The sequence below is a fragment of the Cibotium barometz genome, chromosome 17, assembly GCF_041138505.1.
Source record: "Cibotium barometz isolate CiBa-2024 chromosome 17, ASM4113850v1, whole genome shotgun sequence".
Taxonomy (NCBI): Eukaryota; Viridiplantae; Streptophyta; class Polypodiopsida; order Cyatheales; family Cibotiaceae; genus Cibotium; species Cibotium barometz.
The window spans coordinates 39,116,779-39,260,957 of NC_141062.1; the positions used below are offsets into that span (position 1 = coordinate 39,116,779).

At 43.9% G+C, this 144,179-nt stretch overlaps 2 protein-coding genes and 1 pseudogene across 3 annotated transcripts; all 3 read right to left on the reverse strand.

Moving 5' to 3' along the window:
- Positions 1–6,517: 6,517 nt before the first annotated feature.
- LOC147629984 (uncharacterized) lies at positions 6,518–76,720 on the reverse strand. The gene is made up of 6 exons (XM_086810901.1): positions 76,542–76,720; positions 75,912–76,035; positions 44,588–44,829; positions 7,275–7,376; positions 7,002–7,105; positions 6,518–6,925 (listed from the first exon to the last, which is right to left on the reverse strand). The coding sequence occupies exons 1-6, from the start codon at positions 76,643–76,645 to the stop codon at positions 6,876–6,878; spliced, it is 726 nt and encodes a 241-aa protein (XP_086667027.1). The 5' UTR covers positions 76,646–76,720; the 3' UTR covers positions 6,518–6,875.
- LOC147629985 (uncharacterized) lies at positions 17,712–19,577 on the reverse strand (annotated as a pseudogene).
- Positions 76,721–110,513: 33,793 nt separating the features above from the next.
- LOC147629986 (putative linoleate 9S-lipoxygenase 5) lies at positions 110,514–118,043 on the reverse strand. Of its 2 annotated transcripts, none has more exons than XM_086811536.1 (10): positions 117,876–118,043; positions 116,981–117,282; positions 116,144–116,430; positions 115,419–115,662; positions 114,965–115,324; positions 114,124–114,209; positions 113,888–113,995; positions 113,277–113,584; positions 112,458–112,742; positions 110,514–112,078 (listed from the first exon to the last, which is right to left on the reverse strand). In XM_086811536.1, exons 2-10 carry the CDS (start codon positions 117,174–117,176, stop codon positions 111,319–111,321), a joined length of 2,634 nt encoding a protein of 877 aa, XP_086667662.1. In that variant the 5' UTR covers positions 117,177–117,282; positions 117,876–118,043; the 3' UTR covers positions 110,514–111,318. The 2 variants fall into 2 exon arrangements, with proteins under 2 accessions (XP_086667662.1, XP_086667663.1); XM_086811537.1 differs by having other exon boundaries at positions 116,981–117,271; positions 117,876–117,943.
- Between the last annotated feature and the right edge of the window lie 26,136 nt (positions 118,044–144,179).

The window sequence follows — 144,179 nt, forward strand, 5'->3', positions numbered from 1 at the left end:
CATGTAGTTTTAAGGAGGATCTAGGTGATGAGTCATACCATGGGCTAGGCTTGTGCCCACCATGGTCCCTCCATCTAGAATCTAGAAACGTTCCTGAAGGGTTGTCGTGGATGATGAGGCTCACTGGGTGGGGAAAATAATGGCTATCCGTGCTAGATGTGTCTACTAACACTAGGTGCAGAGCCCATGTGTATATTGCATGTGTCGTGTGCAAGAGCAATGGGCTAAAGGTGTTCCCATGAAGAATTGTAAGGTCCCTCAATCATTTTCTTTTATTGCTCACTTACGTTGTAAAAATTAAACTTGTAAATTTTGCATGAGTAACATACTAGAAAAATTCTTCAGTTGGGCATTATAAAGAGATATAATATTATTTTTTGATTCCAAGATTCAAAAATAGATGATAATAGATGTTTTATAAATTTTACAAGGCATTAGTGTAGTAAATATTAGACAAGGAATTTTTACTAAATAAAGAGCTATAAATTTTCGTAAGCAAGCCATATGAAATTATGTAAATAAACTAACTCTAATCAACTTCATGGTAAGGCTTTGCTGCTTGTGAGAATTTCTCTCGTAGAGATTCTCCCCTTTCCTTATGTTTTCTTAATTATCACTTATCTTAAGCATCTCTTCTATGGTTTATAAGAAGATTAGAAATAATCTAGCTCTTCCTATTCTCCTAATAAGAGTAGAGTAATTATTATTGTTTTAAGAGGCCAAGTTTGGAAATTAATCTAGTTAATTAGGGCTTTGATTCTCCTTAAGTAGAGAGAAAGGATATTTTGTATTTCTAAATTGGGATTGAGTGAGGATGAATTATTCTTGTATATTGGACATAGCACAAGCTATGGTTTCCCTATCATTGTATTGTGAGAGAAGTAGGGGTTTTGAGAGAGAGTAGGAAACTAAAGAGAACTTTTATTTCTTTATTAGTAGTAGAGAGATTGATGTACATGAGTACAAAGGACTCCTTCTCTTAAACTAGGTTTTGTTGTTCCTACTGAGAGTTAATTTACAAGTGTTGGTGTTAAGAATATTGTCTAAGTATAATTTAGCCACCTCTCTTTGGAAGTCAAATAGCTAAGTGGGTGATTTAAAGGAAAATTAAAACAAATATGCCAAGTACTATGATAATTTCTTTTATCATGAAAAGAATGCTGAAAAGTTTAACTTGGTTTCCTAATGTTGCAATGATGTCTTCACACAATTGTTATACTAATAATAAAAAATGGAACCAAATCCGATCGATAAGATTGATAAGGGTAGCAAGGAAGTTGGCACTTGTCATGGAAAGTGGCGAGTCTAGGGCCTTACCAACCCTGACTCCGAGTCCTATGGTTTGGCTTGGCTAAGGTCAAGATCAATGACTTGGGGGTGAACGGGCTCACTCGCAAAAGGCCCTCAGTAACACGACCCCCTAGTGACTATGCTCCCTTGATTGGGTCAACCCCAATGTGGTGGGATGGATGAGTTTAGTACTTTTGTTTTCTAGATTATATGATGATTTAAAGTTCTTGTAAAAACCTTGCATGAGCATGTTGTACAAAATATAGTATACTTGCGTTGTTGTTTGATTTTTCCTACCTTTATATTCTCTTATGTGATGAGAATGAATGGAATCAATGCTATTTAATTTTTTAAAATTGTATCCATGCAGGTTCTTAACCTATGTGTTACCCCCTTGGAATTGATAACAACATTATGGGAACTAAGTAAAGGCAACCCGCACACGTCAAGTGGTCGTGGACCTAAGGGCAGGTGGGTTGGGGCCTCACTGGTGCATAATGATATTTCTTGGAAAAGAGTGAAGCTAAAAATATTGATTGTTAACTTTCACAAATCATGGCTAGAAGACCGAGTGATGTCTTTTTTTAGAAGTCCTTTACAATGAGTGGATAAATGACTTGCAAGCAAGGGGTCACATCTATACTATTCGATGGATCTTGGAGCATGAAGTAGAGATATTGGGAGATAATGGGTGCGGTAGTTGAACCCACATATGGGACAACCAGTATTGTCTTTGTATTGTTAAGATACCCATACGGGATATAGAGATGCTTGTTTTGAACATTACTATTTGTTATGAACTACCCTAAAGGCTAGACTCATACGTTATTAATGGATTGTAGACATTGAACTAGCCTAGAGACTAGACCCATAGATTATTACTGGATTGTAGACATTGAACATTACTATTTGCTATGAACTAGCCTAGAGGCTGGACTCATAGATTATTATTGGATTGTAGACATTGACAATGTTATGCTTTAGAAAATTAAATTCTCTTCTCTTCTCTTCTCTACAACCATAATATAAAGTCCATAGTGTAAACCTGAGACTACATGAGCTAGTGCTATAACTATGACATAACACAACCTGAAGCACCTCCCATATAATCTCACCAACCATGCTAGTGGCATAAGTGCAGAACTGTCATCCCACTGTCACCCATATCAGCACTAGTACAGAGTTCTCATCCTAGTGTGTCACCCATATCATGTTCAAAGCATATTGCCTTTGTAAATAGCCAAATCCCATCATGTGATCTAATCACCTCTATACCCAGGAAGTATTGTAGCTCACCCAAATGCTTCATTCATTTTAAAGTTCCTCTTAAGGAGCATCTTCACTTCATGAATATCACCATCACTGTCCCCTTTAACAATCAAGTCATCGTCAACATAGATGACAACTAGAATAATCCCCCTATCATTCTCTTTCACATAAAGTGAAAAATCTATTGTAGATATTTAAAATCCAATAGCGACAAGATACTCTCCTATTTTGCCTAACCATGCTCTAGGTGCATATTTCAAGTCAGATGAGGCTTGGCCCAACCTACAAATAAAATCTAGATGTTTATTCTCCTCGTATCCTGGTGGCACCATGTAGACCTCCACCTGTAAATCACCATGTAAAAATGAATTCTTTACATCCTTCTAATGACATTTTCTTATCTCTAGCCATAGCAATGACTTCTCTCGCTGTTGGGGAGATTTAAAACCGCTCACCACGCCCCCCACAAGCTAAAATTGTGATGTGGGCCTCCCTATACATACATGAGACTCCTCTAATCCACTCCTAGGAGAAACCCATCCGTGCCATCGTGCCTTCCAAGAAGTCCCAATCCACTCTGTCAAAAGCTTTTCCAAAGTCTAATAAAAGAATGGCAAGGGGAGGCTCGAGCCTCATGCTAACTGCCTTCACTAAGATTTTGTAAGCAGAACCAAGCAAAGTAATGTGCCTCCACTATCTAATATTGGTCTTATCCCCACCTTTCGAGACAAGGTGGATAAGAATCTTCATGATAAAAGAGGGCATCATACCAGAACACCACATATCCTACAGAGCAGTAGTAACATCATCACCAATGTAATCCCAAAACTGCAAAAAGAAGGAAGGAGAGAGGCCATCATCCGCTGGGCATTTGCCTTTCAAGAGGGCGTGCAAGGCATGTCTCATCTCATCCTTCAAAAAGGGGGCATCCAAAGAGGCACACATATCATCTATAATAAGCATGGGCATGCTCTCCCAAACTAGCTGTCGTGCAACATCTATGTCCAAAAAGAGTGGGCCTCTGCAGAGAGCAAGGTCTGATAAAATCTGAGGCAATACTCCTCACCTTATTTGGATCAGTATGAAATTATCCCTCAGAATCATGCACTCAAATTGTCCCTATTATTGTGCATAGGTCCATGTGCTGAGTGAGAAAAACAGTTTGTTGCATCTTCCACCCATCTGTGACCAAAATGCCTGATTTGCATGAAATGCAAACTCAGCCCGCCTATCCATGGCCACCTATAACTCAGCTCTAATAGTGGACAAAAGGTCTGGGATCCAAGAGGACGCAAGATACTTCTCGTGTTTCCTCTGAAGTGTAGCCAACCTGCGTCTGATAGTTTGCTCCTCATCTAGAGCCTATTCTTTCTTGGCTAAAGCAACAGAATGATAGTGTTGGCTAGTCCTCTCCAGGGCCAAAACAAGCCTCTCCCAAGAGTCAAGATGATTACAAAGCCTCCAAATCTCTCTTAACCTCCAAGGAGGTCTCTGCATCTTGATGGAGAGAGTCTAGGATGCGGGCACGCAGTACACCCTTTTGGTCCCAAGTTCCCTGATGCACAAGACAACTGGGTAATGATCTGATTTGGTATAGTACCTAGCAAGATGGCAATAGAGCCTCCTCTATCTAAGCCCCAATCATCCACATAAAATCCATCCAACCATGCAAAGATGCATCCATCGCTGCTTCTATGGTTATGCCATGAGTAAGATAAGGAATGAGGTCTTCTTTGAAAATTATCCTCTGTTCAACAATCCCTATCATAGAAGGACAAAGATGCATCCATCCTTGCTTCTACGATGCATCCATCCCTGCTTCTATGGTTATGCCATGAGTAAGATAAGGAATGAGGTCTTCTATGAAAATCACCCTCTATTCAACAATCCCTAGCATAGAAGGAAAGTATAAATCTCTCCTAGGAGGCTCTCTCCAAGGGGTGTATTCTACCCTCATGGCCACCCTTTGCTCAACCATATCGAAGTCTCCTCCAATAATCCAATGATCAGCCAAGGGTAGAAGATCTATGAGTGTGCCCCAGAGGGCCACTCTCTCTCCCCGTACGTTAGGTGTATAGATATTCAAGATACCCAGCTTCATTCAGTCCCTCCTGCATAACCATAATCCACTGTACCCTAGCAAGTATGATAACACCATGGCCAATAACATGACGTAAAAGTGATGCTTACACTGAGATGCATACCCCACCTTTGCTCCCTTGTGCACCGAACCAAAAAGTGTCCAGAGAGGATCCTACCAGTTTTACCACATTGAAACATATCAAATTTGTGCTCCTGCAAAAGCAACATATCCATCCATAGGTCCACCTATAATGGCAGGATGGAGCTGATCCTTAACAAGGCGCTTCCTACTGCATGTGGGAAGCCTCCCTAGACCTTGCACATTCCACGAGATAATCCTCATGGTAAAGAGAGGGTTTTGGATCTGGACCTAAGCAAACACTTGACTAGAGTCTGCGCTTGCCTCTCATAATGTTGTAGAAGGGGAAATCCTTGGAGAAAAGTCCAATGTTAGCATGTTCACTGTGTCGTGCACTCTGCACAGTCTTTGCATACGTGCACAATGCATGGATGCCCTGCGAGACACCGTGACCTAAATCTTTCTACACATCTTGCAAGGCCTCATAAGATAGCAACATGTCATGTCTGTCCATACCAAGTGCATCTTGCATATTGTCCATCCCAAGCAAGGAGGACTCAACATAGTCATTATGCTCTGGTGCAACATCCTTCTATGAGGATGACTCTGCAAAGCCATTTCTATGACCCAATACATCATCACTGTGTACATTGTCTTTGGGAAGGGCCTCATTTGTGCCCCAGCGTTCCCACTTGGAGGGCGGCCGTGAGAGATGACCCACCACTCCTGGCGAAAGGCTAGCCGAGGCGGAGCAATAGGCTTTGCCGCCTGGGGAGCGCGTTTACTCCGCCTCCTATGACCCCTAGCCCTAGGGTAATCCCACACAAAGTGGCCTACCTGGTGACAGACCCAGCACTAGTCAAGTCTGCCAAACATCTCCATACATTGCCTCAAGGGACCATTATGTCCCGGAAGCAGCACAAAGTCCTCAAAGGGCTCACTGTCACGAGCCAACACCATAACCCTGGGAACAACATCAGCCGAGGCAATGACTGCCTAGGCAACAGAAGTGGGAAAACCTGGGATGGTGGGCACCTGGAGAACCAGCCCAAAGGCTGTCCCAATAGCCTCCACCAATGGGCATGAGGAAGACCTGGGAATCTGAGTGTGATAGGGTAACGGTTCTGGTCTTCTTCGACAGGGTCAAAGTAGCTAGTGTACAGTAGGAAGAAAATCTTCCTTGGGCCCAAAGGGAAGGGACTGCCCTTGAGCACTTCTAAGGCTGCCTCCTCTACATCAAAGTCTACTTAGAAGAATCCTCTCCCAAGTAACCTCACATCTTTAAAGTGTAGTGTGGTGTCGGAAGGCAACGCCACTAGTACCCAGTCACGAGCCCGGATACAAGAGGGGTGAGAGCCAAAGATTTTTCCAATGAGTGTCGTCTTGGAGTCTTTCTCAATTTTGGCGAAGAGGAACTCAAGCTCGTCTTGTGAAAAATGGATGGTTCGCCCGACCGGAGGAGGTTGATTAGCCATGATGCTAATCAGAATGAAAGGTCTACTTGAAACCTGTTAAAAGAAGATTCCATACTTGAGCATGGCAGAGGAAGGGAAGCAAAGAGAAGGGGGGGGGGGGGGGGGGGGGGGGGGGGGGGGGTGGTTCTCTGGACGCAACCAAGGACCATGGCGTATGTAGATTAAATTAGAACTCAAATAAATAGGCTTTTCTTTGTTATACTTGGTTAAGTCCATGTCCAGAAGCATCAACTCCAGGATACAAAGGCTTGTGTAGAATGTTCAAAGGTATGCTGTACTTGCAAATTTTACTTGTATACATGCATTTACTGAACTTATATTACTGAGCACACTTAAGATTTCCCTTTGTAATGTGCCTTTATATCAGAAGAAAGGATGAAATTCCATGCGATTAATCAATGATGAGGCTTCAAACATTTTCAATGTCGCTTTGAGACAGGTAACCTTCAGTATACTAAGATTGGAAACAATATCTCCATGGCACATTGGGTGAGAGTAAAAACAACAAACATGTAGGAGATCCAAGAAGTGTCCCCGGACATATTTACTGTCTACAAGACCAACTAAGAGCATGCAAATGGGCTATCAGAGAGCTTGGTTTGTAACATTGCTTCAAAGAATAACGGCAATTTTGAGTGCACGAATGCATCACACTATTCTAGACTTCTCATGTCACCTTATTATGGTACTTGTTGGCGGACAGGCCTACCGTGAGATCTGTACTTGCTTGTGTGAACTTCTGACTTCCCCAGAATCGGCCTTTGGCAGTAGATGTTGGTATTCAAATAGCATTCATGTATTCTTAATGCTGGATCTTTTGATAATGAACTCACAAGATGTACCACCATCTGCCAGAGTGGAAGGGCGAGAAAAATCGATGCCATGTCCCACTGGATGGACTTGATCAAACCTGCCAATGGAGTGTGTTTCTCATCAGCACATGCCGGTGTCCATAACTCCTTAAAATTTACTCATTGAGAAATCCCATGCCCTTTATCAACCATACAGACATCAGAACTTGAAGAAAAACTCAACAAGAAATATATAATATATCAAGGTTCACTTTTGTAGAAAGTTACCACATTCGATCAAGTGCATAGAAAATGGGAATTAGCTCAGGAACCGCATCTGCTGTAAATACGGAATTATACAAGCACCGCTTAACTGACACTCTGTGGTAGCTGCATTTCCACCAATGTATATCAGTAAATCAAATTTGATAGAACAATAATTTGCGAACTGCCTTGAGATCTCTTGCATGATATCTATAATTCTTTATAAAAACACAATGAACTCCGGCGCAATTGAAATTACTGCACATGCAACATGTATGCAACTTAACTCTTTCACCATTGGAAACCCTAGAGGTTTCCTTATAGCACACCACACAGCTGACCAACAAATGCTACTACTAATTTTGAGCATTCAAGATAATTTTTTCTCCCTCTCTCTCTCTCTCTCTCTCTCACATTGATTTGTCTCATAGGTCGAGTTCGGCCTCTAGTAGACGTTAATACAGCTTTCTTTCTTTCTTTCTTTCTCATTGGATTCGTGAGGTTCCCCGCTGACATGTCACGCTCCCATCATAGAGGCCTGACATTCACTCCACCATTAGATCGGTTCTGGCAGAGACAGGTATCGACATTAGCTGATCACAGCATATCTCACTCTACACAGGATCATCTGTTGATCACATGTACTGTCAGATGTTTTCATTTTACTTTTTCTTTCAGTTTTCCATGGCTCAGTATATCCAGGTACCATTGCATTACTTTTGGTCTCATAGGCCCTTCTGGTCTTCCGTAGACGTTAATATAACTTTCTTTCTTTCTCTCTCACACACACACACGTACCTCGTTCCATAGTCTCCAAGGATTCACATATGCAAGGGAGCCAATAGACATAATTGGATCATCCATATTCATGGTTCGGAGTCACTTTCTCTGGCCTGATCTCCACCATGCAACCTGCCCAGAGCAGGCTGACAAGGGGACATCTGCCTTGGCCCTCCTTGAGAGACAATGTTTCCAGGCACACTTCCAGGAACCCAGCACAAAAGGGTGGATTTTGGAGACTATGGTGATGTATGGGGTACCCTTTGGGGGCCAGATTTAGAGGCAGGAGACTGGAGCAGAATTGAGAGGCTACAGGTGCTGTTGTTCTCCCATATAATCAGAGGAAAGCCTCCGTACATCATTCCATCATACTTGCAGAGTTCGGCACGGCACCCCTGTTAGAGATGCACTTTTCCGGACAATGATATATCTTAACCACATGTACACCTTGGACAGGCATAGAAACCTTAGGATGGCACTGGTGTCCTCAAGGCGACGGGATGGGGTTTGGTATGCCAGGGTCGCCCAATGATTCCTCCTCCATGGGCTCCATACGGATCGTCTACCACCTTACCATTACAGTCTAGATGTACCCCTCCTGCCTCACACCCATCAGGATACTAACACAAGCTCATCCACACCGACCTTCTCTGACTACACATTCATATCACATGGGTTGTTCCCTTGGAGCTCACTCCAAAGATGAAGTTCTATCGGGATCATTTCCTATACATGTCAGAGGATGGCTTCATTCAGAAGCCAAGGTACCTTCATAGACACGTCACATGCCACGTGGATTACGATCAAGAAAGACCCAGTCTCTCACCCCCCCCCCCCCCACCCCCCGCGCCCCCCCTCAAAAAAGAAAAGATCCTTCCATTAGTTACCAAAAATACAGCCGAAACGGCTAAGTACATGATCCAATCTCAATCAAGGGAGACCAGAAAAACAGTTGGGGACAGAGAGGGGTCTTCCTCGCTGGCTGGACACTCTTGGAAGAAGGCTATCTCATACAATTGGAAGGGGGGGCGGGTTTCACTATCTCTGGCCCTCAGGAAAGGACCGTTTCTCCAAATCCGCAGAAAAGCCTCTTGGCACTTCCGCATATGCCATGTGCACAGCAGGATATGGCATAATCTCAACATATCTACACTAAATCCCTGTTTAGGACAGCATCATAAAGCACCATGGAGAGCATGGGCACCCAGTCGGCAGCCACAAAACCTTCCATACAACAGTCGGCAGACACATGGGGGGCACCCAAGCATGCAGTATGGCCAAACTCCTCACTGGCTGGCCGCTCTTGGAGGAAGACTAGGATGCCTTGAGTCTACTAGTGTACTACCGTCGTTAGCGTACTTTCAACCTCTGGCATCTGAATCCTGCGGCCCAGACAAATTGTGTACTCAAAGAAGGGGATGTCGGGAGCGTCATCGATCGTGCCACTGCCACTCATCCCTCCCATAACCATAATCTCTTTGGCCACTTTGGCTGGGGGAGGGTCGATGTGCCATCTATGGTCATGAAACCCGATCACTCTCACCCTCTGTCGAGGGGGGGGGGGGATCCGCTCAATCTACCATGTGGCCCTATAGAGAAAGTCATGAGGGTGCCTCCATCTGTACCATGGACTGCTATCGGGATATCATGTCTAGTAAAAACCCCTACCAACTTAAGGGGAGGTGGGTCCTAGACTGGTGCAAGCCACTTGGGAGGGATGGAAGAGTCGATGTCGAGGGTAAGCCTATCTCTCCCTCTCTGATCCCACCTAGGCTCCGCTCCTAGGCCTCTTGTGGGAGTCGCCTGAAGGTGAGCCACTCTCCAAGAGATTGGACTGGTCCCTCACTCAATGAGCCTCATGAGACGTGAGGACGAGCCTAGCATGAGACGTGAGGACGAGCCTAGCATGTGGCTACTAGGAAGGGTAATCAAGGGGTTCTAGACCAATGGCTGATGTCTAGGAATAGGGGAGACTGGCAAAGAGAAGAACAAATGAGGCCCAAGGCTCGGAAGAGGCTGGACGCAAATCGGTCTTCCTTGAAGGCTGGGCACAAGCCACAGGTCCTCATTGTTAGAATTTTGTGCATCTCAATGTGTGGGATCTGGCTCTTTTATTGGACACATGTATTTTCCCATGATTTATGCTAGTCGTGGACTGTCGGCCAGCTTCATGGTGGCAGTCGGCCAGCTCTTGGTATAAAGGGCCTCTCTCCCACTTGTTGTATTCATTCAATCCCAACGCATATCATCTATTTCCCATCTGTTGGCTGTTTCGACCCCTTGTAATCTCTCTGCTATGATAATAGAGCTTGATCACTGCCTACTCTCTCTCTCTCTCTCTCCGCACCTCTTCACATCAGTTAGAGATAGAGACAGGCAGATTTAGAGGCATACCTCCAGGGGACAGGATTTGTCAGATTTGTTGGTTGTCAGATTTGTTGGATAGAGCCAGAGACGGAGGAGCACTACATCTATTGCTGAACAGCATATTATGAGATTCGAGGGCGCTACCATTGCCTTTTCAGAGAGGGATTTGGACCACTGGCTAGAGTCATGGACTATTGTGATCAGCGATGCTTGGGTTTTTATCTCCTGGAGATCCGCAGGCTCAAAGAGTCCATTATCAGGAGCAGACGCCCGAGTGGCACGGAGTCCACACAGAGACAGATTACTGACTTCTTTAGAGGGACTACCTGGGAGGACACATAGCTGACAGCCCAACAGTGGGCACCCTGTGGGACTCTAGTTGAGAGAGCTATCCAGTTGGGCAGATCTAGGCGCCTGAGGGTTCGCGGATCCTCACATCGGAAACAGTGCCTACACCGGAGGATTCAGAGCATCATTGTGAGGCATCGGGCTCGTTCGACCAGGCATCTCACTATGGCAGATATCCAGGCCATCCGGCAGAGACCCATGCTAGAGCTCCTAGGATGATTACGACTCCAGCCATATACTGTTGTACTCACTGTCACTTTTGTACTCCCCCATATTCATGTATTCATGTATCCATGTACTCATGTAACCCATTTTGACTAGTAGCATTAGCTCCCCCCCTACTGATGTATTGTGGGGCTATCTCTTTTCTTTTCCAGACAGTGTATCAGATGTCACATGGTTGTAACTTTGGTCTCATAGGTCACTTTGGCCTTTTGAAGACGTTAATATAACATTTCATTTCATTTCATTTCTCTCTTTGACTCTCTCTCCTTTGTTTCTTGTAATCGCTTCTGCCTGTGCATACTTTCACATGGTAGTAGATGTCTAGGTCCTGGCTCTCCACCTCAAGGCGACCTCTTCCCTCCCTCATCTGCGTTTTCTGGTGAGCCTGCGTTTTTTGGAGCAAGAAGTGCTGCTGCGTTTTTCAATAGGTGGCTGCGCTTTTCTTCTCCGAAGTGTCTTCCACATCAGCATTTCTTCCCTGCTGCAAAGCTTCCGGCTAGGCATCAACGGGCAAGCTACAATTGGCTGCGTTTTTGCCTCCACCAGCATCTCCAGCAGTAGTTTGTGGTGTGAGGGCTGTTTTTACAGCTTGGACAGCAGTGAAAGGTTATTTCTATTCATGTGTGGCGCAGCCTGACAAGTGGCCTCGATAGCCCTGCTTCTTCCCCGGCTTCCCCTCCTTCTGGTTGGGTCTTACCGGTGCGTTTTGGTGGACTGTTTGCTGCTGTCCAGCCCCTTCTTTCCTTGGTTTTCTGACGGGGCTGATTGGTCCTCGTGCTCTTATCCGTTGGATGTGCTTGAGAGAAGTCTTGGAGTGTTGAGATTCGAAGTTTTCAAGTGGTTTTCTTGCAGCATTGGTGTTTCTTTTGCTGTGGATATGGCTCCCCCGTGTATGACAAAGGAGGTCAAGTTTGATGGGACAAATATGATCGCCACAGCTTTGCGATGCCAGGTCACTTCCAATTTTTTAGATTTTGATGACCTACGCTCCCTCCTATTGGAAGAGGAATTACTCCTCAGGACATAGGGTAGGTTAAAGGTTTTGTCCCTTGGTCTGGATCATGCCTTGGCATCAGTGCAAAAGAAGATTCGGAGTCGTTGCTACTCGTGTGTTATGAAAGGAAATTTGTCTAAGGACTGCTTGTCCAAGCAAAAGGACAAGGAAAAGGAAAGTCTTCATCCTAGAAGAAGGGCAAAGACAAGACACAAGATAGTGATTCAGATGCTTCCAGCCAGAGGAGGCTTGTGGGCGGGAGAGGGGGCTATCAACAGCTCCTCATTTCTAGTGCATGGGAACCATGAGTCAGAGTTCCAAGCATGAAAAATCTAGCAAGTAAAGGTATTTTGATAGCTACAGATCGGTTCCAGATTCATTGCTTGGTGTAGCAAAAGCTATGGACTATATGTGTTCCAAGTTCACTGTTCAAGGTTCTAGGACGTGATGTGTTCACAGTCCACTATTGGGTTGCATAGAGTTCACTGCACATTGGTGTGGGGATTCGGAGCCAAGCAGATTTCTTTGTTGTTCAGGGTGGCATTGTGTTTTGAGACAGGCCACCTCCCGAGGTTCAGGAGGTATTGCAGTGCTTTTCAGACATGGGTTACATGAGCATGTTCGAGTCGTAGCACGAGACTCGGAGGCGAGATACATCTGGATTAGCTTACGCCTCTCGGAGACCAGATGGATTTATATCGCCCTTTGCTACTTTCCTCCGAAAGGGTCACGGTTTGCCACCACCGAGGAGCCGAGTGGAGGAGAGGCTAGTGAGTCTCCATACTCTGTCTTATCTAAGGAGATCTTACACTATTCGACACTGGGAGAAGTCTTCTTGATGGGGGACTTCAATGCACGGACTCAGAGCAGACAGTGCGAGATCTATGACTTTGAGGATCCCTTGAGACTAGAGCCGCTAGCTACAGAGGATACAGGGACCACTCGGATCTCCGCTGATGGAGGAGCTGACAGCACTGGATATGGACAACATTTGCTAGAGCTTGGGGCCCGACACCATCTCGTTATTTATAACGGGATGACTCAGTGGCCAGATTCAGGTGGGTTGACTTGCTTTCCAGTGGGAGGCAGCAATAGTACAGTGGATTATGTGATGGGATCCCGGGAGGCAGCAGATATGGTGTCTCACTTCACCGTACCACCATGCCCCATTGGGGCGGATCATACATACCTATCCCTCACTTTCAGGAGCTTACTGGAGACCCACCCACCCATCATACAGCCACCACGCACTATTTTTCACTCCACTCAGGACCTAGGTGTACGACTATCATGTTCATGATCAGCTATTTGCCTTAGATCCATCGGCACCCATGGCCATGCTCACCTCCCAGCTCTCACATGTACTGCACTCCGCAGCCGCGAGGAGTTTCCCATACCACATACAGACAGGACGGCCACCTACATCTGGGAGCATGCCCCAGAACCGATGGTATGATGATGAGTGCAGAAACCTTTACCGCAGTCTCCGAGTGCAGAGGGCTCGCGGGGAGATCACCCAGAGGCAGGCAGGCAGGAGGATGCATACTCTCACCCGCCGTAAGCGGCGAGCTTATGAGGAGGCTCAGTACTAGGACACATATCACATGCTCATGAGCAGAGATGCTGCTGCTACTTGGAGGAGACTCAGAGAGCCCCGTCCTCCCACACCTATTGCCGATCCTCAGACCTGGCAGACATATGCAGAGAGACTTTATGATGTGCCTGCACAGCCCCCTATACCACAGCCCACAGAGCCATGCTCCACAGTCTCCACCTTCTTCACCCCACCTATGGTTAGGAGGGCCATATGCCGACTGCAACATGGACGGGCGACAGATCATACAGGATTACAAGGAGAGCATCTCATCTATGCTATTGATACATTGGCACCATTTCTTGCTCATCTCTTCAACAGAGCTCTGTCAGAGGGGTTTCCGACTGAGTGGACGATGCACACTATTGTGCCGATCCATAAAGCGGGAGATGTACTAGACCCCGGGAACTACAGGACCATCATGATTGGCCGTATATTGGCCAAACTATACGGGGCAGTTTTGGAGGCAGAGCTGAGCACTCATGCAGAGGTTGGGGGATTGAGAGCAGCAGGCCAGGCAGGCTTCCGTCGAGCCTTCTCGACCATCGACCACATTTTTACATTGAGGTGCCTGATTGATGAGGCCAAGGCACGGAGGCAACGGCTCTATTGTTGCTTTGTGGATTTCCGCAAGGCATTTGATACTGTGCCCAGAGAGCGCCTCTTTCGGCGACTACAGACACAAGGCATACCTTCAGACATGATGTGGGGCATATACAGGCTATATGAGCAGGTTTTTGGGAGAGTCCGATGCCCAGGAGGCTTGTCCAACACAGTTGCTAGCACCTTTGGTGTGAAGCAGGGGTGCCCGCTCTCCCCCACGCTCTTTGGGCTCTATATTGATGAGGTGGTCGATTACATCACACAGGGAGGAGGCTCTGGGGTTGAGCTATCAAGTATTACTGTCCATGTTATGCTTTATGCTGATGACATCATCTTGGTATCCGACACGCAGGTTGGGCTTCAAAGACACCTTATGGCTCTTGATGACTTCTGCGCACAGCAGGGGCTCACAGTGAACCTTGGGAAAACCAAGGTTATGATCTTCCACACTTCACCCGCAATCAAGAGCCACACTACTCTCACATTAGCAGGAGGGCGGGTCGAGGTGGTGAGCTCTTATGTTTACCTTGGCATCACATTTACTAGCTCAGCTAGACCCTTCTCCATGGCTCAGGCAGTCCGAGACAGAGTGACCCGGGTCTTGCTGGCCTTGAGCGTCAATGTCATCAGGCACATTTTCAAGAACCCCGCACGAAGGGGTGGCTCTTTGATACATTAGTGACACCAGCCTTGATGTATGCAGCAGCGGTTTGGGCACCAGGGCTTGCAGCCTCCACATGGGTACAGCTGGAGAGACCACAGATCTTGATGCTCTCGAGGATGATACGCAGCAAACCATCCGTCCCGCACGACATTGTTCGAGCTGAGTTTGCTGCACCACCTATGGCAGTGGAGTTGAGGCATCCAGACAGCTGGCCGAGGCTATGGACACACTGGATCTTGGTATGCACAGATGCTACAGTGGTTCTCACATCATGGGATAGACATTGAGCGGTTGCCACCTTTTCAGTATGATCAGTCTGCTCCACGGGGTTACCTCTCTCTCAATGAGAGGAATAGAGTGATGAGACAGGACATATGGCAGCACTACATACAAGAGACATGGACAGCACCAGAGAGCCCACTACCACCGAAGATGCTGTATTACAGAGACCACTTTATGAGCATCTCAAGGGATGGGTTTATACATCGACCGCGGTACATGGATGTATACATGCCACACAGCTCTCGCGTTGCTATTGGACAGCTACGAGTCTCATCACATCAGCTAGAGATAGAGGCTGGGAGAGCGGCACGGCTTCCCAGAGGTGAGCGGATATGCAGATTGTGCCGCGAGGAGGTGGAGACTGAGGATCACTTTGTATGTAGATGTAGAGCCCACCAAGGGGTCAGAGATAGATATGCAGGATTGTTTTGAGGAGCACTCTTCACTACATCAGTTGATGGAGGCCTCGGACCAGCGGCAGCTTGGCAGACTACTACTAGAGCTTCATAGTTCTCGAGAGAGACTCCTCCAGACACCCGCTCCCACTAGGGGTGGGAGACAGTCCCAGCTCACAGATTTCTTCCAGAGAGCTATGCCAGTGCCAGCTGATGTACCACGTGGGGTGACCACACAGAGAGCAGAGGAATTGAGAGCTAGGAGGAGACCTAGACAAACTGGACATAGAGCACCCCGACTCCGTCACCGAGAGATAGCAGCTATCCGAATGAGACACCAAATGGAGACACAGGAGAGGCTAGCTCGCTTTCATTCAGACTTAGGGTACATGTTCACGCCATTCACAGCCTCAGCATCGGCGATGCATGATATCTTATATCCCTCTTATGGCACTCGATGGAGTTAGACAGATCTGCATAGCATGCTTGTACTACCCCTTCAGCATATAGAGATGCATCTTGCCTTAGCACTCCATACACATCCCCACCCCCCCTTATATTGTTTGTATATGGGCTCCACCGATCCATGATGATTCACAGTTGTATCCAGACACATGCACACTTTTTCTTTTCTTTCTTTTCTTCCGATGACCGGAAGAACACAGTTGTATTATTTTTTGTCTCATAGGCCGACTTGTCTTTCTTTCTTTCTTTCTTTCTCTCTCTCCTTTGTTTCTTGTAATCGCTTCCACTTGTCCATACTTTGACATTATCTCTGTGAAGATCCATCTCGGGCTCAAGGGCCAAGGATCGCCATGAACTGGAGTGCAAGCGGATACGCAGGCCGTGAGAAGTCCTTCGTGGGCTCACCACCTAAGAGGAGGCCTCAGATGATCAGCTTGCCCAGAAGGGCTCTCTTCTGCATAGAAGAAACAATAATGCCCAAGCCGGCAATGTTGAATGATGACTCTGTACCTGGCCAATACACACCCTCGAAATGGCCCAACAAGAGATGATGTACGGCATGGTAGCAAGGACCTGGTTCACAACTGTAAGTTAGCAAGAAGGACCTGGTCGTGCTCCAATATCGCAAGCTTCTTCCGAATGCTCATAAGGAGGTGGGCAAGCTACTGCTCTAAGAAGATGTCGATCCCAACAAGGCAGCCAAGGTAACACATTGGGGTACCCCACAGAATCCACTGGAAGGACTCAACTAGTCACCAAGCCTTGGTATGAGAAAAGCTAACCCAAAATCCACACGACTTGTGCCATTTGATATGTGCTAAGTCCCGGCAAACGATCTCAACTGCATCCGCAAACGATGCTCAGGAGCAGGATGATCTTCTAGAGGCACAATGATGCCAGGAAACTTCAAAAATGGCAAATTAGGGCAAGACAAAAAACTCTCAAGGATAAAGGTTTCTCTTCAAAGACCCTTAAGAATTTGCATACTTCCAAGCAAAGTCAGTCCATTTATCCAATGAAAACAAAGGCTTTTGGAGGTTGGATAGTTTCCCACCAAGACATCATATTTGGAAGATTTGAAGGCCAGATTGTGAGGTGCCCTTGCTTATACATGACTGGCAAATGCTCCTTTGTCATCTTTCTTGGTCGGGAAAACCTCCGCTTAGAGGCAACTCTTTCTGAAAAAGAAAGTATTCATTGGAGCAGGGCTTTTTAGCACTCATTGGCTGCACACTACAACTACAACATAGAAAAGCCCACTTCCTCTCGTACGCTTAGTTGATGATGTTGTTGATGACCAAGGCAATATATTTTTCTTTCCATAGGCTGTCAAAAGATACAATCTGGGTATGCATCACAGGCATGAAGTAATTTCTATATTGCAAGCTTTTTAGACGATACCTCCACTCATAGTTGTCAGGACGAAAAGTTCAATTCGGTACAGTACGTTCAAATACGGTCTCAAAACGCACCGGTAAATTTTTAAAATAAAAATACGGTGAAGGTACGGTCCATTAAAAAATACTTAAAAAAATAAATATAGATGCAAAACTTATAGAAGTTACAACTTACAACTTACAACTTACCCAAAACATTTTAGAATGTTGCAACTTGCAAGTTGCATAGAAAATGAAAGTAGACAAATATACATGTGACATGTCAAAGAGTCATGAATATATATAAAGCCGCAAAAGTCGGCATGCCGCATGGGCAAGTACAAAAATGGTGAGTACAAAAATGTAAAAAGCCCACAGAGGACTATAGAAGCTAAAAGCCTATGTCACCATCTATGTCAGGACTCAGAGCTATCGCTAGGCTCTTCAATATCCTCACTAGAGGAGGACACCTCAGAGCTCCCACCAAAATCCCCATCACTAAGAACCTTGCCCTCATCATCATATTCGGGCTCCCTAATATCACCATGAACTGCTGAAGAAGACTCCACAATGGAAGCATCCTCAACTCTAACCGCTGCAGGGGTAGAGCTCCGACTCGTGGAGCCGTGTCTGACATAGGTAGCAACTGGGCGATCAAAGCCTCGGGAGCCAAAAGTACGAATAGGCTGAACCTGCACTCCACCTCTAGCTCGGCGGCACGAAGAGTGCAAGAGACTCGTCTGTCAATCTCCTCTAGCTCTTTGTAGAGCTCCGCATATATGGCCTCCTCCTCTGCATTACGCTCCTTGTGGACACTTGCAAGAGTGTCCACCGTCAACTTGAATTCGTCGACGTTTATCTACAAGTTTTATAATTGATTGGGGGCTAAATAATAATAATAAAACATTGAAAGTTATGTAAGTCTAACATGTTACATAACAATATACCTGTCTAGCTTGACTCATATCGTGCATTGCACGCACCATGCGCAAGTTATTGCGGCAATAGACCAGCCGCTTTAACTGCCTCATGCTCAATCGATTGTGTAACTTCGTGTGTATAAGTGAGTAGGAACTCGAGTTCCTCTCACATGCACCCGAAGAGCAATCCTAATCCACAATAAAAATAAACAATGTTCAGGATTCTAGTATCTACACATAATTTAGTAACTTGGTGCCAAGTGGTTAGTGGTTACCTGTGCTAGAATCCTCAAAGCCACTCTTTGTAGGTGAGGTTGTTGGTAAGCAAATGACTCGCACCAAAAGAGACACTTCACCATAGAATCCCTCCTCCAACATACCGCATTGGCGAATGCGGCCCCTCTGATTATTATAGTAGATGAGCTTCTATAAGAACTGAAATTGCCCATTCTCATCATCGAGTAATGCTTTCAGTAAGAAAGCATCCCTAGCTGAAAGCAACTCTTGATCAGTGAAAAGTGAGAGTGCTTTGTAGGCAAGATGCAACAAAGCAACAAGGCCATGGATAGGCCTCTTCATCCACTTCCATCTCTTCTCCACGAGTGTCAAGATAGCATCGCGTCGAGGAGTAGCCTCAAGAGGATCACTATGAATTTTAAAATAAAGAAATAATATCTTATATGAGAAAAACAAAAGAACAAGTATTTAGATTCAACATTCTATTTTAGTTTATTACTTATTCTTGAATCTTATTTACCTTGTTAGCATATACTCTGGATCAAGCTCATCGAGGACTGTGGTGCGGGTGATCTCGGCAATGGCCTCTCTCATAAAGTGAGTGAGAAGCCCCATAGTAGCTCCCTCCATGTCTGTCATGCGTAAAACTCTATACAAGGGAGTAACCGTAATGACTAGAGCGCGGACGTGGCGCCAGAACGCCTCTCTCAAGCATAGCCGTTGAATGGCTCTTGCCTCATCGACATGCGAAGGTATCTCAACTTGTATCCATTCCTGTCACTCCCGTGAAACCACTCTTACCTGGAGCTTAGTCATGACATCATAATGGCGCTCTAGAAGAAGCCACATGTAGGCAAAGCGCGTCGAGGATGGCTTCTTCATCTCCAAGTCGCTGTGATGGCGGAAGATAGCAAGGATCTTGACTTTTTGACTAAAAAAAGTGACAATTTGAGTGGCTTGTGTTACCACAGTCTTCACCCACTCTAACTTGCCTATGTCCTCCATAAGCAAGTCAAGGCAGTGAGAAGCACAAGGAGTCCATACTATGGACTTAAACTCCTCTAGCAAGCGGCCCATCTTGCAACAATTGGACGCATTGTCCGTAACCACTTGAACCACATTTTCGGGGCCAACCTACAAGGATGATGGATGCATGAAAAAGGAAAATAAATAAGACTTGAAAGTTGAGTAAAAGGCAAAGACTAAACTTTCAAGCTTCAAACTCAAAAATAAAATTTGTATCTCACCTCGAGTATGGCTTATCGAATGTGGTGATAGATGAAATTGCCCGAGGTTTTCTTCCTCGTCTTTCCGGCATCCACGGCCCACAAGAAAGTGCCAAGAGGCAGAAAGTGCCAAGAGGGCGCCCCTCTTCTTTCTATCAGTCCATCCGTCGGAGAGGATGGAACACCATACTTCACCCATCCTGCTCGGACGGGCTTGAGGGTCTTGTTGATTCTCTCCTTTTCTTCATCAAGTGCCTTCGTGCGCATGTCGTTGTAGGTGATACCATGCCAAGGGCCATGGCATGGTCCTACTTCGGAAATGGCCCTCACCATCCTTTGCCATTGAGGAGTTTTAAGGACACGAAATGCGAGATTGCACTCAATGACCGTGCGTGCAATCTCCACATTTGCATCTTGTTGCTTTGCTCAAACCCAAGAGAGACAGGCCACATTTGCTCCAATGGAGCCTCCAAGAGTGGCTTGTCTCTTGTGTGGAACCTCAAACTCACTTGGTCTCTTTGATGAGGGGTTGAAGTTGGTGAAGGGAGAGAAGGATGCGGAGAAGGATGAGGAGGATGTATCCCTTACCGGCGGCAACAGCGGGGGGAACTCTTCCACTATCACTTGCTTTGCCAAGCAAGGAGTACTTCTTCACAATGCCATCGGAAATGTCTTGAGGGATCATCTTGCAAGGTGCAATTTGCCCCTGTTAGAAGTCATCTCCTGTCTATATTTATACACCAGGGTCTCTGTTGTGGGTGTGCCTGCCCTGTATAAGGTGTTTTATCATTTTTCCTCACTCCCCGTATTTTTTCCCATTTTTTCCATGGTGTGGTTGGATGCCAGATGGTTGGCAGGAGCACCTAGTGGCTGGCCGACTGTCCCATCAGCAAGCGTGGAGTATTTTATTGTTGGCCGACTTGCTGTATGCAGTCGTGGACTTCATTCTGCTGGCCGACTGTCCCATCAGCAGTTGGGTGACTGGCCGACTGCCCATCAGCAAGCGTGGAGTATTTTATTGCTGGCCGATTTGCTGTATGCAGTCGTGGACTTCATTCACTGCTGGCCGACTGCTAATGCATCGTGGAGTGCTTTTTCAGCAGGCCGACTGCATGCATGGGGCATATAAATAGGCCCCATGCCCCCCACCATTGTATCATTCAGTTATCTGCGGGATCTTGTGTATAGAGAAGAGTTTACACACCTATTTCTCTGTGTTTCTTGTGCTGTCTATTTTCTGCAGTCTACTTGCTCTTGTCTATCCAAGTTTGGTTATCATTTCCGCTCCATATTCTGACATGGTATCAGAGCCCTAGGCTCGTGATAGATCTTGGGAGTTTTTCTGAGCAAGAGGGGGAGCGTTAGGTTGCTGATTGGTGGACTGCTTTGGACTGAACGGGAAGAGAAGTTGCAAGAGGAAGGCGGGCTAAGGTGCTGGACAGCCACTTGCAGGTTTTACACATTTTTTTCCCCACCCACCTACCCTTTCAGTTTACTCCCCGCGATGGCAGATTTACTAGAGATGGCTGAGAAGCACGTGAAGATTCCGACTCTCCCCACGTTCCCAGTGGACCGTCAGTTGGACGGGTCCAATTGCGGCATCTGGAAGGTCATGATGGAGTCTGTGCTGGAGTCATATGACCTTGCTGATTTCATCATCATCGGGGTTCCACGGCCGGAAGCAGAGAAAGGGGAGTTACTGTCGACGAGGAAGGACCGAGAGGCACAAGCACATATGTGGGATCGTGTCAACGCTAGGGTCCGGTCATTTATTTTCCTCAACTGCACACCACAAGTGATCAATCATGTAAAGCACATGACGCTGGCGAGAGGTATATGGGAGCACTTGGTTTCACTTTATAATAGGGTATCACACATGAAACGAATCTCCTTGGAAGTGCAAATGCGGGTTATGAACCCTGCAAAGTCCTCGACGATGCGGGAACACATTAACAAGTTGCAGGCCCTTCAGCAAGAAGTCCTACAAGCTGGGAAGGAGATATCATCTGAAGACATGGCCATCACTTTGCTGTCCCACTTGCCTGCTCAGTATTCTGCTTTCTATTCCTCGTTGATTACGAGTGGCAGGCTCAGCACTATTACCTGGGAGGAGCTTGTGCCGATGGTCTTGGACCAGGAGGAACGTTTCACGAACCCTCCTCACAGCGGAGTTCATCTTTATTGGCGATAACTCCACTATTCCGATACATAGTGAGGACCGGATGGAGATTATTCCCGAAGGCAAGGGGGACAAGCATGCTTCCCGTGTTCTTTATGTCCCTGCTCTGGGTTTTCATCTTCTGTCACTGCATGAAGTATGCAAGACTGGCTTTCGGGTGGAATTTGAGGAGCATTCAGTTGCTCTACGGGACCGTGAGACTGGCCAGGTTGTTTGGGAAGGCGGTGTGGAGAATGGTATCTACAAGCTCTCTGCACTGTCCTCGTTGACAGGTTCTTAGGTCGGAGATTTGTGGCACTTTCGTTTTGGCCACTTAAATGTGGATGCATTGAGGTGAGCTTTCCGAGACCAGATGGTGGTTGGCTTGCCACATGTTGATAGTAGGCAAGGGCGCTGCAGTTCTTACATACGTGGTAAGCAGCACAGGGAATCCTTTCCGAAGCAGGCTTCCAGGCCGGCTTTGAAACCATTGGAGTTGATTCACACTGACTTGTGTGGACCTCAGCTACTTTCTTTCTCAGAAGGACCAAGCTTTTGCTCGGTTCAAGGATTGGCACGTGATGGTGGAGAAAGAGTCTGGATTTCAGGTCAAGACTCTCAGGGCTGATAAAGGAGGTGAATTCTCCTCGACTGTATTTCTCAGATTTTGTGCAGATCATGGCATCAAAAGGAAACTGGCCAATACAGGATCGCCTTCGGAGAATGGAGTTGTCGAACGCAAGAACAGGACTGTGGTGGAGATGGCGAGGACCATGCTAGAGCATCGTGATCTTCCTCGTCCACTTTGGGGAGAGGCTGTGGCAACGGCTGTCCATACCCTCAACCGATCTCCGACGACTTCAATACCCCATATGACTCCATTTGAGGCATACTTTGGCAAGAAACTTGATGTCTCGCACTTCCGTGTCTTTGGGAGTGACGCACATGTACATATTCCGAAGAAGCAGAGGGGGAAGCTTGACTCCAAGTCCCACAAGCTTGTATTTGTGGGGTATACCTCTCTTTCCAAGGGATACAGGTTGTATGATCCAGACAGGAACGAGATTGTTGTCAGCCGGGATGTGGTCTTTGACGAGCATGTTCCAGTATCCAGTGTCGAGGAGCCGCCACTTCTTGGAGATCCAGAGGAGTCTGATGATGATTCCCAGACCATCATTCCAGTTGATCAACCTCAGTCACTACAGGAGGTTGAGCCCGCAACTGGAGTAGATCCCCCGCGATCACAGGAGGCTCCACGATCTGTTCGAGTACCTAGGTGGTTGTTAGACACCCTTCGGGAGTCAGGTGTCACGGAGCTACCCTCCGAGTGGACCACAGAGGACGGCCCTCGAAGATCACATAGAGTCCGAGATAAAAGCAATACAACGGAGCTTCTTCAGGTGAACTATGCTTTGATGTCTCGTATTATGCGGGACAAAGAGCCCACTTCCGTAAAGGAAGCCCTTTCACAGGATACTTGGAGGAAAGCCATGCAGGTGGAACTTGATGCCATCAAGAAGAACAACACTTGGGAGTTGGTACCGAGGCCGTCGAAGCGGTCAGTCATTGGTGTCAAATGGGTCTTTAAGACCAAATATGCATCTGATGGGTCGGTGGACAAACACAAAGCCAGACTTGTGGCTAAAGGTTATGCTCAGTGGCCAGGCATCGACTACGAGGATACCTTTGCACCGACAGCACGGATGTCCACGATTCGGACCGTTCTTGCCCTTGCTTCTTCTCAAAGGTGGCCCGTGTATCAAATGGATGTAAAATCTGCGTTCCTTAATGGTGACCTGCAGGAGGAGGTGTATGTTGAGCAGCCTCCAGGCTTTACTGTTCCAGGATCTGAAGGGATGGTTTACAGGTTACGTAAGGCCTTGTATGGTCTTAAGCAGGCTCCTAGGGCTTGGAATCAGAAGATTGATTCCTTCTTTATTCGGACTGGATTTCAGAGATCGGTTGCAGATCCAAACCTGTATCTCTTTCGGGAACGCGGCATGGTCACGCTTATCATCCTTTATGTGGATGATCTCATTCTCACTGGCGGTCATGTGGAGCACATTAGAGTGACGAAGGCTGCCTTGTCAAAGGAGTTTGAGATGACCGACTTAGGCTTACTCCACTTCTTTTTGGGATTGGAGATCTGGAGACCCAGAGGGGGTTTTTCGTCTCTCAGCAGCGGTATGTTCATGAGTTGCTTGAGGCCTTTGGGATGGAGAACTGCAAGCCTATTACTTCGCCGATGGACCCGAACACAAAGTTAACAGTTACTGATCCTTGTGAGCCAGTTGATGCCTCGCAGTACCGGAAGTTGGTTAGCTTGAGGAAGACTCAAGAGAGAGAGGCTTGAAAGTTGAGGAAGAGGGAGAGGTTTGAGCCTTGAGGGGGAGGCTTGAGCCTTGAGGAAGAGGGGGATGCTTGAGAGAGCCTAGAGGGGACTCAAGGGAGAGGATAGACTTGAGCAATGAGCACATGTGAGGGGAGGGTTGAGCAATGAGCACTTGTGAGGATGGGGTTGGGGGAGGGCCTATTATATAGATAATAGGGAGAGGGAGAGGCTCAAGGCTCAAGCAAAGGCAAGTTGGCAACCAAAGGGCCAAGGCAAGCAAGCAAAAGCTAAGTAATGAACAGCCCCAAAAAACGCCCAACAAACAGCTCTCCAAATGGCCAAAAAAAACGGCAAACAAAACAGTCAAAAAACGGCCCAAAAAATGGGCATTAAAAAAATGGTCGCCTGAGATTTGTATCAAACCGCCAGCGCACCGTCCGTTTCGAACCGTACTGTACCGTCCGTATTGAACTTGGGGGGCGGTACGCGAACTAGGTGCAACTATGCCTCCACTTGAGGAGGTGGAAAGATTGAGAGAGTGGAAATTTGATACGCAGCTTCCAGGTTACTCTCCTTTCTCTTTCCATCACCTCACGATAGCTAGAGCTTACAAAATAATTGTCCCCCCACCTTGGATACAGACACACGCAAATCAGTTGTGGCATGTAAACAAACCTCTTCGTAGATGGAAGGCCTCTTTGACCACAATTTGTAAGAGCAAATTGTCTCTCAAACGACGACTTTTCTTGTGGAGATGCAGTTTGGTGCACTCCGGGTTGGCACCTTTTTAGCTAAGAGAAACTGCACCTACCTCTTGCAAGAGGTGTTCTCATCGGCAAGAGACAATTATTCATGTGTTATGGGGATGCCCCTCTTCTCATGCTCTCTTGGATAGACTGTCAGGGAAACTGAGAGTGCGATTTCCCGACAACTTCGAGAAATTATTCTAGATGTTCGAGTGCCTTTCTTCACCTTTGCCAAATTACATAGTTTTCCTACCCTAGACTAGATATTGGGCTTTGTGGACGATCTACCATGCACAAAATCAGCTGATTTTCTGCCATGAGGAGATCATATGCTTCGCTTTTATCAGGAGGTCTCTTTACCTTTCACTCAGAGATTCTTTTGACCTTGGATATCTTTCCTTCAACAATTGGAGGTGTTTTCCCACTGTTTATGAATATACCTTAAATTCCTTAATGAAGGAGTGGTTTCACACAAAAAGTGTGTGTGTGTGTGTGTGTGTGTGTGAACATCCTCTAACAAGGAGTAAACACTTGCTTAAATGTTTGTGTGTATTTATGTGTGAAGCACCTCTTAGAAGGGCATGCACAATATCTAGATATTTGTGTATGATGTGACATAAGCAATGATGTCAGGAGAAGAATCTTTGGCCTATAAAGGTCTTGTACCTTCATTGAAGAATACGATGTAATATAATGACATCATTTAAGTTTGTGCTAAATCTCACTCTCTCTCTCTATCTCACTGTTGACTCCAACGCAATAGCAATGGTTGTCATCTTTGACCCTCCATAGCTGCAACCCTAGCACTATGTTTTTCAACAGATCCTTCATATTGCAGTATGCTAATTCCCACAAAAGAGTTGTGCCTGCTATTTCCCACGAAAGAGTTCTGCCTTTAAAATATGCTATTTCTCACGAAAAACTTATGCCTTTGCACAGGATTTGTTGCAAGATGGACAAGTTTCCATATGCCCCACTGTTTGCAAATATTGTGGAGTTCTCCCAGCAGGGAAACGTCCTTTTGTTGGGAGACTTTAATTCACAGATAGTTGAAGATAGGTGTATCTGTGTGATTTCCATACAGATTTAGTGATGTTTGTGGAGATGGATCTCACAGACATGGAACTGCAGTGGACATCCCAAGATACAGGGTCTATTACCGCATATGGCAGGTGTTACCTCCGACATCCCTGTATTCACATGGGATAATGGCCTAGGAGGCCAAATGGTTTAGAGATAGTTTGGATTAGATTTGGCACATGCTACACTGGACCGTTATCCCATAACGGTCCACACATGGAGTGGGCAGAATTTACTTTTGGACACCCAATCCTAACATTACGGGGCCCGAATGGGAACCAAGATGAGCATGCGAGGTCTATATGGGCCAAGTCTACAGCGTGGCAGATGGTGGCACTGACTATGACCACGGACCTATGTGCAATACACAACCAACCCCTCATCAGTCATCATTGTGAGTTTACTCCCTAGCTTCTACTAGCATACATCCTCCGTCTCAGCAGTTCTGGATCAACCATTGAAGCTCCCTTCAAAGAAGCATTTGCCATCTATTGTATCACTTCAGTAATGCAGTATTCTTCTGTATCTATCGTATTGGTGCGACTTGAGTATAAAGTTGTCCTGCGAAAGATTCTACTTCTTCTAAGTCTTCTCTTGTATACACCGCACGTTGTATACTCTTTCATGGGACAGTATTGGAGGCTGAGATTAGCTTCTTGGAAAAAAGATAAGGATAGAGAGCCACATGCTAGGCAAGCTTCAAGAGGAATTATTCTACTTTGGATCACATCTTTACCCTTCGATCCTTTATTGAGGAAGCAAGGACACAGAAGCAAAAGGTATATTGTTGCTTTTGATTCCATCACTCGGTCCCGGTTTCTAGTCTGCTTACAGAGGCGCCAGTTCCCATTGCACATAGTATGGGGGGCGATGGCCTTATATGAGGCTATGACTGGCAAAAGGCACCAAGAGTACTCTTGGGGGATATCAGTAGCACTAATGTGGTCAAACAGGGCTGCCCACTCTCTCCCACATTATTCAGACTCTATACATATGAGATTTCATCATTTGTGGATAGTTTTGGGGGAACTCTTGGTGTTGGACTCACACACACACACACACACACACAGAAACCTGCAAATTAGGGTTAGGTGCAGGAAGAAGAAGCTCACACAGAAATGAAAGAGAGAGAGAGAGCCACATGTGTGGTAGCCACAAAATGCAAGTCAACCCTTGCATGTGTGTCACATCCATATAATATAGAAGTACAAAATATTATATGGATAGAGTGTCCTTTCACACTTGATATCCAAGGGGAAAAACCACATGGGAAAAAGTGCCCTTGGTTAAGCCCTATTCACACATAGCACTACCATAAGTGAGCATATGCCTACAAATCCCCCCTGTAGTGAAAGTGTGAACCTGTACAAGGTAGCAGATCACTCTCTGTATGAGAGTAAGTCCAAAGCTTTGTGGAAAGCTTCAAACTTTTCTCGAGGTAAAGCCTTTGGAATAGATCTGCAACATTATCCTGTGTAGGGCAGTAAGATAAACTGATCTCCCCTGCATGTAACCTCTCTTTGACATAGTGATAATGAATCTCAATGTGCTTGGTACGTGCATGAAATACGGGATTTCGTGCCACGGACATAGCACTCTGGCTATCAGTGAGAATGGTGGTGGGTGTTTGCAAACACTCACGAAGATCAGCCAATAATCTCCTCAACCATACACAATCTATTGTAGCTGTGAAGACTGCCCTGTACTTAGCCTCGCAAGTAGATGTGGCAACAGTGGGTTGCTTTTTGCTCAACCAAGATATGCATGAACTGCCAAGAAAAAAACAATTCCCACTGGTGGATTGCCTGGTATCATAATCACCAGCCCAATTTGAACTACTGTATGCATAAAGCTGCAAGCTGCTCCCCCTGGGATAGAACAAACCAAGATCCAGGGTACCCTGAAGATAACGAAAAATGCGTTTGACTGCTTGCCAATGCTTTGTGCCTGGACTGTGCATGAATTTGCTCAACAAAGACACCCCAAAAGATATGTCAGGCCTCGTGTTACACAAGTAAATGAGGCATCCCACTGCCTGGCTATAAATGCCGGCCTCAAAAGGCTCTCCAATATCATGCATAGTAAGCCGTACACCTAGTTCTACTGGAGTAGAAATGGGCTTACATTCATCCATGTGAAACCTTTTTAGCGAACTTTTTATGTACTTAGTTTGCTACATAACAATGTCATCATTTGTATGCATAAACTGTATGCCGAGATAGTAGTGTAAAGGTCCCAAATCTGACATATCAAATTCAACTTTCAAATCAGCTTTGAAATCTGAAATTTGTGCTTTGCTAGTCCCTGTAACGAGCATAGTCATCTACATACAAGATGACTATGAGAATATCGGCGGTTTTCTTCACATTCAATGTGCTAGTTAGATGAGCATGTATTTTATCATACCAAGCTCTTGGAGCTTGCTTTAACCCATACAATGCTTTGTGTAACCTGCATACATTATGTTCCTCACCAGGAACTACAAAACCAATGGACTGATTTACATATACTTCCTCCTATAAATCCCCATTTAAGAATGCAGTTTTGATGTCCAATTGATGCACTTTCCATCCTTTATGTGCAGCCAATGCAATTACTGATCTTATTGTAGTCATTCTGGAAGTAGGAGCAAAGTCTCCTCATAATCTATTCCCTTTGTTTGAGAGTAGCCTTTAGCCACAAGTCTTGCTTTGTACCTGTCAATAGTACCATCAGACTTCCTTTTAACTCTGTACACCCACTTTGTTCCAATGTCATGCTTGCCTTTCGGCAATTCCACAAGATCCCAAGTATTTTTCTTCATGATAGAAGAGATTTCATCTTTCATAGCTTGCACCCAATGCTCATTCTCATGTGCTTCTTCATAAGAGGAAGGCTCTTCTGAATCAAAGAGACCACCCATGGCTCTTCTGAATCAAAGAGACCACCCATGGCTAATGCAGACTCCCCATGATGCATATTCAATGCATGGCTGGAACTAGCCCTTGTTCTACCTGTGAGTGGAGTTGCAAGTTTGCTTTCTTGCAAAGTTTTCAGCAACCATCTTGGCACTGACTTGGCTGTGTCTATGGCCGTTGCTCTTCCCTGACAAGATCTTCTACTTCTTCCGTAGAAGGGGACTGAATGGCTGGCTGTTCCACATGGTCTACATGAGGATTTTCTTGTGTAGGGGCTGATCTAAGTCGCTGGCTGATCTGAATCCCCCCTAATTGCAATGGGTAATAGCCCATCAAACATGTCCTGTATGCCTGTATCATTACTTTTATACAAGCTGTACATGGGCTGTACTGAATTTTCAGCAAATACCACATCTCTACTGACAAAAATCCTGCATGTTGTTGGATTATAAAGACGATATCCTTTGCTCTCATTGCTGTAGCCCATAAAAATGCATTTCATTGCTTTATCATCTAGCTTTGTTCGGAGTTGTTCTGGCACATGTGCATATGCGAAACACCCAAATGTACGCATATAATCCACTTTTGGCTTTCGGCTATACCAAGCCTCAAATAGTGTTATGGTTTTCAAAGCTTTTGTTGGACACCTGTTCAACACGTGAGTGGCACACATTATAGCTTCCATCCAAAAGTTGTGAGGCAACTTTTGTGCTTTCATCATGCATCTTGCCATCTCCATGAGAGATCTATTTTTCCTCTCAGCTACACCATTCTGCTGCAATAATGTATAAGGCACAGTACATTGGTGTTTGATGCCCTTTTGAAGCATACAATCCTTGAATGCATTTGGCATGTATTCTCCACCTCTATCTGAGCGGAGTGTTTGGACTTTACATCCACACATATTTTCAGTCATGCATCTTGCCATCTCCATGAGAGATCTATTTTTCCTCTCAGCTACACCATTCTGTTGCGGTGTATAAGGCACAGTACATTGGTGTTTGATGCTATTTTGAAGCATATAATCCTTGAATGAATTTGACATGTATTCTCCACCTCTATCTGAGCGGAGTGTTTGGACTTTACATCCACACATATTTTCAGCCATTGCTACAAAGTGTCAAAAGCATGTAAACACCTCTGCTTTCACTTTCAAGGGGTAAACCCAAGCAAACCTGGAGTAGTCATCAATGAATGTGACGAAATAAAGATGCCCCCTATGGATGGTGTCCACATTGGACCACATACATATGTATGAGCTGTAATTTACTTTCAGCTCTAACAGCTCCATCCTTGGGGAATGGTTTTCGTTGCATCTTTCCCAAAATACACCCCGCACATACATGTCTTGTTGGAGACTCAAGAGGCGGCATATTATCAACCATATGATGCTTCTGCAAAAGCATCAAACTCCGAAAATTTACATGCCCAAAACGTGCATGCCATAGCTCTGCATCATGCATAGCAGGAGTGTGGGCAGCCACTGTATTTGCATCATAAGTACGCTTGTCATAGCTGTCCAGCTTATACAAGCCTTTGTATCGTGTTCCAGAAGTGACTATTTCATAACCCTTTGATGGGTCTTTTACCAAACACTTCCCATCTTCAAATTCAACCTTTAAACCTTGGTCGTTTATGGCTGAGACGGAGAGCAGATTTTTCTTTATCCCTAGAACATACAACACATTTTTCATACATATATTGGCACCATTGGCTGCAACAAGTATGACATTGCTGATCCCCTTTACTGGATATGTGGTATGATCTGCACATGATACAGTGCGGCCATTTGAAGCATAAACCAAGTGCTGAAATACATCTTTGCATGAAGTGATGTGGTTCGAAGCACCACTAGCAAAATACCATGATACATCCTGTGTCTGTCAGATGCAATGCAAGACATATCATTGACTGAAGCACTTGGTGTGTCACTAGTGCATGTGACCAAAAAAGTGTACTCTTCCTGAATTACATTAGCCAATTACTGTGCTTTGTCATCAGAAGAGTCTGCTACTGCATTGCCTGCATCTTTCTTTTTCTCTTTTGCAATCCGCTTTCTACATTCATTGATGTAGTGTCCAGGCTTATGGCAGTAGTGACATTTGCCCTTCTTTTTAGGCTTGTTTGCATCCCCTTTGTCAGACTTTTCACCACCAGAAGAGGGCTGTCCATGAACAGCCTTACTAGACCGTTGTCCCCCATGCCTAAAGCTCTTTGCTTTACCCTTATCCTTGGCTGTAAATGCCTTGTCTCCACCACGGTTACTAGACAAGTTTGCTCTTGTTTGCTCTTCCTGCAAGAGTAAACCCACCAGCTCTTCAAAAGTGACGGGATCACCACCTCCTCTTATAGAGAGGTTGAGAGAGGTATGAAAGCCCAAGTAGGAAGGTGGTAAAGAATGAAGAGTGTTGGTGACCAGTTGTCTGTCGTCTAGAATAACCTCATCAATGTTGAGCAATTGTTCCTGCAAATCTTTCACTTTGGTGAGATGATATGCCATGGAGTCACCCTCACCATAGAAAGAAGATCCAACTGCCTCTTCAAGTAGGCAACTCTTGCCTCGTGCGTACCTGATATATTGCTTCCAATGTGTCCCATGCAAGCTTCGATGTCTTGCAAGACCGAATGTGTAGAATAATAGTCCTTTTCACTGAAAGGGCTATCAAGGACATGGCCTGTGCATCCCTAGAGTCCCATCTCTTCTACTCTTGTGTGGGAGCAAGTTCTACCTCAGGAGCTCTTTGAGCACCTCCCCTTTGAGGCGTTGCTGGCTGTATGGTAAGTGGGCATGTGTCATCACCACACACAATGCCCCAAAGCCCTTTAGCTACCAGCAAATTATGGATCATGAAACTCCAGAGGGAGTAGTTTGATCCATCCAACTTGTCCTCTTGGGTGAGCACACCAAATACATCTGTAGCATTTTGAGCCATGTCGACAAAATACACCTGCAAGCAAACCAAGCACCAATGTGCACTGCCAGGCAACCAAATGTCCTGTGCAAATTTTTTGCCTGCAACCTGAAGCAAGTATAAACCTGCACCAAATTGTCCAATTACACACAATGTGTATACATATGCAACAAATCACCGCTGTAATCCCCAATTACATGCTCCAATCTGAAAAGCCCCAATTTTTATGCACTGCAATTGCTTCAATGTGCAGTTAATTGCCCAATTTTCACAAAGGCCCCAAATTTCTACAACCGAAAGAGGCTCAATTTGCTGATTTTGACCTCGATTTGAAAAACCCCCAAATGCTAAGCAAAGCAGCATGTTCAATTTCTCCAATCTGGCATCAAATTGAGAAATCTCCCAAAATTATCCGTACCCTGTACCAAAATGTTTGCAAATTAATTTGGCAACTCTGCAACAAGTAAGTACTCTCCATGCAATTTATATGCAGCCGGGAAATTTGGCAAACCCCCAAAAGTTGTTGAACCTGCACTGAGTGTTTGCAAAGCTTTTTCTTTGTTTTTTTTTATATTACGAAATAAAAGTACCTGCACGTGGCGGGGGACTACAAATGTGCAGGCGGAGGAGTTGCAGGCGCAAGTGTGTCAGGCGAGCAGGTACAGGCTAGCGACAGGATGGAACTGAGGCCGGATGAGGAACCGCACGTGGCATGGGACTATGGTCGTGCAAGTGGCTGAGTTGCAAGCGAGCAAGTACAAATGGTGCTCCGCGCTGTACGAAACTGAACTCCTGGCTGAATGCCTGGACAAAGCCCGATGCTGGAGTGGAGACGGAGTTGTCGCACAGTCGGCGGGAGAGGGCACAGCCATTGGGCGAGGAGGAGGCGGAGGACCGCACACTAGCTCCTCCAAGAGCAGGAGGCGGAAAGCGGCGGAGGCGGAGGGCTGCACAGTAGCGCCGCAGAACAGGCTAGGCGGAACGGGAGGAGGCAGACCTGCGAGCACTAGTGCCGCCGGCCGGGAGGCGGTTCTAGGTGGCGCTGCAGGGAGGCGACGGGAATCCACAGGCGACGGATCTGGCCGATGGAAATTCACAGGCAGCAACGGATCTGGTCGGCCAGGACTGAACTTCCATAGGGGTCTCTGATACCAATTGTTGGTGTTGGACTCACACACTCACACACACAGAAACCTACAAATTAGGGTTAGGTGTAGGAAGAAGAAGCTCACACAGAAATGACAGAGAGAGAGAGAGAGAGAGAGAGAGAGAGAGACAGAGACAGAGAGAGCCAAATGTGTGGTAGCCACAAAATGCAAGTCAACCCTTGCATGTGTGTCACATCCATATAATATAGAAGTACAAAATATTATATGGATAGAGTGTCCTTTCACACTTGATATCCAAGGGGAAAAACCACATGGGAAAAAGTGCCCTTGGTTAAGAGACATAGCACTACCATAAGTGAGCATATGCCTACAGGAACAGGCTCACTGCTGGCTCAGGTGATGATCCCCATTTTTCTCTATGCTGATGATATAGTCCTAATCTCTAATTCTGAACAGGGACTACATAGGTTTTGTGATAAGAGAGACCTCACAGTTGACCTCCGCAAAACTAAGATCACGGTCTTTAACACTTCATACCGTGGGTGAGCCAATCAATCCTTTCTATGTAGAGGATCCCAAGCGAAGATTGTCTCACCTTATGCCTAACTTGGAGTGACCTTTACAGGGTGCAATCTTTTCTATGAAACCTACAGCCGAGACCGTCTTGACAAGAGGATATGCCATGGTAGCCCGTCTGAAAATGGCTTTTTGTCCAGCCCTAAAAAGGGGATTTATCTAGATTATTCTAGATATATTAGATTTTTTCCATCCTTTTTGTGTCTTGCTGCTGGCCGACAGCCTCTGGCCTGGCCGACCAGCTGTCCACTTGACTATGCATAGCATTGCCTCTTCGTTTAGTCTTTGGTACCACTTCATAGATCATATCCGGTACCACTTCTGCTGCTGTTGCTGCTGCCGGGGACTGCACTACATCTTCATCATCATCGGCTCTTCAGGTCAGCACATCAGCGTTTTACATCAGACCTCACCTTGGGACAGCAGCCCACTCTCTACTACAGGTCAGCACATCAGCGTTTTATATCAGGCCACACTTTGGGACAGCAGCCCACTCTCTGCTACACTAGAGCACTTCAGCGTTTTTCTACAGCTTACCTTGGGACAGCAGCCCACTCTCTGCTACATTCAGTACATCAACGTTTTCTTCTACAGTTTACCTTGAGACAGCAGCCCACTCTTTGCTACATAGAGTATGTCATCGTTTTTCTTCTACAGGTTACCTTGGGACAGCAGCCCACTCTCTGCTACAGCACATCATCATTTTTCTTCTACAGTTTACCTTTGGGACAGCAGCCCTCTCTGCTCACCATCTCACATCATTGGGACGGCAGCATTCTCTCCTTATCTTCATCATCAACACCACTCGGGACGAAAGCCCTCTCTGCTCCTCACCTCTCACTCAGGTATTGCAACACCCTTGTCACCAGAGCTTGCACCACTCAAGACGGTAGCCCTCTCTGCTCATCACCATTCAAGTACTACAACACCCTTGTCACCAGTCTGCATCATCATCAACATCATCATCACTTCAGCTTCTGCTACCCACTACCACCTCAGAGTGCCTCTGCATCCACCGACGCGAGCCTTCGACACTGACCACCTCACGGAGTGCCTTTGCTCATATCAACGCGAGCCTTCGTCACCGACCATGCTTCAGCTCCGACATCGTCTTTGCTTCTACATCGGTCTTCTACTCAAAGTATCCTCACATCAGAGGGCTCTTGTACATATTTTCACTCACCATCATATATACACTCACTCACGCATTTCATGCTATGTTGTTTTGCTCTGATCTCTCGTACATTTGGTCTTTTCGTCCTTTTGCCCTCGCATGGTATCAGAGCTATCATGAGCAAAGGGATTGAAGACCTCGAGAGCACACAACGTGGATCGTCTATCCGCACTCCTGGAGGACCAATTTTTCTCACCAAAAGTTGATTCTCCGAAGCCACTTCATTTATCATATCCGGTACCACTTTTGCTGATGTTGCTGCTGCCGAGGACTACACTACATCTTCATCATCATCGGCTCTTCAGGTCAGCACATCAGCGTTTTACATCAGGCCTCACCTTGGGATAGCAGCCCACTCTCTACTACAGGTCAGCACATCAGCGTTTTATATCATGCCACACTTTGGGACAGCAGCTGACTCTCTGCTACTTACAGTACATCAACGTTTTCTTCTACAGTTTACCTTGGGACAGCAGCCCACTCTCTGCTACATAGAGTATATCATCGTTTTTCTTCTACAGGTTACCTTGGGACAGCAGCCCACTCTCTGCTGCAGCACATCATCGTTTTTCTTCTACAATTTACCTTTGGGACAGCAGCCCTCTCTGCTCACCATCTCACATCATCGGGACGGCAGCCCTCTCTGCTTATCTTCACCATCGACACCACTCGGGACAGCAACCCTCTCTGCTCCTCACCTCTCACTTAGGTATTGCAGCACCCTTGTCACCAGAGCTTGCACCACTCGGGACGGCAGCCCTCTCTGCTCCTCACCACCCCTCAGGTATTGCAGCACCCTAGTCACCAGAGCTTGCACCACTCGGGACAGCAGCCCTCTTTGCTCTTCATCACCATTCAAGTACCACAGCACCCTTGTCACTAGAGTCTACATCATCGTCGACATCATCATCACTTCTCAGCTTCCGCTGCCCACTACCACCGACGCGAGCCTTCGACATCAACCACCTCACGAAGTGCCTTTGCCTCACATCAACGCGAGCCTTTGTCACCACCGACCGTGCTTCAGCTCTCACATCATCTTTGCTTCAGCACCGGTCTTCCACTCAAAGTATCCTCACATCAGAGGGCTCTTGTACATATTTTCACTCACCATCATATATACACTCACTCACCCATTTCATGTTGTGTTGTTTTGCTCTAATCTCTCGTACATCTGGTCCTTTCGTCCTTTTGGCCTCACGCCCCTCTTTAAAGACAATGCTTCCAAGCCCAGTTCTAGGAGCCTGCAACAAGTGTTGGCTATTCAACCTGCAAAGATGTGCAATGCCTCATTCTGGGACCAGATTTTGACTAAAAGAATATAGAGAGATTGCAAGTTATGATGCTATGATGCATGATCGGGAGTAAACCATTTCCACAAGAGATTACTTTGGCGGAGTCTGGAGTATCCCCCTTGGTTATAGACACTCTTTCAAAAAATCACCTACATACATCGTGTGCATGCAGATCGCCTCCCGCAATTGGCCCTTGAGTCCTCCATGCAGTTTACACATGAGGGACAGCAGATCCTATTACTCATGACTGGTTGGCTGGTTGAGCGCCATGACCCTCAAACAGACAGCATCTCCCCCTTCCAGTACAACCTTGACTTGCCTATTTTGGATCTCTTAGGCAAGAAATTAACCACATTATCCACCTCAATTTGACAGGACTTCACGCAAACGCACATGAATATCCCCACTAGAGCTCCCTCCTAAACTCCAATTCTACAAAGAGCACTTTTGAGAGTTTCTGAGGGTGAATTCATCATGAGCCTTGGATATTTCACAGACACGTGGCACATGTCATGTGGATTGCCATCGGGCAACTCACAGTATCATCACATTGTGTACGGTGTCACCATTTGGTCCCTTCACCAGTCTTGACCAGTGTTTCACACACTGAGCAGAACCAAGGTGTGAACGGGTATTTTCCACGGAAGAAAGCTAGAGCATTTTGCTGGCATGGTTTGGCCTAAAAGATGGCCATACAGCATGAGCAGCATGGGATTTTATTCATCAAATTGACTTACAATATTTATAAGTCGGTGTGTTCACATATCATTAATGATGGGCTGGGCATATTTTTATTTTTGGGCATGGACAGGTGGACAAAAGGAGGCGCCTAGATGAAACCTGGGCTTCAACTGAGGACTGTTTTGGGACGGTTTTGGACAGCTCTTAGAGATGTTTGTATCTGTCGGAATACGCAGTGGATATGCGACAAACTGCTGAGAGCACAACTTAGCAAGACACCAACAATGAAGATGAGCCAGCCTAGAAAACGCTGAACTGTGTGGAGAAGAGCAAACGCAGAAGAGAGAGAGAGAGAGAGAGAGAGAGAGAGAGAAGTTGTATGAACTATGCTCTATATACAAGATCCGGTACACATACCCAATACAAAAAGGTGTGGGGCAAGGCCTCCTATATATATGGCAATAGGCTGCTAGTTGGCCAACTATAAAACAGCCGATAGCTCAAGAAAAGCCCACGACTAGAGGAAGACCCAGTCGGCCAGCATATAGGCAGTCGGCCAGCACCTCAGGGGAAAGCCTAGTCGGCCAATAATACAACAGCCGACAGTACACAAACAGCCTCTCCACAGCCAGCAAAACTGGGGAAATGGACAAATGAGGAAAAAAACAGGGAACTACCTCCACGGGCGGGCACACCCACAACAAAGGCCCTGATGTGTGATATGTATAGAAAAGAGATGACTACTAACACCCCCTCTCAGCTCCTGGATGTGGAACCAACCCCAGTGAGCTAGAGTGCTGCCGGAGCATCGCCCGAGGTAGAGCCTTCGTGAAGAGGCCTGCCGCATTGTCCTCCATCGAACAAAAAGAGGAGTAAAAAGCTGAGTACTGAGAGGTCAGATGAGATAGCAAAGTGATGGCCATGTCCTCTGAAGATATCTCCTTCCTAGCCTGAAGAACATCCTACTGAAGAGCCTATAACTTGTTGATGTCCTCCCGCATCGTTGAAGACTTTGTAGGATCCCTCACCCGCATCTGCACTTCCAAGGAGATCCGCTTCATGGATGATACCCTGTTATACAGAGAAGCCAAATGCTGCCAAATCCCTCTGGCGGCCAACGTCATATGTTTTATATGATTAATCACTTGTGGTGTACCGTGTGCTATTAAGGAAGATGAAAGAAAGCACATGAGCATTGACACGATCCCACAACTGTACCTGAGCCTCCCGTTCTTTCCGAGTAGAGGGTAACAGCTCCCCGTCCTCCAACTCTTGCCGTGGAACACCAACAATAATGAAAGCAGCCAAGTCATAAGACTCCAATACAGACTCCATCATAACCTTCCAGATGCCATAGTTGGTCCCGTCCAACTGTCGATCCACCGGGAACTTGCGGAGAGTAGGGATCTTCACGTGCTTCTCAACGATCTCAAGCAAGTCTGCCATCTCAGGGGGGTTACTTTGGTCTTGTGAAGGGAGGGTGGGTGGAAAAAAATGAAGAAGAGACTGCAACTAATATGCAAGGTGGTTGTCCAACGGTGATAGCCGTCGTCTACCCAATCTCCAAGTCCCAAACAGCCCCAAGAGATCTCCAATCAGCACCAAAAAAAAAAAAAAAACCAGCAGTCCTGCAAGCTCTTCAAATCTCTCGCAAGCTCCAAGGTCTTCAAGAAACAGTCCCGCAAGCTCTCCAAAGTCTCCAACCTTCAAGCCACCTGGGGCTCTGATACCATGTCCGAATACGCAGTGGATATAAGACAAACAGCCGAGAGCACAACGTAGCAAGACACCAACAATGAAGATGAGCAAACGCAAGAGAGAACCACCAGCCTAGAAAACGTTGAACTATGTGGAGAAGAGCAAACGTAGAAGAGAGAGAAATGAAATGAAATGAAATGATATATTAACGTCTTCAGAAGGCCAAAATGACCTATGAGACCAAAAAGGTTACAACAATTGGTGGATCTGATACAATGTCTGTGTAAGAAAAGCTAAAAACAACTAAACAACTAACTGAAACTGAAACAACTATGAGGAAAAGTACACTACTAGGAGCTCCTAATGGATAACATCCGGGAGGAAAACTCCAGCAACAAAGGTAAGCATCATACACATCCCTATCCAAAGATGTCTCTCATCGGTCGATGGCGGATATCCTCAATGTCCTCCATGGTGAGTACTCTGACTGAACGTCTCCCATGCCGTGCTAGTATGGTCCTGATCCTCTGTTGTAGTCTCCGCCGGTGTTGAGATGGGCCTCTCATCTTGGGGCGCCTGGACCGCCCCAGCTCTATAGCCCGATCAATCAGTGTACCTCTGGTGCGGCTATACTCTAGGGCTATCTGCAATGCCTGCTGGCCTAACTGCTCAATCTGCTGGTCGAAAGAAGTCTGTAATCTGCCTCTGTAGGTGTCTCTCCCTCTCTGATCCCCTCCCTCTCAAGAGACCCTCTCTATGTCTACGAAGCTCCAGCAAGTATAATCCGAGGCATCTCTGATCCTGATATCTCATGACTCTAGAAAGTGGTCCGAAACCCTCTCTAAACAGGCAATGAAAACGGCCTCGTATCTCATAATATACTGGACAGTGACATATGTAATGTAACTCTGTCTCTAGCTCCATCTGGCACAGCTGACAAATCCTGGCCTCAGCTAGTACTCCTCTGAATCTGCCAGTCTCAATCTCTAGCTGGTGTGAGGATGTGCGCATCTGACCAATAGCACACCCTACCCCATGAGAAAGATGAGTATCCATGTAGCTGGGTCTAATCACAAACCCATCGTGCGTGAGCTGGAGAAGATGATCTCTATAGAAAGCCATCTTCGTACCAAGCTCGTGTGTCGGCTGTATCCATGTCCTCCTAGTGTCCAGCTGAATCAAGTCCTGCCTGATAAGTCTGGTAATCTCTGCCCGTGTGAGAGAGAGGGAGGGTGCATCCAGGGAGTACTGAAATGGAGGTAGCCTGTCCATACTAAAGCCATGCAGCTGGAACCAAGCTGTCATCTATGCATACCAACATGATCTGTCTCCCTGTGATGCCAACTGTCGTGAAGACTCCAGGGCTAAGCGAGCATATCTATCTCTAGGGAGAGCCCAAGTGCTATGTATAAAGGAGACTGATCGAGTGAGTGCCTCTACTACCAATGGGGGGGCAGCCATCTCTGCACGAATAATATCATGTGGTACGGAGGCCTTGGTCCTAATCATCCGGGAAATCATAGAAACCAAGGGCCTCTCCATACGTCTCCATCCATCAGTGCTACCAGCTCGGCTGTGGTGATCCACTGAGGGTCCCCATATCTCCACTCCATACAGCATGGATGAAGTGACCAAAGTGTCAAAGAGCCAGAGCTTTGTTCGAGGTTCCTGAAACTGAACCTGCGAACACATCCTCTCTAGTCTCCCCAATGCTGCATAAGCTCTGGTCAATCTGGTCTCCGCTGCTCTCCTCAAGGAAAATAGTGGGCCACTAAAAACCACACCAAGGTAAGTATAAGCATCTGTATACTCCACTGTCTCCTGACCATATGTAAAGGTGGGTACTGACCTCCTAACCCACTGTGCTGTGGTGTTAAACACCATCACCTTGGTTTTACCAAGGTTAACAGACAATCCACTGTCCTGTGCAAACGTGTGCAATGCATCCAAATGACGCTGCATCCCCTCTGGAGAATCTGAGATCAGCACAATATCATCAGCATATAATAACAACGGAATCCATGTCCCTGCTAGCTGTCACCCTGCTAGCTGTCACCCTCCCGTTCTACATAGTCCGAAACCTCATCCACGTACATCCCAAATAAGGTGGGAGAAAGTGGGCACTCCCATCTCCTGTAGAGAGAGAGAGAGAGAGAGAGAGAGAGAGAGAGAGAGAGAGAGAAGCTGTATAAACTCTGCTCTATATAAAGCTTCTCTCTCTCTCTCTCTGCTGCGTTCCGAAACTATGGTTCAGCAACTATTGGCGGCCGAAATGCGTGGAAAACTCTCTCTCGCAGACATGTTTATGGAGAACCAGGAAATTAATGCTGTGACTTATTCTCATCTTATCTTCTTCACTTGAGCCCACCTCTCCTTCCAGGTCTGTGATCAGGATACCACTACGGAGTGCATGTGGTAGAGTGCACTTGAGCCCATAGATGTGTGGTCGGAGTACCGACACAGAATGCATGTGGTAGAGTGAACTTGAGCCCATCTCTCCTCCAAAGTGTATGTTCTAGGGACTGGCATGGAGTGCATGTGTAGAGTGGACATGATGCCTTGTTGGCTAGGGACTTACGTCTACGCCAAGGGTCATGTGATTTGGATTCACTCATGGAAGGGTGGTAGCCCCGGTGAGTGATGACGTGAACTCATGGAAGGGCAGTTGCCCGGGTGAGTGAAGCCTCGTGGAAGGGGAAACCCTGGTGAGCATGTTCATTCATGGAAGGGTGGTAGCCCTGGTGAGTGAAGTCTCGTGGAAGGGGAAACCCTGGCGAGCATGTTCATTCATGGAAGGGTCGCAACCCTGGCGAGTGAATTCTTTCTATGAATTCATGGAAGGGTTGTAACCCTGGTGAGTGTCACTGCTCGCATGAACTCATGGAAGGGCAGTTGCCCTGGTAAGTAAAGCCTCGTGGAAGGGGAAACCCTGGCGAGCATGTATGGTTTCATGGAAGGGTTGTTCCTTTGGTGAACCATATGGCTTAGGCATGTGTATGGATCATAGGGTTGGTGCCCTTATAGAGTCCAATGGCATGGCAAGATGTTTTGTGGCTATGTAGTTAAATGTATGGTTTCATGGAAGGGTTGTTCCTCTGGTGAACCATATGGCTTAGGCATGTGTATGGATCATAGGGTTGGTGCCCTTATAGAGTCCAATGGCATGGCAAGATGTTTTGTGGCTGCTTCTTTATTTTTGCAGGTAGTTAAAGCTACTTCTGGAATTTTGAATATTTGAGACACAATTGGCTCTTGTGCATGTGTCTATTGATTATCTGGCTTATGGAACTATGGATATTTGGGACACAGTTGGCTCTTGTGCCTGTGTCTAGTTATTATCCGGCTTATGGAATTATGGATTTTTGGGACACAGTTGGCTCTCGTGCCTGTGTCTAGTTATTATCATAGTTGTTGACTCAAGATATGGATAAAGTTTCTTTCTTGATATGGTTGGCTCTTGTGCCCGTATCTAGTGATCTGGATTTATGGCTTTAATGCCGGAATTATGAAATATCATGGATTGGTAGTGCATCTGCTATACTTGAAGGATATCTTAGTGGTATCAGGTTTATACAGTTGCGGACAACTGCTTTATAAGACAGAGGGGATGTCACCATTTGGCCCCTTCACCACACTGAGCGGAACCAAGGTGTGGACGGGGATTTTCCACGGAAGAAAGCTAGAGCATTTTACTGACATGGTTTGGCCTAAAAGATGGCCATACAGCATGAGCAGCATGGGATTTTATTCATCAAAGTGACTTATAATATTTATAGGTCAGTGTGCTCACATATCATTAATGATGGGCTGGACATATTATTATTTTGGGCATGGACAGGTGGACACAAGGAGGCACCTAGATGAAACTTGGGCTTCAAGCCAGAAAAAGTGCAAAAGTTGATATTTTTGGGCTAAAACTTGGAGTACAAGCCAAGAAAAGCTAAAAAAGTTGATATTTTTGGCAAGATCAATTATTTTGGGCAAAAAGTGAAGAGCACTTCAATTATAGCTAGTCGACTTCATTAAAAGGGGCTGGCTCTCTCTTATTTGAGCATGCGCATCCCTCTAGGGACTTCCTCTTTGCTGGCCGACTTCAGTTCTCTCTCTCCTTTGCTGGTCAACTGCCTCCATGGTTCCTACAGGGCTGGCCGACTTGCTCTATCCCTCTACAAGGCTGGCCGACTTGCTCTATACTCTCTACAGGGCTAGTCGACTTCTTCCAAGGCTGCCAAATGGCTGGTCATTTTCTCCCAGAGCCTAACAGGGCTGGTCGACTTGTTTTTGGGCTGATTTATGGACTGTTAATGGAGCTGTTTCTAGGGCAGATTTGGGGCTGTTTGCCAGGACTGTTTTGAAGGAATCAGGGACAGTTTTGTAAATTCTTCTGGGGCTGATTTATGGCTCTGTTTTGAGGCTGATTTGACGCAGAGTTCGGGGCTGTTTTAGGCTTCGTACGTGGCTGAATTATGGATGGTTTATGAGCTGATTGTTGAGGACTATTTTGGGACGGTTTTGGATAGCTCTTAGAGATGTTTGTATCTTGGCACTAGATAGTTTATCTACGCAAGATTTGTGCTAATGCTTTGTGGAAAATCCGGTGCTAAATGCACCCGCACCTTGGTATCTTGTAAAAGCTTCTATGTGAATAAAGTAGTTCCTACAGGGGGCCGGCCGTTCCAGCTCAGCGCAATGTTAATGTATTGTTTATGGTTCTTCCGCTGTGTTTTTCCATGCTCTGTCTGGTATTGGAAGTGTTGGTCTATTTCTATCGTTCCGAGTAGTTCCCCGCCCTCTTTGTGACATACGGATTGAGATGGACCAAAGCACAAAGCATTCCCTGAGAGGCACGGATATGAACAATACGCACAACCAGAGGTGTCATCATATCTTCAAATGCCCACCCTACTATGAGATCCGTGGGAGATTCCATTGTCTTTTCCGAGATGGATTCAGTGCCCTCTCATGGGTTGTATGTAGATCAAAGACACCGGAGTCTATACTTGCTTGAACTTCACTGTCATCGGGAGACCTTGCTCAAACATCATCCCACAAGTCAGAGTCAGCAAGATGCCTCGCAAACCTCCATTATTACACAGGATCTCACTTGGGCTCCACTAGGATAGAGGGATCCCAGAGGCCATCAAACCACATACCAGATTGCTTGATCCTGTGGCCCCACGCACTATCAAAGTCGCTAGGGAGAGCACGATCCATTTTGCAAGCAGGAACCCTCGCCCCTGGGGATTCCATCCTTCCACCTGCCACTTGTGGATTCTAGACATACTTCGATGACATGGACAGCCCTACCTAACACAATGGACATCATCTCAGCTCTGCGATTTGTCATGAAGGAGGATATTTACTACTACTAGATGAGGCATACACTCCTCTTTACATATTTCCACCTTTTGTATTGGTTGAGTTTGGAGCAGCTCCACTGGTCTAGATGCCCTCTTCCAAATTGTTGCATATATACATCACCTAGCTCCACTGGTCTAGATGTGCTCTTCCAAATTGTTAAATTTATACATCACCTATATACACTAGAAAGAGACCGCTTCCCTAGGTTGGCACTTGAGTCCCCCAAACAGCTTGTGCAGGAAGGACAGACTCCAGAGCAGATCCTAATGATCCCCCACCACTAGACGGTTCGCCTCACACGATCTTGTTTGGGTTGTGGACCTCCTTCAGCTAGAGGATACACAAATGGAGAGACTACAGATTCTGATGTTGTCAGGTCTTGTCCGCAGTAAAACCTCCATCCCACTTCACACTTTCTTAGCCAAGTTTGCAGCTCACCCAATGCACATACATACATTATTTCAGCTTATTGTATACACTCGGAGGATCCATCACATCTTGGAGACTCTTGAGGGCAGACAGAGACCCTTTTTGGCTCTATGCAGCTGGCTGCTCAGGGAAATACAAAGTGTTGATATGCATTCATGTACTGCAGATTGGATGACATCTCGTAGCTCTATGCAATTAGCTGCACAGGGCAGACACAGACCTTTTCTTGCTATATGTGATCAGCTGCTCAGGGTGATACCAAGTGTTGTAAACATGCAATGATGCATGGACTGCACATTGGATGACATCTCATAGACTTTATATCAAAAAGGTACATAAAGGACTCAGAAAACTCACAAACAGATACTTTGGCACTTCACACTATGAATTTAAAGTTGTGCCAACTTGCATACTCTGGCATGATGTGATGAGCTATTGAAAAGGCTTTCCCGAAATCAGACTCCATGTACTTCAAGCTCCTTGACATGAGTGAGAATTTGTCAAAGCTAAAGAATAATGCAATGTTTTGAGATATCCCCACAAGTCCTGCTGCACTCTCTCCAAGAGGCTTACGAATGAGCTCAATCACCTTATCTTGATCATTACAAAACCATGGAAGAAGAGTCTTATAGGAACCTTCAACCAAGCACGCTACCTACAAGATCATCACAAAATTGTGGAGCATGATCAGTACAGAAAAAGAAGCATGAGAAAAGAAAGAGACTTGCAAACTTTCCAAACCTGAAAGTGAACATTAAGGCAACGAATCATTATATAGCTTCAAAAGATTGGAATAGAACTAATCTTCCAAATTAAACCAAACATTATCTAACATTGTTTGATGCTATTAACCAACTCTCAACTGTAGCCTCTAACAAGGTCTCATCTACCTTCGAAGGCCTCAACCTCTGGGCCAAATGCATTGAGGAAACTCCATGATCAATAAAGATGCCTAGCAACTTTGAAGCAAGCCATGGAAAAGAATGTTTTAAGGCCATCGAGCAAGGTGGGAGCTTCCCCTACCCCACCTTGCTTCTCGCCTTTCAAGCCCACAATATTTCTCTATCTGTAGTCTCCAAGCCTGCAATTCAACTCTACCTGTTACTGCTCCTGCCACATGCTTTCTCTAGTTGTTGCCCATCATCATACCTACTCTCTCAAGTCACCAGCCCCATAGCACTTTGCTTCCTCCCTTGCCTTGGCTGCTGTTATGCCCCGTACTCGGCTGAGACCACTATTCACGGGTTGACCACCTGGGTTAAGAGGATGAATCCAAATTCAACTTAGGTTCAGAATTAGGGTTAAAAGTTAACCCAATATTAGGGTTAAAAGCTAACCAAATATTAGGGTTAAGGCTTAGCCAAGCTTCGGGGTTGATATGTCACCGCAGTATCAACAGTACATTGGAGAACTTAGAGCATTCATTTTATTGGCCAAAAATGAGAAGGGATGTCTATCACCATGTCCAATCATGTCACATTTGCAAAAAGGTTAAGGTTCCTCATATGAAGCACGTAAGCTTGGAACAGCCTTTGCCAATTCTAGAAGGACCTTTCCAAGATATCAACATGGATTTAGTAGGACCCCTTCCAGCAGCATTTGGATGCAAGAACACACAATGCATGACAATTGTTGACCAGTTCTATAAGCCCGGTGGGGCATGCCGTGACAGATTCTACCACGTATCCAAGAGAGAGAAATATAGAGAAAGAAGATAGAGAGAGAGAGAGAGAGAGAGAAGGGTTTAGGGAACTTTACACAGGACACACGCACTAAGCGGGGAACAAGCCCTGCCCCCTTTCAGGAATTTTTCAAGAACAATCCTCCGGCTCGCAAGCCAGGATCAATACAGCAATGAATACAAAAGCAAACAAATATGCCAATGTAGAAATCCAAGTCAAAATCAATGTTGAGGCACAAGATCCTGATGCCAAGCACACCACAGGGATGACCCACAAGAATCTCTCACCTGCCTAGTACCAGATCCAAATCCAAATCCAAGTCCAAATCCAAATCTAATTCCAAGTCCAAATCCGGATCCAAGTCCAAGAAATCCCCAAGCTTGTAAACAAGATATACCGGAGATGACATAGTAAAGGATGCTCAGTTGTAGTCCTATTGCCCAAACCAAGGTAGAAGCAACCCACAAAAGGCTCGCACCAAGGCGTACGAACCAAGGCTAGTCCACTTGGCTCTACGGTACAGGTATCTGGTGGCAGCAGTACGGCAGGCGGCGGCGTACAGAGGTACGATCGGCTCACAGATAGGCGGTGCTAGCCAGTAGGCAATAGCAATGGCCAAGCAAGTAGCACTTCAATCGGCCAGATTAACGGTTAAGGTGGTGCAACCAGGCGACGCAAGCAGCGCTTCAAGTGGCACAGCCTGGTACAAGCGGCGACAGGTGAACTAGCAGCGGCTTAGGCAGCAACACTGATGGCAGCAGTGTTGGCAACACACAGACACAGGCGCTGGTGGTACGGCAATTGGCACAGGTGGTACAGCAGATCGACGGCATTGTCCAATAGCAACACGCATACAGTAGACGGGAGCAAGCAACTAGTCGTACGGCAGTTGTATGGTGCTCAGTTCAGGCAGGGGAAGATCAGCCAGTCGGCGATGATGAGCTCCACGATTGATGATGATGATGATGATGATGATGAACTCCAAGCTTTGATAATGGTTGCCACCCTTCAATGATGATGAGAAGGAATAGGCTCATGCTAGTTTTATACCGAAGGGAGTCCTGCTTTTTGCTAGAAAAGGTTTTCATGCTTTTGCTTTGCCGTTTTCACTTTGCTTTCCTCTCTTTTTTTTTTCCGAGAAAAGATCCTTTCATTAGTTATGTAAAAACGCCCGTAGGGCTACAAAAGATCTCTCCTGCTCCTAAGAGAGAGAAGAGCAGTGAATACATCATGGCAGCCCGGGAGACTCTCCCTAGGTGCTGTAAAGTACAAGCATCAGTATAAAGAACTGAGCGGCTAAATCATACAATAGGGGGGGGGAAGAGCCAAACAGGTGGCCTGTAGTGCCAACGGGGGGATCCCGTGTGTAGGGTGTAGAACGGGCCGCAGCGCCAAGTGGCGTGAAAGGCCTGGCGCCGTAAGATCGCCTCATCCGAGTCTCCCCGGATGCGGTCGTACTGTCCTCGCAGGGTGTGGATCAACTCCTGCCAAATCCCCCGAACAGTCTCTGCTGGTGGCTCTAATCTCCCCTCAAAGGCCGTAAAGCACCGGGCCCTCCAGGTGAACCAGATGGTGAGGCTGCTGAGGAGCTCCCATCGTAAATCCCTCTCCTGTGTCCAGCTGGCGGACGAGAAATCCGGTGCCGGAACCAGGCGAGGCTGGCCCCTAATAAATCTGATGGCCTGACTGCCCTGCTCCATCTCATAGCCCATAGCAGGCCCTGACGAAGTCGACCAAGCAGCGGCACCCCACGTAAACATACCCTCTGGAGAGAGGGGGGCCAGAATACGCAGCATCCGCAACCAAATCTGCTCTGCCTGAGGGCAGTCCCAAAGGCAATGTCTCTGTGTCTCCATAGGGTGGCCGCATCGGACGCAGGCCGCCGGAAGACCGCTGTAAACAAGCCAAGTGCCAACTGCTGAGCCCCTGTGGGCGACCAGCCACTCAAAAGCCGAGATCCTGCGGGCCTGTCGACTAGCCCAGAGCCGAGCCCAGAAATCCTCCAGGAACTCCTGTGAAAGTCCCTGCAATCGCCAATGCCCCGCTGCCGCTGGAGAAACCGTCCTCCTCGCCGTCAAAATATGCCGTCCCAGCCGAACAGTATACTGGAAAAAAGTGATCTCTGTGGCCTCAAGGGATGCATAAGGATCATGCCACTCGTACTCCCCGGGGTCCCACTGTAGCCGGGCCAAGGGGCGCGCTGCATATGCCCATATGCGCCAATCCGGGAGCACATCACCAGGGTCGGGGTCAATATGCCACTTCCGAGAAGCGGCAGCCACTACCCGAATCCTCTGAAAGGTGCACTCTGCAACCAAAGGCGACTCCACCTCCACTCTCTGGAGTCTGCCCTCATCCTGAATCTCACAATAAAGGCATCTGCCATCCTCAGTGCTGGCTCTGACAGCAATCAGGATCTCCAACTGTGTAAAGGCTCCCATCCACCGTGGGGCCACTGGCTCGAGGGGTGTGAACCACTCCTCTGTAAGTGCCTCCTGAATATCATCCCTCATAATCAACCCCCCTCTGAAGTGACTCAACCTTTCCACCTGGGTCTCCTCTGGTAGACTGCAGAAAGCCTGCCAGTCTCCAAAACTACGAGCTGGGCCTCCCGCTAAAGGTCCGCAGGCTAGACGAGGCCGAGGACCAAGCATATGACCCTGCTCCGTACGAACCGCTGGGCTCCAGATGAGCGGCTGCCTGGCCCGCTCCTCAACAGAAGAAGGAGGCCGCTGAGAAAGCCCCGGTCTCAGCAGCTCCCAAGCTCTCAGGATACTCAAAGCAAATCTGTCCTCCCATCCTCTACTGAGGCCTGTCCTCCTCATCTCTATGAAGATCCAGCGAATCTCTGGTGCCCAAGTACCCCCTGCAGGGGGCGCCCGAGCCTGCAGTCGCTGCAAGAGGAGCTCTTTCCAAGGCTCAGCGCCTGGAAGCAACCCCCGAACAATAAGCTTCCCCAATAAGGCTCTACTCTGATCGACTGGATCTATAATGCCCAAACCGCCCTGAGCCAGCGGAAGTGTAATAACTGCCCATGCAACCTTTGCCCGAGCTGGCTGACCGTCCCGCCCAGACCACAGAAAGTTCCTGATCAGCCTCTGTACCTGGCTGATGCAAGAGCTCGAGAAAATCCAGCAAGACGTAATGTACCACATGGTCGCTAACAGCACCTGATTTGCCACCACCACCCTCCCAGCCAAGGATAGTCAAGCTGTACTCCAATACAGTAGCTTCTTCCGAATACTCAGAAGAAGCGGGGCAATCTGCTGCTCAGGTGACAAATCGAGGCCAATCTGGCATCCCAAATACCGCACTGCGGTGCCTGGAGGAATCCATCTAAAACCGGGGTCCGGGCTCCATGCCGGAGTGGGAGCACTACTGATCCAAAAGGCCACTGTCTTGCGCCACTTGATCAATGCTCCCGAAGCTGCACTAAAAACCTGGAGCGACTGCTCTGCCCGAATAAGATTGGCCTCATGGCCATGCAAAAATAAGCCCGTGTCGTCTGCAAACTCAGCATCAAGCAAATCCTCCCCCCGGACTGGGAGCTGAAGTCCTCTCAAACCAACCTCCTCTGCCGTCAAATACATACTCATAGCCTCCGCAAAGAAGAGAAAAAGGAAAGGGGCGAGAGGACACCCCTGACGGACTGATCTGGTCAGCTCAAAACTCGGCCCCCGACCTCCTGCAATCAGCACCTGGCTGCGAGCTGTGGAATACAGAGCTGACACCCCTCTGATCCATCCTGGCTCAAAGCCCAGGCGAAGCATAGTGCCCTCTAAGAATCCCCAATCAACTCTATCATATGCCTTCTCAAAATCGAGAAGCATCACGACCAAGTCCTCGCCAAGAAACCTAGCTCGGGCCGTCGCCTCCCAGAAAGTAAAGATGTTGTCAAGGATACTGCACTCCTTGACAAATCCTGTCTGAGTAGCATGAATCAACTCCCCCAGGAAGGGCTGGATCCTCAAACTCAAGGCCTTTGCTAAGACCTTGTAGACAGTATTGAGGATCGTAATAGGCCTCCAATGCCGAATGTCATCTGATACTCCCTCCCCCTTGGGGATAAGATAGATCAAGCCCTCTGAAAAGCTCTGCGGCATCACCCCAGTGTCCAAAACATGCTGAAAGCCTCTGCGGAGGCCTGGCCCCAAAAGGTCCCAATAGCGCATAAAAAAGGCCGGCGTCAGTCCGTCCTCCCCTGGGCAACTATGTCGCGGCAGGACCCTCAAGGCCTCGGCAAGCTCAATCTCTGACAGAGGCGCACCTAAAACTGTACGCATATGGTCTGTGACCCTCCTCTGCACATGGGCCCACACAGTCTGTCTGCAAACATCTCGATCCTCAGTGGCTGGCTCCGCTGAAAGCAGGTCACTATAAAAAGCAGTGGCAATGGCTCTGATCTCCCCGAGCTCAGTAGCTATCGATCCATCCGGTCTACCAAGCTGGCGGACTCCTGCTCGCGCATGACGGGGTCCAGTGATCTCAAAAAACTCCCCAGTCACTCTATCACCAAGCTGCGTCCACTGAGAGGCCTGACGACGATAGTAAAACTCATGTCTCTGCTCCTCTACCTCTCTTACCTCCTGACGTGCCTGGCTCAGCTGGGACGCCACCCACTCACATGCAGGCTGCTGCTCCTGAAGGCGCTGTAGCGAAGCAAGGCTGCGTCTAAGCCGTTGCTCCCGCTCGCGAATCTCTCCCAGTCATGTCAAAGCTGCAGCGTGTAGAAAAGAGCTAAAATCAATGAGTCCCTGGGCACACTGGCCCGCTGCATCCTGGTCAGAGCACTGACTATCATGCCAGATCCTCTCAATGTCCTCAGCGAGACTGGGATCTGCAAGTACCCTCTCTGGGATCCTCAACTGCAAGCTGGGCTCCCGTGTCCCCTCCTCCAATGTCAATATAACTGGCGCATGATCTGAAAATGAGGTGCCAGCGAGAATGCCGACGGAGCCCCCTCGCTCCCCTAACCAATCGCCCACATAAAAGCGATCAATCCGTGATAGATTAGTCCCTCCCTGCCGGCGATCCGACCGAGAGAAACTAAGACTGTCCTGAGACCGGGAGAAAGCCCCATGCTGCCATGCATCAGTGATCCTCAGTGACATGCAAAACCGGTCCCAAGCTGCAAGCTCCGTGCCGTGCACTGTAACATGACTGCCTCCCACCCTATCTGCCGGGTCCTCAAGCATGTTGAAGTCTCCCCCAACACACCAATGTGCGGCCTCTGGCAATGCATCTGTAACCTGAGTCCAGAACTCTGCTCTGGCACTAGCATGATTGGGCGCATAGATGTTGAGCACACCCAATAGCTCATCATGCATCCTCAGAATGACATACTGTGCTCTACCAGGCACAATGATCCCTCGATCCACAATGGCCTGCCGCCATACATCTGCAATAACCATGCATACTCCTCCCTGTCCACCCAAAGGACCAAACCCTGCAGACCAAAAAGTGTCCCATCTACCAGGCATCACCGAACCATATCTCCGGATCCTGCTCTCACCCAAGTGGTGCTCCTGCATCATCAAAATGTCAATGCTGCCACCAACCAGGCATCTCTGAAGCTCCTGCCTCAAGCAACCTCGATAGCGTATAAAGTGTGCTCCGCCAAGGCCCTGTACATTCCATGAGATGATCCTCATGGATGCCCTGCTGAGGTGGATGCTGTCTCAGCCGTACGGCGGGCCTTCGCAAGCGGCTTGGATGGAGAGTAGTCCCCATCCGAACGGCTGCGAATCTGCCCACCCGGTGTACTGCAAGAATCCCGGATCAGGCGCCAGTGGCTGTGGCCCATGGCGACTGCCTCCTGCTCTGACAGAGAAACCTCGTGTATACTCACATATCCAGGGTCGCGTGCCAAGTCTGCCACTATGCGCACGACCAAATGCCGAATCCCTGAGGTATCCACACTCCCGGGATCCAAGAAAAAATGAGCCAACTCCCAAAGTCGGCCTATCACATCAGTCACCTCCAGATCGCTCATGTGGTGAGAAAACTCAACTGCTTGAGTCTTCAAAGTGCTGAGAGCGAGCTCTAGAGTCCACTCCCGATCACAAGGTCCACAAAGAGGGAACGAGAAGGCCACCGCTGAGTCTAGTGCCTCCTCCCCGCGGGCCGGAGGTATCACTACATGAACTCGAATGGGTGCTGGCTCATGGGGGCCCTCTGCTCCAAAAAGCCGTGTAAAGGTATAATCAAAGGCCTCCGAGCGCTGTCTAATGCCAAGGCGACTCAGCCGACTGCGGATAGATGAAATCCGTGAGGCCCTAATCGGCATAGGTCTCCTCTGTGATGCTCGAGCAAGGTCAGTGCTCAGCGCTCTCCGGACTGCAGGTGAGCGCTAGGGAACTGCCAGGGTCTCCCGGGAAGGTGAGGCGGGCGGAGGGGGAGGAGGGGGAGGCGAGGGAGGTGGAGAGGGAGCGGGGGCGGGAGGAGGCGAAGGTGGAAACGAGTCGGTGGGAGGGGACGGGGGTGGGGGGGGTGAAGAAGGGGGAGCTGGCATCTCCTGGTCCTCGGTCGCTGCAGGGGTCTCCTCCTGAAGGGGAGCAAAGCTGTTCCTCACGGGAACCCAGTGAGGCTGAGACTGTGGCTGCTGCTGCAACGGTCTCTGTGCGTGCTGCTGTGGCTGTCTCCCTCGGCGGCGCCCCTGTCCAGGCTGCCACTCCGAGGTCTCTGTGGCCTGAGCAGGTGTCCCTGAGGCAGCCTGCCGAGCCGAATCTGTGGGCGGGCCATCAGTAGCCTGCGGCGGTGGTGAGGGTCGAGGTCTCCTGCGAGGGCAGGCCTTGGCCAGATGACCGACCTGCCTGCAAATGAAGCACTGGTTCGGGAGCCCCGAGAACTCCACTCTCTGATCTATCCACCCCCCCCCTATCCTAGGTAGCTGAATGACCTTAGGAAGGGAGGAGATGTCAGACACCAACACTCTGACCGAAGGTAGCCCAGCTGCTCTGGCCACCACTGAAGCTGCTGAGGGGCCCGTCTCTAGTACCGAGCCCACCAATGCTCCGAGCCTGGAGAGGAGCGGAAGATACTCCCGGCGGAGACCAGGGAAACAAACTGTAATATGGAAGAGGCGCTCTCCCTGCTCCGCCGCTGCTGGGTCAAATCCATGCTGCCAAGGTCTGAAGAAAGCCCGAGCACCCCTGATGTCCAGAGGACTCATGGCAAGGACCTTGGCAACGCTCTGGGCGGCCTCGAACTCGATCTGATAATGGCCCCGGCCCAGGAGCTGTACATCAAGGATCTTGCCCACATCTGCAAGAAGGCGAGCCTGAAGAAGATCCCTGATCTCCCCTCTGCTGGGGCGAGTGCGGACTATACGGCAGATGGTGGAATGAGCCTGGAGGCGTTCCACCTCTGCAGTGAGGCTCGCTTCCTCTTTCGGCGAAAGAGAAAGCCTGATGGGGATGTCCTCGGGGGCGGGCGAGGGGGCTGCGGGTGAGTCCCTCTGAGGCGAGGCGGGAGGAGTCTCCATCAGAGTCTGAAGCTCAGGCGAAGGCGAGGCGAATGCGGAAAACCTGCAAGGAGCGGGCTGCACCCAAAGAGGCGGAAGACCGGATGAAAATGAAGAAAAAACAAAACCCCCTGGGGGTGACCAACAGCACGAAAGAGGAGGGAGAGGGGGAAAACGAAGGAGAAGCCCTGGGGGGGGGCGACAACAAAGCGAAAGGGAGGGGAGGCGGGGCGCTGGCGCGAACAGGCGGAAAGGGGGGGGGCGAAAAGGCGACAAAGGGGAGGGGGGGCGAACAGGCGAAGAGTGGGTTGGGGGCGAAAATACAAAAAGGCGGCTAGGCGGGGGGGGACGAAATGGGGAGGAGGGGGGAGTCGCAGCAGCGAGGCAGGCGGGGAGTGAAGAGGCGAAACGGCGAGGAGAGGAAAGGACGAAATGGCGAGGAGGGGGGAGGCGCACCAGCAAGGAGAGGGGAGCGAAGGCAGGCGGGGGGTGAAGAGGCGAACCGGCGGACAGGTGGGGGGCGAACAGGCGACAGAGAAAAGGGGGGGGCGTGCAGGCGCGCAGCGCAGGGTGGAGGCGGGAGGCTTCAGCGAGCTCGTAATTTCCGAAGACCGCAGTAGTTTTTGATTTTCTCAAGGTTTTACGCGTCACTTTGCTTTCCTCTTTTACTTTTAATAATAAAATATTACTCAACTTTTATCAAAGTTCTTGAGTTTTGCTTTTCTTTTCTTTTTTTTCCGAAAAAAGATCCTTTCATTAGTTATACAAAAACGCCCGAAGGGCTACAAAAGATCTCTCCTGCTCCTAAGAGAGATAGAGCAGCGAATACATCATGGCAGCCCGGGAGACTCTCCCTAGGTGCTGCAAAATACAAGCATCAGTACAAAGAACTGAGCGGCTAAATCATACAATAGGAGGGGGAAGAGCCAAACAGGTGGCCTGTAGTGCCAACGGGGGGATCCCGTGTGTAAGGTGTAGAAAGGGCCACAGCGCCAAGTGGTGTGAAAGGCCTGGCGCCGTAAGATCGCCTCATCCGAGTCTCCCCGGATGCGGTCGTACTGTCCTCGCAGGGTGTGTATCAACTCCTGCCAAATCCCCCGTACAGTCTCTGCTGGTGGCTCCAATCTCTCCTCAAAGGCCGTAAAGCACCGGGCCCTCCAGGTGAACCAGATGGTGAGGCTGCTGAGGAGCTCCCATCGTAAATCCCTCTCCTGTGTCCAACTGGCGGACGAGAAATCCGATGCCGGAACCAGGCGAGGCTGGCCCCTAATAAATCTGATGGCCTGACTGCCCTGCTCCATCTCATAGCCCATAGCAGGCCCTGACGAAGTCGACCAAGCAGCGGCACCCCACGTTAACATACCCTCTGGAGAGAGGGGGGCCAGAATACGCAGCATCCGCAGCCAAATCTGCTGTGCCTGAGGGCAGTCCCAAAGGCAATGTCTCTGTGTCTCCATAGGGTGGCCGCATCGGACGCAGGCCGCCGGAAGACCGCTGTAAACAAGCCAAGTGCCAACTGCTGAGCCCCTGTGGGCGACCAGCCACTCAAAAGCCGAGATCCTGCGGGCCTGTCGACTAGCCCAGAGCCGAGCCCAGAAATCCTCCAGGAACTCCTGTGAAAGTCCCTGCAATCGCCAATGCCCCGCTGCCGCTGGAGAAACCGTCCTCCTCGCCGTCAAAATATGCCGTCCCAGCCGAACAGTATACTGGAAAAAAGTGATCTCTGTGGCCTCAAGGGATGCATAAGGATCATGCCACTCGTACTCCCCGGGGTCCCACTGTAGCCGGGCCAAGGGGCGCGCTGCATATGCCCATATGCGCCAATCCGGGAGCACATCACCAGGGTCGGGGTCAATATGCCACTTCCGAGAAGCGGCAGCCACTACCCGAATCCTCTGAAAGGTGCACTCTGCAACCAAAGGCGACTCCACCTCCACTCTCTGGAGTCTGCCCTCATCCTGAATCTCACAATAAAGGCATCTGCCATCCTCAGTGCTGGCTCTGACAGCAATCAGGATCTCCAACTGTCCACCGTGGGGCCACTGGCTCGAGAGGCGTGAACCACTCCTCTGTGAGTGCCTCCTGTATATCATCCCTCATAATCAACCCCCCTCTGAAGTGACTCAGCCTCTCCACCTGGATCTCCTCTGGTAGACTGCAGAAAGCCTGCCAGTCTCCAAAACTACGAGCTGGGCCTGCCGCTAAAGGTCCCCAGGCTAGACGAGGCCGAGAACCCAGCATAGGACCCTGCTCCGTGCGAACCGCTGGGCTCCAGATGAGCGGCTGTCTGGCCTGCTCCTCAACACAAGAAGGAGGCCGCTGAGAGAGCCCCGGTCTCAGCAGCTCCCAAGCTCTCAGGATACTCAAAGCAAATCTGTCCTCCCATCCTCTACTGAGGCCTGTCCTCCTCATCTCTATGAAGATCCAGCGAATCTCTGGTGCCCAAGTACCCCCTGCTGGGGGCGCCCGAGCCTGCAGTCGCTGCAAGAGGAGCTCTTTCCAAGGCTCAGCGCCTGGAAGCAACCCCCGAACAATAAGCTTCCCCAATAAGGCTCTACTCTGATCGACTGGATCTATAATGCCCAAACCGCCCTGAGCCAGCGGAAGTGTAATAACTGCCCATGCAACCTTTGCCCGAGCTGGCTGACCGTCCCTCCCGGACCACAGAAAGTTCCTGATCAGCCTCTGTACCTGGCTGATGCAAGAGCTCGAGAAAATCCAGCAAGACGTAATGTACCACATGGTCGCTAATAACACCTGATTTGCCCCACCACCCTCCCAGCCAAGGATAGTCGAGCTGTACTCCAATACAATAGCTTCTTCCGAATGCTCAGAAGAAGCGGGGCAATCTGCTGCTCAGGTGACAAATCTAGGCCAATCTGGCATCCCAAATACCGCACTGCTGTGCCTGGAGGAATCCATCTAAAACCGGGGTCCGGACTCCATGCCGGAGTGGGAGCGCTACTGATCCAAAAGGCCACTGTCTTGCGCCAATTGATCAGTGCTCCCGAAGCTGCACTAAAAACCTGGAGCGACTGCTCAGCCCGAATAAGATTGGCCTCATGGCCATGCAAAAATAAGCCCGTGTCGTCTGCAAACTCAGCATCAAGCAGGTCCTCCCCCCGGACTGGGAGCTGCAGTCCTCGCAAACCAACCTCTTCTGCCGTCAAATACATACTCATAGCCTCCGCAAAGAAGAGAAAAAGGAAAGGGGCGAGAGGACACCCCTGACGGACTGATCTGGTCAGCTCAAAACTCGGCCCCCGTCCTCCTGCAATCAGCACCTAGCTGCGAGCTGTGGAATACAGAGCTGCCACCCCTCTGATCCATCCTGGCTCAAAGCCCAGGCGAAGCATAGTGCCCTCTAAGAAACCCCAATCAACTCTATCGTATGCCTTCTCAAAATCGAGAAGCATCACGACCAAGTCCTCGCCAAGAAATCTAGCTCGGGCCGTCGCCTCCCAGAAAGTAAAGATGTTGTCAAGGATACTGCGCTCGTTGACAAATCCTGTCTGAGTAGCATGAATCAACTCCCCCAGGAAGGGCTGGATCCTCAAACTCAAGGCCTTTACTAAGACCTTGTAGACAGTATTGAGGATCGTAATAGGCCTCCAATGCCGAATGTCATCTGATACTCCCTCCCCCTTGGGGATAAGATAGATCAAGCCCTCTGAAAAGCTCTGCGGCATCACCCCTGTGTCCAAAACATGCTGAAAGCCCCTGCGGAGGCCTGGCCCCAAAAGGTCCCAATAGCGCATAAAAAAGGCCGGCGTCAGTCCGTCCTCCCCTGGGCAACTATGTCGCGGCAGGACCCTCAAGGCCTCGGCAAGCTCAATCTCTGACAAAGGCACACCTAGAACTGTACGCATATGGTCTGTGACCCTCCTCTGCACATGGGCCCACACAGTCTGTCTGTAAACATCTCGATCCTCAGTGGCTGGCTCCGCTGAAAGCAGGTCACTATAAAATGCAGTAGCAATGGCTCTGATCTCCCCGAGCTCAGTAGCTACCGATCCATCCGGTCTACCAAGCTGGCGGACTCCTGCTCACACATGACGGGGTCCAATGATCTCAAAAAACTCTCCAGTCACTCTATCACCAAGCTGCGTCCACTGAGAGGCCTGACGACGATAGTAAAACTCATGTCTCTGCTCCTCTACCTCTCTAACCTCCTGGCGTGCCTGGCTCAGCTGGGACGCCACCCACTCACATGCAGGCTGCTGCTCCTGAAGGCGCTGTAGCGAAGCAAGGCTGCGTCTCAGCCGTTGCTCCCGCTCGCGAATCTCTCCCAGTCGTGTCAAAGCTGCAGCGTGTAGAAAAGAGCTAAGATCAATGAGTCCCTGGGCACACTGGCCCGCTACATCCTGGTCAGAGCACTGACTATCATGCCAGATCCTCTCAATGTCCTCAGCGAGACTGGGATCTGTAAGTACCCTCTCTGGGATCCTCAACTGCAAGCTAGGCTCCCGTGTCCCCTCCTCCAATGTCAATATAACTGGCGCATGATCTGAAAATGAGGTGCCAGCGAGAATGCCGACGGAGCCCCCTCGCTCCCCTAACCAGTCGTCCACATAAAAGCGATCAATCCGTGATAGATTAGTCCCTCCCTGCCGGCGATCCGACCGAGAGAAACTAAGACTGTCCTGAGACCGGGAGAAAGCCCCATGCTGCCATGCATCAGTGATCCTCAGTGACATGCAAAACCGGTCCCAAGCTGCAAGCTCCGTGCCGTGCACTGTAACATGACTGCCTCCCACCCTATCTGCCGGGTCCTCAAGCATGTTGAAGTCTCCCCCAACACACCAATGTGCGGCCTCTGGCAATGCATCTGTAACCTGAGTCCAGAACTCTACTCTTGGCACTAGCATGATTGGGCGCATAGATGTTGAGCACACCCAATAGCTCATCATGCATCCTCAGAATGACATACTGTGCTCTACCAGGCACAATGATCCCTCGATCCACAATGGCCTGCCGCCATACATCTGCAATAACCATGCATACTCCTCCCTGTCCACCCAAAGGACCAAACCCTGCAGACCAAAAAGTGTCCCATCTACCAGGCATCACCGAACCATATCTCCGGATCCTGCTCTCACCCAAGTGGTGCTCCTGCATCATCAAAATATCAATGCTGCCACCAACCAAGCATCTCTGAAGCTCCTGCCTCAAGCAACCTCGATAGCGTATAAAGTGTGCTCCGCCAAGGCCCTGTACATTCCATGAGATGATCCTCATGGATGCCCTGCTGAGGTGGATGCTGTCTCAGCCGTTCGGCGGGCCTTCGCAAGCGGCTTGGATGGAGAGTAGTCCCCATCCGAACGGCTGCGAATCTGCCCACCCGGTGTATTGCAAGAATCCCAGATCAGGCGCCAGTGGCTGTGGCCAATGGCGACTGCCTCCTGCTCTGACAGAGCAACCTCGTGTATACTCACATATCCAGGGTCGCGTGCCAAGTCTGCCACTATGCGCACGACCAAATGCCGAATCCCTGAGGTATCCACACTCCCGGGATCCAAGAAAAAATGAGCCAACTCCCAAAGTCGGCCTATCACATTTGTCACCTCCAAATCGCTCATGTGATGAGAAAACTCAACTGCCTGAGTCTTCAAAGTGCTGAGAGCGAGCTCTAGAGTCCACTCCCGGTCACAAGGTCCACATAGAGGGAACGAGAAGGCCACCGCTGAGTCTAGTGCCTCCTCCCCGCGGGCCGGAGGTATCACTACATGAACTCGGATGGGTGCTGGCTCATGGGGGCCCTCTGCTCCAAAAAGCCGTGTGAAGGTATAATCAAAAGCCTCCGAGCGCTGTCTAATGCCAAGGCGACTCAGCCGACTGCGGATAGATGAAATCCGTGAGGCCCTAATCGGCATAGGTCTCCTCTGTGATGCTCGAGCGAGGTCAGTGCTCAGCGCTCTCCGGATTGCAGGTGAGCGCCAGGGAACTGCCAGGGCCTCCCGGGAAGGTGAGGCGGGCGGAGGGGGAGGAGGGGGAGGCGAGGGAGGTGGAGAGGGAGCCGCTGCCAAAACCGGAGCGGAGACGGGAGGAGGCGAAGGTGGAAGCGAGGTGGTGGGAGGGGACGGGGGTGGGGGGGGTGAAGGAGGGGGTGCTGGCATCTCCTGGTCCTTAGTCGTTGCAGGGGTCTCCTCCTGAAGGGAAGCAAAGCTGTTCCTCACACGGGAACCCAGTGAGGCTGAGACTGTGGCTGCTGCTGCAGCGGTCTCTGGCCGTGCTGCTGTGGGTGGCTGTCTCCCTCGGCGGCGCCCCTGTCCAGGCTGCCACTCCGAGGTCTCTGTGGCCTGAGCAGGTGTCCCGGAGGCAGCCTGCCGAGCCGAATCTGTGGGCGGGCCATCAGTAGCCTGATGCTGTGGTGAGGGTCAAGGTCTCCTGCGAGGGCAGGCCTTGGCCAGATGACCGACCTGCCTGCAAATGAAGCACTGGTTCGGGAGCCTCGAGAACTCCACTCTCTGATCTATCCACCCCCCCCCTATCCTAGGTAGCTGAATGACCTTAGGAAGGGAGGAGATGTCAGACACCAACACTCTGACCGAAGGTAGCCCAGCTGCTCTGGCCACCACTGAAGCTGCTGAGGGGCCCGTCTCTAGTACCGAGCCCACCAATCCTCCGAGCCTGGAGAGGAGCGGAAGATACTCCCGGCGGAGACCAGGGAAACAAACTTTAATATGGAAGAGGCGCTCTCCCTGCTCCACCGCTGCTGGGTCAAATCCATGCTGCCAAGGTCTGAAGAAAGCCCGAGCACCCCTGATGTCCAGAGGACTCATGGCAAGGACCTTGGCAACGCTCTGGGCAGCCTCGAACTCGATCTGATAATGGCCCCGACCCAGGAGCTGTACATCCAGGATCTTGCCCACATCTGCAAGAAGGCGAGCCTGAAGAAGATCCCTGATCTCCCCTCTGCTGGGGCGAGTGCCGACTATACGGCAGATGGTGGAATGAGCCTGGAGGCGTTCCACCTCTGCGGTGAGGCTCGCTTCCTCTTCCGGCGAAAGAGAAAGCCTGATGGGGATGTCCTCGGGGGCGGGCGAGGGGGCTGCGGATGAGTCCCTCTGAGGCGAGGCGGGAGGAGTCTCCATCAGAGTCTGAAGCTCAGGCGAAGGCGAGGCGAAAGCGGAAATCCTGCAAGAAACGGGCTGCACACAAAGAGGCGGAAGACCGGATGAAAATGAAAAAACAAAACCCCCTGGGGGTGAAAAACAGCACGAAAGAGGAGGGAGGGGGCGAAAAATCGAAGGAGAAGCCCTGGGGGGGGGGGGGGGGGGCAACAACGCGAAAGGGAGGGGGGGCGGGGCGCTGCTGAAGGGAGGCGGGCGCGAACAGGCAAAGAGGGGGGGGGCGAACAGGCGAAAAAGGGAGGGGGAGCGAACAGGCGAAGAGGGGGGGGGGGCGAACAGACGAAGAGGCTAGGAGGGGGGGGGCGAGATGGCGAGGAGGGGGGAGGCGCAGCAGCGAGGAAGGAGGGGGCGCAACGGCGAGAAGAAGGGGCGGGGGCACAGAAGCGATGGCATGCGGGGGTGGAAGGAAAGGGACGCGAGGGAGGGAAGGCGATGGGCGCGCAGCTCAGGGTGGAGGCGGGAGCTTCAGCCTGAGTTTTGCTTTTCTAGCTTTAGCTTTTCTTTTCTGGCTTTAGGGCCTCACTTTTTGGCCCTAGAGCTGCTTTTTGCTTTTTGGTCCGGTCCAATCTCCTCTTGCTAGTTGTGCTCCTGGCTTGCAGTCAACTCAATTTGACTTTTTGCTTTTCTCTGCTTTTCAACCAAAACTGGCTCTTTTCCATGTGCAAACTTTATGGTCCCTGTTTCCATGCCTTCTGCCACCTGTATAGTGTCCGCGCAAGGGTACCATCATGTGAAAAGAGCACAAGGAAGACCAAATAGTTACATTCCCTTCCTCTTATATCGCAGTTGTCCTCAACTGCGGAATGCAAGTGTTCAAAGCATATCCATATGTTCCACGTATATCCATATGTTCCAAGTACTAGCCCCATATGGTGAGCTTTGTATCTGGTCATTCCCCATATCTGTGGTGTCATCTGCACATCTGGTGTAGCATGCGCTGAGCTAGGACCATGTGAAACAACGGAGCCTTTTCTTTAAACCTGAATTTAGTGAGTTTAGAAATCCTTTAAAACAGCATACATGAAACTGAAAATAGATGAAGTAGAGTCGACACCAGATGGGGTCCCGAATTACCCACTGAAGGGCCTCCCCCCTACAAGCAGGAGTATTTGCTTTATTTCTTCTTCTAGAGATCTGTAAACAAGCTCAACTGTGTCCACAAGACTGAGCGGATAAACTAACTGACTAACCACCAAATGCAAGGACAAGGCGACCAAACGCTGGGCAGAACTGTGCATAAGCTTTAGCCAACTGTGAAGCTATCTTTGAGTAATACACCAGCCCAAGACTGAGGGAGGGTGTGCTGTAAACTCCTGAAGAGACTGAGCTTCTTTGCCTTGGGCTAAGAGCACAAGTAGGCTGAAAGTATGCTCAGGCACAGGCCTAAGCATACATGCTTGAGTGCTGATGTTAATCTCTGAATTTCTGAGTGTATGTTTGGGACTGAATTTGCTCTTGCCTTTTCATATGGCCTATGGGTGCTGGTCGACTGCTTGTAGAGACTGTCGACCTGCAGGACTGCTCAAGACTGGCTGCAAATGGCATTTAATGCCTTCAATGCATAGCTGGTGCAACTGAACCCGACTAGCATCTAATGCTTAGTCGGCTGCTGGTATACCTGGTCGGGCTATTGGGCAACCCAGTCTAGCCTGGCCGACTAGTTCCCCAAAGCCCATGAAGAGCTGCCGATTGGGTCTTGTGACTACCCCTTGCAAGGCTAGCCATCATTTGGGCTACCTTGGGGCTAGCCTTAGGGTTAGCCCTCTTCTACATGAGATGCAACTGTTAGCAGTCCTCTCCTGTCTGTATATTTACACCAGGGCCTCTGTTGTGGGTGTGCCCGCCCGATTTAGGTGTTTTCTCATTTTTCCCCACTCTCCATATTTTTCTCTATTTTTCCTCAAGTGTGGGAGGCTATCCTGTGGTTCCTGGCTGGTCCAGACACTAGCCGACTGCTGGTCTAAGTGTTTTGACATAGGTCGACTGCTCCTGCTTCTCCACGACTCACTTTGAGTGCTGCCCAACTGCATGTAGCTGGCCGACTGGAGATAGTGCAGGTCAGGTGTCTTTAGGCTGCTGTTGTCTGCCTTTTATGCTGGCCGACTGGATCATAGGGGCCATATAAAATGGCCCCTAGTCCCCCACACACTTTGTATTGGGTATTGTGGGATTTTCTTGTGTATATAGTAGAGTTACATGCCTCTCTCTCTCCCTCTCTATTGCTGTGTTTTTCTGCAATGCACTTTCTCTTGTGTTTTCAGGTCTTGTCTTCATCTCTGCTGCATATTCTGACATGGTATCAGAGCTCTAGGCTCTTGGAAGATCTTGGGAACTGTGTGAGCAAGAGGGGGGCTGTTTTGTTGCTGATTGGTGGACTGTTTTGGACCGTTCGGGAAGAGGAGAAGCAAGAGGAAGAAGGGCTGATTTGCTCAACAGCCACTTGCAAGTTTAAGTTCTTCATTTTTCCCACCCACACACCCTTTTCAGTTACACCCCCGCAATGGCAGATTTACTTGAGATGGCGGAGAAGCATGTGAAGATCCCGACACTCCCCACATTCCTAGTGGACCGTCAATTGGACGGGAACAACTACGGCATATGGAAGGTAATGATGGAATTTGTTTTGGAGTCTTACGACCTTGCTGATTTCATTGTTGTTGGGGCTCCACGGCCGGAGTTAGAGGAAGGGGAGTTACCCTCGATTCGGAAGGAACATGAGGCACAGGCACAGTTATGGGATCGTGTCAATGCCAGGGTCTGTTCTTTCATTTTCCTCAACTCCACATTGCAGGTAATCAATCATATCAAGCATATGACGCTGACCAGAGGTATATGGCAGCATTTGGCTTCTCTCTACAACAGGATATCACCCATGAAGAGGATCTCCTTGGAAGTACAGATGCGGGTGATGAATCTTGCAAAGTCATTGACGATGTGGGAGCACATCAACAAGCTGCAAGCTCTTCAGCAGGAAGTTCTCCAGGCTGGGAAGGAGATATCATCGAAGGATATGGCCATAACATTGCTGTCACATTTGCCCTCTCAGTACTCAGCATTTTAATCTTCATTGATTACCAGGGGCAGGCTCAACACCATCACATGGGAGGAGCTTGTGCCCATGGTCTTGGACCAGGAGGAAAGATTCACGAACCCTCCGCAGGGCGGAGGTTCGGAGGCCTTAACTGGCCAACGGTCGAAAGGCCATAACAACAAGGGCAAAGGGAAGGCTTCACCGGAGAAGTCTTCTGAGAAGAAGTCCGCCGACTCAGACCACGAGAAACTAAAGGCAGAGAGGACCTGTAATGATTGTGGTGAGAAAGGCCACTATTGGAGGCAGTGTCCCAAGCAGAGCACCGAGAAGGGTGCAGAATCCTCAGCAGCAACCGTGAAGACTCCAGCTTTTATGCACATGGAGGTTATGGACACCGATGTTTTATTTTCTTCATGCAGGGAGGAGGTTGGAGGACTCTCCACTACGGATACTCGGGAGTGGATTCTAGACAGTGGTGCTTCCAGGCACATAACTCCTTCCCATTCGGCTTTACAAGATCTTTGCACGTATTCTGGTCACATTCTTACTGGGGATACATCCACTATCCCAGTTCATAGTGAGGACAGGTTGGAGATAGTTCCCGATGGCAGAGGGAGGAAGCATTCTTCCCAAGTGTTGTATGTTCCATCACTTGGTTTTCATCAGTTGTCAGTTCATCAAGTTTACAAGACTGGCAAACAGGTGGAGTTTGATGAGCATTTTGTTGCTCTCTGGGGGACAAGGCAACAAGCCAGGTAGTTTGGGAAGGCGGACTGGAGAATGGAGTTTACAAACTCTCAGCACTCTCTCCCAGGTCCTCAATTTTGTGATGAGTGGCAGTCTACTTTAGTGTGGATATGCTGCAGGTGCAAGCTTTTCCAGACCAGATCGTGGATGGCTTGTCAGTTGATGGCAACAGTTGGCAAGAACCTTCTAGTACAGATGTTGGTAGTTCTTGTGTTCGTCAGTCAGAGGAAACTTTACAGGTAACCTATGCTCTGATGTCTCGTAGTATTCGGGACAAAGATATTCCCGTAGAGCTGAGGAAGTTATTTCCACGGGGACCTATCGGAAGGCCAGGCAGGTGGCAGTTGATTACTTGTAGAAGGAGCTGGATGTTGCACATTCTCCGGGCTTTGTGGTTCCGAATTCAGAGGGGGTGGTTTACAGGTTTTCGAAGGCCTTCAGTGATCTTCAACAGGTTTCCAGGACTTGGCATCCCACTGTAACAGTTGTTGATCCTTGTGAGCAGTATGATACCTCCTTGACTCGGAAGCAGAATGGTTCATTGATTTGGTTGAGGCATACCAGATTGGACGGGAGCTTCTTGATGAGGCTCTTGAGCTCATGTTTGCAGAGGACTCTTTGGGAGGCAAGATTGCGTATCTTGTGGTTTCTGCAGCATGCGAAGGATCTTGGACTCTTTTACATAGGAGGGGGATTGATGGATGGAGTCAGACTCCACGGATGGAGTGGCTCAGTTTGGGGAGGAGAGCAAGACACGAGGACCTTGACATCAGGCTACATTTTTTCCCTTGGCTCAAGAGCGGTTTCATGGAGCAGTAAGAGGCAGCCATCTATTGCCTTGTCATCGACAGAGGCTAAACAAACGGCCAAACAGAAATATACAATCAATTGGCATTTGGTGTTCTCAAGGTGTATTGCCATGATTACCTGTCGAAGCGGGAGCATTATCTTCCTTTGGTATAGGCAATCCTGAATGATACTCATTCACCCAATATTGGTCGAACTCCCTTGGTATAGGCAATCCTGAATGATACTCATTCACCCAATATTGATCGAACTCCTTATGAGGCAGTTTTTGGCCACCATTTTTGGTCACTTCTTACAAGGATCATGTCACCTTCAAGACCACAGAAACATTTTCAAAATCATCATTGAGTCAGTAAAGGAGCGCTTCACCAAAGCTCACAAAGCATACACTACGCAAGCCAACAAGTCTAGAAGAGATGTCAACTACAAAGAAGGGGATTGGGTGTTTCTTTGGATCATGAAGCGGAGATTGAAGCAAGTAGGTAAGTGTTGTCCCAAGCTCTCCTTTTGAAGCTTTGTCCCTTTCCGATCATCAAAAAGATTAGTGATGTCTCCATGATGCTCAAGCTACCAGATAGTTGGACTATGCACAGCGTCTTCCATGTTTCTTGGTTGAAGCCCTATGTTGGAGCAATTTTGCAAGTGGTCTTAGATAAGCAACAGCCTGAGATGGTTGAAGAAGCCGAAGTCATCGAGCCCGAGCAAATTCTCCTCCAAAGATGGAAGCATGGTTCTTATTGTAGACAAAGATGATTATCTTTCCTAGCAAGTACATGCGTTGACCTTCTTTATGTAGGGATAGGATGGAACAGGTTAGTTTTGCTTTTTTGACCTACATAATTATGTCCAAAAAGTCATATTTGGACCTCCAAACTGTGTCCAAAAGGTGTCCATCCATGAGCGCATTTTTGGGACATGTGCAGGCTGAATAAGGGTTTCTGACACTAGGATTTCCGTTTTAGGGTTTGTTGGCCAAGATTAGGGTTTTTGTATTTTGCATGAGTTTAGCCCTAGCAACAGTGTTTTCAGCCCTAGATTTAGTATGGAAAATGGAAAAACCAAATTAGGGTTTTTGTTTTTAGGGTTTCAACCCATTTCTACATGCACAAGTCTTAGCATAGGTCTAACCTAGGTAGGGAAAAGCTTCTTTCTGATACTCCCTCCACCAAAACCTCACCTCAATGAAAAGCATGATGCTTAGAAAGAAGAGTTACGGCATGAGTATAAGACTATGCAAAGCGTTGGAGACGGGAAGATGAAGAAGAATACAAAAGGGAACAAGAACGCCAAACCCACTATGAAAGGAAACTAGAACAAATCATGGCCAAGTATGGGCAACAACTCATAGAAGAGGACCGTCGACAACGAGAGAAAGTAGCACGTCAAGTAAAGCTTTATGAAGAGGCACATCAAGCCCTACTTCTTGCTTCTGTGCAAGCAAAGCACATATCAAGGAAACACGGGCACCGTTCATGGAAGCATCAGCAAAGGCCAAGGAGGAATCGCCTAGGGTTGTCAAGCAGCCCAAGACCCAGAGCATTGACCCAAGAAAGGGAGAGCTTCCAAGGCAAGAGTTCTCACGAGATGTGATCATTGAAGGACGTGTTTTCAAGGAGGTGCCGTTTCCTGGGATGCACGTACCAGAGCCAGAAGCGAAAACAGAACCAGAACTAGAACCATAGATCAAGCGGGTGGGTCCCTCCAAATCCCGTCTGGAGAAGGATGAGGTCAGCCCAACAGTTTCCAAGAAGGTAGATCTCTCCAAATCCTATTTGGAGGAGGATGAGGTCAGCCTGATAGTTCCGAGAAGCTTCCATAAAATCTCTCCAAATCTTGTGAGGAGGAGGATGAGACTAATGTGATTCACAAGATCCACATATCAAGCCAGAGAACTTGAAGACCAAGTCAGAAAGCTTGGGGTTGAGCCAAAGGATATGAAGTGGAGCCTTCAATTGGACTGGAACGGAATCGGAGTAAAGATGTAAGGAGTACCCGAGTGCCCCAAGCTTAGCACTAGGGGATGTCATGTGCATCCGTTAATCCCAATGCTTATAGACACGATTATCTTTCCTAGCAAGTATATGGGCAGATTTAGAGGCAAATTTGGACCTGATTCTGAGGCCCTATAGGTGCCCAGAAGTGCTTAGAACATGAGCCCATGGATGGCACACCTTTTGGGCACAGTTTGGAGGCCCAAACACGGCTTTTTGGACATCATTATGTAGGTCAAAAAGGCAAAACCAACCTGTTCCATCTTATCTCTATATAAAGGAGGTCAAAGGGCATGGAAAGGCAAAAATCACATAGATCTCTCAGGCATCTCACAGGTGTTGGCAAGAATCCCCACATAGAGGAACTCTAGACAAGAAAGCAAGCATCTGGAGAGCACCAAGATGTGGAATCAGCAAGCTTTTGTATGCACGTAGATTAGCATGCACAAATTGGATCTAGGTCAAGATCCAAGATCATTCTACAGATTCACATTTGGAATATAGAGTAGATTAGCTCTACCTTGTCTTCTATGTGTTTGCTAAACATAGGATTAGCGTTAATGTCTTTTACTTAGTATTAAATCATAGACACACTTCTACAAGCACCCATGTCACATGTAAATATCCCAAGGGCCTATACCTGAACTCTTCCGCCTTGTGCATAAGAGTTCCGGAGTCGAGCAATCCACACCAGATGTGGAGTTGACAAATCTTCAAAAGAGCTATTCACACACACAAGCGGTAGGGCAATCCCAGAAAGGCTCTCATGTGATCAAAAAAAGTCTGGAAATTTTTTTAGGATTTCATTAGCAACCAAATCGGAAAATCCCTTGTGTAGAACACCCTTTCACGACACAAGAAGAACATGTCCCAGATTTCGTTGCTCTTAGGATTTCATCAGCAACCAAATCTGCAAATCCCTTGCGTAGAACACCCTTTCAAGCAAGAAGAACCTGTCCCAAGCTAGGGTTCCTACTGAAATTAGGATTTTTGCTGTTTTTAGGGTTTTTGATAGAAACTTAGGGTTTTTGACAGAAAATTAGGGTTCTTGGCAGCACGTCTGCCCTAACCGTACAGCCCTGTACGGTGATGATGTGGTAGTTGCACATACGTCCGTACAACTCCAAGAGATGGGGTGAGAGAGAGTAGGCACCTCTTGACGTGCGCATGAGAAAGCCCACCCTATCCATACAATGTCTTACATATGTCCGTACAGTTCGTATGGTGGCAATGGCACAACCGTCCATATAGCATTGGTCGTACAGCTCCAAGCGATGAGGTGAGAGAGAGAGAGAGAGAGAGAGTAGGCGCCTCTTGATGTGTGCATGAGAAAGTCCCAAGCATGTGCATATATATGGGTTGCCTTGCTTTTCCACACTTTTTCCCAAAAGCTTTATAAGCTTTAATGTTTGCTTTTATGAAAGCCATGCTTATTAGAAAGGTGCCAAACATATATTAATGATGGCCTTTTCCCCGGGTGTCCACACTTAAGTGTGTGTGAAAACCTTTACTTCACAAGCCCTTTTTATTGGTTGTCCGGCCTTGTTTTAATGTAATATGTACATGTTAGAATATTGTGCATCTTAGTGTTATATTGGCTTTACCTATTTTTGGGGTATTTTAGCTATTTCTTCTATTTTAGGAAGTCGTGAGCAGTTGGCCAGCTCACTCCCTTCACTATAAAAAAGGAGCCTCACATATTCACTTGATGTAGCTCAATCCCAAGCACAAGTTCAACACTTTCTTGCTGGCTATTGCCATTGTAAAGCTTCATTCTATTATAAAAGGTGATCTTGTCCACAAGCTCTCTCTCCTTTGCTCCCTCTTCTCTCTTGTTTTGTCTATGCTTCCGCCTGTGCATACTCCAACATGGTATCAATCGCTTAGGTACCCGGCTGCATCCTACAAGGTGACTGTTTTCTTCATATATTGGCTGCGTTTCTGGCTTCTGAATGCAACTGTTCTTCCCCTTTCCAACTGCTGCGTTTTCCTGGAGACCAAATAGTGGCTGCGTTTTCTGAACATAGCTGCGTTTTTCTATTCCCGGTGCTCTTCCTCATCAGCGTTTCACTCCCCGGGCTGCCCTGTTGCTGCTGCTTCGTGCCACGCATCAGCGGCAAGCTTCTTGGTGCTGTTTTTTAGCATTGATCGCAGTGAAAGGGCTGTTTTTCTCTGTTTTTACAGCATGGACTGCAGTGGAAAGTGTTTTCTTGCATGTGGTGCATCCCGACAAGCGGCCCCAACCTCTCTACTTCCTCCCCGGCCTCCCCTCCCTCCGGTTGGGTGTTTTCGGTGCATTTTGGTGGACTGTTTTGGTGCTGTGTCCAGCCTCTTTCTCTCTCAGATTTGAGAGGGGGCTGATTGGTCCTGGTGCCTCGCTTCGTCAGAGAGTGCTCGAGAGGAGTCTTGGAGTGCTCAGATTTGTGTACTTTGTTGCTGTGGATATGGCTCCCCCCTGTACGAACAAGGATGACAAGTTGGACGGAACCAACTATGCACTTATATCAGTACAGAAGAAAGGTCGGAGTCGTTGCTTCTCATGTGGGAAGAGAGGACATCTGTCCAAGGATTGTTTGTCCAAGAAGAAGGACAAGACCAATCACCTCAGAAGAAGGGCAAAGACACGACACATGACAGTGATACAGATACTTCTAGTAACACATCTAGGGTTCCCAAGGCATTTCCGGCTCAAGAGGACCAAGATGGTGTACTTCTCTAGTATACATGCAGTTTCCCCATGTGCTTCCAGCCAGAGGAGGCTTGTGGGTAGGAGAGGGGGTTGATTGCAGCTCCGCTTACTGGTGCATAGGAACCATGATTCGGAGTTCCAAGCATTAGATATTTTGCAAGACATAGTTATCTTTGGTGTAGCAGAGATTATAGACTGGATTTGTTCCGAGTTCATTGTTTAAGGCTTTTGGGACGTGATGTGTTCATCGTCCACTGTTAGGGATTATGGGTGCGGTGTGTCCAGCAGCTCATCTTCTTATTCTTAGAGTTCACTACACACTTGTGTGGGAATTCATAGCCAAGCAAAGTTCCTTGCTGTTTGTGGTGGCATTTTGTTTGGAGGAAATAAGTTGGTGGGTGTTCTCTCCTAGGTGATTCCAGTTTCTGCAGTTCTGAAGGGTCCATGGTTACATCTTCATCAACTTTTTTTCCTATAAATAGAAGCCTCCCCCTTTGTAAAAGGTTAATAGTGTTTATGCACTGTTACTCTATTCCTACCCAGAGCCAATTACATTGAATTTTCTTGATAATTCAATTGTTTTTGGCTTAATCCTCTCCAAAGTAATTGGTGGCCACTCTTGATCCAAACAAGAGTAGAACCCTCAATCCCTCAAGCCAAAGAAAAGCTTACAAACTCTATGTAAGCTAAATTCTTCTTACTTTTAAATTTTAAATCTATGGTTTTCTTAATCTTCTTGTTTTTTATAGTTGATTAAATTAAATTCTGATGCTATGCCTTGATGAAAAGACCATCCCCTTCTCTTCCTTACAATTCAGCCCTTCTTTATTCTAGAATGATTAACAAATAAATTGATTAAACTTTTCTTATTGTTTACTCTCTTGAAATTGAAAATTGTGTAGATTAGAGTCCTTTATACCTTATTGGGGTTAATTTAAATAGAAAATAAAATCTTAAAAATTGAGAAATGGTCAACCATACAAAGGAGGTTATAGCAAAATTTTCTTGAATTTTGTGGAAAAGAAAGTTTATTTTTATGTTATTCTAAAAGAGTAATTCCCACCATTTGTACATTCTAAAAGAAATATTCTAATTTACTCCATGTACATATTCACCTATGAATATGCATGGATATCAGTATTATTAATTATAAAAATTAATTTTTATGCATAGGAAGATACATAGTAAAAAAATTTATTATAAAAGTGTTATTTTCATTGAATTTAATTTCTATGCATAGAAAGATGCATAATGAAAATTTTTATTATAAAAGTATTGTTTTCATTGAATTTAATTTCTATGCATAGAAAGATACATAATGAAATTTTTTATTATAAAAGTGTTGTTTTCATTGAATTTAATTTCTATGTATAGAAAGATGCATAATGAAAATTTTTATTATAAAAGTATTGTTTTCATTAAAATTGATTTTATGCATAGAAAGATGCATAAAAGATTTATTTTTATTTCAAAGTGTTATTCTCATTAAAATTGATTTTATGCATAGAAAGATGCATAAAAGATTTATTTTTCTTTCAAAAGTGTTATTCTCATTAAAATTGATTTTATGCGTAGAAGAATGCATAAAAGATTTATTTTTCTTTCAAAAGTGTTATTCTTATTAAAATTGATTTTATGTGTAGAAAGATGCATAAAAGATTTATTTTTCTTTCAAAAGTGTTATTCTCATTAAAATTGATTTTATGCGTAGAAAGATACATAAAAGATTTATTTTTCTTTCAAAAGTGTTATTTTCATTAAAATTGATTTTATGCATAGAAAGATGCATAAAAGATTTATTTTTCTTTCAAAAGTGTTATTCTCATTAAAATTGATTTTATGCATAGAAAGATGCATAAAGGATTTATTTTTCTTTCAAAAGTGTTATTTTCATTAAAATTGATTTTATACATAGAAAGATGCATAAAGGATTTATTTTTATTTCAAAAGTGTTATTCTCATTAAAATTTTATTTCAAAAGTGTTGTTTTCATTAAAATTGATTTTATGCATAGAAAGATGCATAAAGGATTTCTTTTTATTTCAAAAGTGTTATTTTCATTAAAATTGATTTTATGCATAGAAAGATGCATAAAGGATTTATTTTTATATCAAAAGTGTTATTTTTATTAAAATTGATTTTATGCATAGATAGATGCATAAAGGATTTATTTTTATTTCAAAAGTGTTATTTTCATTAAAATTGATTTTATGCATAGATAGATGCATAAAGGATTTATTTTTATTTGAATGAATGGATGGATGGATGGATGTGATGTGAATAGAGGTGATGAGATGTGAGGTGAATAGATGTAATGAGATGTGATGAGAATCAGATAGGTGTGAATGAATGGATGGATGGATGGATGTGATGTGAATAGAGGTGATGAGATGTGAGGTGAATAGAGGTGATGAGATGTGAGGTGAATAGATGTGATGAGATGTGATGAGAATCAGATAGATGTGAATGAATGGATAGATGGATGTGATGTGAATAGAGGTAATGAGATGTGAGGTGAATAGATGTGATGAGAATCAGATAGATATGAATGAATGGATGGATGGATGGATGTGATGTGATGTGAATAGAGGTAATCAGATGGATGTGATGTGATGTGAATAGAGGTAATGAGATGTGAGGTGAATAGATGTGATGAGATGTGATGTGAATCAGATAGATGTGAATGAATGGATGGATGGATGTGATGTGAATAGAGGTGATGAGATATGAGGTGAATAGAGGTGAATAGATTTGATGAGATGTGATGAGAATCAGATAGATGTGAATGAATGGATGGATGGATGTGATGCGAATAGAGGTAATGAGATGTGAGGTGAATAGATGTGATGAGAATCAAATAGATATGAATGAATGGATGGATGGATGTGATGTGAATAGAGGTAATGAGATGTGAGGTGAATAGATGTGATGAGAATCAAATAGGTGTGAATGAATGGATGGGTGGATGTGATGTGAATAGAGGTGATGAGATGTGATGTGAATCAGATAGATGTGAATGAATGGATGGGATGTGATGTCATGTGAATCAGGATGTAAATGAATGATATGGGATGTGAGTGGATGATATGTGATGAAAATGGATATGAATGTATAAGTGAAGAATGGATGTGAATGTATAAGTGAAGAATGGACGTGGATGTGTATGTGAAAGAATGGATGTGGATACGTATGTGAAAGAATGTGATGTGTATGTGAAGAATGGATGTGAATGAGTATGTGAAAGAATGGATGTGGATGTATGTGAAAGAATGGATATAGATGTGTATGTGAAAGAATGTGATGTGATATAAAGAGATGTGATGTGTCATGAATATATGTGGATGTGAAGATATGTGGATGTGAAGTGATAGATATAAATGTATGGATAGATGTGAGAAGTCGTACCTATGAACGATTGGATGGATGTGGATGAATGAGATGAGATGTGTATGAATGAGATAGGATGTGGATAGAAGTGATGTGATATAATGTGGAGAGAATGTATGTGATGGGGTGGTTATGAGAATGTATGTGGTAGATATGAACGAATGAATGTGATGGTTATGAATGAATGTGATATGATGTAAATGGAGATAGATGTGATGTGTGATGTGAACGAATATGATGTGATGAGATGTGGATATGGGTAGATGCGAGTGGATGAGATCTGATGCGGATAAATGAGAAAAGATATGATGAAATAGAAAATGATGTAGTGAGAATTGGAATACATATGAAACAAATGAGAATGATGTGGAACAATATAGAAAGACGAGAGTTTATAGAAACTGTATTTATGACCTGTTTTTAAAATGACTATTTTATGTCAAGAATGCTGGGGAAGCATTTTGACCGTCTTGTGAATGAGGTCGTGGAGACCTAATCTGTTAAGTTGCAATAGCTGACGGAGAGTCAATGGAGGACGTCTCGCATAGCCAAGTCGGCCGAGGTCTTGACCAGCCTCGGTTCAAACAATGTCACACAAATGAAAATAAAGTCCAAGCAAACATCAATGATGCATATGCACATGTAAACTTGGATAGCCACCCTCAGATGTCTTGTATCCATCATCTCCCTCTGCCATAGAGTACACCGTATGTACATGGCCAAATGTTCAAGTCCCATGGATCCCACCGAGTGGGATAATTATGTCCCTCATGATCCAAGAAATTAGGGGTTTGTGACAGCTGCAACATTCTCAGCACAAGCTGCCGACACCCGAGGGGATTGAGAAACCATGAATGGGACACCCACACCCCCAAGGAGATTGGGCCCTGGACTCTAGACCCCTGCATACGTGGATTTATCCAAGATTGGGCAGAGAGCTAGAAGCCCCTGTCCTCCCAGATCCACACCCTCTTCTCGTCTGTTTAAGATTGAGGACATTCTTCAAAGACAGAGAGGCTCTGCCTTGAGTGGTAAATATTGCCTCTGTACAATCATAGAGGAGGATGACCCACGATGAGCACCAATGGTTACACCAAACTCATAACTCATCGTACATCTAGGACCCGGCTAGTGCATGGGCCTATTTTCTTTGGCATTTTTTGTTTCCATGTTTATGATCTTCAATTTCCGTATGGAATGTATGTAACATTTTTTGGTCTCATAGACCCATTGATTCTTTAGTAGATGTTAATAAAATCTTTCTTTTCTCTCTCTCACGAGGGAATAGCATATCTTGGTACTCCCAGGTGGTCCAATGGCACATCAATTACAGATGGACTGGCTAACAACGCATACTAGCAGCACCAGGGATACCTCAACCATCGCGCCTCCCAAGGGTCACATTGGAGAAAGCACTACAATTACAGCATGCTAGATGTCAAAGGCATACTGGACTGAAACGACTGTTAGTGCATGGGCCTATTTTCTTTGGCATTTTTGTTTCCATGTTTATGATCTCCAATTTCCACATGGAATGTATGTAACATTTTTTGGTCTCATAGACCCATTGACTCTTTAGTAGATGATAATAAAATATTTCTTTCTTTCTTTTCTCTCTCTCACGAGGGAATAGCATATCTTGGTACTCCCAGATGGTCCAACAGTTTGAGGCACATCGGTTACAGATGGACTGGCTAACAATGCATACAAGCACCACCAGAGATACCTCGATCATCATGCCTCCCAACGGTCACATTGGAGAGAGCACTACAATTACAGCATGCTAGACGTCAAAGGCATACTGGACTAAAACGACTGTTAGCCTATTGGTGCTATGAAAGTTTTAACAGAGAAGGGGTACAACAGAAGACTTGCAGAAAACACAATTATACACAAGTTAACCTATGCTAAACTTGTAGTATTGACTCCAAGAAACCAACCCCAATTATACAGTGAGTAGAAGTACAAATGGCTATCTGGAAGTTACAAAAGAGATCAACACTCTGAACTCAGCCCAAGTTGCACATGAATCCTACTGTCGGGCGCAAATGCTGGCTCGTCCTGCTTTTCCTGCTCTTGAGCTCCCCCAAAGGTCACTTCTACATAGGAAAGGAAATAGAGAATGATGGCAATGAGGACTGGGGAAGCCTATTCATAGCTGAATCACATGAGCTGCTGGGGACTCTTAAATTGCTCTGGGACTCTTCAGGTCTGAGCTGTTTGCTATTAAGCTGCTGTCTGCCCAGTCCTCGCTGTCAGCCCGGCTGCCCGGGCTGCTGTCCACCCACACCGCTCCAGCCCGTCCACCAAACTGCCCAGCCTAAAAGGCTGCTCAGCAGGTCAATCCAGTGGTCAGTTGGTCACAACCTCTCCAAATCTGAGAGATCCTTCAGTAGCATATGAGTGCTCCACCACAGGTGCTGGATGTAGAGAGTCTGTCACAGATGCGGAGGAGACACACTGATATCTATCAGCCAGATAGAGGGCTTGTACTTGAGATGCTGAGTCCTCCCTTTCTTTGAACTGGGGAGTTTTTATCACCACATGTTTCAGCTATTCATTGCCATACCCATGAATGTTGTATTAGCCAGTTTGTCTTATCTGATTCCATGAGACAGTTACTTCATGGATGTATTGTAACACTTTTGATCTCATTTTACAATGTTGTGGAACCATGAGAGGTGACAAGATATTCACAACACTCATGGCCTATATCCCTTTTTATCATCAGGGCTCAGACATAGTATCTGCTAACCCTAACCTTTGCACTGCAATTAAAAAAATATTGAAAATCAGAATTTAACTTACTTGCAGATGGGTTTGCGCCCGCCTGTCAGCGATAAGCTTCGCATGCCTTTGGATTGCTTCCTTGTAGAGCTCATGGATTCTCTCTTGAAGCAATGACTCCTGCCCAATAACTTGAGGATATTCTCTGTGGTGTGGCCAAAACAAGATTTTATGAAAAATACTTCATACTTCACCCATCCAGTATATACACATGGAACATAGTTTGCATTAATGCATTTATTTAAGTCATTCCAAATTGTTTACTATTCTACATTCAGTTATTTTTTTCAAATTACTGCAGCTGTTTTATCATTCTACAATTATTTATTTATCAAAATAGTTACAACTGTCATTTTTTCATTGTGAGAAAATTGATGGAATAAACAGAATACATTAACATTATTACTATTAATAAGAATACTAACAACATGCAGATTAATTAATCATAATGATTATATACCCAATTATACAAGAGTACGGATCTGGTCTTGTGGGCATGCTAATCTTTTCTTTCTTTCTTATAAACGCAAAATCAAGGTGGGGTGTGATATTAATGCTAGATTAATAACTTTTCTTTCTTTTTGTAAATGCAAAATCGAGGATTACTGCTAGATTAATAAGGGTGAAGGTTGAAAACAGTGCAGTAAAAACCTCAGATTTCGAAGAAGAGAATCCATGTAAGCACGATATTGCAGTCCTTCGGCACGTTTTGCCACTGCACTTTGAAGCCAGCTCCATAGGCGAGCTCCTTGCATTGGAGTGGCTTACCAAAAAGGGCATTCCGTTATAGATTTGTAAGATTAATCATGCCACTAATCCTTGGTTTAATTTCTTACTGCTCCTCTGTGCTATATTCTAATTCTTTATAATTTATCGGGTCAACTCAAAAACAAAAAAAAAAACAAAAAAGCCTGCTTTTGGTTTTTATTATTCGTTCACTTCGATTAATTTTTAATGTCCTAAAATATACAAATTTACAATGTGTGTGTATTACTATAGTTAATTTTTAAATGTGTGGTCCACACATTTACAATGCGTGTGTGTGTGTGTGGTCCACACATTTACAATGTGTGTGTGTGTGTGAAAAATGAGTTACTCTAGATCTTGATATAATTAATATCTCAATCGCATAATATAACACCAAGGATTTTTATTTCTCAATTAAATACATAAATAAATATATACATACATACATATGCATAATATTGCGAACCCATTGATTTTGGAAAGATCTCTAGAAACTGAGATGGACTTGCTGCCATTGGCAACAAGAAGTTTATGGGTGATTGGCTACACCTCTCATCTCTTTAGGCTAGTGGGCACATCGAACCCAGGTTTTTTGCAAACCCTTTGATTTTGGAACGATTCGTAGTAACCGAGATGGACTTGCTGCCATATGTATAATATTACTTGTATAGTATATAAATCTCTTTCTCTCCAAAAATAAATAAATTTAAATCATTTTTTATATTAAAATTTACATTAATTATCTTGAAATATTCAACATTATCATAGCTATGTGTCAACCCAAACCCAAAAAAAAAGTTTTGGGTGTAAATATATATTAGGGTTCAACAATCATCCATTTCTTTAAGGTTGTTTCTAGAGTTAAACACTCTCCCTAAACACTCATTAAAATTCAAAATCTTTGCTATTATAGAAATGGCTCATATTTTACAAGCACATTTGCTATTTTGGAAATTGCTCCGGAGTCCTCCCTACATCCCATAATCTCATGGCTGCTAAAGTTCAAAAAACGATGGATAAATACTCATTTAATAATTTTATTTATCTATTTTTCAAATCTTTTCTATTAATTTATTTAAAGCAAATATTTTGAAAGCTAAAACTAACACAGGGCCCATTTTATATGTTATATAAATACATAATCTTAAACATGGAAGGTCAAGTTCAAGAGTTCCAATGTTATTTTATTTTAATGTTGTATCAATACTCTATCCAATTTATGTGCCATATAAATACATATAAATACGTAATCTTAAACATGGAAGATCAAGATCAAGAGTTCCAATGTTATTTTATTTCAATTATGGATCAATACCCTACCCTCTACTTATAACTACACAAGTACCCTCTAGCTCATGTTTGTAAGGCCATCTCTGTAAGGTGCACAACGTTTTCATAACAACTAGGACACCCTCCAATAGGACCTCCAAATAGGCTACATCAAGCATGGATAGATATTCCATATCGTGCTGCACTAAGGGCTAAAGGATACTTTTTTGAGTTGTATGCCCGAACATGTGTCAAAACATGTCAAGATGAGTTTGGAAGTTGTAACAAGACTATAGGCTTACTTAGTCTATATAACCCAAGTGTTGTTGGAAATTGGTGGAGGCCCAAGTCCTGGGAGGTCACACATCCCAACTGTGTTCACGGCTATGCACGCATAACTGGAGGTTTCCACAAATTGGTCTAGCCATCCAAATCCCAAAACTTTAAGGTAATGGAGAACCTTTGGTCTATCCATTTTGTGGAAACTTCCTAGTGTTACGTGTACTTTTTCTCAACACCCGTGTTACGTGTAGCATCACTTTTTCTCAACACCCCTAACTTGTCCATTTTTTCTTAGCACAGTGGTTGAACTTATTCATGTTTTCTTGGCTCAGAGGATCAACTTAGCTTCTCTGGTGGCTCTAATACCATGTTGGAAAATCAAGCATGGTTGGTGGTTCAAAGCAAATGAGAGACATAATTAAGCATAGTGATTAAGACACAAATCGAGATTAAACTAATAGAAGGATAATGATAACATTTAACTAAAAACCCACATAAATTTCTTGCATTAGAATGATCCAAGAACATCATTATATAGCTCTTCATGGAGCACCAATCCATGCTTTGTGTGCACCCTTATGTCTTCCATGTGTGACTAAATGCTCACACGACATGTGCCTCTGCACTTTCCATGTGCTATCTTTTTGACCTTTGACTTCACCTTTTATAAATGACCATACAAATCAATCGTTTTGGCATTAGACCCTTAGTCTATTCCTTTTCTAATGTGCATGCTCCTCTCCTTGATGTACACATGTTCCACCCTTAAACATTACATTTCTCAACACCTCCCCTTAATGTGATGAGGGTCTAACACCTAACATGCATTGACTTGACCTACACTCCATACTCATATGTTTGGAGCGGTCCATCTAGGTTGCTCTATGAGCTACAATGTTGGCTTTGTTTTGACACTTTACACACTGGGACAGTGGGGTTACAACCATGGTTAAGAGCCATACTCCTCATATCATCTAGAAAAGATGCTCAATGTTGCCTCTATCCTGGGAGACCTCATCACTGTCTTCCTTCTTTGTCATTACAGTGACTTCTTTGGCTCTCTTCTTATGCCAGTAATCTTTTGCCATTTGACCAATTTTGCCATAGTAATGGTAGGTCATCTTTATCCTTGGTCCTTCTCTAGTTCTCGATCCCAGTTCTCTGGAGAAGGGTGCTTTCTCCTCACTTGTAGCTTGGGCTATCTTCCCTAGAATCCGCTTCTCTTCTTCTATGAGTGTTGCTTCCACTCCTACACTGGTTGGATCTAGGAGGTTCTTCAAGGTAGCCACCAAGGGTCCATACTCCTCAAGTGTCATGCTTTTTAACAATATGGCTATGGCATCCTCCTCTTCTACTGGTGCCCCAGTGCCAGCCAATTGTTGTGTTATACTCTTGATTTTGTTAACATGTGCTGAAAGCGAGTCACTATCTTTAATGTTGAAGCCAAAGAATTGTATTTTTAAGCTTATTTTTTAATTCTTTTGCTTTGCCCCAAACAATTTCTCAGCTCATCCTAAGCATCCTTAGATGTATCTTATGATACAATACGATGAATAATCTATCTCGCATCCCTAATGCAATGGTGGCTAATCCTTTTTCATTCTAGCTTACCCACTTGTTCTTTTCATCCCCTTCATCCTTCGGACACTTTTCCCTTCCATTTACAATGCCCCATAGTTCATCCTTAATTAACATAAATTTAATCCTAACTTGCCATGTGTGGAAGGACTCCGCTTTAAGCTTCTCAATCACAAATGAAGTAGTCATTTAGGGTTTTGGGAAGGTCTGAACACTTGAGTATCACTCAAGATCAGTGTCTAATCTCAGTACAAGAGTGATTTGAATGGAATGATTAGTGCTAATGCAAGTAATTTATCATAAAAACCTAAAACCGAGCTCTTTGTTTTTATACAAAAAACTCTCATTGTTCAAGTGATCAATTAGCCCTTCAAATCAATGGGGAAATTAAATGTGATGATATGAAATTGTAGAGAAAAACCCAAACTTGTGATTTGAGCTCTCACTTGCCCAAAAACACCAAGAAATGAATGAATTAAAGGCCAATTACAGTAACGATTTTGAGAGCAAGACCAACTTTGAATTTGTAGCTTGATTAGCTCATGAAACGGTATGAAACTTGCTAGGAATACTCCACATTTACTCAATTAAACAATGGAATACTCAATTGTTACCAATGGTGAGAGAAATCTTCAATGATACTCCTTCCTACTGTAATTTTTTCCGCCAGCTGTTGCTACTAAGATTTGGAGCTTTGTAAGATGCATATGGTGAGCTTTTTGATGAGATGATGAGCTTTCCTTTGATGTTTCCTTAGCTCCACATAACTCCTATGTGCTGCAAATGCCATGAGCTGATGATGAGCTATCTCACTCAATGAGTAGAGTGAAGAAGAGGGATTAGTGGGTACTTAGTACACGATTACTGATACCTATTTAACTACTGGCTTGAGATGGCATAAGTGAAGAGTCAAAGAAGCCAATGTAATGACAAAGAAGGAAGACAGTGATGATGTCTCCCAGGATGGAGGCAATACCGAGCATCTTTTCTAGATGATATAAGGAGCATGGCTCCTAACCCTTGGTTGTAACCTCACTCTCCCAATGTGTAAAGTGTCAAGACAAAGCCAACATTGTAGCTCATAGAGCAACCTAGAAGGACCGCTCCAACTTATGAGTATGGAGTTGAGGTCATGTCAATGCATGTTAGGCATTAGGCCCTCATCACATTGAGGGGGGGTGTTGAGAAATGCAATGTGTGAGGGTGCAACATGTGTAGATCAAGGGGAGGAGTGCACATTCAAAAAGGAATAGACTAAGGGTCCAATGTCAAAGGTCGATTTGTATGGTCATTTGTAAAAGGTGAAGTCAAAGGTCAAAAAGGTAGCACATGTAAAGTGTAAGGAGGCACATGTAGTGTAAGCATTTATTGACACATGGAAATCACAAGGGTATACACAAAGCATGGATTAAGGCTCCATGAAGAGCTATATAATGATGTACTTGGATCATTCTAATGTTAGAGATTTATGTGGGTTTTTAGTTAAACGTTGTCATTATCCTTCTATTAGTTTAATATCAACTTGTGTCTAGAGAAGCTAAGTTGATTCTCTAAGCCAAGAAAACATGGACAAGTTCAACCTTTGCGCTAAGAAAAAATGGACAAGTTGGCACCAAGTCGAGGTGTTGAGAAAAAGTGGTGCCACACATAACACTAGGAGATTTCCACAAAATGGATAGACCAGAGGTCCTCCACTCGTCCTCCATCACCTTAAGGTTTTGGGGTCTAGATGGTTAGACCAATTTTTTGAAACCTCCTAGTGTTATGTGTGGCACCACTTTTTCTCAACAAGTATCACCCCTCACGCATCACTCTCTCATCTACTTTTATTGCATGCATGCCCTTGTACTCTTTTTGTATGTACCCTATGCGTTAGTAGTTTCCATGCACATATCAAAGCTCTCTCATGAGTGGGAAGCAAAAGCTTTTGTATTTTAATAATGATTTTAATGTTATTCTCCATCTTTGCTTATTTGTAGATTGTGCTTCAAGTTTTTCTCCTACATTTGTGAGAGTGTCAATGTGTGTACACAACAATCCGTAATTTCTTACATTCAAACTTATCAAATACATGAGATTTGGGGTTAGAAAAAGTCTTTTATGTTGGTTTCACATTAAACTATTGATAACTATTTTAAAAAAAACTATAACTGCACTAAATGAAACACTAGGGCAAAACATAGAAGGAGAAGTGACGAAGCTTGGCTAGTCGTCCATATTACATGTCCCAAAAAGCCATGTGTCTAGAAAACACATGCTACACACAAAAAAAAGTCCTAAGAGAAAGTGCATGTGAAGATGGGTGTGTCATTAACTTCTCTCTTCTCTACATGATAGCAATAAGGGTGTGTTGTCACTAACTTATCTCTTCTCTACATGATAGCAATAAGGGTGTGTTGTCACTAACTTATCTCTCCCTTGAGGTCTCCAAGCTCTAAACTCCTTGAGAAGCAATTCCACCTACGGGTCCTCGTCCCTCCTCTCACCTCACTTCACTCACACACACTCACTAGCATGCAATAAGGAGATAGATTAGCAAGAGCAAGACTCAATTGCACAATGGGAGAGTATGTTGTATTATGAGAGAAATTCACTTATATACATGGCCATAAGTGTTCACACTCACTTAAACTATGGCCAACCGGGAACTTTAGGTTCATAAGAGGCCTAATGCTATTACAATGACTACTCTCATAATATATCCATGAAGTATATCACTTAGGATTTCATCCTAACTTGCTACCACATTCTCTTGAAGCGAGAATCGCCATAAATACTCCGTCTCACACCATTACGGGTGCCCATCCAAGTTGTAGCTTTGGACACTATTACTTCATATCTTGAATGTATAACCCTTTAGTGTACCTATCGTGGCTCCTTGATGTAAGATAATGGCGGTAGCTCTTGTTAACCCTAGAATTGGGTTAACATTCCCCCCTTCTTGATGGTGATCGCGTCCTCGTGATTGCGTTGAGGACCTTTGTGTGGAGAGAATGAACAAGCTTTGTCAATGGCTTTGCTTTGAGTGATGTTCAATGGTCTTTGTTTCTCTAGAAGGAATAAGAAAAGCTAGTTAATGAATGAAGGGGTTAGTGGTGAATTGGGAATTCCTAACAGGGTGGGGGGTGGGGTGTGAATGATTGCATTTTTATATTTGTGTGAGCCCCTTGTTTTGTTTTTTTGGCTCTTTTTTTTTGCACTCATCGGCAAGGTTACATGTGATTTTTGTTAGTGGGGACACTAAGAGATGTTAATAATGGGAGAGAAGAGAGGGAAGGATCCAGAGGAACGTAGACTTAATCATCAGAATGAGATGGTGATTCTCAGTTCCTCGTTTGATTCATTGAAGTGATATTCATCATTTGAAGTAATTGGCCTTCGATGATGTCCCTTTGTGTGACAGTATTCTTGTCAAATGTTGTTGAGAAGGACCCGTTCCTACTTTCTTCTGCCCATGTGCTTTTTAAAAAAATGTATATTTAAGTGCTCTTATGAAGTAGATATATGTGGAGTACAAGAATTGAGTCATATAGACTCTTATTGAACTGCTCTGTGTGGAAGTAGCCACTTGTTGGTGAGGATTGAAAGAATTACGTGGACTTGCGAGGCTAATATAGATATCTTCACTAAGGATTGAAGATCATTGATTTGTGAAGATGGTAGCGTCGTTTGGAGAGGTTGGTAATTTGAAGGAAAATTTCAGATAATGGGTTGTACCATTGACCAAGCTTTCGCCCACCATGGCCCCCTATCCAAGGATGTACCTAGAAGTTGTCGATGTGAGGCTTTGGTGCAAATGTTCTCCAATGCATTAGTATGGATGTACTCATGGAGCAGCTGCTACATTAATTTAGCCAAAAGAATAGTAAGCAATAAGCTTAACAAATGTACAATGGCTATTAAAGATCGTTGGAGAAGCTTAATGCGTTAGATTGCTTAATCCGTGCGATGAGGCTTAAATCGTGAAAGTGCAGGTTCTTAAGCTGTGAGACTATAATTCATGAGAAACCTGAACTTATGAGATTGTAGGTTTTTTTGGCCGTGAAGGGATATTCTGTGAGATGGCCTAATCCTGTGAAAGTTAATCCCGTGAAAGTGCAGGCTGTGAACTGGAATTCTGTAATTCTGTGAATTTTAACCTCGTGAAGTTGCAGGTTTTGACCTCAATGGTTTTTTTATTTTAATTGATTTTGTGGGACAGCTAGATCATGACTTACGAGCAACAGGTTCTTGTGCACTTATTTCTCACATCCAGAGGGGTGATAAGAGCATTGTTATTTTGTTCTTGATGCGTTCATAAGTCTCTATTTTGGAGACATGGGTATTGATTCTTGAATTTGTTTCTCAAATGTTGTCGAGGCAGTAGGGAAGACTGCTAAATGTTTGCTTGAACACACAAGCTTTTGTGTTAGTGCTAAATGTATGAGAGTGGTTAAGTGATTTGCTTGTTGTTGCTTAGGCCTCCATTCTTATTGTTGTTTAGGCCTCCATTCTTATCGAACTTTAGGTGATTTGCTTGTTGTTGCTTAGGCCTCCATTCTTATCGAACTTTAGGTGAAGCTATTAGGGTTGAAGTTGGTGGTGAGGTTTTCTTGATATTGTTCGATTTTTGCAACCATATGATGGAATTACCATCGTAGTATCCTTGTTGTTGAAGCACATGCATAGGTACCCATCTTTGAACATTATAGACTAGTGTGGCCAATGTGTTTGGTGCTGAGGCATTCTTCTTTGTGCAAGCTTAGGGGACTTTGTGATGCGCTTGGAGACCCAAGCTTTGGTATTTCTTTGGTAGTACCCTTGTGCCTACATTAATGTTTTTGGTACCCACACTCGATGACTTGGTGGAGTTTTTTGAGGAGCTCGTCGCATAGGCTTTAGTGGATTGTGCTGGTGGGGAGTACTTTTCTTTTTCCTTGGCTTCCAAGTGCTGCATTGAGGAAGTGGTTTTGACTGTTGAGGCACCCAAATTTGATTGGCACCTCCATAGTAGCCTTGAGCTACAAGCTTCTCCACCCACATCTTGATACTATTAAGATACCGTGATTGTGGTTGTCTTAGGGGAGTTTTCTTTTGGGTTGATGTGGAAGGTTTGGGGCCCTCCTTGACTTTGGTTGGCGCTGAGGCTACAGGTTTGAGACTCATGGACATTGTTGACGATGATGAGGCTAGAGTCTCTTATGGAGTGGTTGTCGATGAGATGAGGACTTTGAGCATGTGGTTGTCTCCTTTGGTGAGGTTTGTTAATGAAGATGCATAGGCTCCGAGGTCTTTCCTTTGAGTTCCTTGTTAGATATAGATGGTTGGGTTGTGGGAACATCTTCAGGATTAGCTGTTGATTGCGAGATTTTGGCATCGAACTTTGTAGGTGAGTATGGGGTTGAAGGAGTAGATGCTTTATCGGAGTCGGTCGTTGACGACATTGATGGTAGGTCATTGTGTAGAGGGGCTTTTGTGGAAGAGGCTTGTATCCCATAGCTCAAGGGTCATGAGATTGTGTTCTCGTGTTAGATAAAGTTGTGCTTGCGCTGTGGTTTATTTGAAATTTCCAATCTAACCACAACCCTAGGGATCTTTTTAGTAAGATATGTTGGAAGTTCTAGCTCCTGCAAGGTCTCTTCCTCTTGTAATAGCTTTGTAGGAGTGTTCAAGGTGACTGCATGAATTCATCTATTGAATACAATGACTCACCTATCTAAGTTCCACAAGGATGACATCATACTCAAGCGAATCTAGGGTAACATGGAATGTAAATTCCATATCGCCATCGATTGTTTGAGTAGTGTATCTAAAGTAACTTGGAATGAGTTTAGGTTGTCCCAATAACAGCCAAGTGTCTATTGTTGTGATGTTATGACCAGCGCGAGGGCTAATCAATGTGCATTTGCGCTTAACATCATTGCCTGTAGGGAAATCCAACCATACCATGATAGAATCTTCCAATGGAACCATGGATGTTTCAGTTTTTGTTTCGGCTTCCGATCCTATTTCTATTTCATACTCCAATTCACTTTCACTCTCATTTTGGCTCTCAGCTTTTTGAGAGTACCCAATGTGTACACTAGCACACTTGGCCCTTAGAAAATTCTTAATGAGGTCTGTTTGGTAACTTGTGAATCCTCACAGCCCTATTTTATGGAGTTCTTTATGTCTTGGTATAACTCATGTTGAGCCCTAAGGTGCAAATGCTGATGTGATGCTGGCTTCATCAATCATAAGAGAAGAGTATTCCTCCACATGAGGTTTTGAGAGACTATTTTAATCTTGTAAGGGAATTATCGAATTCTTCACGTGCTTTCTCAAGTGTATAGTTCGTGCAATCTGTCTCAAATGATTCTTTTGTAGAGAGTATATCTTCCTGAAAGGGGAAGCGATACTCCTCTAGGCTTTGTTTTTTGGTTGTTTTTCTAGGATTGGCATTATGAGGCTCAATCACAATCGGTGATCCTGCAAGACATTCAACTAAGCTAAGCATGCTCTCTTGAGCTTGCTTTTTGTGTTCCGCATATGTCATGTGATCATTATTAACCATTTGGGGTTGTTGGGTGGGTTCTAGTTTCTTGATTGGTCTATGTGGTGCACTAAGCAAAGAGTAAGAACTTGTTTCATCCTCACTTAGTGATGTACTAATACTTGTTTCATTTTTTGACTTTCTTTGTTTGTCAGTTTTTCATTATGTTTACCCATATGACGAGATCAAATTTTCTTTTAGGCTTTTGTATCCTGTGTCGCACATATGGGTGTTGTGGTTTGTGTGGTGGCTTTTCATGTGGATGCTTCGGCATCCTGTATAGCTTTTAGCTCTTTTGTGTTTATGTTTCCTTTTGGGTTTATGTACTCTACAGGCTCCTTTTCCCTGTCTTTTAATTCAACCTTGGTTTTGATAGTTTGCAGTCTCTTATTTGTCTTAGGTTTAGAAGGTTTTTCTTTTTCTTTTTGTTTCTGCTTTAAAGCATGTTCTTCTACCCATGTTGAGGTATTGTCTTTTGCATTCTTTTTTACTGTTCCTTGTACCTTAACTTGTAAACGTGTAAGCACATTCAAGGGCACCGTGTACAATTGCCTGTTTTGTACACTTAAGATGTTAAGAGTTGTATTTTGTGAGGCAAGTTGCATTGAAGCAACTCGTCTTGGGCAATCTTGGAACATGTGATCAATGCCACATTGTTCCCACATTGGTCGCAAGGTGTCAGTGACTATGGGCATGGAAGTATTCCAAACTATGCAGTCTACCACCTTGTGAGGTCCATGACAATAAAAACACTGAAGTGTTCGATTAACTGCTTCCTGAGCAGTTTCTACCCTTTGGACTATTTTTGTTTGGTGCATGGGAGATGGAGGTTTTAAGTCAATTGTGGATGAAGTGGGACACTTTTTAGTATCAGGGTCAAAGGTTTTACAATATATGCAGTATAGAAGAACAGGTGCCTTATATGCACAATGAGGATTGGGATGGTCGTAGTGATTGCACTCAACACAAGGCATTTTGTTCCTCATTTGTAGAGGCATTAAGGATGTCTGGTTTTGAAGGTTTTCATCCTCTCTTAGAGATGTTGGCTGTAAGGTTTTAAGCAAGGCTGCATTTCTGGGAATGTCAATTTCGAGATCGATCTTTCTTTTGTCACATTGCTTTACTTGGTTTAGATGAGGAACACCTCATCGCATATGATCATCTTCTAGCATGTTGTCATCTAAATGTATTGTTTCTTTACAACATTGATCGAATGTTTCCGGATTGGATACAATGATCAAGTTGTATAAGCTGTTATTCTTCAAGCCCATAATAAAACATCTCTTCAATTGAACATCGTTTAATTTTTCCCATGACTCACAACGTGAGTCTAAGAGTTTTATCCGAAAGGATAAAATCTCTAATGGATTCATTTGGTTGATGCTCAATGGAATAGAGTTCTGTTGCTGCACTCCACCGATCACCTTGTCTGGAAAATCCATGTATAAAGGCTGCTTTCAAGGTTTTGAATTTGGTCTTGATCGCCGGTGCATCAATGCGATGAACCATCGACTAGCTTTTCCCTCTAAGCATAAGTTTAACGTATCTACCTTGGTGGGACAGTTGGGATTTCCAAAGACCACATCTCTGTTCAAACATTTGAATGAATTGAATAGGGTCTTTTGTTCTGTCGTATTTGCCTATAATTTTGGAAATTTGTACGATGGTATTTCTGTATGAGTCACTGAAGCCGTATGTGAGTGCTCTTGTTCGAAGAGACTCACTGATTCCTTGGGCTACCCCCTTCCTAGACTAGTTAGTATGTCCAAGGTGTGGGTATTCAAGAAAGGGTTGGTACTTATAGGATTTGCATGAATGTTAGGTAAGGGACCAAAGCCCGATGCGATCAAAGTGATAGGGGGTGTAAAACCCAATGACACTCTTATTATAGGCATGGCCAATGGTATTGGGAGGTGAATTTATGGCATAGATCTCAATGGCTCAAAGATGTCGGCCATTGGGTTCGGCCTTGTGTGATCCCTAGCAATCCCTCTATCGTGGCCATGTTAGAGTACCTAAATGCTCCTTAACGAGCAATCATAGTTTTTTCTTTTGCTTTTTATATTCTCCCACAACCCGTTACAGCCTCAACAGGCTTGGCGTACTCTTTGTTGGGTCAAACGGGTGTCCGTTCGCCTTAATTAGCTTAGGTGCTATACGCACATGCGTATAGCTTAGGCGCTATACGCACGTGAATGCCTAGAGATAATTTTCTGAAAAAAGTGTATGCTAGTAACTTCCCAGATGGAAGAGGAGGCCCTAAAACCTATTTTCCATCACTATCTCAAGACGAAAAAAATTTCGAGAATTTTTTCCCTATTTCGTAGCACATTTTTGAGAGTGTTCCAAAAGGAATTTTGAAAAACTCTGTATGAGAGAGTTGTAGTATTTTTGGAGTACTACAACTTTGTTTACCTAAGTCGTCCGTGATTTTGTCGTTTAGACCTTCAAAAAGTAGCCCAAATATGGCTTGTCGTTGTTATCACGTTTTTTGCGATTTTTTCGTAGTTTTTGGGTTGTTTTTTGCCTCGATTTTTGGGTCAAATTTTAAGGTTGCTGGTCGGAGGCCAAAATGGTCGATTTTGACTTTGGACGAGTGGGTCCAAAGTCGAAGAGCTCAATGTCAGCTCTCTGAAGAGCCCTAGAGCGCCTTCATCAGATATATGGTTTAGGAGTTACGGGCCTCCAAACAGGGGTGTTTTCCAGAGTCTTTTTTTTGGCTAATAAACTTTTCATGCCGACGGACTTCACGGGTTTTGAAAATTTTTTTAATACAGTTCCCAAGGACATGAATCTTTCATGAACTCAAGTTCCGTAAAGTTGCATTAAATGGTTCACGCCATGAGCTGGACTTCTCACAGAATATTAAATTCGATTTTTTTTCGTGTGGTTCCCGAGGACGTGAACCTTTTGGGCATGAACTCTAGTTCCGTGAAGTTGCAGAAAATGGTTCACACCATAAACCGGACTTCATGGAATATTAAATTTGATTTTTTTAACGTGCGGTTCTCTAGAACGTGAACCTTTTGGGTGTGAACTCAAGTTCCATGAAGTTGCAAAAAATGGTTCACACGCCATGAACCGGACTTCACAGAATATTAAATTCAATTTTTTTTATTTTTTTCACGATTTTCGAGGACATGAACCTTTTGGGCATGAACTCAAGTTCCATGAAGTTGCAAAAAATGGTTCACGCCGTGAACCGAACTTCACGGAATATTAAATTCAATATTTTTTATTTTTTTTCACGATTTTCGAGGACATGAACCTTTTGGGCATGAACTCAAGTTCCATGAAGTTGCAAAAAATGGTTCACGCCGTGAACCGAACTTCACGGAATATTAAATTCAATATTTTTTGCACAGTTCTCGAGGACATGAACCTTTTGGGCGTGAACTCAAGTTCTGTGAAGTTGCAGAAAATGGTTCACGTCGTGAACCGAACTTCACGGAATATTAAATTTTACCTTTTTTTGTGTGCGATTTCTGAGGACGTGAACCTTTTGGGTGTGAACTCTAGTTCCGTGAAGTTGCAGAAAAATGGTTCACGCCATGAACCGGACTTCACGGAATATTAAATTTGATTTTTTTTTTACGGTTCCCGAGGATGTGAACCTTTTGGGCGTGAACTTAAGTTCCGTGAAGTTGCACAAAATGGTTTATGCCATGAACCAGACTTCACGGAATATTAAATTCAGTTTTGGAGTCTAGTGGCAAATACAATTTCCTTTTTTTGGGAGGGGGATATTTTTTGAATTTAAAATGAAAGGGATATGGACATTTTCCCAAAAAGGTAAGTGGGAATCAAAAAAGTCAACCTTTTAATGACACCCCTTACACCCTTCATAAATACTCCCAAAATGGACAAATTGACAACTCAAGAGCATCTACTCATTGAATGCTCATTAGCCTTAATAAGTTATGTACAAAAGTAATTAAGAATTAATCCAAGATTAATCCTTTCACTAATCTTTTTCTCTTTTATACTAATCAAGGACTCTAATTAACCACCAATCTCTAATTAATTCACACAATTGAGCACATCATTGGATAGATCAAGGAGATGCTAATCTTTGTGCATCAACAAATGTGTAAATTAATCTAAAATAGGAGATTAAATAGACTCTTAATTATGATCTCCTCTTTTAAGGCAAAAATATTTTGCAACAAAGAGAGTCAAATTTCTCCAATTAATGAAAAAAGTGATGTAATTAGGTGTTTTGATGCATCTAGATGCTTTTAAAACACTCAAAAACACCAATTTCAACTACTCATATGATCAATTTAGACCCCAATTAACACATTTTTTAAAATTTTTACCTCTTGAACAAGATTAATCACCCTTAATGACAAAAACCAGTCCATTAAGAAAAATTAGTCAAATTCAAGGATTTTTTATGATTTTAAGAAATTTTTTGAAAGATTAGGCTACTCCTAATGCTTGCTAACACTCTAATCCAAATAATTTCAACAACAAACACACAATTAACCTAAAATTAATGATCTTAGTTCTATGTTTAACACTAAAGAGAGCTAACATTCACTAAAAATTACATTTTATTGCATTGTTTAATGCAATGGATGCAAACTAAGCCTACTACAAACTATGTGCAAGACCTAAGAACATGAAAAACCATAAAAACAATAACAAAAACAACAAATTAATCTAAAAATTAAACAAAAAATTAAACAAAAAATTAAACAAAAAGCATTCTTAAAAAAACAAAAAGAGAGCTATTCTACACCAAATCTCACACAAATCACCATCAAATCCATATCTTTTTCATGGGAACCCATTAATCAAGATAATGGGCAATCGATAATACGTATATTAGAGGAAAAACGCTGGAAAAAGCGAAGGGATGGCTCCCTGCACAGCAGCACCAAAAATGTTATGGCTCACCCTAAGCCTCCTGGAAATACATCCAAAAGAGATTACCTAGTGAACCGCGACTGTCGTGAGGATCTTTCCAATGACCGAGCTTGTAACCCTTGAGGTCTCCAAACTCTACAACTCTTTGAGAAGCAATTCCATCGCACCTCCCGTGCGAGCATTGTCACACCGCCCGCGTTGCACTATGGGTCCTCGTCTCTCCTCTCACCTCACTTCACTCACACACACTCACTAGCAAACAGTAAGAAGATAGATTAGCAAGAGCAAGACTCAATTGCACAATGGGAGAGTATGTTGTATTATATAAGAGAAATTCACTTATATACATGGTCATAAGTATTCACACTCACTTAAACTATGGCCGACTGGGCACTTTAAGCTCATAAGAGGCCTAATGCTATTACAATGACTACTCTCATAATATATCCATGAAGTATATCACTTAGGACTTTATCCTAACTTGCTACCACACGCTCTTGAAGTGGGAATTGCCATAAATACTCTGTCACACCATTACGGGTGCCTGTCCAAGTTGTAGCTTTGGACACTATTGCTTCATATCTTAAATGTATGAACCTTTGGTGTACCTATCGTGACTCCTTGATGTAAGATAATGGTGGTAGCTCTTATTAACCCTAGAATTGGGTTAACAATCACTAGCCCTTTTAGCATTTAATAATGGAATTACCTATGATTTCAGTTACCAACATGGTGTAATGGTATTTAATAATAGAATTACCCATGATATCAACTACCATCATGGTGCAATGGTACTTCATGTGTCCCCAACCATAGAAGGATCTAGCTAACATCCCTCTTGCTTGAGCTTACAACTATTCTCAATTTCGTGTTTACTTATATGAGTTGACGAGGTCTAGACAAGTGCAAAAGTATTGTTTTAGTTTGTAGTTATACCCAATTACATGTTTACTTATATGATTGGATGAGGTCTAGAAAAGTGCAAAAATATTTCTCAAACATCCACCGAGCATCTTCTAGAGGATGGTTCTTAAAGATCAAAAGTGGTTCTTGAGGGTCAAAAGATACTTGGTGTAAGTGTTTCTCATGTGTGTTGTAGTAATGTGTTGATGATCAACAATTGTGTTAGGTCTAGTGTTGTGAAAGTGCTAAGCAATACCCACACACATTTGGAGAAAGCCAAAATGCCAAAGATGTAAGCCCAAGAACCTTAGAATTAAATAAAGCCTAATTGAGCCATGTAAAAGCTAGCTAGTGTCTATCTACCACCAATAAAGAAATCATTTACAAATGAAAGTGGGTTAAAAGATGCTAAACTAGAGCCCACCATGTATCAAGGATGCTCCATAATCAAGGGGAGTGAATGTCGGAAAAGGTGAGGGAATGAAGGAGATAATCTATGAGGAATCACTTGGCTTTATGTGCTTTTGTAACTTGCCTATATAAGAGGCATAAACCATGAATAATGTAAGGGACATTGCTCTCATCAAACTCATGTTACATTAGTGGAATCTTATCTCTTAATTACCATTAGTAGTACCTTTATGAGATTAAAAGCTATCATGATTAGTTACAACCGTAGGAGCCATCTCCAACTATAGCTAGTAAAACCTATGAGTAGTAATGCCCATATTTTGCGAGCACTAGAGCTCAAGGAATTGAAGGACAAAGGGAGAGAAATAATTATGTATCTTCAGTAACATTTCAGGCACCCCTTGTAGCCCCACAACCACCGATAGCTAGTAAACTACAACATAGCATTCAAAGCAAAGAGAAGTAGATGAAAGGAAGCATGCAAAAGCATAACTCTAACATGCCAAGAAAGAAGGCACAAAAATCTAACAGCTGCTTGTAGCCACAAAAAAGAAAAAGAAAAGCCTTGCCATATGCACAAATGCCACATGACAAGCATAGGTGAGTCCATAAAAGATATATAATGAAGCTCAATGCTACCCAAATATCCTATGGAAAAATAAAGATATGTGAACCAAAGTGACATGCATATACATATGCATGTGCACCATTATGCGGAGAAGTATGTAGTGCTAAACCAAAGGTATATGCATACACATGTGCATGTGGAGAAGTATGTAGTGCTAATAAACTAATGGTGTATGGAAACAGGTTTAACATCCCCCCACCTGAGCAACCCACTATGCAAGTGTCAAATCCATTGCTCATCAGTACTGGTGAAACCATAAGCTCCATCCGATCTACCTACAGTTCCATCCCCTTTCACCATGCATTACTTGTAGGCATTGTATGTATGCATCGTATGTATGCAGCATCCTACTTATGTTGGCAGTGTAGAACTTATTTTAGGTGCTACGGGACAGGACTATTGCAGTCCATGGTAGGAGAAACACCATAGCAACATGCTCACAAGAGTGTTCAATTACCCCATTGAAGGACCCCAGCAAGATAGAACTGCATAGGAACAACTTGTAGAGTAGCGAAGGAGGGCAAGAATTTATGGACTTACACCATCTGTTATGGCATATATGTTTCCACTTCCTTGTTTCTTCTCGGGTATAGTGGGTGATTTCCTAGACAGCTTAGCTCACAGTAGCTGCTTAGCTAACTTACCTATAGTACCCTTACTCTATCACAATGAGGAGGCACCACTCAGACCATTACCTAGTAGACCAGAGGATGCATATATATATGGAGCACACTCGATTGAGGGGGAAAGTCAAAATGACGAAGAATAGGAGCATGCTTATGAAATTTAGTTATTTAACGATGAGCTTGCTAGATAGTATGATTAATAGGTTATTGAGGTACCGTCATGTAGACTAGATCCAGAACTACAACATGCGGTGGAGGTGCAACCTTGAGATAGACACGACTTTCCTCATTGCCCAGGTGTATTCCAACCCATCCTCACCTTTTATTTATTGTTTGTGATTATCCATTTACTTTTTGTTTGAGTTCTTGCATGCATTGTTAGGTATCTAGTTATTACTTAGGTATCTAGCCTATCAATTTTCTAGTTATTACTTAGGTATCTAGCCTATCAATTTTCTAATTATTACTTGGTAACATTTAGGCTTTGGTCCTAGTTCCATCTTTCCTAAGATCGACCTTAGAGTACGCCAAAGGAGTATGCCAACTACTCCACCTACTTTAGTGTGCCCTCTTAAGCTAGAATAGAGCTTTCTATTGACATATCAAGCTCAACTAGTGCTACGAAACGAACATTGATGACCCACCTGGGTGATAGCATCCACACTTATGTCACTGGCACATGGTTGGTCGATTATGGTTGATATGTCTGCAGTGGATGACAGGCTGTGTGACGACTTTAGAGTACTAAAGTTATGGCATAGTTATAGCGCCAACTCATATAGTTGGGTTCACACTATAGACTGACTACTTTGTATGTCATTGTAGAAGAGTAATTTTATTTTATGTATGTACTCTTATCTTTTAGTTATATGGTTGTAGAGAAGAGAAGAAGATAGAAGAAAATTTAGCCATCCATCTCTCTTGTGTCTTGCACTCTTTGTGTGTGTGTGTGTTTGCTTGCAAGGAACTCAAGCTCTCTCTCTCCCCCACATTCTTTTTATGGTATCAGAGCTCCAGTTTATGTGAGAGATAAGGAGGTGAGCAAGAGGCAAGAACAAGCAATCAAGGAAGTGGTACACGGGTAAGAGAATCACCATCTCTTTCCCTTCTTGGTTTAGGTACAACACCCTCAGTACCTCCGGGAGCTACACATCTCCGATTGAGGAGCTATCTTCGTAAGCTTGGAGGTACCTGTTTGGCTAGAATCGCATTTCAGGTGCGTCTCAGTCTCCGTTCTGTCACTACAAGGTATTTTTTGGATAGTTTCGAGAAGTTCTGGTTGAGAACTATCTCTAGTTGAAATCTAGTTATTATAGTGTAGCAACAGTGCATTTTGGGAGTGCAGACGATGTTTGCACATGTATTGTTGACATTGGGTGTATGTACATGTACTTGGTCAGATCTGGTGTCCTACAGATTGTGCTGAAGTATCGCTATAGTAGTCACAGAAGATACTGTTGTGTTATAGGTTGCATACAGAAATTGTCTGTTGTAGTTTTTAATTATTGCTAGAAAACATGTCTAGTGACATAATTAATCAGATTGTCAGTGAGAAGCTAAACAAGAACAACTTTCATACCTGGAAGTTTAGAATGACAAATTTCCTTCTGGGTAAAGTATTTTGGCTCTATGTTGCAGGAGACAATGAGGAGCCTCCTGAGTTGTCTAAAGAGAATGCCACTCTAGCAGACAGAAAGGCATTCAAGGATTGGAACCAAGGTGCAAGGAAAGTCATGTATTGGCTTTCCATTAGTGTCACCAACAGACACGATGATAGGACACATACAGGATGCCAACATTCCAGCAGTTGCTTAGCAGAATCTAGTGTAGATTTTGTAGATTTTCCAGACCAACACAAAGGCAAGAAAATTGCAGCTAAAGCAAGAGCTGCATACTGTGGAAAAGAAAAGCATGTCTATCAATGAGCATGCTTTAAAGATCAAGGGCATTGTTGAATCCCTTGGGTCCATCGATGTATCGGTGGAAGATGATGATTTGGTGAGTGTCTATTTGAATGGGTTTGGCAAAGAGTACAAGCCATTCAAGACCTCCATTGTAGTCAAGGAGAATATTCCCAACTTTCGAGACTTGGTGTCTATGCTAATAATAGAGGAAAAGTCACTAGGTGAGGACTCTTCTTCACAAAGCAGGAATACATCGGAATAGGCCGTTTACTCTACTTTGGGAAGAGGCAAAGATAGAGGTCGTGGTCGGCCAAGGTGGTGGCCAACAAGGAAATCGAAATTCTAGACAACAACACTCCAATGATTCACAACACATCAATCATACACAGGTGGAAGAGGGAAATCTAGAGGCAGGGGGAGCCAAAGAGGCCGAGGTGGTTGGCAAAGAAATCATAATGCAAATAGCATAGAGTGCTATTATTGTGGCAAAGGACTGCTATAAAAAGTAGAATGAGATTAAAAGTGGAAAGTTGCAGCAAGGCAACTATGCATCATCTAGTAAACAGGGAGGTGATGATGACAGAAGTAAGCAGTTCCATAACAGGAGATGTGTTAAAATCTCAAGATAAATGGTATGTGGATTCTGGTGCCTTTAACCACATGACCAATCATGCTGAGTGGTTCAAAGACATGTAGAAAATGAAAAAACCAGGTTATGTAGGGGGACCAACCAAGACTGCAACAATTGCAAGTTGCAAGTACTATGTTGCATTCATTGATGAGACCACACTGAAAAGTGTGGGTTTACTTCATGAAGGAGAAAAGTGAGGTGTTTGCTCACTTTTAGAGATTTAAAGCCTTGGTCGAGAAAGAAAAAGGCATGAAAATAAAATTCATGAGATCAGATGGTGGGGGAGAATATTTCTCCAATGAGTTCAGCGATTTCCTGGAGGAAAAAAGGAATCAAGAGACAGTTTACATGAAGGTACACAGAATGGTGTTGCAGAAAGAAAAACAAGCACATTGGAGAAGTGGCACGTGCCTTGATGGCTGCAAAGAATATGCCACATTATTTTTGGGCAGAAGCAATAGCAACTGCTGTATACATTATGAACAGGACACCCACTGTAGCTTTTCATGGTATGATGCCTGAATAGAAGTTTATAGACATAAGATCATATGTGTCTCACATGAAAGTGTTTGGATGTATTACATATGTGCATGTTCCTGTGAGTGATGAAGTGAGAAAAAAGTTAGATCCAAAGGCAAAGAAATATATCTTTATTGGTTATGCTATGGAGTAGAAAGGTTATAAATGTTATAATCCTACCACTCGTGAGATGCGAGTAAGCAAAGATGTTGTCTTTGCACAAGATGAGTAGCTGGTATGCAGTGAAGGCAACAAAAGATGCAAATGTAAGAAGTGATGATGTTGCACCACATGTAGAGCAGCAATCACAGGTGCTTAGTGGACCTAGAGATTCCTCTAACAGTGGATCCAATGTTAGCCCATGGTCAGGCAGGTTGAAAATAGATGTAGGTACACATGTATCACGCAAAGGGAAGGAAAAGGTAGATCATCCTTTTGTGCCTGATCTGTTAGCAGGTCACTCATATGTGTATGATGACTTTAGTAGCTCTCTGAGCATAGCTTTGATGAGGAGCTTGGCATCCCATGTGTGGTTACTCTTGGTGTAAGGAAAACGAGGGCTATCTTGAGGACACTTGGCAGTGATCCAGGTGTACGGAGGTCTACGAGGGTTAGGTACCCTATTGATAGGTTGAGATATGATGGATATACATCCCATCATTATGCTTACATGGTTAAAGCGATACACAAATTGGAGCCCACTTGTTTTGAGCAAGCACTTAGAAATAAGAAATGGGAAGATGCCATGAATAAGGAGATGGCAGCACTAGTTTCAAATGCAACATGGGAGTTAGTGCCTTTGCCTAAGGAAAAGAAGGCAATTAGATGTAAGTGGATATATAAAGTTAAGCATAACGTTTATGGTTTAGTGAGCAAGTATAAGGCAAGATTGGTGGCCAAAGGCTATGTGCAGACTTATTGCATTGACTATGAAGAGACATTCAACCCGGTTGCAACAATGGCAATGCTATGGTTGCAGCAGCAAAGGGTTGGTCTTTACATCAAATGAATGTAAAGAATGCCTTCTTGCATGGTGATTTACAAGAAGAAGATTACATGATACAGCCACCAGGTTATGAGAGTGATGCACAACCAGATTTTGTGTGCAGGTTACGCAAAGCCTTGTATGGCTTAAAGCAAGTACCCAAAGCATGGTCAAAAAATATTAGGGAGTATCTTGTTATCATTGGATTTTAGATATCCAATGTAGATTTTTCACTTTATGTGAAAAATACAGATAGAGGGATCATGCTATTAGTCATCTATGTGGTGGATGACTTGATTATCACTGGTGATAGTGATGTTGACATACATGATGTCATGAGGCTTAGCAAAAGTTTGAGATGCACAACTGGTGCGATTATGGTTGATATGCCACCAGTGGATGACAGGCTATGTGACAACTGTTGAGAGATGTAATCGTGGTGTTGTGTGTATGTGGGAAAGCACCCTAAAGGTGCAAGATATTGTGGCAAGATAAGAATGCCACATGTAATATTGAATGGTGTATGAGTGTTGACCAAAAGAGTGGATAAGGAGTTGCCACATGGATGATGACATGTAAAGTGGGATAAGGCTAGAAAGCCTATATCATTGTATGGTTCATTTGCGATATGCAATAGAGCTATTGTTAAGTGTGCAATCTCTCTCTCACTCTCTCTCTCTTTCTCTCTCTCTCTCTCTCTTATGGAGTTCTTAGTGTGGTTTAATCCACCTTAATTATGTTGCTTAATCTATGTCTATCACCATGATCAATCCCATTTTAGGATTGTTTAACATGGTATCAGAGCTTGGGTGGGCTCTTGGTCATGGTGATTATTTATGTATAGATTTCTTGGTTGTGTTTATTTGATTAAGCATTATTTTCATTTTATTATTAAAAAAAACTTAGCACACACATTGTCATTAGTATTACATTTGGAGAGAGATTATGCTCATGGAGATTATGGTGCTGCCATCATGGAAGCGCTAAAAATGGAGATTTCAGCAAAGATAAAGTCTTGGAAGCTGTCTCATCATCAAGGAAGGTGCAAATTGCAATTACAACATTGAAGGTTGATTTGTGTATTATATTGCCTTAATATTTTGGTGTTTGAGCATGGAAGAATGCTCTATGAAAGGGTTGCTATGTGATGGGATCATGAATCCCATGGTTCTTTGCATTGGGCAAAGAGGTTGAAGGTGCACATACTTGTTCAAGTGGTGGACATGTGGTTATGGACTGATTTGCAGTCCATGTTGGAGCTTGTCAAGAAAATGGCATGGCTCGTAGTTTGCTCAATGAAGGAGAGCAAAGAAGGGGATGGAAACCTTGGCAGTTTTCACATGTTTTGCACCTTGGTTTCATGGTAATGAAATCTAAAAAAGAAGAAGCATCCTTGAAGGTTCAACATGCAAAGAGGAGAGCATGCAAGGTTATGGAGATCTTTTAGGAGCTCAAGGTTATGGAGCTCTTTTAGGAGAGCTCAAGGTTATGGAGCTCTTTTAGGAGCTCAAGGTGGCCATGGATTTGGCTAGAAATTCATGTGTTTGGATACCTCAAAGGGAGGCAATGCAACAAAGAGAAAGGCTCTTGTGAAGCCTTATCCATGAAAGGACTAATGAGAATGCAACCAAGTTTTCTTGTGAAGGAAAGTAAAGCCTAGATAAGCTCAATGGAAGAGCTTGTGTCCTTGGAAGGAAGAGAAAGAAGTGCAACCAGGTTATGGTAGAGCTATGGTAGCCATTATGAATGGCTTTGGAAAATCTATGGAAGAAGATTTGAGGCCTAGTGGAAGTGGGTTACATGCTCCAGTAAAGTGTCCATAGACAGTTGTGACAAAGAGAAACCATGCTCGTGCAAGTGAGTAGTTTTACAGAAAAGTAGGTGCCCTTGTTAGTGAGCGTGGCGGAGTCCAAGTCCCATCTGGGATGGCAAAAAATAGAAGGGCAGGTAGCGTATCCGTGGAAGAGATAGCCAGAAGAAACTTGCTACATGATCTGGGGACTTTATGTGAGGATGGACGATCGTGAAAAATGAACCAATGGAGCTACTACTACGGGGTAGAAGCACGCCGCCATATTTGTGGAGAGAGCCCTCTTGGTGGGTGCAAACAAAGGTCTTGCAGGTGTGGCATTCAGTGCTCGGCTGGACAAAAGATAGGGTCACTCCAGTGGATTTTGCAAAAAGTGAACCAGTTGCCTGGCATGCTACAGGCAACTCGTTGTCACCTACATGTAGATCACAACAAACTACGTAGAGAGGAGGAAGAAGATAGCAGGTCTCTTGGCCATGGGAATAGAGCTTGTGTGCAAGAGAAATCTCATAAGAGCTAGCAGCAGCAAGCAAAGGTTGAGCCCTGAAGGAGCTCGACCGTGACTAAGGAAGATCTGCATGTGAAAGATTCAAGAGATGGCAGCAAAACAAAGTAAGGTATGGCAAGCTATGGCCATGGTGCGGACAACACGAAAGGATAGCGTGGAGAAGACAACCATGGGTCCCATATGGCATAAACGATGCAACTTTATTCCATGCATTTGTTATCGCTCTAACAACTCGAGCTGGTCCGACCGACATTTCATACATCCAACAATAGCCTCGACCAATCTTCATCAACATATTCCGAGGACGGAAACTGCATCAAGAAGGGGAGCATGCTAACCCTCATCAGACACCTCTCCTTTACGTGTGTGATTGCCGCTTGTCTATGAAAGGCGTGCCATGAGATTAATAATGGAGATTGTATTCTTAGATTAGGTGTTTGCATAAACCTAGGTGGCCGTGGATAGCCATGGACCTAGTTTTTAACTATAATCGCCAAGGTGTGAAGGCTATGGACCAAGATAAGGGTCATTGTATATACTCACTATTCATTCTTTTATGCTAATTCAAGAGAGTGCTCTTCTTCTCTACACTCCTATGCTAATTCAAGAGAGTGTTCTTCTCTACACTCCTATGCTATTGCTTTCTTGATTTCCTCTTGCTTGTTTGAGCTCTTGTGTGCTTGCTTGCATGTGTCTGAGAGAGTGAGTGTGTGATTGAGTGAGAGAGAAGGGTCAAGCTTCCATTGGAGTGCGATGACGGCATTGGAGTGGAGGTTGGAGTGTGGTTGCGTGACAACAAGGTCTCCTATAATAATCCAAGCACAAGCAATCAACGAGGTGAGTGCACATCTTGTTTATGCAATAATGGCTATGTTATGGTAGACTAACCTCTCGGTTTGAGTTGTTTATGCTCTTGAGTGTGAGGCAAGGCACCATGACATTGGCTAGTTCCTGCACTCTTTCTATGGTGCAAGGGCTTACCACTGCACATGAGGCTTTTGAAGCTGAAATAAGCATGGAGATGAGCATTCATTCCTCTAAGTGGGCTATTCGACGAACCAACCTTGGAAGTGATGTTAAATGTCAAGGGTTTCTTCATGACAAAGGAAGGAAATGCGATGAATTTATTGACAAGAAGGGAAGAGTAGGGTTAATGGGTGTACTTGCTCCTAGTTTTAAAGGGCTCATCTCTATAATAGGATATATTAAGAACCAATTTATTTGGTCTTGTGGAGTTAGCATTGGTCACACTTGGGAGGTAGTTGGCACCTCATTGGATGAAGAAGAGATCAATAGTTTGAGGGATGCAGGATTTGATCTACTCAACATTGGACCATCAAGGGGAAGGCCAGTAAGAAATGAAAATCAACGTGTTATGCAAGAAGGCCCTAGATTTCCTGAGCTTGATTTTTGGCCTACGCATCGTGTGATGGTAAAGCCATTAAGATTATTCGCATGATATCAAGTGATATGAGAGAATGTATGAATACTACTGCAAGCTTAAATTGCATTGTGGGTCAACAAACATATCATCGTCCAGCATGAGCATGTGGTGTTTACCCCCATAAGCACATCAATGAGCCATTGGCATGGTCAGATATACAATGTTACTATATCCACTTTACCTTCATGCACATGTGCTGACTTTGATGTTTTGAGTTTAATTTAGAAAGGTGAAGCTTCGATACCCCTCCGCGTTTCTAAATTAAACTAGATTTGTGAAACGCGGAGGGCTAAATAAATCTAGTTATCTCAAATTGCTCACAAATTTTCAAGAAGAGATCAATTGCACTATAAAATTGGGATGGGGTATCATCATGCAAAATGGAGAGATTTAATGGCTTCGTTACAAGCAATGGGACCCCATTACTGATTTCACTTGATTTGTCCTCCAAGAACACCTTGATTCTCTAATTGAAGCTTGGTTTGACTCCCATGTGCTTTCTACGTACGCTCTCCATAAGGCTTGGTTTGATTTCTCCTCCAGGAATACCTTGATTCTCCAGTTAAAGCTTGGTTTGACTCCCATTGAGCTTCTTTTTTCAAGCTTCTTAAGGCTCATTAATGGACTTTGAGATCCCTAAGATTTAGTTGATTTAACCTCTTCTATGATTTCATAATTCCTTCGAGACCCTCTGCTTTTGTTTCCCAACTTCTTGAGCTTGCAATAAATCAATCTAGTTATCTCCAATTGCCCAAAATTTTTCAAGAAGAGATCAATTGCATTGTAACATTGTGATGGGGCATTGTCATGCAAAGAGAAGCTTGAAAATATGGAGAGATTTAATGGCTTCATAAGCAATGTGCCCTCATTATTGATTTTGCCTAGTTTCTCCTCCAAGAACACCTTAGACTAAGAGATCAAAGCCTATAATGCCAAGATTATGTTGACTTGACGGGTGGGTCTCAACCTTCTTTTTGGAATTAACTGAGCCAACACTAGATTGGCATATTCAAGTATACATGAATCATCATCAAGATAATGTGACTCGATTTTAAGCTAATTGTTTGGTATCGTTAACAAAGTGCATGTGAGTTCATTGACCAAAGAACTTGAAATTGGCTCTTTTTAGCATGACCTAATGAGTGGGGTTTCACAAGTATTACAAGTTTCTAAAGAATCATATTAGAACTAAGGAGTCAAGGCAATTTCATTAAGAGCATACTTGAAATAAACACACCTCAAACTTGCATTTCATGTCCCATGTAATACATGGCCATGCACCTCCTAGTCCTTAATCACAACTATCCCAAGTGTAGCTAGCCCTAGTGAGCTAACTAGAAGTTGGGTCCCTTCGAGGGGCCCTCTCCCAAGGTAGAGTTCTACATATGAACTCTCTAACTAATGAGTCACAATTCACACCAAGTAAATAGAACGATTGGCCTCTATACTTGCTTGTTATGTCTAAACACAGGACATAACCTTCTCCCCTCCTTATAAGATGAACTAGGAGACAAATTTGAGAAATAAGCATCTAAGTGAAGTAACATTCTCCTAAGTGTTGTCTTCATTTGCTTCTTCATGTGCATATCATGATCTCTCCATCTAATTAACCATTCAAAAATTGATATATTTCCAAGGGTTCATTCCCTATGATCACAACCGCAATCAACTCATAGGAAACATAGATAATCTAATTAACCATTCAAATATTAATATGTTTCTAAGGGTTCGTTCCCTAGTACGATCATAACCATTACAACTAGCTCATAGGGAACACAAATAGTTAGATCCTCAAGTCTCTCTTGGTTAAAAACCAAGTTATCTCCTACACCTAGTATTTCTTTCAATCTACTAACATGAAAGACAGGAAGCACACATGCTCCATCCAAGAGACACTATCTCTAAGCTTCCTCATTTATCTTTTTCAAGATTATATAAGGTCTAGGATACCACAAAGACAATTTATAGAATTTTAGAGTCCTATTATTACCTTGAGAATCTTTAGGAATTCTCAATTTGGGAGGAGATACAATCTCTTAGCTACCTCATTTATCTTTTCAAGATCATATAAGGTTCAAAATACCTCGAAGATAACTTATAGGATTTTGTAGTCTTCATTACAAACTCTTAAGTAAACCCATTTGTCTTCTTCCATGACTCTGGCTTATCACTTTTGGTTAATATAAAATTGCACTATATTTTGCACACTCTTTATGCTATCTCTTATAAACTGTTGAGATATCTCTTGTTACTATTTCAAGAAATTAACTGCACTAACTTGGACTTTCTCTGAGCCAAGCATCCATGGGGCTTTAGGATGATAGCCATATGTCAGCATAAAAGTGTGCAAAACGGAAGCAAGATGAGGCATATTAAACCACATAAAGCATGGAAACATACATACCAAGAATACCATGAAAGCTCCAACACGTAGGGAGAGGGAGAGAGAGAGAGAGAAGCATTGGCTCAATCGGCCCCGCAACCGAGTGCCATGAATGGTTCCCTCAGTGGGTATTTATAGTTTTTATTACGATAAATTTGGCAAATAAATTTGGCAAAAGCTAATTACAATGCTTTTTTTCACCCAATTTAGTACTTTTGATACAAGAGGGTGTTCTCACATGAAGAGTGTGTGTATACAAATAGTGTGCACATAATAGTGCACGGCCATACATGAATATAGGGTGTCTACATAAATCTTCATGGTTGAGAGTGTTCACATAAATCATTCTGTTGATTCCAACATTCTTCCCCATTGAAAATGCAACTGTCCTCAGGTCCATAAAGAGTCAGTCGAAAAATTTCACTTGATGTATGACCTATACTCATAGAGAAGTAAAACTAGAAAGAAGATTGTTAAATAAAAAGTAAAATCACAATACATATAGAAATTCAATGGTCCATATGCACTATGCACACACTAACTTTGCCAGTGATCAACTGTTTCCCATGAAACAACTCATAAATGCGTCGAGTCAGAGGTGATCAAGCTCGCTCGTGCATGATAATCCATCAATAATGCTAGCATTTCCATCATTCCCATTGCTTAAAAACCTCGTGCAATACCTTAACTCGGTGACCTTCACACGTCAACTGTAAAATATCTTACCTCATGCAATACCTCAATTCGGTGACCTTTGCATAGAATAAATCCATTTGTATAATATCTTACCTCGTGCAATACCTCAATTCGGTGACCTTTGCATGGAATAAATCCAATTGTATAATATCAAACCTCGTGCAATACCTCAACTCAATGACCTTTGCATGGAAAAATTATAAATTTTAATCGTGTGTGAGACCTCCATCGGTACCCTCACACGGATGCATTGGTAACACCTCAACCGGTACCCTTACACAAATGCATCAAGAAATTCGTGTGATACCTCAACTCGGTGACCTTCACACACTTGCATTAGCCCTTATACCAAATGCAAGATTAAATGAAATTGTTTATGAGATAAGTCGATCAAGGCAAGGTGTGTGTGGCCCTAGAGTGTTCTAAAATTGCAATGAAGTGAACACTTATCCATATTGAAGAAATAATACCATAGAAAGGGAACTCATCTTGTTTGAAAGTCGAGTGTTGAGCCAAGCCATGACATCGGATTCTATGATTTTTGTAGTGTTGAGCCAAGCCATGACATCGGATTCTATGATTTTTGTAGTGTTGCACAAATTTGACAAGGTAAGGAAGTGAAAGGGAGTGAGGTAAGGAAGTGAAAGGTTTGAGAAGAAGCTTATAGAATAGGTGGGAGGAGTATGATGAGAGTACACTTGCAAAAGGATTAGAACCATACAAACATGGCCTATATAATTATATATATATATATATACATGTCTATATGTATGATATATATATATATATATATATATATATATATATGTATGTATGATATATATATATATATATATATATATATATATATATATATTATGCTAATAAAATTGTAAACTTTAACTAAATATACAATTTGGAGAGAAAAACTATGTGCATGTGCATCTCAAACAAAGCTTCATGTAAAAGAATATACAATATCTACATCGAAGTGTTAATTTGGGAGACTCGAGATTCTAGTCGAATAAAGAAAAGTTCTCGAAGTATGATGCCTTGAAAAACTCATAAAATCCATATCAAGTATTAATAGGTTAGTTCTTAAAAAAACAAAACAAAAATAAAAAATGAGTGAATATGCAAACTTTATATGATTTGATGGAAACATACCTGCCACCATAGTGTGATTCTCACCGCTCATGTTGGATTGTTTGATAAAGCATGCTAAAAAAAAATTAATAATCTCAAAATAATGTGATATCCATATGAATAGAGTTGCTTTTTTTTGTTTCTAATTTTAGAGACATATAAATTTATCACACTATAGATAAACATAGATCCCTAATTATTACTTTTTTTCTATTTATAGAAAAGACTTACAAACTGGCCTATACGAGAGAGAGAGAGAGAGAGAGAGAGAGAGAGAGAGAGAGAGAGAGAGTAAGCATGTTCAAGGGAGGAAAGAAGTAGTAGAGAGAAACAAAGAGATGATTAAAACTTAGCTTTTCATTCTTCTTCTTCCTTCGCTTTATCTATTTTTTTTCTTCTTCAACATAAAAGCACAAAAAAAAGAGCAGTCGCTACTTTTTCCTTTTAAAAAAAGAAGCAGTCACTTAATTTCTCTTTGTATCAAAAGCCGATACAAGAGGGTGTTCTCACATGAAGAGTGTGTGTATACAAATAGTGTGCACATAATAGTGCATGGCCATACATGAATATAGGGTGTCTACATAAATCTTCATGGTTGAGAGTGTTCACATAAATCATTCTGTTGATTCCAACAAAAAGGGCTCATCTTAGTCTCAGAATGCTCAGCACTATTGTAAGAAAACTCTACTACATACTATCTCACCGAGACATATATATGTAGCATGTCCTCCATTGTCTACACACTTTGTATATCCATCATCTCAAGAGGATTAGATGAGAGCTCATACTTAGCTAAACTACTGGAAAGAAATGACATAGTATTTTATGGATTTTGTGGTTAGCTTACAACAGACTTTGAGGGAGAATACTACCATTTGTTAAGACCGACTTGCTAAGCTTGCTTGCTAGCAAAACAAACATGGTAACTCAGCTTGTATTCCCTTGGTTGCCAATGCACATCCAATGGAAAAGTACCACATCTCAAGCGCCTAAGCATCCTGAGACGATCGAGCCAAGGTGAGGCACAAAGGTGACGACCAAAGTAGTCCCAACTTTTCACCTCGAGCACGGGCCCATTAGGGGCAATGAGCCACCTCATCAAGAGATCATCCTGTCGAGTTGGTCATTACTCGTTTCTCATCTTGGCACTTCGAGTTCATGAACTTTTGTATTGGTACAATCCACACACATGCAACGAGAAATGACGCCGTCTACCTTGATCGCAGTGTCACATATCCCAAACAAGAACTCACCGACAATGGGGGCATTGGCTCGAGATACAACTCTCCGCCTCTCATCACCTACTAGGCACTGATAGCAGCGGCCACCAAGTCCCATGAAAAGGTATTACTAAGAACCTGTAATGGCCATATATGGTTCCAGAACATGTCTTAAAGATGTTACCCTAAAATATCCTAATTTGATGATAGCCCATCCTCTGATCTATCTTTGTGAAGTATTGCAATAATCCATAAAGGCAATCAATAAGGTCATCCATGTTTGTTGGTAATGGATATTTGTTCTTAACAGTAAACTTGATAAGTCCCTTATAATCAACACAAATTCGTTGTTTTATCCTTCTTGTCCACTAGGAAAACTGGTGCTCCCCAGGGTAATTTACTAGGCCTCACATGCCCCATCCAAAGGTACTCTTCAAGTTGTCTAACAACCTCATCCTCCTTAAATTAATTCAACCTATAAGGCTGCCTAAACATTGGCTATGCCCCATGTACAAGCTTAATATTATGGTCTAGACTCCTCTTTGGGATGAGTAAGCTATGTGGTAGTTCTTTCGAAAACAAGTACAAAATTTTGGACATAATCTCTAGCGAAAGAGTTTCTATTTAAGAGAGAATCCACACTTCGAAGGTTGTTGATAGTGTCATATCTATCACACTAGAACTCAAACTAGGTTCTTGATCCCCAATAAGTAATCTCTCAAGAAGAATTGGATCACCCATTCCTCCGCCGTTACGCATAGCTTGTTGATCCCCGATAAGTAATCTCTTAAGAATAATTGGATCACCCATTCCTACCTTAGCCACAAAGCTAAACTCATGGCTCTAGTAGTTGACACCCACATTGTATCATCACGTTGTGGAAAACAAATAGTTACGAATGAATTTCTCGAATGTAGAAACACTTCATACTTATTCTTAACGAGCATGCACAAATATTATCATTGAATTGCATTTTATTTTTAAAAACACAATAAAGAACATCACATTCAACATTGAAAAGCATTTTAATAGTTTCCAAAGTAGAACATACTAGACTATCATCACAAGATACGTGTTATTTTCATTGAATTTAATTTATATGCATAGAAAGATGCATAATGGAAGTGTTATTTTCATTGAATTTAATTTACAATCAATGAAAGAAGATATTTTATGCACGGCCAAAAAGGTTGATATTTTATGTAGGGCTAGAAAGGTTGCCATACAATGAAAATTTATTCTCATTATGTTCAAAGGTAATTACATAATATATGTAGTCAATTTTTTACATTGAGGCTCTTGTGAAAAAACCACTCTTTGCCCAACAAAACATATATACTATTTAGGTGCATAATTAAAAAAGAAAGCTCTTCCTTGTAGGCTTAAATCTTCACAGTAGCAAGTCGAGAAAACCTTCTTTTGCTAACATTGCCTTGTGCCAATTTCACCACATAGCAATGATCATGACACCACCGGGATAAGTAATTTCTAAACATGAGAAGTATAACTTCTATCATCAAATAAAATATAGATAGGGGCTCCCATGACTTCACCTGACACACAAATCAAATCATGTGGATCAAATACTTCCATGTTAAGACGACAATTCTCACAATTAACAAACATCGATACTATTAATGAGTTGATTACATAGAACTATACCTAACTGTTAAGATGATAATGTTACATTGAAGGAATAAACATCAATACTTAAAAGTATACCAGATTGTTAAGATCACAATTCTACGTTAAAGAAATAAGCATCAATACTAGTAATGATTGAATTACTTAGTATTGATGTTTATTATGTCAATGTTAACTCTACATTGAAGGAATAAACATCAATATTAGTAATGAGTGGATTACTTGGCAGTGTACCAAACTATACCAAGTGTGCATGAACTTGTCGTTGCATCAATTTGCCACCACCACAAGAAGGTTTGTTGCTCAATGGACATGCATATGCAAAATGGCCAAGTGTGGCATTTAAAACATGTCCCCTTCAGGCAGGTTGAGGCCTCTTTGCTATAAGAGGTCTTGTTGCTTATGAATAAAGACTTGCTCACTAGGTCTCTAGGTTCATCAATGGTTCTTCTTTCCTTTTCTTTTTGTTTCCACCCACTTCATTGTTCAAAACTTCTAGTATAGTCCTTCCAAGTCCTTTTGGAGCATGGTATTATCATAGATCCACTTCATTGTTCAAAAGTTCTATCAAGAGTCCTTCCAAGTCCTTTTGGAGCATGGTATTATCATAGATCCATGTGAAGTGAAGGGTATCCTAGAAGAACTTAATCATATTACGTGGCATTTCATTTTGATTATCCCAAGGAAGTGCTTACAAGAAGAAGGCACACCCAAAGTAAAATTCAATTAATATATTTCAATATTGGTTTATTATTTGTTTCCATTAAATTTAACCCAAAGTTTCCATGAAGTATTACATAAAACCCCTTCCTTAAAATGTCCAAAATCCACCTGGTGGGACAATTGAAATTTATATCAAATAATTTTTTTCATCTTGCCTCATTTTATCTCATGATTTCATTTTACTTACTCCATTTGCACCACATTTACACTATATATAACCATTTTATTTACTCCATTTAGACCACATATTTGTGCATAATCTTATTGCATAAATGTTTCTCACCTACGAAATGGAAAATTATAATTAATGGTGTCAAATCACTCACCCCATGATTAATTTCCATTATTAAAATACCACAAACCATGTGAGAAAAAATACATCATTTCATGTGTAAAATATTTTTTCTATATTTGTGAGAAAAAATGCATCATTTCACCCCATCACAAGTGTAAGACATGTATTTTATATTTGTGCAATTAACTTAAATGAATCAAACTGAATATTCAAGAAAATCTTTTTGAAGATTTCAAAGAAATAAATTTTAAAATAAAAATGAAAGGTAAATTTATTTATTTTTAAATGGAACTTATTTGGTTTGAAAATTACTCTTTGGGTTAAAAAGATGACAGGAGACTATTAATTGAAAAAAAAGCCCAATTTTCAAGGGAGCTTTTATAATTTTTGAATATTAACAAAGGATTAAGGTAAAGGGTGTTGCTTATTTGCACTTGTGTTGATTTGGTTGAGAGAAGGCCTCATAGATGATGAATAGGCATGATTTTAAACCTACTATTTGATTTGTGAGATACTGAGAATAGAGATAAGTAGCTATTGGCACATGGGTTCCCAAGATAAGAAACAAAGGATGTAATTTTAAAATTTCTTAATATGCTTCAACTTTGATAAAACATGCTTAACCTTTGATAAAATACCATTTAATTAAGCATCAAGCTCCAATATGTTTTATATGTTTTGTTCACTCACTATAGAATTAATGCAGATCATGCAAATTTTCTCAACCATGCACATTTCCACTTACTAGAATTAATGCAGATGATGCAAATTTTCACTCATTAGGATTAATGAAGATCATGCAATTTCTCAACCATAAACTCTCATTAAATTTCACATGAACCTAAACCAATACATTGGACTAAGCTCTAATTTTCATGAATAAAATTAGAGCTCTGAAACAACAAAACATGAGTTCAAATTACCTGTCTGTTTGCCCAAAGATTGATACTCACAAATTATGGCCTGAGAAACACACCCATGACCCAAGCCACTGAAATCCACATACAACTCCATAAGTTTACACACATTCACGAGAACATAGGTGGGTTCAAAGCACCCGCCACCCAACCATAAGCTCCAAACCAAGTACAAGTACATCATGGCATGCCATCACAGCATGCTATTTCATGGTAAGTACAGAGCTCTGTATCCCTAGTCCTCATTTGATATAAGAATGAAACCTCATAATGGCATTCGTACAGCCTCGGATCTCACAGTATGTTTAACATTGGATTATAGCATGCTCTTTTTCCAGCTCCTATGTACTACATGGCTTGCATAGAGTTGCTGTGATCCCTCCATATCTCCACATCTAGGCTTTTCTCCACTTGCAGATTCTGTGATAAAGATAGCCCATTATGGGATGGGCTCAACCTTGGAGATTAAGAGCTTCCAAATACATCTCTTAGGTAGCTAACACTTTCAAAGGAAGTCTAGAGGCTGATGCAAGGGTAGGCAAGGAGTACCAGGAATCAATGCCACCCGATGGGATAGAGAGAGATGAATAGTCTCTCTTTGCATTCAGATGTCTCCTCTGTGTGGTTTATGAAGGTAGAAATTAAGCATCATAATAGATGTACAATGCAATCATTAGCTATACATATTCAAAAATAATTTGCTTGGATATCCTTCAAAAAGTGAAACTTCTACTGAACACCAGTTTTTGACGGTGTTAGTTATCATATATTTTTCTTGCATCTAGAACAGTGTACAATCAAATTGAGGTACTGTTGGGGATGCCACGACCAGTGAGTCCTTCAGGAGAGAACGGTGCCATGAGTGTGTAGGGGAGATTAACAGCACCATGCCGGTTCTTTAGTGATGGGTCTGCATTACGAGAGCAAATATGAGCATCTATTTCGGCAATGCGAGCACCGAATCTATGGAAGGCATCGAGGACCCTCTGGTCAGAGGTCCAGAAGGGAGAATCAGTGCGTTGCCCAAGGTACTCTTCATCAGAGGCGTGTGTTGACAGTAATTGGAGGGTGGCCATTACAATAATAGCTTGGGCTTGGGTTGATATTGTTTTAAGGTAAAAAGCACTCGGGTTAGTGTGTAGGAGGTGGGCATCCTCACTGGTGTGGTCATCCTCATTGGGAATGAGCTGTCTTCCCATTGTGGGCCTGTTGGGCATGAACCCAGCATATGCAAATTGGCCAAAATTCACAGCTGCATGATGTGCCGATGCTAGCCATATCAATATCGTTAACACCTCTTCTAATTCATCCACAGTTTTGAGATCCACCCACCCCTCTTTCTTGTCCCCATGACCCACTTCCCTCACCTCTCTCCACCACCTCTCTAGCTCTCTATCTTTCTCTATTGATGCCCCATCATTGTAGTAGATTGCAATATACTCCTTCACCCACTCTTTTATTGCAAACCATACATCAAGCCCATCCACAGCAAATGGATAGTCTTCAATGAATAGCTTCAACCCATGTGGTTTTGTTGGATCCTCCTCTGCCATTCCTCTGCATTGAAAAATGTGCACAATTAGTTTCGCATAACACATTGCGCAAACAAACAAGCTTCATGAAGATCAATATTTTCCTTATTTGAGGCTTCATTGCATGTATAGCATTCCTGCACACATGCACACACACAAAGCTGCATTTGAGTCTCACATGATCATTGTCACCATCATTATTCCATCAAATGATGTCGTCAGCACAGTTTGAATCAGATTGTATGATGCTTGCAAGCTGCATGGGTTCATGCATGCGTGATGAAGCGAAAGAGGGCAGGGGTATATGAGAGAAGAACCTAAAATATTTTTCTGTAACATCGATGTGCATGCTGCAAAATGCAAAGCTCGCATACAAAGATAAATGGGAAATTCAACAAGCTCACCTTTTTAACAAATCAGAAGGCAAACCTTGCTCATCAAAACGCCAACTTTTGTAGACTACTGAGCTCATCTCCATAGCATATCTACCCGGGGAAAATGTTCTTTCAATTATCCCACCAATTAAGAATTGTCCAGTGTATGCATTGATAAGAATCTTTCTGGCAATGGCATTGATGTTCATGGTGTTCTTAAAATGTGGGAGCAATAAAACATGAAGTGGATGTATAGCACTCAAGTGTCTATGCGTTGCAATGATGAAAGGCTCTATGGCAGCATGTGTTTGGAGCCTGCAAAGAGAGATACAATCGTTAAGGTTCAAAAGATAAGAGTCCTGAATCTAATTAGATTTGAAATTATGATGTGGCTTATATAAGTATGAATGTAGTGTGATCATGACCGGAAAAACATAAAAATGAAATCAAATCCACATAAGAGAACATGACCGATAGATTGTAATTAACAATAATCTCTCACAAACATAACAATGAAATAAGATCTAGATAGCAGAATTATGATAATCAGCCTTTCACAAACATGTCCAATGGCTCACAGTTGACCTTTCACAAACATGCTAATGAGATAAGCAGTGGAACAGAGAAGCATGATCGTGATTACTAGGTGATATTTACATCACAAACACTATCAATGGCACACAATCAAGTTGGCAAATGCATAGTAATGAAATAAGTATCTAAATTAGGGAAGTGAAAATGTCGAATGGGTGATAGGTGACCTATCACGAACATGTCCAGTGGCTCATGATTAACCTTTCACAAACATAGAAATAAAAAAGTAATGAAAGATAAGTGTATGGAGAATACCAATGGCTGATAAGTTGATGGTATCCAGTATCATTGATAGATGCATGTGTCTTGGCAAGCTGCCAAACCCAGTTTCTTTCATTTGGATTTGCAGGTGGTGTAAACACACGTTTCAGTGGGAAGCCCACTTTGGTCGAACTAGGGGGCAAGCTTAGCTCGATGGCAACCAACCTCAAGGTCCCTTGTCTTGTCAAGAAAAGAATGGTCCGAGATGCATAAGCTTTTCCTTCCAATGCATTAATCTTCTCAAGATAAGGTAAATAGGCATCATGGTAGTCCAGTATGTAGAGCTTGTTTTGCTGGATGGCCTGTTTAGAACCAATCAAATTATTTCTCACAAAAAACCAATTGATTATTATTTTTTAAAGCTTAATTTTCCTTGATTGTAATAACCTACCTTGATTCAATTCCCAAAATCAAGTATTTCTTTGATATAATCAAAAAACTAGCTCAATAATTGGCACAAATTAAATTATTTGGTTTTGGCTTTATTATGATGAAAACAATCTGCTTTAATGCTTGACAAAAATAAACTGTTTGCTTTTTAGGTTGTAATCTTTTGATTATTAAATAAAATTAGCTTCAAACAATTTGGATGAAGAGAGATTGACCTCTTTGATGCTAAGGCCATCTAGGTTCCCCTCCAGATGCTTTGCAGTGATGGCAGATGTTTGTGGGCCATAAACATGAGGATCAAGTTTGCTTTCAAGTGGAAATGCCTGTGTTAGGGAGAATCAAGTATAAAGCCAACCAGGTAAGTGACTCTAGTTGGTTTGGAATTTTAAAAAAGCTCTCTAAAACTGGACAAGGAAAAGGATATCCTAAGATTCTAACACTTGACTCTCACCTTAATCCTTTCAATAATCATTGGATTTAAGCCAGCCAGGAGCTGGCGTGCAAACTCCTCATCTTCACCCCATTGATTTTCACTTCCTGAAATAATAATAATATATATTTTTAAAGGAAGTGACCTCATAAAATATACCCCCAAAAAACTTACATGTATGCCTTATAAAGCTTGCTAATTAATGCTTCTTATTTAAAGACCAATGTTTTTTTTTTTTGAGGGAGGAGGGGGGGGGGCATGGGTGGGGGTGTGCGTGTGTGCGCACGTGTTGTGGGGGGGTGTAAAATTATAAAAGATAGTTTAATACATGTACAAACACAAGAATTGTTTTTCTTTCTTTCCACCTTCCTCTTACAAATATAAGGTATGAGCAGCACATGGAATCCAAGATGTACACTTGTAAAATTAATAACAAATGCCATTCTTTCGGCAACAAATTCAAAGTATGAGCGGCGCATTGAAGTTGGAACCCAAGTAGCCTCAAAAATATTTCTTTGTTGGTAAATAGACTTAAGGTATGAGCCTGGGGGGTATCATTAAAAGATATGTATGATATCACCTGCATACCCAAGAGATGGTTTTCTAATAATGGCCGCATAGAGTATATACAGGTATAATAGACCCATTTGACATACAGTAGGGACCCTAGAAATTGATCCCCAAAGTATGTGTACTTACAGGAGATGATTGATATGTTTTTGAAAACACTAAAGTTTGACATACTTTTAATTACCCTGTGCACAGAGGTGATATAGAAGGTTTCCTACAATTGAGGTTTCCTGGGGGTATCAGCCACACATGGAACCCATGTAATCTGAGGACATGGGAGACGTTTGCGTACCTTGAATGATCTGGGGGACGGGGAACTTGACGATGGTGGAATCGCCAGAGTCGTCGTCCGTGAGCTCGCGGATGATCTCAAGTGGGTCTTTGAACTCACCTGACTTCTTTTCTTTTGCAGAGAGCGTGTTGGAAGTGCATGAGATGAGGTCGATACCTTTGGAGTAGAGCTCCTTGATGGCATGGATACCTTCAAACTCTGTGCTCTTCTCAAACAGCATTTCAATGGCAGGCATAAGGGCGTGTGCAAATGACTTCATGGAGGTGCCCAAGAAATCAGACTTCTTTCTATGTTCAAACCTCTCATCCCTTGGTATGTACACCAGCTCTGCAAGCGCCACTGGCCTCTCGGATGCATGATCTGCATACACAATGACAGCAATTCTATCCACTAATTAGTGATACATAATTCATTATCCCATCCTCAAGAAAGTTTTGCATGTATGATGACTTGCCTGTCTTGGTCCTTGCTCGCCCGGTTCGACACCTCCTCGGGTAGGGGTACTCTTCAGAGCCACCCAGAATGGATCTGGAGTAGAGCTCTTGATCTTTGTCTGGATTGCCCAGGTCATTGTACACATCATAGTCATAAACCCTGTCAGGCCTCAGCCTCTCACCCTTGCCATCACCTCTCAGTTGTTCAAGTTCCGAATACCGAAGATCGACGAGGCCTGGTGGAGTTTGGCTTGGATGGTACACCTGGTAAGAAAATATTGAAATACATAAATATATTTCCACATACACATACATTATTGCCAGATAAGTGACTGCTCGGTATGAATAGATGTAGTTTTGAGATCTTGTTATTGCATGTTTATAAATGCAAACGTACACATATCTGCAGGCGCAGGGTTTGCATATACACATACATACAAGTGAAAGTTTGGTATGCACACATGTTTGTTTCAATGAATACATGTGCACATGACTACACGAGTGCGCACGCACGCACACAAAATACGTACATATGTGTGGGGCAAGATTCATACATATATACAAGTGAAAGCTTGGTATGTATGTATGTAGTATGTGTGCATGTTAGAGCAAGAGGTACTGGATTATAGAAGTTTCACATCACTTCAGCTACACAAAATGCCTTTGATTCAGATCTTTGATTCAGATGATGTGAACAAGCATGACAACCACACTAACAAAAGGCAATGGGCATATGCAAGCACACCTTGTTGCTGAAGAAGATCCGAGGGCCGTCATAGTGTTGGTGGTTGTAGACCCACGAGTTGCATGGGAACTGGATTTGGGCCATGCCAGGCATGTCCAGTGTGATGTATTTGAGATAGAACCAGTTCAAGTGATTATTCTTCACAAGGATTGCCCCGGGCATGCCAAAATCTTTGTCAACCTTGAAGGTAATGGAGTAAAAACGGCCTTCATCAGCTGTCAAAGTGTCAAACTTGAAAACCCACCCCTCTAAAAAGGCTATCTTACTCCTTTTTCCTACTCCAGTATCTGCAATAAATAAATAGATACATAAATGCATTAAAATAAACATGGTTAAAATAAAAATACTTAAAATTGTAAGAACCTTTAAACTGCATAATAACCCATTACCAAGAGACCATTTCTTTATGATATATGAAGTGATTAGTACGCCACTAGAGCTTAATTATGTGTAAGTATTTAGTACACCATGGTGCATTGCTTAATTATATATGCAAGTAATTGGTAGATATATATGCAAGTAATAATTAGGCCATGATAACATTGCTAATATCCTAATGTGTGATGTGATTAGTACTTCATGATATCCTCATGATTATATGGAAGTGATTAGTCCATGAGAGGGGTAGAGGCCAGACCCTGGAGAGGAAGCCTCTGGCCTCTCAAGAAATTTAATGGCTGTGGAGATCATTAGGGCAGAAGTTCTCTGGGCAGTGGAGAATTGCTTAATTATGTATACTAGTAACAAGGTGAATATATGGCTTATATCATGATAAGTGATGTGATTAGTACTGCATGATATCTACATAATTGTATCCATGTGATCAGTCCCACATACCTGGATCAATTTCCACACTGACAAGCTGCAACTCTACTTTCTCGCCGGCGAGTTCGGCGACAGTATCAGTCACAAATGCAAACTGATCATTCAGATCGAACAGGTTCTTCTTTTGAAGAAGGGCAGTGCCCTTGATTTCGATCTTGCCATCATCACCAAAAAAGCCCTTGAAAAGCTTTTCGATTATCTTCGACATGATGCAAAGGTTAAGATTGAGGGTTTGGATAAAGCCTGTTTGACTGCCAACCTTAACCTTCTGGCGCTATCTGTTTGACTGCCAACCTTAATTTTCTGAAACGCAGCTGGAATTAAGCTCCACCTTCATTATGGGGAAATCTCTCTCTCTCTCTCTCTCTCTCTCTCTCTCTCACACACACACACACACAGTTTCTCTCTCATACACAAAACCTACACACCTCAAGCGTGCTTAATCTCTTAATCTATTTATGAAAAACATTTGGCTCTCTCTCTCTCTCTCTCTCTCTCACACACACACACACACACACACACACACACACACACTGTTTCTCTCTCTCATACACATACACAAACACACACACACAAAACCTACACACCTCAAGCTTGCTTAATTTCTTAATCTACTTATAAAAATCAGCCATTCTAAACACATTTGGCTCTCTCTCTCTCTCTCTCTCTCTCTCTCTCACACACACACACACACACACAACCTGCCCACCTCAAGCCTGCTTAATCTCTTTCTCTCTCTCTCTCTCTCTCTCTCTCTCACACACACACACACACACACACACAACCTGCCCACCTCAAGCTTGCTTAATCTCTTAATCTATTTAGAAAATTCAGCCATTCTAAACACATTTGGCTCTCTCTCTCTCTCTCTCTCTCACACACTCACACACACACACAACCTGCCCACCTCAAGCTTGCTTAATCTCTTAGTCTATTTAGAAAATTCAGCCACTCTGAACACGTTTGGCAAGGAAGATGATATGTAACATTGACCTTACTGATGATATATATAAGAAGGGCATATTAATTAATTTATAACCCAAATAAATCACGAGGTTATCGCTCGAGAAAGAAAATTGAGCACATGCAAGTTGGACTCCAAAAGCTCATTAAAGAAATTGAATTTTCTGTTTTTTTCCAAACATGAAGTACACATTGATTTTTCAATTCAACCACCCATTGTGTCCTAAGGGTAAGAGCCATAGCCCCATGTGTTTAAGGGTTGAGGAGTGCACACATTGATTTTTCAATTCAACCACCCCATGTGTCCTAAGGGCTAATTAGAGCCGTAGCCCCATGTGTCTAAGGGTTGAGTGCTATGGCTATGAGAGTGAAAATGACGGCCTTCGTCTCTCCCCTTTTCATGCAAAAGTAAAAAGAGGTTGAAAGGATTTCTCACGGACTTTGCATGCTACCAGTAGTAGCATTTCACACCTACTACAAGTAGTGACATTTCACTGATGAAAATATGACTCGAAGAGAATCACAAAGCTTTATAAATTCTATAACGTTTTGCTTTACTTCTTGTCCCCTACCCTGAGAATCTCTTGGAAAAATATGAGGAAAGCCAAATTCTAGAGTAACTATCATTGATGTAAGTCATGTATCATTAATATTCCAAGTTACTATCTCTCAAGGATAGTTACTCAAGGAAAAATTCTAGAGTAACTATCCTTGATGTAAGTCATGTACCATTAATATTCCAAGTTTTGTTTAAGCCTACTTTTCTCCTAATATCCCTAAGACCTTTATATGGATGAAAATTGAATTAAAATAGAGGTGGACATCGAAAACATCGCCTATTATAATGCTCAAGTTGGGCATTGAAAACATCACCTATTATAATGCTCAAGTTTTGGAACCAAACATCACTTATAAATTTGAATCTTCTAGATCCCAAACCTCGATCATCGTGCTTATGGTTTCGTATATTGTTAATTTCATGAGAGGATCTCGTTTGTGGTGTTGGGTCATGGATATAAAGCACATTCACAAAGTACACAAGGGTAACATGTGAAAAGTTCATTAATAGGTACACAAGGATTCATATTAAGGATAGGACATGAACAGTTTACATGAAGAAAGGATACCCTTAAATGAGACTCATAATGTTTACCCATCATGGGGGATAAACATAATGTAAAGCTTACAACCACACAGAAGACAAGTGTAAGACCCACATATCTCATGCATAAGAATAATGTGATACTTAAGAGAACTCACCTTAAAACCTTGGTTCAACCTAAATGTGTTGACCTAACCTAGTACACTTACAACGTAGTCAGGTACACTTACAACTTAGTCTCTATGCCATGAAACGATAATATGGCATGTTTTGCAAGGTCACTTTATCTAAACTTGATACAAAAAGACATACTTTCCATAAATCCCCCCCCCAACACACACACACACACACACACACACACACACACCCAAAAAGCACCCTAGGCCCATTCTCCATGAGGCAACTACACACGCACGTGCACACACACACAAAGTTGCATTCAGTATAATAGTTGGGCACATTTGTAGTGTTTATTTGCAAGACTTGTGTAATGTTTTTAAAATGTACGTGTTAATATAGGGTATATGATATAAGTGCTACCATATGCCATGCTATAGGCATTACAATGTCATGATTATAATAATTCTTGTGAGATGTGTTTTACAAAGACTTTAAGGTTGTGGTGATTTGCATTATGTGTATTAGGTGTAAGCATAATTAGAAATCCCAAAACACTGTTAGTAACAAATAAGACAATCTAAGGTAAGCTTGGATATTTGAGCATTTGTGATAAATTTTTCGACTCCAAGGGCTACCTATACCCTAAGACACCTTGAAGAAGCTATTTCACATGCACCAATACCCATTTAATCCACTTTGAGCAAGGATAGGTCCACCTAAGACCTGTTTGTGAGTAGTTTTTCAACCCAAAGAACTACTTACCCTAAGAAACCCTTTTAAAACCTGCTTTCCATCCAAAATAATCCATTTAACTCACTTTAGGTCCACGTAAGACCCATTTCATAGTGTTTATGTGAGTAGTTTTTCAACCCAAAGAACTACTTACCCTAAGAAACCCTTACAAAACTTGTTTTGCATGAATAATCCATTTAAGTCACTTTTGGCAAGGAAAAATCTACCCAAGACCCATTTTTGAGCAACTATGAGTACTTTTGTTCCCCTAGAGACTATATACCACCCAATAAGCTATTTTTTATGCCCCAATTTTTTTCTCACTTATACAAAGTTGAAATTGCCTAAGACTAATTTTAAAACATGATTTGTGAGTACTTTCCCCAAGTTCCAAGATACTATTAAGAACTTGTTTCCCACCCTCCAATAGCAATTTAACTCCATTTTAGTATTAGACAAGTCTACCTAAGATCCACTTCCAAGCATTCATGTGTACTTTTTTAACCCTAAGGACTACCTAGACACTAGAACACCCTTAAGAAGCTATTTACAAGCCTTCAATACCCATTTGAGTCTCTTTAAGTGAGTCCATAAATATAGATCTTTACTTACTTTCCCACCCTCCAATAGTAATTTGACTCCATTTTGGTATTATACAACTCGTCTCTTAGGTAGATAAGTCTACCTAAGACCTATTTCCAAGCATTCATATGTATTTTTTAACCCTAAGGACTACCTGGACACTAGAACACCCTTAAGAAGCTATTTACAAGCCTTCAACGCCCATTTGAGTCTCTTCAAGTGAGTCCATAAATATAGGTCTTTACTTAACTTCTTTTATTTGTAGTATATTTACAAGCCTTCAACGCCCATTTGAGTCCATAAATATAGGTCTTTACTTAACTTCTTTTATTTGTAGTATATATCAATCTTAATTTATCAATAAATTGCAAAAGCATGACACAAGAAATGTGGGAATCCAAAGTCATAAATATCTACACAAATATGATGGCATGGCATGGCAAACGAATATCTACACAAATATGATGGCGTGGCTAACGAAAACATATGCATGAGGTTGGTTAAAGGTGTGATACCAATATTGTTTTTTAAAGGTGTTAGAGGTGTGATACCAACATTGTTTTTTAAAGGTGTTTGTTAACCCATGGCGGACATGGCGACGTACTATATTTTACGTCATTAATTTAAATATTCTGAGTCATGGGCCGGGCTTGTCGGCACCATATGTTAAGGATGAAGGGATTGGGTGATCGCCGATGAGAGGCGCACCTTGGATATCAGTAGGATAAGGGTTAGGGTCGGCCGGCCATGTATGGGCGCCCAAGTGTGAACGGCCAAGTCACCTATATGAGTCAAATGTAACCCTAAAATCCTCATTCTCATGTGTTGTGAATAGAAGAGTGCTCTTGCCTTATCTCCTTGTTTTCCTTCTCCTGCGTGTGTGAGAGAGAGAGAGAGAGAGAGTGAGTGAGAGAGCGAACGAGCGCACTGTGTAGCGGCACGGCGAGGCGGCGGAGAGGCGGTAGAGCGGCGACGGTGGCTCCTCCTTCACGGCTGCGACGCGGGAATCCTTCAAGGCAGCAGTTAAGCGGTGAGTGACACACCCTTTGGCATTCTGTTTGAGCTTCCTTCCCTGGTTGTATGCTTGTAGCCATTCGTGGCTCGCATACGGTGTCTGGCAAGTCCCCAGCTACGACCTGTGCGGCAAAAGCGCACATTTTTGGCGCCGCTGCCGGGGAGTTGCCCTGCACCAAGCTCCAGTTTGCAGCTCGACTACTGCGTGAAGTTTAATCTACACTGTAGGAAAGGCATCTGTGTTGCTGTTGAGGTGTTTCTGTGGTTTTCAATCTCTGTTTCTGCAATTTGTCTTCTGTATTCCTGTTTCTTTTGTTATATTTTCGCTCCGCGTGTGGGCGTACGTTCTGTTATCTGGTTTCTGCGTGCGAGAGGGATTTCTGAATCCCCAGATCTGTGCTGTGTGTGCGAACTGCGCCGCGGCCAAGGTTGAACCGTAAGGAAACCCTAGAAAACTTATCCCACAAAAAAAAAACAGAAAATAAAAAATAAGAAAATTATAAAAAAGAAAAAAGAAAAAATTAAATTTTATTTTCAAAGAAAGAACCAAACGTGTGGAGAGGAAAGCTTTTCTAATTGGAGAAAAAATTTTTGAAAAGAAAGAACCCCAATTGACCCACGACCCCGGCCTCGGTCTCGGTCTCGGTCTTTTGATATATATATATAGGAGAGTGAGCCTCCATAGCTTTCTCTCAAGTGAGAGCTTATGGGAAGTCGTGCCCTATATGTAGCCCACTCCCCAAGGAGTAAAGTGAGCATGTGGGATAAAGCCCTCACCCTTTCCTCCACAAGCAAATAGGCTCTTGCCCCTTTCCCCCAAAGGAAACGGACTGTTTTGAGGACTACAAGAGCTCTGGATAGGCAAACACGGTGCTGTAAAGCACACTAGGACCCTTTAAACGATACGCTCGTTTCGAGCTATCACACGCCCTAGTCCAAGTAAGGGGGTCAAAAACGGGTTAAAAACAACACAAAAACAAGTAAAAACGGGGTGCGAAACACCTAAGAAACCACTTGTGTGAGTTTCAAGGGTAGTTACCAACGCACGTAGGGTACCCACGTCACATGCATCTACGCTCTGGTCGGGTGCTAGAGCCTGAACCACTAGAAAGCGTTTCAGTCTACGCAGGCTCACACCATCCCTCCACGTTGGCATCTTGGCCTTCGGCTGGAACCCAAGGGAGTGCAACCCAAGATCCACGAATAGTGGATAGTGACTCGTCCTCTGACTCAGAAGCCATGGAAGGACACCCTACCAAGAACCCTGAGGAGACAAGCCAAAACATGCCAGTGTGGGCCCCACAGCCCGGATCTAGCATGTTTAGTCGTCTAATAGAGACCTTTAGTAGAGCTACACGCTCTGAACATGCGACAAGCGAAGTAAATGAGGAAGGAGGGGTAGTAGATTCGCCATTCACATCTTATGTAGACCCTACCCTCCCAAAGAGTGTCCATGTGGATATTCTACCCACTTCGTTCAATGAGGGCCCTACTGAGCTACCACATTCCGATGCTCCTCCTAAAGTAGAGGTCCCTAGGAGCCAATCCATAAGAAGTGACATTGCGTCCACTTCAAGAGAACCGTTTGGCACACCAAGTCTAGATGGGACATTTCTCAATGAAAATTGGGAATATGATCTACACACAGAGACTCTAACGGACCTATACACGGGTTACACATACCATGTAGGTTGGTTAGAAGTCCTACGATCTACATCTAGCGCCACTAATCTAGAGGAGCAACAACACATGATATGTGAGGTGATTCATAGAATTATCCAAATTGAGAGGAAAAATAGGGGAGTGAACCTAGTTTCCACTGGCCCTATGAGATTTTTGGATACGGGCAAGGCCAAACAACCAACCCTATCACAATTGGAGACTCCCTCCGTGAGTCCCATAGACCCTTCATATGTTGTTTCGCCTGGAGTCTCAATGCAGGTTGAGCCCACGAGTAGTAACTTTAGCTTTCCAACCTTGGCTCAACTTTCCATTAGGGAATCCGCAATGCCTACCCCAATGATGAGCATGACAGAAAGTGCACTTGTTACCACTGTAGTTAGTACGACACCACTACCTAGTGGAACAGTACCTACAACAGTGCATGGTAGTGCCTATCGGCCTTATGTACCTATTGCTACTCATGCCCATGTAGCTCCTACGGCTCCTAGTATGCCAATGGCGTATGCTCCACGACCGCCTTATCACCACCCTTATCCAAGAGGAGCTAGGCCTAGCCACATATCATATCCTACGTCATTTGCCAACCTACTCAGACCAACGCCAACTCCTATCAGCCAGGCTATCCCAGAAGTGCCTCCACCAACTATGCCTGCTCACTTAGGTGATCTCGCAGCATTTGCTCAGACGATCGGACGATCCATTGCGGAAAACATGCGGGGCATGCCTGAGAGAGAACCTAGAAGCAAGGCAGTACAAGTGGCTAAGCTCACTCAAAACTTCAGTGGTAACGAGGATGTTAGGAAGCACATTGAAGTCTTTGAACACGTGTGTGATTCCTTGGAAGAGCACAATGAGCTCCATAAGTGTAAAGCCTTAGGCTTAACCTTAAGTGGGAAGGCCGGAGATTGGTATCGAACCTTAAGGGTTGAAGAGCGCACTCACTACCCCACTCTCAAGAGATTGTTCTTGAAAGAATACATACGCGAGGGTGTGCTTTGGGGGGTAGCATCTCAACTCCAAAAAGCTGAACGCGAGGAAGGGGAGTCAGTGAGAGACTTTATAAGTCGATTGAAGCATCTAAATTCTCGCTGCACTCCCGATGAACGCTTCAATAACAACCAACTCCTCGATAGATTCATCCGAGGATTGCGCCACGAGGACATTTACAATGGCCTAGTCATTAGAGGTCTTACAACGTGGGAAGCAGTCACTGCCAATGCAATCCAGTTAGAAGACAACTTGATGATTGCAGGTAAAAAGGTGTCTTCAGAAACAAAATCCGTTAGTTCGCAAGTATCTGGGCACGAGCCAATGACGGTAAAACCAATTGCCAAGGAGCCCAAGATATCTGAAATGTCTGTGACCGACCTTACTAAGGCTCTCCAAGAATACTTCAGGGGTAATCGAGCTCCTCAGAATAGCCATATGTACCCAAGGAGAGAGCAACAATGGTGTTCGGTGTGCTTAGGACCACATAGCACGAGTGAATGTCCCACATTCAGAGTCAAATTCAATGGGAATTGCAATGCATGTGGTAAGTATGGCCATCAATCTAAAGATTGCCTAACACTTAAGCGAATGTTGGCAAACCAGGCACCACTAGCTTGGTCAAACACACCTCAAGTACCCGCGCTAATGCCTGCACAACCTATCGAGCAACCATCACAGCACATAGTTCCAAGGAATCCGAATGTAGTCCAGTCTGTGCCATTACCACCGCCAGTGCTAGGACCACAACCTCCACATCCAAGGATTACCCCTGTAAACCAGATGGGTTGTGAGTCACATAGTGCATGTGGGGATTATGAAGAGGAGATAGACCCCACTGCTCCATACGGGATTGATACGTTTGAAATGATTCCCCAGTACTACATGGAGGATCATTTCGGGCAAGTCAAGCCTGTATATCAAGCGGCTGCTCTTGCCACAAGAGGGCAAAACCTTAATACCATGGCGAGGAGACCACCTCTTCAATGTTACGAGTGTGGTGGACCGCATCGTGTAGCGGAGTGCCCTAATAGGTTACAAAAGATCGCTACTCAGATGCAACCAAATCAAGGGAGCACATCGGGAATGCCGGTACTTACATGTAATCGTTGTGGCATAGATCATTTGATCGCTCAATGTCCACATAATCCTAATGCACCCAAGATTACGCCATTGAATTTGGTTGAGGTCACCAACCAAGCACGAAGAACCACACCCATTGTACCCGCGAATGTAGTTACACGGTCAATGCTTCAAAATCAAAACTACATTCTTGAAGAGAGGGATACTGCATCAATTGCTCAGGCAAAGAAAAAGAAAACACGGCGAAAGAGATCGCTTAATGCCACAAGCTCCAAGCCCAGTTCAAAGACTAACATAGGGACAGGAGACGACCCCGTGTATATGAATGATCCTGAAGACGATTCTGATTCAATAGAAACCATGGGGACCAAAGCCACTACCTTAAGGGAGGAACCCACACGGGAGCTCAATGAAGGGGAATCAAGCGAGTACATAAATAAGGGAAAACAGAAGGAAACTTCCTCGGCCCCACAACCAAGTCAGTTAATGCCCTCTCGACCACCCAAACTGACTGAGACTCCCCAAGACAAGCCACGTGGGCCAAAAACCCTCAAGAAAAAGATTGGAACTTACCTAAACCCAGTTGAGGAGATTGAACAAGTACAACACTTAAGGGGTTTGGTGGAAGAAACACAAAGAGAACTAGAGCCAAACCCGAGAAAAGTCAAAATTTCAGACACAGTGTTTCCTACGCAAGTTCAGCCTCACCGGAACCATAAACCGTTAGCTATACCGAGTATCATTCGGGAAGAAAGTGAGGATAGGACATCCGGAAGTGGGCAAACACCCTTCTTGCTGGAAAGAATGTTTAGTGAGGGAATGCCTGACCCCATCGAAGAGGAAGTGATTCCATCTTCACCAGTCCCTAGTCAAGGGGCGATGTCTCGAAAAGTACTGTTGAATGTGTCCAAGCTAATGGATTTCATGTCCTCTGAGATCAGAACCACGATCATATCCAAATTATACGGAGATCCTGAGCTATTCTTAGCTCTTCGGGCATTTCTCAATGGAGAACTAAAGGCGGGACTACCACAATTTGCAAATATGGATAGACCCGACACGCTTCAAGATGAAGGAGAACATTGGGATCTACAACCCAACTTTGATGAAGATTCGGTCGTGGAAATACCTGTGAACAAGTTGGGACAGTACTTTGAAGGTGACGAATCTAATGCCACCCTCCCCATTACTACCAAGGGATTAACTCTAAAGGGAATCCTTGATGGTGGTGCTGGAGTGAGCATTGTGACTAAAAACTGTTGGGAATCTATGGGAAGGCCTCACCTCGAAGTCACAAACATAGTGGTTAAGATGGCAAACGGAACCATAGCTAAACCTATTGGAATGTTAAGGGACCTTAAGATCAAGGTCCTGGGATACAAGGTAAAACATACCTTCATTGTAATGGATTTCTCCAAGCATCCTATGTCATATCAAATGATCTTAGGACGTCCTTTCATGAGGGAAGCACAAATGGTGCATGACTGGTCGAAAAACCATGTCTACCTACAATTCCAGGACTCTGTCATTCGAGTTGACCTTGAGAATGGTCGTGCACATCCTTTAGGAAGCAAGGTTATCATTGATAATCGATCGGATACCACTATTCACTCCGCCCCATTAAGGTATTGCTATACATGCAAAAAAGAGACTGATGATGGGAAAGATTCTCCTTATATGGATGTCCTACCGGGTATGACTGAGTCGGATAACGTGGATTGGGTACACCTAGCGGCAACCATAGACACATGGGGAAATAGAGGCACAAGTTGGGTAACACCTGAGGGGCAAGATATGCCACCGTTAGTGCCAATAAACATGATAGGTGTTATGCACTTGACTCCTGATGGCGAGAACGTGGCAAACTCCACCGACACTGAAAGTAGCGAAGACTCTGACCAATGCAACTCTGAGTATGAATCTCAAGAAGAAACTGACCCTGAGCCTGATGGGGAAAATGAATCAAATATTCACCCAAAGGTGGAAGCAAGGTGCTCAAGGCCTAGGACAGTGACCTCTTGCAGTTCATCCGAAAGTGAAGATCGACCAAGTGAGTTCGAATCTGATAGAAACAAAAATCAAAAACTTGGTAAGAAGAAAACGAGACATAAGCGTCAACACTATCGAGCTAAGGTACGAACTGCAATAAACAAGGAGCGATCCACTGCAGAATGGCTTAGTTATGTAGGAGCCATTGATGCTCATCGGAAGATAGCGGATAATTGGGGACAATACCTCCAAAGTGTCATGTGGTGTATTCCGCAACCTCATGACGTCGCCCAATTAGAAATCGAAGAGAAGCCAAAACTAAGTCGTACTGCAAGAAGGCGACAAAACCAAGAGTTGGCTCAGCAGCAAAAGGAAGCGGAATTGAAAGAAAAAAGTCTGGCACAACAGGAACCAGTAGACTTACACCCCGCACCCGAGCATTTCAAATCATTCACCACAGGGGAACGTAAAGTAGTCTACACAAAAGCCCAACGAACGCCTACCAATGGGAGTAGCGGTGTCTACGATGGCCCTGCGGTAGTTAAGGAGATAGACTTAGCAGATCCGGGTGAGGAGTCTAAACCAGTTTATATTGCTCAAGACCTCACCAAGGCGGAAGAAGCTGCACTTACGAAGCTTCTTAAAGAATTCAAGGACATATTTGCTTGGACATATCATGATATGAAGGGTGTTCCACCCTCGGTGGTGCAACACACGATTCCAATGATTAGCACTGCTAAACCAGTCCAGCAACGTCCCTACCCAATGAATCCTAAGTACGCAAAGATTGTACAAGAGGAAATTGAAAAGCTGGTAAAATGTGGATTCATATATCCTATTGAGCACTCAGAATGGGTTTCTCCGATAGTCATCGTACCAAAGAAGAATGGGAAACTCAGAGTGTGCGTTGATCTCAAAAAGGTTAATGCAGCCACCAGAAGGGATCATTACCCCTTGCCGTATTCTGAACATGTGCTTGAAAGAGTGGCCGGCAAGGAGGCATATAGCTTTTTAGATGGGTACTCGGGTTACAATCAGATCACAATTGCAGTCGAGGACCAAGCTAAAACAGCATTTATCACGGAGTTTGGAGTGTTTGCCTTTCGCGTCATGGCTTTTGGCTTGACCAATGCACCTGCAACATTCCAACGATTGATAAACACGGCCTTTAAGGAATATCTAAGGGACTTCTGTGAAGCTTTCTTAGATGATCTTTGTGTTCATTCCTCTTGGGACGAGCACTTGATGTGTTTACGAAAAATATTTGAAAGGTGTAGATTATATCGCATCTCCTTGAATCCTTTCAAATGCCAATTCTGGGTTAAACACGGAGTTATCTTAGGGCATATAGTGTCCAAAAATGGGATTTCCACTGACGAGAGTAAAATCAAGGTCATTCTGGAATTACCCCCACCCACCAACTACAAGGGAGTCCAACGCTTTATGGGCCACGTTGGTTATTATCGAAGGTTTATTCTCTTCTTCGCCGAGATAGCTCGACCATTGTATAAGCTTCTCATCGAGTTTATTTGGACCGAAGAATGTGACCGTGCCTATGAGCTATTAAAGAAGGCCTTGGCGAGTGCTCCAATCTTGAGAATGCCTAACTGGGATTTACTCTTCCATGTGCATATTGATGCATCAAACTTTGCTATTGGGTGTGTGTTAACTCAACCTGGAGAACATAAGCTAGACTACCCCATTAGCTTTGCCAGTCGCCAGTTGAACGATGCTGAGATGAACTACACCACTACGGAGCGAGAAGGGTTGGCAATGATATATGCAGTAAGGAAATTTCGTTATTACCTCCTTGCCACCAAGTTTGTTTTCTATGTGGATCATCAAGCATTGTTGTATCTGGTAAATAAACCATGCTCCACAGGAAGAATCACACGATGGCTATTGATTCTTCTTGAGTTTGATTTCACGGTTGTTGTGAGACCTGGCAAGAAACATGTTATGGCTGATCATTTGTCGCGCATACCCAATGGTGAGGCTCCTACAGGGGTTGATGATGACTTACCTGACACTTCCCTGTTCATGGTGGAGACAATGCCTGAATGGAGTGAGAAGATTGTTAACTTTTTGGTTAATGGCTTTCCACCCAAGGAGCTTCGTAAAGATCTAGCTCGAAAGCTGACCAAAGAATGCGAACCCTATTGCCTGATAGCCGGGACTCTTTATAAAAGAGGAAAGGATGACGTTCTTAGGCGTTGTGCTCGAGAAGATGAGTATCTATACATTTTGCAAGAGGCACATATGGGTGTAGCCGGTGGTCACTTCTCAGGAGACTTAACTGCGCGAAAGATCTTACAATCAGGGTATTGGTGGCCCACTATGTTCCAAGATGCATCACTCTTTGTGAAGGGTTGCGATGAATGCCAACGATATAAGAAACCCCAGAGGAAAGATCAGATGCCCCTACATCCGATCAAAGTAAACCAACCATTTGAAAAGTGGGGTTTAGACTTTGTAGGTCCAATTAGTCCAGCGGCCCGAAACACACAATCTCGCTATATTATTGTGGCCACTGACTATATGACCAAATGGGCTGAAGCGAAAGCAACACGTAAGGCAGATGCGAGGACAACAGCCAAGTTCCTCTTTGAAAATATAATCACACGATTCGGTTGTCCTTTTGAACTTGTGAGCGACAATGGTACGCATTTTATAAATGAAGTGATTAAGGAGCTCACAACAAATTTCATGATATCCCATCATAAATCTACTCCTTATTATCCGCAAGCGAATGGCCAAGCCGAGAGTACCAACAAGACTTTAATCTCTATTTTGACAAAGACAGTTGAAGCTCATCGCACGGATTGGGATCTAAAGCTTACGACAGCTTTATGGGCCTATCGTACTGCGTACAAAGTGGCTATTAATTGCACACCATTCAAAATGGTATATGGCCAAGAAGCAGTCATGCCGTGGGAATTTGTCATTCCTAGTCTTCGTGTTGCTACTCAAGAGGGATGGGATGGTAATCCTTTAGCAGAGCGTCTGTATATCCTTGAGCGGCTAAACGAAGAAAGACAATTGGCTGTATACAATGCCCTTGTGGAGAAGGATAGAAGGAAAAAATGGTTTGATCGCCATTTAAAGGACAAGGACATCAAGGTTGGGGATAAAGTCCTGATGTATGGAGTGCGAAACGAAAAGAAGAAGCTCAAATATGCTGGTAAGGGACCGTATAGAGTATGTGAAATTACACCGCAAGGTACCATCAGAGTGGAGACTCTCGACGGAGTTGAAACCATTGGATTCCTTAATGGGAGTAAATTCAAAAGATACTATGACCCCCTGAGCCAGGAGGAGTTACACGCAATCCATCAAAAGAAGGCAGCTAAAGAACATGCTGAGCTTAAAAAGATACAAGCAAGAGTCGAAGCCAAAGAACGTCAACAGCGTGCTAGGAGACAACGAGAAGCCAACTTGGGAATTACGCAAGTATTTTTCGAGGAAGCAGAGGAGGATGCACTGGAATCTGACCCACCTCTAAGATACCCAATTGAGTTACAGAGTCCTTACGGGGAGGTGCTGTATAATGCATTATTGGATACAGGAGCTCAACACAATTTGCTATCATATGGCGTGTGGTGTCAACTGGGAAAACCACCTTTAACCAAGAGTTCTATCCAAGTCCAAGGAATCAACAAGAAGAAAACCCCTGTCTCAGGAATTCTGCACACTCCGGTTGCTTATGACAAGGGAACCATAATTCAAAGCTTTTTGGTTATGCCTGCTGGCACCATGGAAGGGACTGTAATCTTAGGGCGCAAATGGATGATGGTCACCAAGTGCAATATCGATTGGGCAACCAGACAAGTCACAACGCAAGAACCAACACTAGGTCTGACCGCTCAAAATCCCGCACCTAAGTCATCCACTCAAATATTAGATAATGAAAAATCACAAAGTCCAGTGGCAAAACCATCTTCGATTGTAGGCCACCCCTCTAACGCTTCAACGCCAAGAGTGGAAACAGGCAAGGCGGTCCATGAAGCTTCGCTTACTATGCCAAAGAGTACATACAAATGGGTCCCCAAAGCTTCGTTAACAGCTACTTCCCCTGCTCAATCTCGTTCAGCCACCAAGAAGCCTCGTAAAAGGAAAGCAGCTACCCACCCGAGAAAGGGCAATGTAACATCGCGATGGATCCCTAAAAAATTATTAGTAGCCCAAGGGTACTATGAGGGAAATGACCAGATTTGGGTCCCTAAACATAAGCTGAATCCCTCTACATCACCTATAAAACCTTGCAAACCAATTGTTGCCACCCCAACGATAATTCAAGATCGTGGTAAGGGAAAGGTAACAGAGTGCTCCACACCACTTCTTCCAGAGTTAGTTTGGATTCCCAAACGATATCGATCATTACCACCTAGCTCAGGAAGGGGGGAGCCACATGAAGCTTCTAGCTCCTCATGCCAGGCACACGCTGATATAGAAGTTTCTACATGCTCTACACCTACTCTTGTCAACACCCAACAAAAAACTGATGAGTCTACGTCTCCCCTTGTAATAGTATCGTCGGAAACCATTTCCTCCATTCGTCAATGGGAGCGTACACTACCATCTCTACAATTGGATGTGGCCACAAGGGTCATAAAAAGCTATCTGCCCACATCACAACCTATGACCCGCTGGACAAATTGGTTCCAAGAGGCTGCAACATCATTGCAAATAATATGATCTACCCAAGGAAAGGGGGAGCATGTACTCATGCTCGACATTCTAATGCTTCCTCCTTAACCTTCTCCCCTGACCATGTAATTGCCAAATTCAAGGGGATGTATATATATAGCTTCATACATTTTTAAAAAATAAAATAAAAAAATAAAAACAAAGAAAAGAAAAACAAAAAAATAGTAAAAAGAGCAAGAGCACAAAAAGAGGATAAATATCTGTATACAATCAAGAACTAGATTGACCTGTCTCACAAACCTACTGATGCTATATCTGTGTTTGCAGATATGGCAGATGCACGATCATCATACACTTCATCCACTCCCGCCTTTGATGAGAGGTATCATCTGTACCTTTCTCAGATATTTCACATGTGCTATCCTGTTATTGAAACTGAATGGGATCATATAGATGTACTGGCCAGAGAGGAAAATGTTGAAGAATTAGAATGGCTAATTCGCCTATTGACCATGACTGACCCCTACTCCGTAGAGGAAATATCCCCGATAGCCCAATGCTTTCCTTTTCCACAAGATGACTATCCTCGCATGGTTATATTCTTGATGAGTTTATGTGGATGGGAAAATGAAAAGGAAATATCTGACAATGATGAATGGACGGATGACACTCATGGCACTACTGAGGTTGACTTTATTTGTTTGGATGATGCGGATAGAGGCTTAGCCTTAGGACTAGAGCCAGGACTCTACAACATCCTCTTACCGTATTCTCAGTAGTAGTGTGGTGACTGGTAGGTAGGTTAGTGTTTTCAAGTTTTTTCTAGTTTAGATTCCTTAAACGAGTCTTGAAATTTTCACACTGATGTGCCTCTCGAGGTATAGTGCTTGTTAGTTGATTGTACAGGTTAAAAAGTTTGAGGTGGGTTCGCTTCCATATCTTGAGACTGCCGCAACGATCATCAAAATATATCTACATCACATTGCAAGCTGTCTCATCAAATCAAGGAGATCTCCAATTTCAGGTGTAATTCTTCCATACCCACTCTCTTTCGTTTTTTCTGTTCAATTAATTTCATAAACTATACGGCATGACCACATGGAAATTGTCATTGTACTACTTAGTTTTTGAAGTTGCTTGCATGCTAGTGTAAAACATTAATGAGCTTAACTTTATTGGAAATATTCCTAGGCAGCATGATGTCTTTAGTTAACCTTGGAATACGATTGTCTTAGGTCTAGGGTCAAACCATCTTAATGTTTGACACCTGGCCATGTGTGTGTTGACCTCTAGGACATAGCTTTTACCCCTTGTCGAAAGGATGTAAGAACACATTTTAGTTCAGGAGCAAAGATCAAAAGAAATAGATTAAAAAAAAAAAAATCCTACAATAAATGGCAATACAAGGGTTAGTGTGCTTTAATGTTGGCCTATCGCCTTATTGATACTTGGTAGGCGAGGAGTATTCTACTCCAGACCGATGCCTTGGTTGGTAGGGGGTAGCCTTGCCTAAAGTGAGCTAATAGATTCCTGGATAATGCCTTGTGTTAAACATGGTACCAGGATCGATGTTAGTTTTGCCTTAGGAAGGTCGCCATTGTGTGTAAAAATTGTCACGTGCATTAAAAAAAAAAAAAAAAAGAGGCAAAAGGCTCCTGTAACTGTGATGTTTCTTGTGTCCCTAGACGTGTGGTATTAACTTGTTCTTAGAGTAGACACAGTGTGGTCATCTGTTTATTTATTAAGCTTGGTTATTTTCCTTGACTTAGGCCAGTTATAAACCTTGATTAACCTGTGACACCTTGCTAACTCTTGAATTCCTTTCAATAATTTTAAACTCCTATTAATTTGCTACACTAGCTCACTCATGTGACTTTTAAACTAAGTTCTCATAGCAACATCCATTGTGGTCTCACATGCTTGAATTTATACACTTTATATCTTTTGAATTCTAGCATACCTTCACTCTACTTCCCTGTTTTGCAGACGGTCTACCACAACAACCCTCTTGAGCTTACCATACCATAGCTTCCGAGGACGGAATCTACATCAAGAAGGGGGGCATGTTAACCCATGGCGGACATGGCGACGTACTATATTTTACGTCATTAATTTAAATATTCTGAGTCATGGGCCGGGCTTGTCGGCACCATATGTTAAGGATGAAGGGATTGGGTGATCGCCGATGAGAGGCGCACCTTGGATATCAGTAGGATAAGGGTTAGGGTCGGCCGGCCATGTATGGGCGCCCAAGTGTGAACGGCCAAGTCACCTATATGAGTCAAATGTAACCCTAAAATCCTCATTCTCATGTGTTGTGAATAGAAGAGTGCTCTTGCCTTATCTCCTTGTTTTCCTTCTCCTGCGTGTGTGAGAGAGAGAGAGAGAGAGAGAGAGTGAGAGAGCGAACGAGCGCACTGTGTAGCGGCACGGCGAGGCGGCGGAGAGGCGGTAGAGCGGCGACGGCGGCTCCTCCTTCACGGCTGCGACGCGGGAATCCTTCAAGGCAGCAGTTAAGCGGTGAGTGACACACCCTTTGGCATTCTGTTTGAGCTTCCTTCCCTGGTTGTATGCTTGTAGCCATTCGTGGCTCGCATACGGTGTCTGGCAAGTCCCCAGCTACGACCTGTGCGGCAAAAGCGCACAGTGTTAGAGGTGTGATGCCAACATTGCTTTTTTAAAGCTAAAAAAGTGATGATGAGAAATAAAGGATGTACATCCATGGGAAAAGAAATATTTGTAACATCAAGTACAATTATGAAACTTTCATTTGAAAAAAAATGATGGAAAAAATGTACAATTCTTAATTATTGGAATCAAGTGCAATTCATGTGTATTAGATTCTACAAATTGAATAGTTTAATAATCAAGCTTTCATGCAATCCTCCTTGGATATAAAAATGGGAAAAATAATAGTCATAAATACCTATACAAGATTGGTTCATTCATGAATGATGTATTAACATAGGTTTGAGATTTTTAATAGGCATGAGTCCACCAACATTATTTTTGAAACAAGACAACCAACGTTCTTGATAGGCAAGAACCTTAGCACTAGCTATCATGTTTGTGGTTGAAAGAAACGTTAATGATATATATATATATAATGGGAAAAGCAAATAATTGAGATCAAGTGTAATTATAAAATGATCGCAAAAGACGAAGTGTTGGGAATGGATTGAAAATATACACAAGTAAAGAACATGAATGAAATCAAGTATAATTAATTATTATTAAGATCAAGTGTAAAGATTTTATAAACTTAGTTTTACATTTTTTACACATTCTTCCTTTGACACACTTAGTTTTCCTTGTACTCTTTGCACTCAATTACTATGTTCTCTCTTATAGCTCTCTTTATTTCACTCTTCTGATAATGGCTTCCTGCACTACCATTCCATCACCACCATTCCATCATACTCTAGTGAGGAGCAGATAATGGTAGTCTTTATCAATCATGATTAACTAGGAAATCATGTTATTAGAGATTTAAAGTATCACGAGGAGTAAAAAACCTCCCAATACAAGGTATAGCTAATGGTAATATAAAAAAGAAAGAAGATATTTCCAATTCTTGATTGACAAGGTAGATCAAGGAGTTATGGGCATTACTCCTTGATGAGAAAGCCCAATCCTCAAACATTTGGACTAACTAGTCAAGGCATCAAGGAAGCTATTTTTGATTGGGTGTACACTTGGTGTTGCGATTGTAGAAGCCTGTTGGAAGGTCATGGCCTACTGGCCGTCTACATATACCACATGCATAATGCCAGGAATAATGAGATCATACATAAATAATAGAAGACTAGGGCCATCATCATCCCTCCTACACCAATTTTTGAAGCTTGGAAGGGATTAGAGTGGTGGAGGTTAAGCACATAGTGGTGTGAACAATATTGGGATGGGTGACCTCCCGGGAAGTGGCCCCCAATTTCTAACATGGTATTAGAGCCAGGGAGGACATGTTGGGATGTTGTTAGCGGAGTTGGTTGACTTGCCAATTCTTCTCAGTGGATCTGAATGAAGGCCGAATGCGTGTACAACTAAGAAGGCTACATCGTGCTGGTATGCTTGGAGTAATCACTAGCACGTGAGCATATGCTAGAATAGCCAGGTGACATATTTGTGAGAGCAGGTAGACCTCTGAGAGCCAAGTGTCGTCAGATCCTCTGGGTACCCTACATCCTGGCCATTGAGGGAGGGTGTCGGAAGGTCATGGCCTCGCCGTCTACATACCACATGCATAATGACACAAGGATAATAAGATCATACACAAATAATAGAAGACTAGGACCATTATCATCCCTCCACCAATTTTTGTGGCTTGGAAGGGATTAGAGTGGTGGAGGTTAAGTGCACAGTGGCATGAACAATACTGCGATGGGTGACCTCGCCACCAAAAGTGGCCCCAATTTCCAACAAAGTCTTCGTTGGCTGTAGAAGTCTTCATCACTTTAGGTAGAGAAATCATTGCTTCTTCAATTATAGGTCTACAGTAGGACCTTTTTTGTAACCCATATTATTTATGGGTTGCAAAAAATACACTTTTATACAATACTTGATCATAATGCGAGCTATCTTTATTATATGTACGACACTTTTATATAATATGGTCTATAGTCCTTTTTTACAACCCATGTTATTTATAAATGTGAATTGGTGGTAATGCCTAGATTGTCCATTTTTAGCCATAAAGGTCCTTTTGGAGTCTTATTAGTAGAAATAGACTCAAATCAACCCCAATTAGTTCTAGAAAGTGTATAAAAATGCTTATTGTAGCACTTATATCAACACAAAAAATATACACTTATAGTAGTTGATATGAATCACTTATATCAACACCAAAAAGCTACTTTCGAGCCATGTCGGTTTTCCTCACCTCTTTTTTGAAGCACTTATATGAATGCTAAGCCAAAAAAGATAATTGTTCTACTTTGTGGAATAATTTGTGACCTCACTCTCTTTGCAGTCATTATCTTCTCCTTTCACATCCTTACTATTTGTCCTATGGAAGATCTATCCTAACTATTAGTCCTATGGAGGTCTTAAGTAAAGATCCCTCCTAACTATTTATCCTATGGAGGTCTCAAGTAAAGATCCATCCTCCCCCTTCTTCTTCTTCTAAAGCAAGGGTGAGCGTTTCTTTCTTTTCTTTGTTTAATGTTAATCTATTTCAAACCTTAAATTGCATATTGTAAACCCTAAATTATATTTATTCCTCTCTATTGCAAAACCCTAAATTCTATTTATTCCTCTCTCTATTGTAAAAGCTTATAGCAATAGGGCTTTTAAAACTTTAAATGCTAATTATAATAGGCTTCTTATTAATTTCATGTTGTTTTTCTACTAATGTTAAGGCTAAGAGAGCTTTGAGTGAACCACTAACCTCTGCTCACCTCAACGTGTTGTGGGGATCTTTTTGATGCCAAGCTCGTAACCCTTGAGGTGTCCAAGCTCAACACCGCCATGGGTAGCTTACCATTCACCTTCTCCTGCGAGTGTTATCACACCATTGCATTGCACTATGGTCACTAATCCCTCCTCTCATCTCAAATCACTCACACACACTCATTAGCATGCATTAGAGAGAAGATTAGAGTGAGGTTTAGCAAGAGGGAAAGCTCAATTGTACAATGGGAGAGTGTTCTTGCATTATGAGAGAAATTGCATTTTATACATGGCCATAAGTGTTCACACACACTTAAATTGTGGTTGGGTAGGCACCACCCAAAGCTCCTATTTGGCCTATTACTTGTACATTACTTCATCTCATACATGGCCATAAGTGTTTTCACACACTTAAATTGTGGTTGGGCAATCCCCACCACCCAAAGCTCCTATTTGGCCTATTACTTTTGTACATTACTTCATCTCAACCAAATAGGAGCTTTGGGTGGGGCCTATTTGGCCTATTACTTGTACATTACTTATTTGGGTGGGGCTTGCCCACTAGGGAGCACACCATTGCTTCATGGCTTGTTTGTACATGAGTTTGGCGTGTCTATCTCACTAGGGAGCACATGTGTTACAACACTAGGGAGCACATCCTAGCTCACTACTACCACATTCTCTTGGAGTGGAAACACCATTAATTATCCATCAGACCTTTGTGGGCATGCATCCAAGTTTGAGATTTGAACACCATTGCTTCATGGCTTGTTTGTACATGAGTTTGGCGTGTCTATCCTCAACATTTGATGTAGATTACTCATGCTTTAGCATATAATTGGGCAGGACAATCCTTGTTAACTCTAAAATGGGTTAACATCCCCCCCTTCTTGATGTTGATTGCATCCTTCTTGATCAGATTGAAGACTTTGTTGAGGGGTAGATGTATGCTTGGTTGGTGCATATAAGTAGATGTTGTAAGCATCTGATCCTCTAGAGGGATGAAGAAGCTAGTTAGAAAAGGAAAATGTTAATAAAAGATGGGATCCTAATTGGGATGGGGCCATTGCATGTAATTGCTTCTCTCTCACCTTTTTTATTTTTATATTTTTTTGTTGCACAAGCACATACAAGGTTATAATACTTATTAAGGTTAACGGGGATTCTATAGATGTTAGCAATGGAGGAAGAGAGGTAGAGGTGTGAAGAAGCATTGACAAGCAATCCCTAGAGCACATCTTTGTGGTTTAATGTGTCCCTTAGCAAATTGTCAGAGGATTTTGTAGTGATCGAATTTGCTTTTACTTTCCATGTGCTTTTTTTTAAATCTATTAAGAAAAAATAGGTCCTTTTTTACCATTGGTCAAATTTATATAACATGATGTATAGAAGTGTGAGTCCTTAAAATTTTTTTGGAGTTATTGTTGCAGTTGAAATATTTGGAGAAGACTGAAAGGTGTCAACTTGCGAGGTTGTGGAGCCATTTGTTGTAAAGGGTCAAAGGCTATTTGAATGAGATAGTTGGCTGCTGGTGGGTGAGTCTAAATTTCAAGGAATTACAGGCAATGGGTCATACCATATAGGTTAGGCATACACCCAACATGGTCCCCCCCATCTAGAGATGTACCTAGAAGGTGTTGATGATGAGGCTTTCACTAGTGGGTGAGTAAAGGTATACTCATTGTGCAGTTGCTTCCTTTGCCCCCGCAGTAGACAAGGATGATTGGCCAGCTGAAGACTATTCTTCTTTTGGAATGAACCACAGACGTGATTTTGAGAATCATAATGGTTAAATGTCTATGAAATTGTAGAATAATGGTTCCTTGGATTAGATATATGATGAGAAAACATTGTGGCCATGTTAGTTTTGTGGGTGTTAGAAATCACATCCGTGATTGTGGAAGAATCACGGTGATGAAAACCTATGTTTACACTAGATGATGATTGATATGAATTAAGAACAAGGGGAAACACATGTTAGAGATAGTTTTGATGGAAATTGAGATAGCCTAGTCAACTTGATTATGCAAAGATAAGAATCAAAGGCGTGATTGTGTTGAAGAATCATGGTGGTGAAAACTCTTTGAATCCTTGTTTATCCTTTTTCATTTGACCCTGAAGGATTTAATTGCTAGGAGTTGGACACCCATGAGTCCAATCTAACTCTTTATGCTGATCTTTCTTCTTGGCAGCATCCATTTGGCTATTGATGAAGTTTTTGATCTTTGCACTCCTTCCAATGATGATTCATGAGATTGTGTTTGTAAGAGATTCGTGTGGCATTCTAAGTTGGTAGGTAGTGGTTCTTGTGGCTCCCTCTCTCACACTAGTTTGAGGAAAGATGTGGGTAAGACCAAAGAAGCTTTTTGTGGACCTATGTTGCATCCATATGCACCAAACACTATTCAACCAATGGGACCACAAGCTTATGGACCTTTTGTAGTAGCTTCACATGCAAAAGCATCACATACTCCTCAAGGTAGTATGCACCATGGTGATAGAAGTCATGAATCTATATTCTTGGAAAGGAGAACTTTCCTCCATTATTGATGCATCAAGGTGGAACAAATGTGCTAGGTATGCCTATGCATGGTGTCTCTTCAATGCAAGGAAGGAGTTTGGACAAAGGCAAAGGTATAGTTTTGGAATAACCAAGGGTGGATGGAACTTGTAATCCTCCACACATGGGTGGTCCTCACTTCAATGAGATGGGAGGTCATCAATTCAATGAGATGGGTTATCATTACAATGGATTGGAATCTAGTCATGGCAGGTCGCCATATCATTTCAATGAGTCAAGGGCCAATCATGTTAGACCATTTGAGCATAGACCAAATGATCATCATCGAGGTGGTGATGAAGACGAGTTTAAGGGAGTGAAGAATAAGATAAGATTCACTAAGTTCAAAGATGAAGGCTCAACCAAGCTTTACTTTGAGCTTCGTCCTCGTCGTGATAGGGCCAAGGTGTTTTTTGCTACTTTTCATCTAGAAGGCTATGTCCATGCTTAATGGCGGCACTTAAATTCTCATGGTGGCTATTTGATCACTGCTTGGGTGGACTTTAAGAATGAGATGAGGAGAACTTTTGTTTCAGTCCTTAATAGATCAAGGATGGTGAAGAAATGGGATGATCTCACACAAATGGGCAATGTCAAAGATTATGTGCACAAGTTCATGAAGTTTTCACTTCATGTGGAAGGCTTGAGTGAGAAGTACAAGTTGAGAAAATTCATCAAAGGGCTGTAAAACAACATTAAGGTTAATGTGGATGCTCAAAGACCCGAAACCATCAAAGAGGCCATGCTTCTTGTGCATATCTATGAGGCAAAGTATATACATGGAAGTGGAGCAAGGTATGGATTTAGGGTTGATTTTGACACTTCAACTATTGGCAAGACTTCAAGTGGTGTTGCATCTCACACGGGTCCTCCTAGATCCCTAATCGTTTATGGAAGAGGTGGGAGATGAAATTTTAAATTTGGCAACTCTTTTCCTAGACCTCCAAATGTTGATGGAAAGCAAGTTGATGTGAAATCATCTAATAAGAATAAGGTTATTAAAGACTGCATTAATGACTTGAAGAATAAGGGCTTGTGTTTCAAGTGTTGTAACAAATGGAACAAGGATCATTGGAAGGTTTGCAAAGCCAAGAAGATGACCCTAAGCATGATTCTCATTGAACCTTGCCATGAAGACACAAAGGAGGATGAAGACACAAAGGAGGATGTGGATGACTTGAAGAATAAGGGCTTGTGTTTCAAGTGTTGTAACAAATGGAACAAGGATCATTGGAAGGTTTGCAAAGCCAAGAAGATGACCCTAAGCATGATTCTCATCGAACCTTGCCATGAAGACACAAAGGAGGATGTGGATGATTATGTGAGAAGTGCTTTGAAGATGCCAACAATGAAGTTGAAGATGTAGAGAATGATACTGAATTCCCTTTTAATCTGGGTTGAACAAAGAAGTGTGAAGTTGACTATGATGATGGGTTACTAAATTGCCTATGTGTGTTCATCGCTCGTGTGACAAGGATAATATGGCCACCTTATGTAATATCTCAAGTGATGCCTATGCTGGTTGCAAGGGTGCAAGTACATCAAGGTTGAAGGCATGTATAAATGGAAGGGTGGCGCATGTTTTGGTTGATAGTGGGAGCACACATAGCTTTATCAACACAAACTCTATGTGCAATCTCAAATTACATTGCCCGTAGATTTACCTTTCTAGCATGAAGTTCAAGTGGTTAATGGGGCAAAGATGGATTGCACAATGGTATGCAAAGATGTGAGTTTGATATACAAGTTATTATACTTGCAAGGCTGATTTACTTGACTTGGATATGGGTCCCATTGACATCTTATTGGGATGTGATTAGTTGGCAACTCGGGCTATTTCATATGAATTTATAGCAAGGGTATATGAGTTTCATGCATGGAAATGATGAGCTACATTGACCGGAACTCATGTACCGAATATCAAGATGATCAATGCAACACAACTCAAGAGGGAGCTTAAGAAAATGGGATGCATATACATTTTACAGCTTTGCAAGGAAGAAAGCAATGAGGAAAAGGGTGAAGTTATGCATAAAGGTATGAAGGAATTGTTGATGGAGTATGAAGATGTGTTTTAAATGCCAAAGTGCTTGCCGCCAAAATGGGGGGTGGATCATGGAATAGAACTTAAGCCGCACACCAAGGCCATTAACAAACTATCCTATAGATTGTCAAAAGTGGAGAAGTATGAAGTGGCAAAGCAAGTGTAAGAGCTTATGGACATGGGATGGGTTACTCCTAGCTAATCACCTTTTGCATCACCCATACTCTTATTCAAGAAGAAGGATGACACTATTTTGCATATGTGTGGACTAAGGATTCGAAAAAATCTAGAATCAAGAGTAGATTCCCTATACCAAGGATTGATGACTTGCTTGATGAGTTGAAGGGTGCATGTTTCTTCTCCAAGATTGATTTGAGATCGGGGTATCACCAATTAAGAATCAAAGAAGGTGATGAGTACAAGACAACATTTCGGACTGAGAGGGGTCTCTACCACTATTTGGTTATGCCATTTGGGTTGTGCAATGTGAAAAGATGCAGGGAGGAAGAGAGCTTGAGCTCTTGCAAGCACACACACACTCACAAAACCCTAAAAGAGAACACACAAGGTGAGAGGCTGAAAATCTTCTTCTTCTTCACACAACACTCAACACACCATATACAAAGATAAGAGTACACCCGATATGAAAAAGGTACTCAACAAAATACATACTAGGGTTCTCTAAAGTGAGAACCCGGCTAAATGAGCTGGCGCTATAACTATGCCAGTCTCTAGAATGGCTGTCACACACAGCCTGTCATCCCACTGGCCGCATATTACCCATGATCTCACCAACCATGCCAGTGGTGTAAGTGTGGGGCCTATCCCCCAGGCGGGTCATCAGTGTCCACCGCCTCACTAGATGCGCTCGATATCTCAACACTCCCCCTCGAGCTCAATCTCATGTACACCAAGCGAAGCCCTGAATCTGCGAAGCTTCTCTGTACCCAATGCTTTGGTGAAGATATCAGCGACCTGATCCTGTGTGCTGATATAAACAAGGTCAACGTCTCTCCTGCCAAAACCTTCCCTCTAACAAAATGGTAGTGAACATCTATATGCTTTGTGCGAGCATGAAAAACTGGGTTTCTGGCCAACTGAATACTGCTAATGTTGTCACAGAAAATGACAACTTGTCTATCCACTGATAGACCCAAATCTGCAAGTAGCTTTCTCAACCAAGCTACCTCACATGCTGCCATAGCAGCACCTCTATACTCGACCTTTGTAGTACTGGATAGAGCAACCATAGGCTGCTTTTTGCTGCTCCAAGTCACAGTAGCACTCCCCAAAGAAAACATGAAGCCACTAGTAGATCTTCTATATGAGATACTACCAGCCCAATCAACATCTGTGTACCCATGTACACATATCTCTCTCCCAGTTTCATAAAATAGTCCACAATGCAAAGTAGACCTCACATACCTCAGTATGCGTCTCAATGCATCCAAATGCGGCTTCCGAGGAACCTGCATAAACTAACTGACCAACCCAACAGCATAGCTCAAATCTGGCCTGGTGATCGTTATGTAGATCAAGCTTCCTACTATGCTCCTATACATAGTAGGATCCTCCAAAATCTCTCCTGAATCTGCACTCAACTTGCCATTCTGATCCAATGGCAATGAGATAGGCTTACAGCCTATCATACCATACTTGGACAACATATCCAAGCCATACTGTCTCTGCAGTAATCCAATACCATGTGGTGACCTAATCACCTCCATGCCCAAGAAATATCTGAGCTCCCTCAGATCCTTCATCTCAAACTTGTGTCTAAGCAAGATCTTTACACATCAAAGATCTCTACATCATGGTCCTTCGTAATGATCAAGTCATCTACATAGATGACAACAAGCACAACCCCTCTATCATCACTGTGTCTCACATACATCGAGAAATTTGCATTGGCTACATGAAAGCCAATAGTGATAAGATATTCAGAAATCTTGTCAGACCATGCTCTTGGTGCTTGTTTTAAGCTATACAAGGCTTTCTTCAACCTGCAAACATGCTCGGGGTGACTCACATCCTCATAACTAGGTGACTGCAACATATACACCTCTTCTTGTAAATCCCCATGCAAGAATGCATTCTTTACATCCATCTGATGTAAAGACCATTGCTTTGACGTAGCTACTGCTATCACAACTCTCACTGTTGCCATCTTGGCAACTGGGCTGAAAGTTTCCTCATAATCAATGCCATATGTCTGTGCATATCCTTTGGCTACCAATCTAGCCTTGTACCTGCTTATGCTTCCATCACTGTTATGTTTTACTTTGTACACCCACTTGCATCCAATGGCTTTCTTGCC

Coding starts and splice junctions, on each gene's coding strand:
- LOC147629984 (XM_086810901.1), bottom strand. CDS start 76,645: ATGCAAGGAGCTCGCCTATGGAGCTGGCTTCAAAGTGCAGTGGCAAAA. Junction 44,830..75,911: donor GGGCGCAAACCCATCTGCAA/GTAAGTTAAATT, acceptor ATGATCTTGTAG/GTAGCGTGCTTGGTTGAAGG. Junction 7,106..7,274: donor TATGCACTTGATCGAATGTG/GTAACTTTCTAC, acceptor CTCCATTGGCAG/GTTTGATCAAGTCCATCCAG.
- LOC147629986 (XM_086811536.1), bottom strand. CDS start 117,176: ATGTCGAAGATAATCGAAAAGCTTTTCAAGGGCTTTTTTGGTGATGAT. Junction 115,663..116,143: donor GGATCTTCTTCAGCAACAAG/GTGTGCTTGCAT, acceptor TTTTCTTACCAG/GTGTACCATCCAAGCCAAAC. Junction 114,210..114,964: donor CGTCCCCCAGATCATTCAAG/GTACGCAAACGT, acceptor TTATTATTTCAG/GAAGTGAAAATCAATGGGGT.